Here is a 144,179-nt window from a genome sequence, read left to right on the forward strand (position 1 = left end):
CACGTGTGCTATGGTTTTTCTTAAAGAAATATTGTTCTGCACCTATTCACTGTCAAAAACAGAAACATAAAAGTAGGACCGAGGGAGTTGCTTGTTCCTAGAAAAATGGGAGTAAGCAAGCTCCTTGGTGAAGCTGATGAGCATCTTGTGTACAAAGTGTCCTTGTCTTGTACCCACTTGCCTTGTCTGTTGGCATATCGCCCTTCTTTACCTGCAGGATCTGAGCGAGCATCCTTCATCTACTTGGTGTGGGAACACACCTGTGCAACCAATGCCCGGTTGAAGAAGAAGAACGTGACCAGCATCCAGAAGCCAGCACTGTGCACGTTCAAGGGTTAACATCATAGACTAGTCTTACGTGTTTGAACTTTGTATAAGTGGAAGCATACAGTATTCATTCTTTTGCAAAAACGTTGTGTTTAGGAGGTTCATCCATATTGTAGTTTGTCCATTTTCATTTCTGTGTAGTATTCCCCTGTAGGAATATATGGTTGTCATCCATTTTACTCTGGATGAACATTTGGGATTTTGTTTCTAGTTTTGGCCTATTACAAACGATGACTTTAGGGACATTTTTATGTCTTTTGGTGATCACCTGGATACTTTCTATTAGCTGTACTTCTAGGAATGGAATAGAGAATGTTCTGCTTTAAAAGATTCTGCCAAATGGTTTTCCAAAGTGCTTAAGTCTGTTAAAGTTTTTTTTTTTCCTTTTTTTTTTTTTCTGCACTGCATGGCTTGTGGGATCTTAGTTTCCTAACCGCAGATTGAACCTGGGCCCTCGGTGGTAAGAGCATGGAGTCCTAACCACTGGACCACCAGGGAATTCCCTGTTTGAAGTGTTTTAACATTGGATATTAATTTAGTTCTGAGTATTTTTAGTGTCCCTTTTTCACAGATAAGAAAACTGAGGCTCAGAGAGGTGAGTTAATTAATCTTAGGTCACACAGCTGGTCAAGGCTGGAGCTGGCTCCAGAGACCTCACTCTTCAACACCACACTGTATTGTTTCTCATGGAGTTCCAACTTGATTCTTATACAATGTAGTGTCTGGGACATAGTAGGAGCTTAGTAAGTATTTGTTGAATAAATGGGCCAATGAAAGAACAAATCCCTCAAAGAAAGGGCTGAGGGGTCCTATCAGTCTACTCTCTGGACCAGTGGTTGATTTTTAGGGAACATGACAGTTTAGATTTAGAGACCCAGAAGCGCTGCCATTGCTTCTGCTTCAACCTTTTGAAGAACTTTTGTCTCTTAAATTACATAAATAATAAATCATCACTACTGAAAAATTAGAAAAATTGATAGGTAAAAAAGATAAAAGTCGGGCTTCCCTGGTGGCGCACTGGTTGAGAGTCCGCCTGCCGATGCAGGTGACACGGGTTCGTGCCCCGGTCTGGGAAGATCCCACATGCCGCGGAGCGGCTGCGCCCGTGAGCCATGGCCTCTGAGCCTGCGCGTCCGGAGCCTGTGCTCCGCAATGGGAATGGCCACAGCAGTGAGAGGCCCACGTACCGCAAAAAAAAAAAAAAAAAAAGATAAAAGTCACTCCAAGTCCCCCCACCCAGAGATAGCTACTGTGAACACATGACCAGTTACTTGCATGTAAATAAATGCTATTATGCCATTGAAGTCATCAATCTTCTCTTTCGTGATTTCTGTATTTTTAAGCATAGTGGAAATTTCTTTTTCTTTTCCAAAGTTATAAGAAAATTCTTCCATATCTTCTTCTGGTGGTTTTAAAATTTTTGTTATAAAAATTTTTGTTTGTATAAATTTGCTCCATTGGAGCTTACCCTGGTGTACAGCATTCAATATAGGCTCAATTTTATTTTTTTTCACTTAGCTACCCAAATGATCCCAGATCATTTGTTTAAAAGCACATATTTACCTTATTTTAATTATGAAGGTTTTGAAATATGTTTTAATACCTGGCCTGGCCAGTTTCCTCCTATCTTCTTTTTCAGAATTCCCTGGAAATTTTTGCTTCTTTATTTTCCACTTGAGATTCCATATTAGCTTTTATAAATTTCAGGGGGAAAAGTATATCAGTCTTTTTGTTGGAATTTTATTAAGTTTAAAAATTATACCAGAGGAAATTGGCAACTTTATGATATTGAGTCTTCCTATACAAGAACATATTATATAGTCTTCTTTTGTGTTCTTTAGTAATATTTTGGAGTTCTTATTGTAGATTTTTTTTCACACATTTCTTATTAAGTTTACCTCTTGGTTGTCTTTTTCTTGTTGCTGTTATAGAGACTATTTTTCTATTGTATGTTCTAACTAGTTGGGGTTTTTTTTTTCATATGTAAGTGCTACTAATTTCTGTATATCATTCTGTACTCTGCTACCTTACCATTATTGTTGGTTGTCATTTTCCTGTTGATTCTCTTGGATTTTCTAGATATACATTTATGTCATCTTCAAAGTAATAAATTTATTTCTCCTTCATTCCAATTTTCATGTCTCTAATTTAAAAATTCTTCCAAAATTGCGCGGGCTAATCCTTTGAATGCAAAATTAAGTAGAGGTGCAATAATGGGCATTCTTATCATGTTCCTAATTTCCTAGATGTGGGAATACTTCTAATATTTCTCCCCACTTAGAAAAATCTTTTTAAAGAAGTATTCACTGATTTCTCTTTTATTAAATCTTTTTATGAAAAATGGATGTTAGGGGCTTCCCTGGTGGCGCAGTGGTTGAGCGTCCGCCTGCCGATGCAGGGGACACGGGTTTGTGCCCTGGTGCGGGAAGATCCCACATGCCACGGGGCGGCTGGGCCCGTGAGCCATGGCTGCTGAGCCTGCGCATCCGGAGCCTATGCTCCGCAACGGGAGAGGCCACAACAGTGAGAGGCCCGCGTATCGCAAAAAAAAAAAAAAAGAAAGAAAAATGGATGTTAGGTTCTATTAATGCCTCTTCAATAATTTTCTTTTGAGATCTTTCATATGTAAATTCTGTTAATAAATTTCCTAATATCAAAACCCCTTGTATTCCTGAAATAAATCCTTCTTGGTCATGATGAATAGTTATTTTAATATGCTCTTGGATTCTATCTGCTAATAATTTGTTTGGAATTTTTGAAAAAATATTTACAAATAAGCTATATCTGTAGTTTTCTTTTTGTGCAGTGTGTCAGGTTTTGTTAGAAATGTTATTCTTGCTTCAAAAAATAATTTAGAATGTTAGTGAAGATGTGGAGTAAATGGAACCCTCATGCATTGTTGATGAGAGAGCAAAATGGTAAAACCACGTTGGAAAAAGATTAGTCAGTTTCTTATGAAAACCAAACATAATACCTGCTTCATGATCCAGCAATTCCATTCCTAGGTATTTATCTAAGATATATAAAAATATGTGTCTAAAAAAATGACTGTGACAAGAAAGTTCACGGCAACTTTATTCATAATAGTAAAAAACTGGAAACAGCTGAGGAGTCCTTAAATAGAAGAAAGGATAAACAAACTTACATATTCAAATGATGGAATACTACTTAGCAAGGGAAAGGAATAACCTAATGATACACAGAACAACAGGAATCAATCTTCAAAATATTACCGTGAGTGAAAGAAAGCTTACACAAAAGAACACATATTTTATGCTTCCATATATATGAAGTTCTGGAATAGGCAAAACTAATTCATGGTGGAAAAAAAATCAGAACCTCTGGGTAGGGTGGGAGAAAGGATTGATTTGGAAGGAACATGAGAAAACTTTCTGGAGTGATAAGCCAAGCATAATAAAATATTAATTGTAGAATCAATGTAGTGAGAATACAGATGTTAATGGTAAAATTCCTTCAATTTTTCTGTCTGCTTGAAATTTTTTATGGAAAATACCTGATTAGAAAAAACAGTTTAGGATTTCTGCTTCCAACCATAACAGAATAACTGGTAATAGAATTACCTTCCCATGGAAAACAAGTCTAGGCAACCCAGGTCTAGGCAGCCACTAATCTACTTTCTGTTTCTATGGATTTGCCTGTTCTGGGCATTTCATAGAAATGGAATTATACAACCTGTGATCTTTTTGATTGGTTTCTTTCATTTAACCTAATGTTTTCAAGGTTCATCCACATTGTAGCATGTAGCAACACTGGATTCCTTTTTATAGCTGAATAATATTCCATTGTACAGATACACATTTTTTGAAATTAAAAAAATTAATTTTTGGCTGCGTTTGGTCTTCGTTGCTGCATGTGGGCTTTCTGTAGCTGTGGCGAGTGGGGGCTACTCTTCATTGCAGTGCGTAAGCTTCTCATTGTGGTGGCTTCTCTTGTTGTAGAGCACAGGCTCTAGGTGCATGGGCTTCAGTAGTTGTGGCACTTGGGCTCAGTAGTTGTGGCACTCGGGCTCAGTAGTTGTGGCACTCGGGCTCAGTAGTTGTGGCTCATGGGCTCTAGAATGCAGGCTCAATAGTTGTGGCATATGAGCTTAGTTGCTCTGCTGCATATGGGATCTTCCCGGACCAGGGCTCGAACTCATGTCCCCTGCATTGGCAGGCAGATTCTTAACCACTGCACCACCAGGGAAGTCCCTATCTGTCTTTTTTATTATAGTCATCCTCTTGGGTGTGAAGTGGTATCTCATTGTAGCTTTGATTTCAATTTCCCTAATGTCTAATAATGTTGAGGATTTAACATACACTTATTGACCATTGATATATCTTGTTTGTATCTATTCAGGTCATTTGCTCATTCTTCTTTTTTTGGCCATACTGTGCGGCTTGCGGGATCTTAGTTCCCTGACCATGGATTGAACCTGGGCCCTGACAGTGAAAGCGCCAAGTCCTAACCATTGGGCAACCAGGGAATTCCCAGCCCATTCTTAAATTTGGTTATTTATATTTTATTATTCAGTTATGAGTTCTCTATATATTCTGGATATAAGCCACTTATCAGATATATGACTTGCAAATATTTTCTCCCATTTTGTAGGTTTTCTTTTAACTTTCTTGATGGTGTCCTTTAAAGCACAAAAATTTAATTTTGATGGAATCTAATACAGCCATCTTTTCTTTTGTGCTTTTGATGTTGTGCGTAAGAAAGCTTTGCCTAATCCAAGGTCATGAGGATTTATTCCTGTTTTCTTCTTAGAGATTTACAGTTTCAGCTCTTACATTTAGGTCCATGATCCATTTGGAGTTACTCTTTGTGTATAAGGTAAGGAAAGGATATACATTCATTCTTTTGCATGTGGAGATACAGTTGTTCTGCTACCACTTCTGGGACAATTATTATTCTTTCCCCACTGAATTACCTTGACATTCTTGTCAAAAATGAATTGACCATAAATGCGACAGTTTGGTTCTGGACTCTCAATTCTATTCCATTGATCCATGCACCTATCCTTATTACGTCAGTATCCCAGAGTCCTGATTGTATTGCTTTGTAGTAAGTTTTGAAATAGGGAGTTGTGAGCTCTTTTTTCCAACTGTGTTCTTTTTCTCAAGATTGTTTTTGGTATTCTGGATCCTTTATGTTTCTGTATGAATTTTAGGATCAGCTTGTCAATTGCTGTAAAAAAAAAAAAGCTGGGATTTTAATAGGGATTGCACTGAATCTGCAGATCAATTTGACAAGTTTTGTCATCTTAACAACTTTGTTTTCCTCGCCATAAACAGGGGATGTTGTTGTATTCACTTAGGTCTTCTTTAATCTCTATTTAAAATTTAATTTAATTTTATTTATTTTTGTCTGCATTGGGTCTTCGTTGCTGTGCCTGGGCTTTCTCTAGTTGTGGCGAGCAGGGGCTACTCTTCGTTGTGGTGTGCAGGCTTCTCATTGCAGTGGCTTCTCTTGTTGTGGAGCATGGGCTCTAGGCACGCGGGCTCCAGTAGTTGTGGCACACAGGCTCAGTAGTTGTGGCTCATGGGCTATAGAGCGCAGGCTCAGTAGTTGTGGTGCACAGGCTTAGTTGCTCCGCGGCATGTGGGATCTTCCCAGACCAGGGCTCGAACCCATGTCCCCTGCATTGGCAGGCAGATTCTTAACCACTGCACCACCACGGAAGTCCCTTTAATTTCTTTCAACAGTGTTTTGAAGTTTTCAGACTACATGTTTTGCAACCTTTTGTCAAATTTATTTCTATGTATTTTATTCTTTTTGATGCTATTGTAAATGGAATTATTTTCTTAATTTTGTTTTCAGATTGTTCACTGTTAGAGTATAGAGATACAATTTATTTTTGTATATTGGTCTTGTACCCTGACACCTTGTTGAATTCATTTATTAGTGCTAATAGTCTTTTTAGTGGATCCTTTAGGAATTTTTTTCATTGAATTATAATTGATTTACAGTGTTGTGTTAGTTTCAAGTATACAGCAAAGTGATTCAGCTATACATACATATATGTCTTTTTTCAGATTCTTTTCCCTTATAGGTTATTACAAAATATTGAGTATAGTTCCCTGTGTTATACAGTAGGTCCTGGTAGGTTATCTATTTTATATATAGTCGTGTTGCAGGAAAGAGAGTGGGGCACGAGAGGATGGTCATATCCCAGGTCTCAGGCGAGTCCCAGGGATGGCTGCCAAGTGTGGGTTCTTGGGTTTGTGTAGGAAAGAATTCAAGAGTGAGCCATAGTAAAGAGAAAGAAGGTTTATTCAGGGAGATACACACTCTGAAGACAGAGTATGGGCCATCTCAGAAGGCAAGAGAGGCACCAGGGTATGGGGTTGTCAGTTTCTATAGGAGTGGGTAATTTCATAGGCTAATGAGTGGGAGAAGTATTCCAGTTATTTTGGGGAAGGGGTGGGGATTTCCAGGAATTAGGCCACTGCCCACTTTCTGACCATTATGGTCAGCCTTGGAACTGTCATGGTACCTGTGGGTGTGTCATTTAGCATGCTGCTGTGTTACAGTGAGAATACGGTGAGGCTCAGGGTCAAGTGGAACCGTCTTGGACCTAGTTTGTTCTAATCAGTTTATGTTGTGTCCTCAGGCTATGTCATTCTTTTAAACACTGTGCCCTGCTCCCTTCCTGTCTCAGTAGTGTGTATATGTTAATCCCAAACTCCTAATTTATGCCTTTCCCCAGGAAATATACAAGATATTCAAGACATAATACATAAGATAATGTCATCTGCAAATAGAAATAGTTCTGCTTCTTCCTTTTCAATCAGGATGCCATTTATATCTATTTATTATCATCTACCTATGTATACCTATCTGCCTACTTATCTAATTCCCTGTTTGTTTGTTTGTTTTTGCCTAATTGCCCTGGCTAGAACCTCCAGTAAAATATTGAATAGAAATGGTGAGAGTCGACATCCTCATCTTGTTCCTGGTCTTAAGGAGAAAGCATTCAGCCATTCACCACATGTAGGCAGAATAAAGCCCTCCGCCCATCAAAAGATGTCCATAGCCTAATCCTGGAAACTGAGAATTTAGTACTTTACATGGCAAAGGAGAATTAGGGTTGCAGGTTGCTAATCAGTTTAAAATAGGGAAATTATCCTAGATTATCTGGGTGGGCCCAGTGTAATCACAAGGACCCTTGCAAGTAGAAAAGGGAGGCAGAGGAGGCAGAACCAGAGACGTGGCAGCATGAGATGGACTCCATGTTTTTGGCTTTGAAGATGGAGGAAGAGGGCTGATGCTGAAAGTTCAGCTTCTCTGTGCGCTGGTGCCAAATAAAATCTCGGAGACAGAGTTTTGGGTGAAGTAGAAAAGGAGAGCTTTATTACTTTGCCAGGCAAAGGGGGACACAGCGGGCTCCTGCCTCAAAAAACTATGTGTCCCAACCCTGGAGGATTTGATAAGGAGTTTTATAATGACACTTCCCAAGGGTGGGGTTGCTGACAAGATTAGGGTGTGTGTAGGGGCTCAGGTGGTCGGGTCTCCTAATTTTTCTTTTTAAACTTTATTTATTTATTTTTAATTAATTAATTAATTAATTAATTTGGCTGTGCCGCCAGGTCTTACTTGCAGCACGAGGGATCTTTAGTTTCGGCATGCGGGCTCTTAGTTGCGGCATGCGGGATCTAGTTCCCTGACCAGGGATGAGCCCAGACCCCCTGCATTGGGAGGGCAGAGTCTTAGCCACTGGACCACCAGGGAAGTCCTGGTCTCTTAATCTTGATGAGCTTCTCTGGTCCCTTTAATCTCGCCTCAGGTGGTTTCTTGGCCTCTCCTCCCCTGATCAGCAACAGCTTGAATCTGCCCTTTGGAACTCAGGGAAGGTCATGGAGGCTGGAGTCTTGCCTGCAAGAAATGGGGGACAAAAAATAAGAGGGCTCAATGGCCAGGAGCCCCACAGGGCCCCACTTGCTTTCAGGGTTATGAGACAAGGAATGTGGTGGTCTCTAGAAGCAAGGAAACAGATTCTGCCCTAGAGCATCCAGAAAGAATGCAGCCTTGCTGACACCTTGATTTTAGCCCAATGAGATCCAGGGTGGACTTCTGACCTCTAGAACTGTGAGGTAATGAGTGTGTATTGGTTAAGCCACTAAGTTCATGATAATTTTTTTACAGCAGCAATGGAAACTGATATACACCATTAATTATGATGTTAGGTATGGCTTTTTCATAGATGCCCTTAGTCAGGAGGTTCCTTTTTGTCTTGAGTTTGTTGAGTGTTTTTATCACAAAAGGGTTTTGGATTTTGTTAAGTGCTTTTTCGGCATCTACTGAGATGATCCTGTGGTTTTTATCTTGTATTCTATTGATGTTAATCGAATTTCACATGTTAAAACCGCTTTGCATTACTGGAATAAATGCCACTTGGTAATTAATCCTTTTTCTAAGTTGCTGGATTCAGTTTTGTTGAGGATCTCTGCATGTATATTGGTCCATAGTTTTCTTTTCTTTTGATGTCTTTGTCTTTGATATCAGGATAAGACTGGAGTCACAGTGAAACCATGTGACTCAGAATGGGACTTGAACCCACGGTCTTTTAACTGAGATCACACACTTGCTCTCAGGACTTTATGAAGCTCAGGTTCTTGATGTCGCATTGCAGAAAGAATTCAGTGAGAGACAAAGTGATAGGTAAGAAGTGGATTTATTTAGAGAGAAACACACTCCACAAACAGATCGTGGGCAAGAGCAGCACCAGAGTATGGCGTTGTCAGTTTTTATAGGGGTGGGTAATTTCATAGGCTAATGAGTGGGAGGAGTATTCCAGTTATTTTGGGGAAGGGGTGGGGATTTCCAGGAATTGGGTTACTGCGCACTTTTTGACCTTTGTGGTCAGCCTTGAAACTGTCATGGCATCTGTGGGTGTGTCATTTAGCTTGCTGCTGTGTTACAAGGAGAATATACTGAGGCTCAGGGTCCAGTGGAGCCATCTTGGACCTAGTTTGGTCTAATCAGTTTATGTTGTGTCCTTGGGCTACGTCATTCTTTTAAAGGTTATGCCCTGCCCCCTTCCCTCCTGTTTCAATAGAACAAGCTGGGAAGTGTTCTCTCCTCTTCTAGTTTAAAGAAGATTTTGTGAAGAACTGGCATTAATTCTTCTTTAAGTGTTTGGCAGAATTTACCAGTGACACCATCTCTTTCTGTTGATCATACTTAGAGCTTCTTGGATGTGGATAATGTTTTTTATCAAATTTAGGAAGCTTTCAGCCATTATTTCCTTGAGTATCTTCCTGATGGTTTTTCTCTCTTTTCTCCTCTGGCATTTCCATTGCATGTACGGTAGTGTACCTAGTGATGGCCGACTTTTCTTGGAATTCTCTGTTCATTTTTCTTCCTTCATTTTCTCTCTGTTCTTCTGATTGCACCATCGCTATTAGTCTATGTAAGGCCAACTGGCCCGAGGCAGGGGAACGCAATCAGAATCACAAGTTGCATCAGACTGAAACTCTCCGGACCATCCAGTTCCAGAAACTGACTTGGAGACTTTCCGGACCACCCAGTTCCAGGAACTGACCTGGGGACCTTCCACCCAGCCCAGGCTTCCCGCCTTTCGAGGGGCGGGACTAGCGGTCCCAAGACTGATGTAACTGGCACCGGATACTGTCATGATACCCAAAGAGACCACCAAATAAAGAATACCCTGCGCCCTCCCAGATTCACCACATCCTTTCCCTTCTTCCCCTATAAAATCTTGCCCAACCCTCGCCCGGGTGCAACTTCTCGGGCCCCTTTCTCTCGGACCAGTGAACCTCGCCCGGGAGCGCCCCCTAATAAAGCTCACTTGAAGCTTTCCTCTGTTTCGCGGTGCCGTTTGTTAAGATCCGACCTTACAGTCTACCTTTCAGTTTGCTTATTATTTCTTCTGTCAGCTCACATCTACAGCTGAGCCCCTCTAGTGAATATTTCATTTCGGTTATTGTACTTTTCAATCCCATAATTTTAGTTCGGTCTTCTTTTTTAAAAAATAATTTTTATCTCTTTGTTGGTATTCTTTATATGAAATAAGGTCATCATATGCTCCTTTCTTTCTTTGAGCATGATTTTCTTTGGCTCTGAACATATTTATTATTGCTGCTTTGACGTGTTTGTTAAGCCTGACATCTGGGTGCTCTCAAAGGCCGTTTCTCTTGCCTTTTTTTTTTTTTTTTCTTCCTTATGGTCACACTCTTCTGTTTCTTTGCATGTCTCATAATTTTTTTTTGCTGTTGTTGAAAACTGGAGATTTAGATATTACATTGTAGCAATGCTGGATATTGATTCCTCCCCCACTCCTCCCTGGGCCTGTTGCTTATATTGTTTGCTTCTTTGTTTAGTGACTTGGATGGATATTCCAGTAAAGTCTGTTTCCCTTAGTGTGCAGCTCTGACTAAGGGGGTACAGCCTCGGGATGACTTTTTTTCTTTAGGGCCCTCTGACTTTCCCTGACCTCTCTGCTAAGCTATCCGCCCCTGTTGGTGCTACACCCAACTGTTAGCCTAATTGCAAGGTAGGCTCTTTTGTTTGCAGCAATGTCCTGGGGCATGAACTGCTCCACCAGCCCCTCTAGGCGCAGCTCCTGAAGTGTGCATGGCTTCCCCAGACCTCGGGTCCTGCAGCATGTGTGCTTTTACCAGCTCCAGCTCCTGCTGATTGGATGGCATCTCTTATAGTAGCTTTCCCTTCCAGGTCCCTTGGGTAGTTTCCCTGCAGAATGCCTCCAGCCAGATACTTTCCTATGAATGAAGGGCTTTTAATAGCACCCAGGAGGGCAGATTTCCAGCAAATATTTTTGGGTGAGGGTTGGGGTAGATGCCATCAAGTCCCGCTGGTACAGCAGCAGAGCAACGATTAACCAATTCAGTGAGGCCCTCTCCAACAGGCTCTGGACCTCAAGCCAATGGGGTGAGAGGTGGGGTTTTTCCTTTGGGTGTGCTATCTCAGCCCTAGGGGTAATAGCTGTTCCATATATCTGCAGTTATTTTGAGTTTTCTTTACTTCTTGCTTCTTCTCTTGTGACTCCCTGTTATGGTTAATAATTCCTTGTGCTGCACTTTTCCTCACACAGTGCAGAAGCTGGGTGCTGGCAAAGCCACGTGGTCTGCAGGATCCTGCCGTGTGAGTACCTGGAACCTGGAAGCAGAGCCCTTCTTTCCTGAGATGTCTTTACAGTACTCTTTCTTTTTTTTTTTTTTTTTCGGTATGCGGGCCTCTCACTGTTGTGGCCTCTCCCGTTGCGGAGCACAGGCTCCGGACGCGCAGGCTCAGCGGCCATGGCTCACGGGTGCAGCCGCTCCGTGGCATGCGGGATCCTCCCAGACCGGGGCACGAACCCGTGTCCCCTGCATCGGCAGGCAGACTCTCAACCACTGCGCCACCAGGGAGGCCCTTGTTTCATTTTTTGACCTCTTCCCAGGGTGTGTAGGACCTTAGTTCCCTGACTAGGGATTGAACTGCACCCCCTGAGTTGGAAGCGTGGAGTCTTAACCACTGGACCGTCAGGGAAGTCCCTAGATTTTATTTTAAAGGGCAAACTCTGCTAGAATATTTTGTGAAAGAGTTTCAATATCCATCTAAAGTTCTGGATCTCAGGCATTCCTAAACTAGTGATGGTCCCCTTTATACTACTGCTAATACATTCTTATAAATAATATCAAAATATTATATTATATTTATAATACTTATATATACACATTATAACATTTATGCAAATAACATATTTACAATATAGAAATATAATATTTATATATATAATATATTTATAATATTTATATATAAATAATATGTATTTATAATAATATATAATAATCAATCTTCCTTATTTGCCTCTGTCCTAAATTACCAGCTCTGGCAAATGTGGACTCACTGTGGGAAAAAAACAAACCAAACCAAACCAAATCTAACTTCCTGGCTATATCTAGTGACCTTTCAGAATGTTGTGCTAAGAGATGTTTATCACCACATTGCATCCTTCAAAATCCCTGAAACATTTGCTCTTCTAGATGCTGGAAATGGATTCCTCAGATGTGGGCTAAGTGGTGGGGAAAGTAGGTCATCTCCACCGCGTTGGTCATCTTGCTCCTACCTCAGGCCGGGAAATAGGGGTTTTGTTGGGAGTTCCCTTTTAAGAAGCCTAAGCCTTGGCCATGGGGCAGTGGGGACGGGGGTGGGGTTGTCTCCATGGAGCGAATGCACTGGGTCATTCCATAAACCTGGGGCAGGACCCAGTATGAGCTCACACTTGCCAGGACCCACCAGTGACACACTCCATAGGGATGGTTGCATCTAATTCCCAAGCTTCATCCTCAGGGACTGTAGACTCCATTGTTCTATTTTATAAAATGAGGAAAACTGAAGCTCAGAGAAGGTAATGCTCAAGATCTTTCAATGAGTCAGTGGTAGTAGAGCTAAGTCTTGAATCCAAATCTGCTGGACTTGAGAACCCAAGCTCTTTCTAGTTTAGTGGTTGAGAACATAAGTTCTACTTCTTACTTGTTGACAGGCAAGGCACATGACCTTGGCATGCCTCACTTTTCCCATCTGTGAAATGGAGCTGATAATTGTGCTTGACTTAGGAGGGTCGCTGAGTAGTTTAAGCCAGTTAATAATCCAAATCACTTGGACCAGTATTGGCATGTTGTAGGAGACTAATAAGTGTCAGCTGTTCTTACTATGTTCACAATTATCCCTTGCTGTTTTCTTTATGACAAAGACACATATTCCATGCGAGGTCCACGGAAGAGATGATCCATTATGGTTGAAATGCATTTAGTACATGAGATATGATACCATGTAACTATACTTCAAGAAATATTCAGATATTTTGCTTGTTTATAACTAGAGTGACTATTGTAAGGCCAACTGGCCCGAGGCAGGGGAACGCAATCAGATTCACAGGTTGCATCAGACCGAAACTCTCCGGACCACCCAGTTCCAGAAACTGACCTGGAGACATTCCGGACCACCCAGTTCTAGGAACTGACCTGGGGGCTTTCCACCCGGCCCAGCCTTCCCGCCTTTCGAGGGGCGGGACTAGCGGTCCCAAGACTGATGTAACCGGCACCAGATATTGCCACGATACCCGAAGAGACCACCAAATAAGGAATACCCTGCGCCCTCCCAGATTCACCACACCCCTTTCCCTTCTTCCCCTATAAAATCCCGCCCAACCCTCGCCCGGGTGCGACTTCTCTGGCCCCTTTCTCTCGGACCAGTGAACCTCGCCCGGGAGTGCCCCCTAATAAAGCTCACTTGAAGCTTTCCTCTGTTTCGCGGTGCCGTTTGTTAAGATCCGACCTTACAACCATATTAGTTTAGAAACAATGGATTTCTTTTTCACATTTGGCAAATATAGAGCCTTTGTGCCATTGCTTCTTCCTCCTGAGCCCATGGCAGACATCCTCAATTGATCCCATTACTCTTTCCTGTTGAACACAAGTGAGACTTAAGGGTCTGTCATAACCCAGAGAGGCAATGATGGTGCTGACCCAGGTGATGGACCGTCTTTGCCGTCTTAGGCTGGGAGCCAAAGAGAGCGAGGTTGCCAGCTAGCTGCCTTGGACATTGGCTTTGATCAGTTCAATGCCCAACCACTCAGCCCAAACGTGGGCTAGCTCTTTGGCAAATTCATACCACTATTCAACCAAGAGCTTTTGGGAGGAGATTCTGAAAGCCCAAACGCTTTATCTGGACACATCCTAGAGCCCGATGAGCCCTAGATGCATGCCTTTGAGGCAGATGAGAAACTGCAAAAACATCCCAGCAGTTACAAGGGGCAGGAGTCATCCACCATCCAGGTAGATCCTAACCTCTCCTAATATCTCCCGCTCTTTCTCTTACCTCTAACAGGGGAATATACTTGAGAAATTGGGGATTTGCTCCATGCCCAGATTTATTCAGTTTTTGCACAACAGCGTGAGAATCAAGAAGGACCCTGGGCTCGTGGTAACCAACCTGCGTTTTGGAACCGTACCCGTGAGGCTGTTCCAGCCCAAGGAGGCCTCCCCCAGCCCCCGGCGAGGCATCATCTTCTTCCACGGAGGGGTTGCCGTATTAGGGAGCCTGGGTAAGATGGTCCCCGGCGGCTTCGTGAAGGAAGAGCCTCATCTTCATGCAAAGCGCTGCCCACCCCTCCCATGGGAACCTTGTTGGATTCCCTCCAAGGAATCAGCAGCTGGAGGTTTTTATAGGGAGCCCTGACTAAGGGCTTTGGGCTCAAGTCAGCAGATGGTGTGAAAACGTTCTTTTTTATACTATGATAGTCTTGGTCAAGGAGAGGGTGGTGAAGTGGCCAGGGCTGGAGTGGGGTGGCGTTTGGTGTTTATGGCCCTGCAGTGTTGACTCTTCTCCGCTTCCTCACCACTCACAGCCATTGACCAGTCCTGTCTGTTCTCACCCCACAGTATTTCTCAAACCCATGCGTTTCTCTCCGGCTCTGCAAGACCCCTGTGATCCGAAGCCACCTTGTCTTGCCCGCATCCCTTTATCCCTACATCCCAGTAACCGCTCTCCCATGTCACCCCTCACCCCTCACAGTCTAATCCTCACCCAGCAGCCAGAAAGAACCCTTAAAAATACAAGTCGGAACTTGTCAGTCTTGCAGTGAACACTTCCTGTGGCTTTACGGGGTCTTCAGGTGAAATCCCAACTCCTCCCCACAGCTGGTGCTGGCCCCGCAGACCTCTCCGACCTGGTCACCCGGGTCTCCCACCTCCCACAGCGATTCACTCTGCTGCAGCCATGCTGCCTGTTCCTCTGGGCTTTGGACACACCAGGCTCCTTCTCACCCTGCATCTCCTGCACTTGCTGTTCCCGAGTCCTCCAAAGTTACGTCTCCCCCCCACCACTGCTTTGCAGGACGGGTGACCCTTTCTTCATTCTTCCAGTCTGATCTCAAATGTCCCTCCGCAGAGTGGGCTCCGTGGACATCTTATCTAAAGAACTCTCCTTGCCCACTCTAGTGCCCTACCCTATGCCCGCCCCCACCTCCATCCCTGACATCATCCTTTAAAGTTTTCTTCATGGCACTTGTCGCAATCTGAACTTATCTCATTCCTCCGGGTGTTTCCTTAGTTACCGTCTGCCTTCCCCAACTAAAAGTGGAAATTCCAAGAGTGCGAGAAAGTCTTCTATTTTGCTTGCTGCAGGATCCCCAGGACCAGGCCTGTGGTTTTATTTTTTGAATGGATGTATGAGTGCATGAATATATAGATGGATGGATGGGCAAATAACTGGGTGAAAGGATATGTTCATGAACCAACAAACAAATGGATGGATGGAGGGATGGCCGCACAGGAGAAAAAATGTTTAAAATTAATTTTTATTGGAGTATAGTTGATTCACAATGTTGTGATAGTTTCTTGCTGTACAGCAAAGTGAATCAGTCATACGTATACATATATCCACTCTTTTTTATTTTTTATTTTTGCGGTACGCGGACCTTTCACTGTTGTGGCCTCTCCCGTTGCGGAGCACAGGCTCCGCACGCGCAGGCTCAGCGGCCATGGCTCACAGGCCCAGCCGCTCTGCGGCATGTGGGATCTTCCCGGACCGGGGCACGAACCCGTGTCCCCTGCATCGGCAGGCGGACTCTCAACCACTGCGCCACCAGGGAAGCCCTATCCACTCTTTTAGATTTCCTTCCCATTTAGGTCACCACAGAGCATTGAGTAGAGTTCCCTGTGCTATACAGTAGGTTCTCATTAGTTATCTATTTTATACATAGTAATGTAATATGTCAATCCCAGTCTCCCAATTTGTTCCACCCTCCCCTTCCCCCCTTGGTAACTATAAGTTTGTTCTCTACGTCTGTGTCTCTATTTCCGCACTGGAGAAAAGTTGCCCATGTGAAGAGGTGGGCTGTTCGCATTACATGTTCCCTGAGATTAGGGTGTACTGCCACCTGGTGGTGAAAACACAATAGCTGAATTTGCTGCCCTGAAGCTCTCCCCTTTTATGAATAATCTCCCATCTACTGGCCTCACCCTTGCCCAAGATCACTCTTCCCTTTCAGAGGCCCCGGGGAGCACCCCCATTCATTGGCTGGGTCTGTTCCCCTCCCTCTGTGGAGGGATGACGTTATTTCCAAAAGTAAAACCGGGGCTCACTCAGCAAATGTTTACTGAGCACCTACTTTGTGTCAGACCCTCTTTGAGGCACGGGGGTCACTGTGGAGAACAAGAAAGGTCCTCATTGGAGCCCACTCAAATGAGGGGGCCAGACAGTGAAACAAATGAGTAGGGTAATTTCACATCGTGGCAGCACAGGGCGATGGAGTAGAGAATGACTCAGGGAGCAGATTTAGTTTTTCCTGTCAGAGGAAGCCTCTCCAAGAAGGCAAAGTTTGAGCCCAGGATCAACTGATGAGAAGGAGCCGGCCCTACAGGGGCCGGGAAAGAGAGCTCCAAGCCTTACGGGAATGGGGTGAGGCAGGTGAGGCACCCTCCTTGGGCTCCGTATTTAAAGGGGCACCCCAAACCACAGTGATCCAGATAAATATATTTTTATGCAATATTAAAAATATCAGTATTAATGCAGAAAACTAAGATAAACAACATACCAACGTTTATATAAAAGCAGGATCCAAGAGAGCTGGGTAAGTCGTGCAAAAGCAAAGGAGGATTCTATCTAACATTTCGATATGTTGTTCATCACAGACGTTTCTGGCATTCATTTTGATTCCTTAAAATATTGCACCAAAGTATTATTTATCTTGGATACTGAGTGTTTTGATACTCCCTTAATTTTGCACCCAAGGAGAGTGCCTTGCTTGCCTCACCCTAGTCCCAGACCTATTAAGGGAGAGCAAGTGCAAAACCTTGGGTGCTCAAGAGAAAGAAGAATGTCGGGACCACAGAGCAGGGGGCTGGAGTGGGGAAGGTCGGCAGGACCAGGTCGTGCCTAGCAGTCGTCTCCACTCTGGTTGCCTGCACTTTAGAACCCCCTGGGAGCTTGAGAGTCATACTCACACCCAGCTCCTACCCCAGGCCGACTGTCAGTCTCTGGGGATGGGATCCAGCATCAGTATTTTAAAAAAGCTCCCAGATGACTTAAGCCAGGTCCGAGACCGACCCAGGAGCTGCCCACTCTGACTCGTTTTGACCCTTCTTTTGTCACCTACCCAAACCGTGTTAATAAAGCAAGTACCCGCCCCATTGTTGCTTCTCTCTGCCAGATGTTCCATCACCACCTCCTCTGACACTGGAATTGCCTGGTGGGATTTGAGAAATCCTGTTGCCTGTGCTCCCACCCTAGAGATTCTGATTTGGTTGGTCTGGGACTCAGCCTGGGCATCAGGGTGTGTAACCCCCACCCCTCCCCCCGTACTTCTATAAACAGCCAGGGTTGAGAACGGCTGAGTTAGATGTGGTTTATTTGGTCCAGATTCTGTGTCTGGCACTGTGCCCGTGTGGTCAATGTATTAATGATCAGGGGCCTGCTTTCTGAGAGCCTCCAACATACTGCTCGACTCATAGAAATGGCCCATGCGACCACTGCTTACTTCTTAATAACATCTATACATATATATAATTATTATTCATATTTCAGGGCAGACACGCCCACCTTCCCTCATCTTGGCTTTGTTGGTTTCAAATCACCAAGCCTTCTAGGTCCACAGTTTCCCCTACTGTAAAAGAAAACGTTGCAGCTGGGGAGCCCCAAGGCACATCTGAGCCCTGATATTCAGGAGATTGTTGTCGACTCAGGCGTCTGACTTGGCTGTTTGTGTTGTCCCGGCAGAGGTGGCCAGAGTCACTGCACAGGAGCCAAGAATAGGAAGAAAGGGAAGATGTCCCACCCAGTGCCAGCGCTGTTGGTAGCTCTTCTTGGGGGCTGGGGAGCAGTGCTGGTCCCCGTGGGGCAACGACCTCCCTACAGGTGGCTGCTGATGTGTCGGTTTTGTCTTGCAGACATGTACCGCGCCCTGTGTGGTTTTCTATCCCAGGAGACCGACTCTGTGCTGCTGTCGGTTGGGTGAATTGTTGGAGAAAGTCGGTGGGTGTGACCTGGGTGACAGAAGGGGGGGGTGAGGCCTTGGATGATTTGCAGAACAGAGGGAGAGGAGGTCCTGGGCCCCGAGAGACACTCTTGCACATGCATCCACGGAGACAGGCGCAGCGTCGTTCAAAACAGCCCAGACCCGAAACAACCCAAATGCCCCTCGACGCGGAGTGCATGAATCAACTGTGGCATAGTCAATGTTATATTGCACAGCTATTAAGGCGTTATGGGATATGACATAGCTGTTCAAGTAAGTGAACCGGAAGGCACACCATACTGTGGATGAATACCGGCAGTATAAAATTCAGTGAAAAAATTTTCGAAAAATTACATAAAGCCAGATACTTTGTCTACAAAATTAAAAACAATTAAACTCATAATAATACTTCTAAGGAATATACACAGATACAATGGAACTATGTAAAAAGGAAAGAAAAGTAGTGATGGATACGGGATTCAAGGTAACCGTTCTCTCATACTGGGAAGGCGGCGAGGTGGGATGGTGATGGGGGTGTTAAGGGCTTGGCTGAAGGTTCTGGTCAAGGTCCTGGCTGTGGTTTGGGGTGATGATGCTGCAGATGCTTTTTGCATTGTTGAAATGAATACCTTCAAGTCCCAATCAGGGATTAGGCTGGGTTCGAGTCCCGGCACGTGGGTTCAAGTCCCAATCTGAGGTGCACGGTTTCAATTAGGACTGGGACAAACTTTTTTGTTTTTCTTTTTTTTTTTTTTTTTTTTTTTTTTTGCGGTATGCGGGCCTCTCACTGTGTGGCCTCTCCCGTTGCGGAGCACAGGCTCCGGACACGCAGGCTCAGCGGCCATGGCTCACGGGCCCAGCCGCTCCGTGGCACGTGGGATCTTCCCGGACCGGGGCACAAACCCGCGTCCCCTGCATTGGCAGGCGGACTCTCAATCACTGCGCCACCAGGGAAGCCCCAAACAGGGACATATTTTAGAGAAGTTGGGAATTTGCTCCATGCCCAGATTTGTCCATTTTGTACATGACAGCGTGAGAATAAAGAAGGACCCTGAACTACACCCATGAGGCTGTTGTCACCCAAGGTCATGTCCCCCAGTCCCAGCGAGGCAACCTTTTCTACTCTGGACTGGGTGGGGTTTTCCAGAGGTGCTTCCCTTACTCAGCTTCGTATAGGAAGAGCCTCATTTGCTGGCACATAGTAGGTACTCAATAAGTATTTGTCCAATGGATGAATAAGAGAATGAATGAACAACATCTTCTCCCAGCTTATCCCCTTTACTGTCCATTGATTCAATTCCAGTGATGCCTTAATGGAATTAGGCCATCTAGAATTATATATTTATCAACAGGTCCAAAATTCCTTAACTGCAGCTCCAATATCCAGGCTGCTGGGAAAGCTGAGAATTTTTTCACAACTGGTTTGGCAGTCATATTTGACCTGAGCTCATTTGTTCACATATTCAGATTTAAATTGGGATGAGGATACTTATTGCCCATATTTATTCACTTATGTGATGTTCATAGGTTTGCTGCAGAAATATTAATGTGTGTAATAGTGGAATTATTTTCCCATGTCCTGCTGGTGTGATATGTACTGTACAGTTCATGCACCTCTTAAGTTATTTTGTTATAGCTATTAAATGATCAGAAACACATAGGAAATCACAATGAGATATCACTATACTTCCATCAGGTTGGTTAAAATAAAAAATAGTGATAAAATCAAATGTTGGCAAGGATGCAAAGAAGCTGGATCACCCATCCATTGCTGGTGGAATTGTAAAATGGTGCAGCCACTCTGGAATATCTAACAATAGAGGTCTTCAGAAACATATAGCTTTAAACTTTCAGCTATAAAAACCTGGACTTGCTGAACAGAGCCAGCATTTGATGATCTCGGCTTTTGGATCTTTCTTTCCTCTGTCCCTACCAGCAATTAGCATAGCTTCTTTGAAATTCTCATCAGCTTTTTAACCTTTATTTTAACAACCAAGCTCCAAGCAACTCCAGCAAAGGGCTGCATCTTACGAGTAGTACCTTTTCCCTTTACCAGGCGCTGGTTCCCCATCAATCCGTATTATAACCATCGTAGGTCTGACATTAATTCTACACTCTCATTAATGAATGCAGTGGAGTCTACTGAAGTTGTAAAATGTCCTCTGTAAGAGAAAGCCTAGACCAGGTTCTGCTCAGATGCTTATGCAGAAAGCTCAAAGGTAGACAATAAATATAAGCTTTGACATGAGAATGATACCATTGATTTTTGCCCTCTTTTCAACCATACAAATATTTATGGAGTGTCTGTGGCATGTCAGATACTGTCCTGGCTCTGGGATATAGGACTGAGTAAAACCAGACTGAGTCTATTGATTATCCTTTGTTTTCCAGAGTTTACATGAGCTATGTGGTTACTAAGGAGCGTGACTCTCTATTTCTGTCGATTGGGTAAGAGAAAGAGTGCCGTGGGTGAGGTGCTGATGGGCAAGGAATGCGTGGCAGCGAGGAGGGGGCTCAGATCTTCTTGTCTGGGTTTCATGCTGAGTTGAACTGCCCTCCATACCCTGGAGTCAACTGCAGCAGACCAAATCATCAAGAAAAGGAGGAAATTAGGAAGGACTAGTTAGGTCAATTCAGAAAGAAAAGAGTAAAGAGGAGGGATTATTTCCTACCTGGTAGTAACAACATACTACAATGCAAAGACATAGTCATACAAGCAGCATGATGCCAACACAGGAACTGACAGTCGGCCCACAAGGCAGAATAAAGGGCTCAGAAACAGGCTTCTTAGGTGATTGGTGATACCCCAAATCAGTGAGGAAAAGATGGATTGTTTAGGAGATGGTGTAGAGACATCTCATTCAAGACAAGGGGAGAAATAAAGGTTGGCTAGCACCTTACACTACAGACACTTTGTATACAGGTGGAATCCAGATGGCCTCAGAACCAAAGCAGGAGAGGTAAAACTATAAATCTACTAGAAGAAAATGTAGAAAGATATTTCTATGGCATAGAATTGGCAAGCAACTTGAATAACATACAAAAAGCATAAACCACGGGGTGAAAAATGGTATGGATTGGATACACAAAACTTAAGAATTTCTGCTCAAAAGAGACACCATAGAAAAGTCATCAGAAAGATGATAGTCTCAGAGAAAAATCATATGATGTCTGAAAGTAACAAGAGATGTCCAGAAAGCACAAGGGATTCCTGAAACGCAGCAGAAAAGACAGAACACACCTGCTTAAAAATGGGTAAAGGATGTCAAAAGGCAACTCAAAGAATGGGAAATATAACTGCTATGTGGATATGAAAAAGTGTTCCAATCCACTATAAATAAGAAACGTAAATTAAAACAACAGTCAGATATGCCTTTGTAATCTATCAGATGGGCAAGAATGAGAAAGAGGGCAATTGCTGCTGAGGATGTGGGGAAATGGAATCTTTGCTTGTTGCTGCCTAGGGAGCTGCAGGTATCTGGGAGAGTCTGGCAGTATTTTTTTTTAAATTTATTTATTTTTGGCTGCGTTGGATGTTCTTTGCTGCGCGTGGGCTTTCTCTAGTTGCGGCGAGCGGGGACTGCTCTTCGTTGTGGTGTGCGGGCTTCTCACTGCGGTGGCTTCTCTTGCTGAGGAGCACGGGCCCTAGGCGCGTGGGCTCAGTAGTTGTGGCTCGCAGGCTCAGTAGTTGTGGTGCACGGGCCTATTTGCTCCACGACATGTGGGATATTCCTGGACCAGGGCTCAAACCCGTGTCCCCTGTGTTGGCAGGCGGATTCCTAATCACTGCGCCACCAGGGAAGGGAAGCATTTGGCAGTATTTAGTCAGTTAAGCATGTGTCTACCCGAAGGCCCAACCACCCCTCTGCGTGGGTATTCCCGATAAACTGTCACCCAGTGCTGTGACATACATGGCATACATCAGAGCGCATACAGAGGCAACTTGTTTCCATCACTAGGAAAACAATGAGTAAAACGGCTTGCACTGATATTGTGGAATACTGTTTAGTAACTACAAAGAACACACAAGATGTAGACACAGCAATGTAGACCTTAAAACTCAGTGAGAATTAAAAAAATATAACAGACAGAATGAAAGCAACAGCATAAAATTTATGTTAATTAGAAAACACACAAACAATACAATGTGTTTTATAAGACATGTATATTCACAGACATGTATCAAACATACTTGGGTGGGTGCCTATGGGAGAGGAAATAGAAATAAAAGGAAGTAAATAAGTAAAGCAGGAGTGGGACCACATAAGGACTGATAATGGTTTGCTGTGAGCATGAGCTCCAATTAAAAACATTCGCTAGGGCCTCCCTGGTGGCGCAGTGGTTGAGAGTCCGCCTGCCGATGCAGGGGATACGGGTTCGTGCCCCGGTCTGGGAGGATCCCATATGCCGCGGAGCGGCTGGGCCCGTGAGCCATGGCCGCTGAGCCTGCGCATCCGGAGCCTGTGCTCCGCAACGGGAGAGGCCACAACAGTGAGAGGCCCGCGTACGGGAAAAAAAAAAAAAAAAAACACATTCGCTAGATGGAGCAAGCAGGAAGCTGAGCTCGATCAGGGGCACCGTGCTTTGAGCAGGATGGCCAGCCGTGGGTGGGAACCTGGGATTCCCAGGTGAATGGGATTGCATCAGATATGGGATTAATCCGGGGTTCTCAGAAACTGCTTGGTCCCTTATTTTCCAGGAAGGCGTCTGTGATCTGGCGAGTTATGGGTCCTCAGAGCCATGAGTGGCAAAGGTAGGACCAGAAGCCACAGTGTCCGCTGCCCCCTCAGCGCAGGGATTTTCCTTCTGCACTTCATCTCTTCGGCCACGGGGAGGCGCCTTCACAAGGGCGGAGGCAGCAGGGTGCCCGGAGGCAACTCTCTGTGTCCAGATTTTTAAGGAGGGTGGATAGATTAGCCACATAGATAAAACCTTACCTGCTGCTCCGCCCCTCCCCGCAGGCGGCGCAGCTTCCCCTGCAGCACTTCCGCTCTCGGGGAGGGAGCCGGAGGGGGCTCCGGAGGCCGCGCGCAGACCTGCTCCGGCTGCGCGCGGCGCCGCCCTCCTAGGAGAGTGGCAGCAGTAGCCGCGGCGGCCCCAGGGGCTCACGGCTCCCGCAGCTCCTCGGGGGAGCCGAGCGCGCCTCTCCTGCGAGCCCAGCACCCCCAACCTGCTCCCCGCGCGCAGCTGAACCGCCGCGCGGGACTCGCCGCCCAACACTGATTTCCTCCTGGCGCTGGTGCTCGGGTCCTCGCTCTACCTGCGGGTGGCCGCGGAGTTCGACGGGGTGTGGCCCAGGCAAATAGTGTCGTCCATTGGCCTGTGTCGTTATGGTGGGAGGATTGACTGCTACTGGGGCTGGGCCCGCCGGTCCTGGGGACAGGGTCAGCTGGCTTCCAGGAATGAATGCAGTAAAATAGGAAAATAGTATTAACAAAGGCTAGAGGAAGAAAAAAGGATAGAATAAGAGCCCGTGTAAGTTAACGATCAGTCAGCAGTTGATAGAGTTGGTACCCGGAAGCAGTGGGAATGGAATACAGATAGGTGTCTCCACCAGTATCCAGTATTAGGATCCGGTATTAGGAGGCTCTGCAAAGAAATCAGTGTGAGATTTTTTTTGTATCAAATTTGTATGTTATTATTTTTGTATTCATTGAATATCAGTATAAAAAGTCATTACCAAAACCCCCCACAAAAAACCCCGTATCTGCTCAAAAAAACCGGCAATGGTGAGACGGGCTAATAATCCTCCAAGGAATAGAAGCAAAGCAATCAGTGGTATCCATTGAAGTAATAGGCATGCAGAGGTAGAACATCTTTGCTGACTAATCCTTACTGAGACGTGGCACAGTGGAAAACAGCCTGGCTGCACTATCCATGCAGAGCAGGGTTCAAGTCCTGGTTCTACCGTAGAACGCAGGTGGCTCTGGGCAATGATCCACTTGCTTCAATAATGTTTACTGAATACCTGTCACCCTCCAGATACTGTCCTGTCATGTGGAATATACCTGTGAATGAAGCAGACAAAACCTCCTTCTTGCTTCTGAGACGGTTCCTATCCTAGTAGGTCCCTGCACAGTTGGTACACGTGCAGCCACCCCAAGTCTGGGATGGCTTCTCAAGCTTTGGGCGCGGACACTGAGTGCCTGGAGGTGTCTCCTCCACCAGACTCTTATGTGATATGGGATACATGGCAATGGTCCTGATGTGCAGTCAGTGGCTGCAAATGACCCTAACCACAAATTCTTTACAAATGTGGTCCCAGGAGTTGACTTTTCTTTTTTTTTTTTTGACCATATGTGAAGATTGTGGGATTTTAGTTACCTGACCAGGGATCGAACCCAGGTCCCCTACAGTGGAAGTTCTGGGTCCTAACCACTGGACCGCCAGGGAATTCCCAGGAGTTGAGTTTTCTTTTCTTACTTGACAACACCTAGTTTCATGAAGACGTTTGCTTCCCCAAACCTACGACTTCATTAACTTGGACACGCTTGTTTCCTCCTAGGTTTTGGCCAGCTTGCCTGGGGCTCATCCAGCCCTTTGGGGTACATTTTGCAGCCATCCCCAGTCCTCTGACTTGGGGCCAGTCAGTCCTCTTCTTTTGTTCCAGTCAAACAGTTCTTCTTCTGACGTTTCTCCTTGCCTGTTTCCTTTGAAGAAAGACACCTCTGTTAAGTCATTATTTGAGCCAGAAACATGCAATTTGTTGGCCCTGATCACTAGACTTCCACCATGGGAGGTAGATGGTTGGTTCTGGGAGTCTAGTTTAGGATGAAAAAGCAATGCCTAACATTGTACATGTTCAGTGAAGTGTCAGAGTCATCAACTGACATCGTCGTTAAACTTGGACTTGCCCTTGAAGTCATTAGGATCTTTATTGTGTTTATATTAGCAAAACCAGACAAGTTCCAGGGAGTTTTAGATGTTCCAGGGTCTCTCTCTCTCTGTTTATTCAGATAGAAGAGTGCAGGACCTTCTATGGTCCTGGTCCTTACTCTTAGTCCCTCCTTCTAGTACTTTTCTGTTGTTGTTAGGGGTCTTCCATGTCCTCTCCTTCCTTTCCAGCCTCCAAAGTCTTGTCCTTCCCCCCTCCCTGTCCAGCAGACCACCCTCCATAGAGTTGGGTCAACAGGGATAAGCTAGTATTTATAATTTTAATAATTATAATAATAATTCAAGTATGGAAAGACAACTTCTGAGAGGGATTTGAAACATAGTAACAGTTCCTTTTAAAATTATAGCATCTTTTAAATAAATGAAAATGTATAGGGCACCCTGATGTATAAAACAGAGAAAAGCAGAGTTGTCGGGTTGAAGTAGAGAGAGGAGGTCTATCCACTTAGCCTCTCCCTTGAACTCATGGTCTATAGTCACCAAAAACATCTATCACCAGGACAAGCGGAAGCTAGTGGCACTCAGTTCCATTTCTACGTATGGAAGAGCAAAATTCTTTTCTGTTTAAGTCTTAGGTCCTTGTTTTTGGGTTTTCACTGCAACTGCTTTCTCTACAACCACCTAATCACGTACTGGCCAAGAGTCCCTCTGCTCTACGCTTAGATCCCGGGTCATCTCCCTCTTCACTCCTTCATGGATGGTAAGAATAGACATAGCCACACTTGAGGCCTGACTGCCACTTGGTGGCAGCGTACTCAAAACAATAGGTTTAAATTTCTAAGAAGCACACGTTTTGAAGGTTAACTCTTCAACCTCAAACTAGTGGTAATGGCGGCAAGATGATAGATGAAATGAGACACAAAGCCGACAAGTTTTGGCAAATGAGACAGTGTATAGAGGAAAGAAAGTTTCATCACCTGAGGAAGGAGCCAATTTTGATGGAGGGAATCCAGGTGACTATGGGGCAGCATACAAGCATAACAAAGAAGGCAGAAGGTCATAGATAAGTTTCTGATTCACAATTTTGTTCAAGATCAGCCATGTGTGCTGTGGGTTATTACACTGATGCAATAGTAGCCCCAGATACTACCAGGCAAGGTATTCTGAAGGTCACTGAACAGAAAGGCTCACAGACCAAATTAAGAAGGTCTAATCACAAGGCTTAAGTCCATTTAAAAAACAGCAAGAAGCAAGGGGAAAAGTGATGAGTAAATTAGCCCATGTAAAGTAAGGTGCCAGGGGGTGGAAGGTTCATACCTGCTCCATATAGGATTAGACAATATTGACATGTCCTCTCTCCTCTGTTGCATGCACCTTCCCCTCTGTTGCTGTGTTTAAGAGGACTAGAGGGGTTCCAACAGATGGAGCATGTCTGGAACCAACACACATGCTTACTTCATCAGAGAGACACTGGAGCAGGTACACCTGGCCACAGCAGCAGTTCACCTATTAGCCTGCTGGGTATCTGTGAATTTTATCTGCATTCTTTGGGAGACGATGCCTAGGGCCAGAATGGGGCCATACTGGGTGTTACCAATGGTTGGCCAATTTAGGATGATGTGGCTATCAATGCACATATGACACACTCAAGACTTCTGACTTAATCTTTCCATTACTTTCTTTCTATAAGTGGTACTCTTGTTTGTTTCACCAAATATTGTTTCATAAATACTCTATTTTTAATATGGTGTGCTGTTACTATCTTACTGTATATCTTAATGCATGATATAATTTCTTTCTTTTATTTTAGCATCTTTATTGGAGTATAATTGCTTTACAATGGTGTGTTAGTTTCTGCTTTATAACAAAGTGAATCAGCTATACATACACATATATCCCCATATCTCCTCCCTCTTGTGTCTCCCTCCCACCCTCCCTATCCCACCCCTCTAGGTGGTCACAAAGCACCCAGCTGATCTTCCTGTGCTATGTGGCTGCTTCCCACCAGCTATCTATTTTACATTTGGTAGTATATATAAGTCCATGCCACTCTCTCACTTCGTCCCAGCTTACCCTTCCCCCTCCCCGTGTCCTCAAGTCCATTCTCTACGTCTGTGTCTTTATTCCTGTCCTGCCCCTAGGTTCTTCAGAACCATTTTTTTTTTTTTTTAGATTCCATATATATCTGTTAGCACACGGTATTTGTTTTTCCCTTTCTGACTTACTTCACTCTGTATGACAGACTCTAGGTCCATCCACCTCACTACAAATAACTCAATTTCGTTTCCTTTTATGGCTGAGTAATATTCCATTGTATATATGTGCCACATCTTCTTTATCCATTCATCTGTCGATGGACACTTAGGTTGCTTCCATGTCCTGGCTATTGTAAATAGAGCCGCAGTGAACATTGTGGTACACGACTCTTTTTGAATTATGGTTTTCTCAGGGTATATGCCCAGTAGTGGGATTGCTGGTTCATATGGTACTTCTATTTTTAGTTTTTAAAGGAACCTCCACACTGTTCTCCATAGTGGCTGTATCAATTTACATTCCCACCTACAGTGCAAGAGGGTTCCCTTTTCTCCACACCCTCTCCAGCATTTATTGTTTGTAGATTTTTTGATGATGGCCATTCTGACTGATGTGAGGTGATCCCTCACTGTAGTTTTGATTTGCATTTATCTAATGATTAATGATGTTGAGCATTCTTTCATGTGTTTGTTGACAATCTGTATATCTTCTTTGGAAAAATGTCTTTTTAGGTCTCTTGCCCATTTTTGGATTGGGTTGTTTGTTTTTTTGATATTGAGCTGGATGAGCTGCTTGGATATTTTGGAGATTAATCCTTTGTCTGTTGCTTCATTTGCAAATATTTTTTCCCATTCTGAGGGTTGTCTTTTTGTCTTGTTTATGGTTTCCTTTGCTGTGCAAAAGATTTTAAGTTTCATTAGGTCCCATTTGTTTATTTTTGTTTTTATTTCCATTATTCTAGGAGGTGGGTCAAAAAGGATCTTGCTGTGATTTATGTCATAGAGTGTTCTGCCTATGTTTTCCTCTAAGAGTTTTATAGTGTCTGGCCTGCAATTTAGGTCTTTAATCCATTTTGAGTTTATTTTTGTGTACGGTGTTAGGGAGTGTTCTATTTTCAGTCTTTTACATGTAGCTGTCCAGTTTTCCCAGCACCACTTATTGAAGAGGCTGTCTTTTCTCTATTGTATATTCTTGCCTCCTTTATCAAAAATAAGGTGACCATATGTGCGTGGGTTTATCTCTGGATTTTCTATCCTGTTCCATTGATCTATATTTCTGTTTTTGTGCCAGTACCATACTGTCTGGATTACTATAATTTCTTTCTGTGTCTCCAAACTCCCTGTTTATTCATGATCTGTATTTGACACTTCCTATGTGTTTTGTCTATGTCTTGAGCTACCAGCTTACTTTACTTCTATGCTTAACGCTTATTATGAGTGTCATTCATCCTGTTTTTCTTTCTTTCTTTTTAGGATTAGAATTGAATATTCTTAAGTAATAAAGCAAGCACCCATGACCTCAGGCTTCTGCTTTCCGATCTTTACAATGAGTAAGAATTTTTGCCCCATCTGTCTCTCAGGAATGCAGCTTCAGGTATTTTCAAGAACCAGATGATTGGAAATCATTAAAGTGTGAGTGGGTCGAGAGACGCAAAGGGAGAGATACTCGGGGATTGCTATAAGCGTTTTGATTTGTGGACTGTGGTGGTTTATTGACAAGGGATGAACTTGGCCTTGGAGTCAGATTTGAATAGACTTGGATTTAAACAAAACTGGATTTGAGTTGAATTGAATTAGAATCCCAGCTCTGTCTGCCACTGAATGTGGGCAAATTGCTTAATTAAATGCAGCTTCTGTTTTTTCATCCATAAAATAGAATTAATCGTGTTTCTGTTTCTGGAACTCTCCCTACCCAGCAGTCAAGCGCTCTTTGGGACCTGGGATAACATAGTGGAGACAGAGGCTGTAGAATCTGAAGAGATTGGAGTCCAAGATGGTTTCAAAGAAATAAACTTCACACAGATTTCATGTGTGTTTTCTCCAGACTTTTTGCAATTCCATCCCCTCTCATTTCCACCAGCATCGGTAACCAACAATACATACAACCAAAGCAGCAAGAGAACGAGTTGTCTATATTACCCTTGTGAAAAAAATGAATACACAGAAACCTCAATTAAACAGAGTCAGGAGACCAGAGTGGGAAGCTCTCACACCCTGTGATGATAGTAGAGCCCAATAATAAGAAGAAGGAGTGCTTTTCTTTCCTGGCAACAAGCCATAGACTCTTTGTTTACTATAGCCCTCCCAACTACCTTTTCTCTGCTGTAGAATTTTGAGTTCTCTTTCCCTTGTTGCATGGAGTTTTGCTCATGGCTCACTGTGGTTATAGACCCTGAGTTGCAATTCTTTGCTGATCCTGAATAAACCCGCTTTTGCTGGGGAAATAACTGGCAGTCTATTTATTTTGGTCAACGGTTTGGTGGCCAGTATGGGGATCCAGAGAATACCCCTGATGATTCCAGGGCTGGTGGGTAAACTGGTGCAGTACCCACACTGAGCCCATTGTTGCTCTCTGCTTTTGTCACCAACCCTGGAGTTGGAATGCTACTCTTTCTCCTGAATCTGAGCTTCTGCCCTCTTTGTGTTTGGAAGCTCTCCAGGTTTAATTCGAGATCTATTTTAAGATTATGTGTTTTCTGGTTAAGGTCTTGTTCTGTATGCAAGTACTTGTTTGGCACTTTGGTCTGATTTTGAAATCAGACTGTTTCATTGGAACTGGCTAGCCTTTGACCCATTCCTTCACGAACAGGGGCTGTTTCATTGGAACTGTGCTGGTTCAGCCTTGGGCCCATTCATTTGGAATAGGAGCTGGTCTATGGGAACTGGGCTTAGAAACCTTCAGCCTGGCTCCTCAAGGACCATGTTTTCCCTTAGAACTGGCTGGTATTAAGCCTACAGTTTGTTTGAGGTATTTGAGCTGCTGGAGTTGCACACTATTTCTCTTATTTGAGTTGGTTAAACTGTTTTGAGATGTAAGCTATTTATGCTGTTTGAAAATTATTCTCTTTCTCTAGAGAAAGTCTTCTGAGAAATGGGATCCCAGTTATCTACATATTTTGAGGGTACCCTCCCTACAGGTACTCTAGCTTATTATATATTTAATAACCACGATCCTTCCTCATTCACATTTCTAACGAAATGGACTGACCTAGCCAAAGGCAATTTAGACTATCAATGGCTATTACGGGGAAGTTGTGAAAACCTCAAAATTACTTTTCTTAAACAGAATTGGGGACTTCCCTGGTGGCCCAATGGTTAAGACTTTGCCTTCCAATGCAGGGCATGTGGGTTCAATCCCTGGTCGGGGAGCTAAGATCCCACATGCCTCACAGCCAAAAAACCAAAACGTAAAACAGAAGCAATATTGTAACACGTTCAATAAAGACCTTAAAAATGGTCCACATCAAAAAAAAATCTTAAAAATAAAAACTGAATTGGACTACCATAGCTCTAAAATTTCCCAAACTGAATGGAATGCCTATTTCAGTTGGTATTTTGAGAATTCCATATGTTATCAAAACCCAAAATTGCCTCTCTGCAAAATAAGATTTTAAGATTAACTGAGGCAAACGAACAATTAAAGAAAGATAAATGGCTTCTAAAGTCTCAGGCTCCATTTCATTGGCTTTTAAATCTCAGGCCACACCTCCAGCGCCATCCTCCTCCTTCCCTTCTATGCTGCCTACATCTCCTCTATACCCTTAGCTCCCATTACTAATTCTCTCAGCCAGCCCTTCGTTTTCTCTGAAACTCTTCCCATTCCATTTTCCTGTGAATTTATCAGAGCCTGTCCTTTTTTAAAAAATATTTTTATTTTTTAAATTGAAATGTTAATTTACAATGTTGTGTTAGTAAGGTAATATTTTTATTAATTAACTGCCAAACATACATCTTTGATACTTTTTTCTTCTAAGTTTCTTGACTGCATACTCTTTTTTTTTTTTTTTTGCGGTACACGGGCCTCTCACTGTTGTGGCCTTTCCCATTGCGGAGCACAGGCTCCGGACGCACAAGCTCAGCGGCCATGGCTCACGGGCCCAGATCCCCGGCATGTGGGATCTTCCCGGACCAGGGCATGAACTCGTGTCCCCTGCTTCAGCAGACAGACTCTCAACCACTGCACCACCAGGGAAGCCCCGTTTTTTTTTTTTTTTTTAAATTAATTTTTATTGGAGTATAACTGCTTTATAATGTTGTGTTAGTTTCTGCTGTGCAGCAAACTGTATCAGTTATACATACACATATATCCAGTCTTTTTTAGATTTCCTTCCCAGTTAGGTCACCATACAGCATTGAGTAGAGTTTCCTGTGCTATACAGTAGGTTCTCATTAGTTATCTATTTTATACATAGTAGTGTATATATGTCAATCCCAATCTCCCAATTCATCCCACCCTCCTTACCCCTTTGGTAACCATAAGTTTGTTCTCTACATCTGTGACTGTTTCTGCTTTGCAAATAAGTTCACCTGTACCATTTTTCTAGATTCCACATATAAGCGATATTATACAATATTTGTTTTTCTTTCTGACTTACTTCACTCTGTATAACAATATATAGGTCCAACCACGTTAGAGCCTGTCCTTTAAAATGAAGCCTTCCAAGGATACAGAGGCTAACCCCTTAATTTCTTATACTCCCACGACTAAAGCTGAACTCCAATCATAGTCAAAGGTTTTCCCAAAGTAACCAAAGATCCTCACAGGTTTGCTGAGGAATTTAATATAGTTATTCAAACTTATCATTCTGGTTTCTCTGACTTATATCAGCTAGTTCATATGCTTGTTGGTGAAGGCCAGGCCAAGCATTGGATGAAAACCACTAATGGAGAATATCCTGAAAGGTCTGTAAGTACAACCAAAAGACCAGCCCACTAACTTATATGATCAGGCTCAGGGAATTACTAAGCAACTTCACTGGGCAATTCCTGGGGATTTTCCAAAGCCTGTGGATTGAAACCAGATTTAGACTTCCTCACAAAAATCTGATGAACCCGTTCATGACCATTACAATGGATGTCAGGTTATTTTAAAAGAAAAGTCTGGTCTTCCTTCAGATATTGATTCCACCTGGATAGCTTTTAACCCTGTGTTTATTGATGTGCTGAACTGGGACCTTTTCCTTCTAGTAAAAAGGATCAGGATGGAATGGAAACTATGTCCATACCAAGTTTAGTTAAGTTGTCAAACCAGCTCTCTCTCATCCTAGATGAACCACCTCAAAGGAAGACTACCAAAATTCTTAATCTTCAACACCAGCAAATGAAGGCACCACCCTCCCACCCCAAACCCAAAAGCTTCTAGTTTCTGCTATTATTGCAAAGAGCCAGGGCATTGGAAAAGAGATTGTTATAAATTTAAGTGCTTCAGGCACCTTCAGTCTTCTAACCAGACTTTCTAGTGTCCTCCCAGTTCTCACTAATGGGGCTCTGAGGAACTACAGGGGCTCTTTCCAGTCCTTCATCTTAATCAGCCTGGGGAACATTTCTCCAAGTTGAAGGTGAATCTCTTCCAGTCCTAACTAACAGCGAAGCCACACTCTCAGTGCTCAACCCCACTACTATAAAGCTCCCTGCCATGGAGTCCAAAAAGAGTTCCAATAGTGGAGATCTCTAATAAATCTGAAGAGGTTCCTGTCTCTGAACCTATTCCCTTTGGTTTAGCCCTTTGAGAGATGCACACCCTTTTCTCCTTAGGTCTTCTACCACTTTCCATTTATAAGGTCAAGACTTCTTAGATAAGTACCATGCCAACATTTCTTTCTCTCCAAAGGGGGAAATAATTCTAGAAATTGACAGTAGTCATAAAAGCATCCAACCAGGTAAATTAAATGACCCTTTGATATCTTTTACTTGCTGTCTCTGACAGTACTAGAGCTGATTCTGGAAACACTGCTCATTTGTCCCTAGTGCATCAGCTACCAAGGCAAAATCTTCAACTGATTTTGACACTATGCACAGCACATCTCCCATAAAAATTCAAAAAGGTCTCTTCAAACCTCTTTCCAGAATTAATCAATACCCAATAAATAAGGAGCACTTCAAATCCTAACATCCATAATTTATTACAACTCTCAAGGCCTCATTATCTTGCACTATTCCCTGTAATATTGTTATTTTACTGGTGAGAAACTTAAGGACCAAAGATGGAGGTTTTTCAGGGACCTCCACTCAATAAACACCATTGTTATCACTTGAAACCCTGTCATTCCTACCTCCCCGACACTACTGACATCTATTACTACTGGAAGCAAATTCTTTACTATAATTGATTTATGCAGTACATTCTTTCCTATTCCAGTTGATAGGGTTAGCCAATACCTTTTTGCCTTCACCTGGCATGGACAACAATGCACCTGGACAGTAACGCCTCAGGGTTTTACTGAGAGTCCTTATTTCTCACAAATCCTGAAGGCTGACCTATGATATAAACCTCCCTAGGAGTTCTGTGGTATTGCAATATGTGGATGGTTTCTTTCTTTTTTTCTTCTTCTCAAGCTTCCTCACGGGAAGACAGCATCTGCTTGCTAAAGCTTTTAGCCATAAAGAGATATAAGGTTGCCAAAGGAAAATTGCAGCTTGACCAAACCCAGGTTCAACATGTAAGGTGTATGATATCAGAACAAGGGATACACCTAGATCCAGACAGACTTCATGGTGTTTTAATTTCCCCCAAATCCAAAACTAAGCACCAATCGTGAGATTTTCTTGGGCTGGTTGGTTATTGCTGAAATTGAATCCCAAATTTCTCTCATGGTAAAAACTTTGTATGCTTTACTAAATAATAACAACCCCAACTTATTTTTTAATGGGAAAACCAGACAACATAGCTTTCAAGGTCTTAAAGGAAAGTTTGATGAACGCACCTGCCCTTTGGCATCCCAATTATCAGATTCCCTTTTCCTGTTTGTATATAAAAAGGAAGGGAGGACTTCCCTGGTGACACAGAGGTTAAGAATCTGCCTGACAATGCAAGGGACACAAGTTCATTCCCTGGTCTGGGAAGATCCCACATGCTGCAGAGCAACTAAGCCTGTGCGCCACAACTACTGAGCCTGCGTGCCACAACTACTGAAACCCACACTCCATAAAGCCCGTGCTCCAAAACAAGAGAAGCCACCGCAATGAGAAGCCCACACACCACAACGAAGAGTAGCCCCTGCTCACCACAGCTAGAGAAAGCCCGCACACAGCAACGAAAACCCAATGCAGCCATAAATAAATAAACAAATAAATAAATTTATAAAATAAATAAACAAATAAAGGTCTGAGCCTTTAGAATGGGCTATCCTGTTTATTAAAAAAAAAAAAAGGAAGGGAATGCCCTTGGGGTACTCACCCCAAAACATGGAGACCATCACAGACCCATATGGTATCATAGCTAGCAACTGGACCTCGGGGCACTGGGATACCCCTTGCCTTGGAGCTATTATAGCCACTGTGCTTTTGGTTAAGACCATGGAGAAAATTGTTGTGGGATTCCCTTTAACCATTTTTGTACCTCATGCATTCGAAGCTCTCCAGAATTGCCACCACACTCAACATTTCTCTTTCAGCCTCCTCACCTCCTATGAAGTCCTTTTGTTAAGTGTCCCTCACATAACTCTTTTGCATTGTAATAACCTTAACCCTGCTACCCTTCTCCCCTCTGTCACTGAGGAAGTCCCTCACAACTGCCTGCTGCTAACGGATCACATGCTGACTCCTTGTGGTGATCTACCAGAAGCTCCTGTGGATAACACTGAGTTCTCATGGTTCACTGATGGTTCTTAGTTAAAGGTGACGGTATTGTGCTGGGGATGCTATTACAGCTCCTTTTGATGTTGTTGAGGCAGCATCTTTACCTATGGCTGCTTAAGCCCACCAAGCTGAATTACACACAGTTACACAGGCTTGTACCTTAGCCAAGGACAAAACTGCCAATATTTATACTGAGAGTAGTTATGATTTTGGAGTAGCTCATGATTTTGGAATGTTGTGGAAACAACATGGTTTCCTTACTTCCAGCAGTAATAAAATTAAAAATGACTTCTTTGTTCAGGAATTATTAGATGCAATATTTTTCTGACTGCATTAGCCTTTATCAAGATTCTGGGGAGTTTTAAACTTGACTCTCCGGAAGCTAAGGGAAACAACTTGCTGGTATTTCCACAAGGAATGCTGTCCTTAAAGGGAGCAACAGCAGGCAAACCTCTGTCATGGTACAAAGGGATATCTCCCCAAATGATAACTTAGAAAAACTGGCTAGAGAAGCCCAACAATTGGCCTGAGAAAGGGAAAAACAAGATTGGAAATTCAGTTGTTGGTTTGATAAAAAGAGAAAACTCAGATTTGGACCAAATAACCCAGTCCTAACTGGAGACTCTAAAATTCCCACTCCTCACCACTGTACCTGCATTAAACAATTGGTCTACTGACAAAATGATAGCATTCACGAGTCAATATTGCTGAGGGAATATTAAAAAGGCTGCAAAATTGCCTACCTCACTTGTCCCACTTGTCCAACAATACAGCCTGGGGAAGCCTGTTCCTACTGCTCCTGGACATTTAAAACTGCTTAATGAACCATTCACAGTCTGGCAAAGGGATTTCATACAACTTCCTCCATCTCATGGATATAAATATGTTTTAGTCATCATCTGTACGTTTTCACACTGGACTGAGAAGCCTTCCCTCACAGAATGGCTACTGCCTCTTCTGTTGCTAAAGTCCGTTTGGAAAAGATTATCCTTACATGGGAGGTCCTCTCAAACTTCAGAGTAACTGAGGAAACCATTTTACTAGTCAGGTACATCAATAAGTTTGCATTGTTTGGCTGGTTATAAACATTTTCACTGTGCTTACCACCCTCAATCCTCTGGTTTAGTTTTATGCATTAATGGTGTTGTTAAGACACAATTGGCATTTCCTTTAAGATCAGGAGCAAAACAAGGATGTCCACTCTCTCTACTTTTATTCAACATAGTTTTGGAAGTCCTAGCCATGGCAATCAGAGAAGAAAAAGAAATAAAAGGAATTCAAATTGGAAAAGAAGTAAAACTGTCACTGTTTGCATATGACATGATACTATACATAGATAATCCTAAAGATGCTACCAGAAAGATACTAGAGCTCATCAATGAATTTTGTAAAGTTACAGGATACAAAATTAATACACAGAAATCTCTTGCATTCCTATACACTAACAACAAAAGATCAGAAAGATAAATTAAGGAAACAATTCCATTTATCATTACATCAAAAAGAATAAAATACCTAGTAATAAACCTACATAAGGAGGCTAAAGATCTGTACTTAGAAAACTATAAGATACTGATGAAAGAAATCAAAGATGACACAAACAGATGGGAGAGATATACCATGTTCTCGGATTGGAAGAAACAATATTGTGAAAATGACTATACTACCCAAAGAAATCTACAAATTAAGTGCACTCTCTATCAAATTACCAATAGCATTTTTCACAGGACTAGAACCAAGAAATCTTAAAATCTGTATGGAGACACAAAAGACCCTGAAGAGCCAAAGCAATCTTGAGAAAGAAAAATAGAGCTGGAGGAATCAAGCTCCCTGACTTCAGACTATACTACAAAGCTACAGTCATCAAAACAGTATGGTACTGGCACAAAAACAGAAATATAAATCAATGGAACAGGATAGAAAATCCAGAGATAAACCCACATATTTACGGTCACCTGATCTATGACAAAGGAGGCAACAATATACAATGGAGAAAAGACAGTCTCTTCAATAAGTGGTGCTGGGAAAACTGGACAGCTACATGTAAAAGAATGAAATCAGAACATTCTCTAACACCATACACAAGAATAAAATCAAAATGGATTAAAGACCTAAATGTAAGACTGGATACTATAAAACCCTTAGAGGAAAACATAAGCAGAACACTCTCTGACATAAATCGCAACAAGATCTTTTTTGATCCACCTCCAAGTGTAATGAAAATAAAAACAAAAATAAACAAATGAGACCTAATTAAACTTAAAAGCTTTTTTACAGCAAAGGAAACCATAAACAAAATGAAAAGACAACTTACAGAATAGGAGAAAATATTTGTGAACAAAACGACTGATAAGGGATTAATCTCCAAAATATACAAACAGCTCATGCAGCTCAATATAAAAAAACACAATCAACCCAATTAAAAAATGGGCAGAAGATCTAAATAGACATTTCTCCAAAGAAGACATACAGATAGCTAAGAGGCACATGAAAAGATGCTCAACAGAACTAATTATTAGAGAAATGCAAACCAAAACTACAATGAGGTATCACCTCACACCAGTTAGAATGGCCATCATCAAAAAATTTACAAACAATAAATGCTGGAGAGTGTGGAGAAAAGGGAACCCTCCTACACTGTTGGTGGGAATGTAAACTGGCACAGCCACTGTAGAGAACAGTATGGAGGTTCCTTAAAAACTAAAAATAGAGCTACCATATGATCCAGCAATCTCATTCTTGGGCATATATCCAGAGGAAATGATAATTCGAAAGGATACTTGTACCCCAGTGTTCACTGCAGCACTGTTTACAATAGCCAGGACATGGAAGCAACCTAAATGTCCACCAATGGAGGAATAGATAAAGAAGATGTGGTACATATGTGCAATGGAATATTAATCAGCCATAAAAAAAGAATGAAATAATGCCATTTGCAGCAACGTGGATGGACCTAGAGGTTGTCATACTAAGTGAAATAAGTCAGACAGAGAAAGACAAATATCATATGATACCACTTATATGTGGAATCTAAGAAAAATGGTACAAATGAACCTATTTACAAAACAGAAATAGAGTCACAGATGTAGAAAAGAAACTTATGGTTACCAAGGGGGAAAAGGTGTGGGGATAAATTGGGAGATTGGGATTGACATATACACACTACTCTATATAAAATAGATAACTAATAAGAACCTACTGTATAATACAGGGAACTCTACCTATATGGGAATAGAATCTAAAAAAAGTGTATGTATGTATATGTATGATTCACTTTGCTGTACAACAGAAAATAACACAACATTGTAAATCAACTATACTCCAATAAAAATTAATTAAAAAAAGACACAATTAGCAAAACTTGTAGAGGCCTTCCAAATACCTCGGCCAAAATACTGTTGGTCTTCCTAAATCTTAGATCTAACCCTTTTGGAACTCATAAACTCTCACCCTTTAAGATAGTCACAGGATGGCCAATGCATTTAGTTCTTGCCTCTTTGGACCCTAAACTAATAAAAGGAGAGATACTCTAATATTGTAAAGGCCTGACTGTTTCTATTAAAAATAACCATATTTTGGTGGAGTGATCTATTCACAGTGTGCTCTTGGGAGACTAAGGCCTTTAGCATCACATCCTGAAACCTGTAGATTTTGTCTATTAGGAAAGACACCCCCAGAAATACTCTCTTCCATCTCACTGGAAATGCTCCTATCAGGTACTGCTAACTGATCCTTGTGCTCCCAAAATATAGGGAATAGACTCCTGGATTCATGTGACCCACTTAAAGAAAGTGCCGAACACTGGACCTGCACATCATCTTGTGACTTGAAAGTAGAGATTTCCCAGGATTAACCAGCTAACATCTGATAAGAGAGATTTCCCAAGATATTCAAACAGGCTTGTTGAAATTTTGTTGCCAAATCTTTAATGATGACATAACACTTCAGATGATCTCCAATGTCTATGATCTTGGTAACATATGGACTGTAGATAAAGTGTCCAAGAGTCTCCCTCCTACTTCTCCTATTACTCAAATATGACCTCAATAGATTTTTCTGTCTGTGCAGTTTCCCTTCTATGTGAGATGTTACATCCAGGAATGGTCCTTCCTGGCATTCAGGGACAAAAATTTACTGAAACCATAAAACCTGACTCTTGACCAGTGATGCTTTCAGAGGAGGATCTTGATCAACAGGGGGAAATGTAAAAAAATGAATAAACAGAAACCTCGATTAATTAGAGTCAGGAGAGCAGAGGGGGAGATGTCATGCCCTGCGAGGATAGAAGAACCCAACAGGAAGTAAGAAGACTTCTTTCCTGACAACAACTCAGCCATTGAAAAGCCATGGACTCTTTGTTTACTATAGCCCTTCCAACTTTCCTTTCCCCTTTATAAAAGAGTTCTTCCCTTGTTATGTGGAGACTTGAATGTGGCTCACCATGGTTGCAGACCCCAAGGTGCAATTCATTGCTGATCCTGAAAAAGACCATTTTTGCTGGAAAAATAAGTGGCAGTGTATTTATTTTAGGTCATCACCTTTGTCCATGGCCATAATTTATTCACCTATCAATGATTATTTATTGAGCACCTACAGTAGGTGCTAGACACTATGGATGCCAAAGTGAGTAAAATAGACATAGGTTCTTGTTGGAATTGTAATTTCCTTGGGGAGACAGAAAGTAAGCAGAAAAGCAATTAAATATAATTCAAAATTCTAAAGTGATTGGAAGGGAAGGAGTAGGAAGCCATGACTGAGAATAATAAAAAGGGATTGATATAGATGTCTTTGGGATCTAGAATCTAATGGCCCAGTAATGGCTTGGGTATGAGGACTTCAGGAACAGGAAGAGTCATAGAGAACTCTAGGGATTCTGAATGAAGCTACGGCAATGTAATTTCCTAAGATAGGAAAGAAATGGGACAGAAAAGGACATGTCAATAGGGAAGTTGGATATTTGAGTCCGAAGCTCTGGAGAGAGTTCAGAGCTGATGATATAAATGTCTGTGGGTGGTACTTACAGCCAAAGGGGTGGAGAGTGTTGAGGAAGAGAAGGAAGGGAGATCTAAGACTGACCCCAAAGCCCAATGTTTGAAAGGATGATTGAGGAGGAAGAAGAGGAGGAGGAAGAGGAAGGAAGGGAGGAGCCTATTTTTTGACACTCCATGGTTTACAAGACCAGCAAATAGGTCTTGGCTATAATCCTCTGACTCAGGCCAGAGATAAATGTCAGTGCTGTGTAGGTTATATTCATCATATGAAAATAACATGAGTTCCTCTCAGGAAAGTCATAAAGTGCAAAATGTGGACAAAAATAATTGAAAACAAATGGTTTAGGACAAATAGAAAATTCAGACTCCTTTACCTTTGGCTGAAGAAATGTACCTGCATAGGTGAGGGAAGGAGGAAATGGATTATTTCCTCCCTTCAATTATTCCATCTTAAAGCTGGGTGATGAGCACAAGGCATTCCAATTCTAGCTCACTGATGAGTCCTCCTCATGTTTCTCAAGAAGTTATGCTCATGATATATGATGCTGTGAGGATAGGGTAAATCACGAAAGTGCCTGGTACAGTGACTGGTTCATTGATGGTCAGTGGGGGTTTGAGTTTTCCCTCTTGCAGTGCAGAATAAAAATTGTTTTGGTGGTTGAGAGTATTAGGAGATTATTATGTTGATCATTGGTTTTTGATTCCTCCCCAGATACTGGAAAGTCCCTGAACACACGTTCCCAGCCATGTTTAATGATTGTCTGAATGTTTCCATCACCTTCCTGAAGACTCTGAAGTCCTATAGGGTGGATCCAACCCAGGTGGTCATTGGTGGAAACAGCATTGGAGGAGGCCTGGGGGCCACGGCTACAAGCCCATCTAGAAAGCAGAGAGATCCTCAACTTAGAACATTTGCCTCTTGTTGGTGATGATGACATCATCCATCAGCTGCCTGAGACCTGTCTTGTAAGCTGTGAGCATGATGTCCTTTGAGATGATGTCTTGCTTTATAAAAAGAGACTGGAGGAGCAAGGGGTACCAGTGGCCTGGCACCATACTGAAGTAGGCTTTCACAGAGCCATCAGCATTAAGTGGGTTTCCTTCCCTTGTGCTGAGAATATTATGAATATTGCTACCAGTTTCATAAAGAATCTATGAATGTTTCTGCCCTTCTCCAAAGCCAAGAATAGCAGCTCTCCATCTATGATGGCAGGTACTTTTCACCTGCTCTGGTTGGAAGATGGACAGACAGTTGCTGGTGGTGCATGATGAAGCCAGTGGGTCCCACCTCCTCTAAGCCTCTGGTTGACAATCTTAAAGGTAAAGGAGAGATTGTCACCATCACCTTGAGTTATGTCACCGCTTCTCAAATGGTGGTCCCTTGACCAGTGACACCAGCATTTCCTGTGAGCTTGTAAGAAATGCAAAATCTCAGCCCCCTGGCAGACGTACTGAATCAGAATCTGTAAGAATCTGTGTTTAAAACAGATCCCCAGGTTATTCAAGTGCTCATGAAGTTAGAGCAGCCTTACCCTAGGAGAAAGCAAATGGCTACATCCCTAGCAGTAGAATAGCTGAATCAGAGAGTATGAATGTATTCAGATCACTAGCAGATACTTCCAAAAAGTTTTCTAAAGTAGTTGTGCCAATTTACCAGCAGTGTATGAAAGTTTGGGATGCTCAACATTGTTCCCAAGACTTGGTTTTGTACATTTTTTTCCTTCTGATAGGTGTGTAAGCAGCATCACATTGTGTTTTAACTTTGCATTCCGTGATGGCTAGTGAAATAGCACCTAGCCATATGTTTATTGGCTATTTGGATATTCTCTTTTGTGAGGGGCTTATCATATGTTTTGCTCATTTTTTTCTGTTAGATTTTTCATCTTTTGTCTTCATTGGTTCTCTTTACAGGCATACCTTGTTTTATCGTGCTTCAGTTTACTGCACTTTGCAGACATTGCATTTTTTACAGACTGAAGGTTTGTGGCAACTCTGCATCAAGCAATTCTATTAGTGCCATTTTTTTCCAACACTACTTGCTCACTTTGTGTCTCTGTGTCACATTTTGGTAATTCTCACGATATTTTAAACCATCCACCAGAAAAAAAGATTATGACTTGCAGTAGGCTCAGATGATGGTTAGTGGTTTTTTTTTTAAGCAATAAAGTATTTTTAAAATTAAGGTATGTACTTTTTTTTAGACATAATGCTATTGTACACTTAATAGACTACAGTATAGTGTGAACATAACTTTTTTTTTAACATAACTTTTATATTCACCGGGAGACTAAAAATTTGTGACTCGCTTTATTGCAAAATTCACTTTATTGCAGTCGTCTGGAACCGAACCCAAAATATCTCCAAGGTATGCCTGTAAAGAGTCCCAATAATGCAAAAAAAACTTGTGAAAATTAATAAAGGGAACCTCGTTTAAATGGAGGCAGGATGCCCCAAAGGGGGAGCTCTCATGTATGTATCACTCATTGCAGCTTCAGACTCCAGCAGGAAGAAAAGATTTCCTTCCGATCCATCAACAACTATCTGCACATTTCATGTAGCCAATGAAGAACCACCACAACCCTCCCCAATTTCCTCCTTTCCTCTTTAAAAGTTAAGCCCCTTTCCGCTGTTCTTTGACTTGCCTATAGTTTGCCACAGTTTGCGTCTTCCAAGTTGCAATTCTCTCCTATTCCTGAATAAACTCATTTTGCTGGTAAAATAACTGGCTCTTTTGTTTTTTTAGAGGTTAACATTCTGAATGTGATTCAGTTGTTGAAAATATGTGTTGCAATTATATCTTCCACTCTATGGGTTGCTATTTTCCTCTCTTAAGGGTGTCTTTTGATGAACAGAAGTCCTCAATCTTAATATAGTTCGATTTATCATTTCTCCCTCATTTTTCATTAGAGCTTTCAGTGTCCTCTAGGAAATCTTTGCCTACTCCAAGGTGATCAAGATGCTCTCCACATTTTCACCTAAAAGTATCACTGTTTTGTCTGTTACATTTTTGATCTGCAATCCATCTGAAATTTATTTTTTGTGTATAGTATATTATTAAGAAGCTCATGCTTTATTTACAGCACTATAGTACCAACTTTGTTATAAACCAGGTGGCCATCTGTATATGGATAAATTTCTGGACTCCCTATTCTGTTACACTGGTCTATCCTCGTGCCTATCCACATGTGTGTCTATCCATGTCCTTTTAATTACAGTAGCTTTCTAATAATCTTGATATCTCAAAGTGTAAGTCTTCTGCTTTGCATTTCCATGTACATTTTAAAACCAACTTGTCAATTTCTGCAAAAAAAATACAGCTGGGACTTTGATTGGGAATGAATAGAATCAAAAGATCAATTTGGAGAAAACTGACATTTTTCAGGATTGAATCTTCTAATCCATGAAAATGGTATCCTCCACATAGTTTAGTGTTTTTATTTTTATTTATTTATTATTTTTAAAATTTATACAGCAGGTTCTTATTAGTTATCAATTTTATACATATTAGTGTATATATGTCAATCCCAATCCCCCAGTTCATCCCACCACCACCACCCCTCCCCCGCTCCTGCTTCCGCCCTTGGTGTCCATATGCTTGTTCTCTACATCTGTGTCTCTATTTCTGCCTTGCAAGCTGGTTCATCTGTACCATTTTTCTAGATTCCACATATATACGTTAATATACAATATTTGTTTTTCTCGTTCTGAGTTACTTCACTCTGCATGGCAGTCTCTAGGTCCATCCACGTCTCTACAAATGACTCAGTTTAGTTCTTTTTTATGGCTGAGTAATATTCCATTGTATGTATGTACCACATCTTCTTTATCCATTCATCTGTTGATGGGCATTTAGGTTGCCTCCATGGCCTGGCTATTGTAAATAGTGCTGCAATGAATATTGGGGTACCTCTGTCTTTTTGAATTATGGTTTTCTCTGGGTATATGCCCAGTAGTGGGATTGCAGAGTCATATGGTAATTCTGTTTTTAGTTTTTTAAGGAACCTCCATACTGTTCTCTATAGTGGTTGTATCAATTTACATTCCCACCAACAGTGCAAGAGGGTTCCCTTTTCTCCACACTCTATCCAGCATTTGTTGTTTGTAGATTTTTTGATGATGGCCATTCTGACTGTTGTGAGGTGATCCCTCATTGTAGTTTTGATTTGCATTTCTCTAATGATTAGTGATACGGAGCATTCTTTCATGTGTTTGTTGTCAATCTGTATATCTTCTTTGGAGAAATATCTTTTTAGGGCTTTTGCCCATTTTTGGATTGGGTTGTTTGTTTTTCTGATATTGAGCTGGATGAGCTGCTTGGATATTTTGGAGATTAATCCTTTGTCTGTTGCTTCATTTGAAAATATTTTCTCCCATTCTGAGGGTTGTCTTTTCATCTTGTTTATAGTTTCCTTTGTTGTGCAAAAGGTTTAAGTTTCATTAGGTCCCATTTGTTTATTTTTGTTTTTATTTCCATTATTCTAGGAGGTGGGTCAAATAGATCTTGCTGTGATTTATGTCAAAGAGTGTTCTTCCTATGTTTTCCTCTAAGAGTTTTATAGTGTTAGGTCTTACATTTAGGTCTTTAATCCATTTTGAGTTTATTTTTGTGTATGGTGTTAGGGAGTGTTCTAATTTCATTCTTTTACATGTAGCTGTCGAGTTTTCACAGCACCACTTATTGAAGAGGCTGTCTTTTCCCAATTGTATATTCTTGCCTCCTTTGTCATAGATGAGGTGACCATAAATATGTGGGTTTATCTCTGGATTTCAATCCTGTTCCATTGATCTATATTTCTGATTTTGTGTCAGTATCATACTGTTTTGATGATTGTAGCTTTGTAGTATAGTCTCAAGTCAGGGAGCCTGATTCCTCCAACTCCATTTTTTCCCCTCAAGATTATTTTGGCTATTCGAGTCTTTTGTGCTTCCATACAGATTTTAAGATTTTTTTGTTCTAGTTCTGTAAAAAATGTCATTGGTAAGTTGATAGGGATTGCATTGAATTTGTAGATTTCTTTGGGTAGTATAGTCATTTTCATAATATTGGTTCTTCAACATGGTATTTCTCTCCCACCTGTTTGTGTCATCTTTGATTTCTTTCATCCGTGTCTGATAGTTTTCTGGGTACGAGTTTTTACCTCCTTAGTTATGTTTATTCCTAGGTATTGTATTCTTTTTGTTTCAGTGGTGAATGGGATTGTTTCCTTAATTTCTCCTTCTGGTCTTTTGTTTTTTAGTGTATAGGAATGCCAGAGATTCTGTGCATTAATTTTATATCCTACAAGTTTACCAAATTCATTGATTAACTCCAGTAGTTTTCTGGTGGCATGTTTAGGATTATCTATGTATAGTGTCATGTCATCTGCAAACAGTGATAGTTTTACTTCTTCTTTTCCAGTTTTTTTTCCTTTTATTTCTTTTACTTCTCTGATGGCCATGGCTAGGACTTCCAAAACTATGTTGAATAAGAGTGGCAAGAGTATACATCCTTGTCTTGTTCCTGATCTTAGAGGAAATGTTTTCAATTTTTCACCATTGAGAATGATGTTTGCTGTGGGTTTGTCATATATGGCCTTTATTATGTTGAGGTAGGTTTCCTCTGTGCCCACATTCTGGAAAGTTTTTATCATAAATGAGTGTTGAATTTTGTCACAAGCTTTTTCTGCATCTATTGAGATGATCATATGGTTTTTATTCTTCAGTTTGTTAATATGGTGTATCATATTGATTGATTGGCGTATATTGAAGAATCCTTGCATCCCTGGGATAAATCCCACTTGGTCATAGTGTATGATCCTTTTAATGTGTTGTTGGATTCTGTTTGCTAGTGTTTCATTGAGGATTTTTGCATCTCTATTCATCAGTGATATTGGTCTGTAATTTTCTTTTTTTGTAGTATCTCTGTCTGGTTTGGTATCAGGGTGATGGTGGCCTCATAGAAGGAGTTTGGGAGTGTTCCTTCTTCTGCAATATTTTGGAAGACTTTGAGAAGGATGGGTGTTAGCTCTACTCTAAATGTTTGATAGAATTCACCTGTGAAGCCATCTGGTCCTGGACTTCTGTTTGTTGGAAGATTTTAAATCACAGTTTCAATTTCATTACTTGTGATTTGTCTGTTCATATTTTCTATTTCTTCCTGGTTCAGTCTTGGAACATTATACGTTTCTAAGAATGTGTCCATTCCTTCCAGGTTGTCCATTTTATTGGCATAGAGTTGCTTGTAGTAGTCTCTTATGATGCTTTGTATTTCTGCAGAGTCCGTTGTAACTTCATCATTTTTAATTTTATTGATTTGAGTCCTCTCCCTCTTTTTCTTGTTGAGTCTGGCTAATGGTGTATCAATTTTGTTTATCCTCTCAAAGAACCAGCTTTTAGTTTTATTGATCTTTGTTATTGTTTTCTTTGTTTCTATTTCATTTACTTCTGTTCTGATCTTTATGATTTCTTTCCTTCTACTAACTTTGGGTTTTGTTTGTTCTTCTTTCTCTAGTTCCTTTAGGTGTAAGATTAGATTTTTATTTGAGACTTTTCTTGTTTTTGAGGTAAGATTGTATTGCTATAAACTTCCCTCTTAGAACTGACTTTGCTGCATCCCATAGGTTTTGGATTGCCGTGTTTTCGTTGTCATTTGTCTCTAGGTATTTTTTGATTTCCTATTTGATTTCTTCAGTGATCTCTTGGTTATTTAGTAACGTGTTGTTTAGCCTCCATGTGTTTGTGTTTTTTTTTTTTTTTACTTTTTTTCCCTGTAATTGATTTCTAATCTCATAGCATTGTGGTTGGAAAAGATGCTTGATATGATTTCAATTTCATTAAATGTACCGAAGCTTGATTTGTGACCTAAGATGTGATCTATCCTGGAGAATGTTACATCTGCACTTGAGAAGAAAGTGTAATCTAGTGTTTCTGAATGGAATGGCCTATAAACATCAATTAAATCTATCTCGTGTATTGTGTCATTTAAAGCTTTTGTTTCCTTATTAATTTTCTGTCTGTATGATCTGTCCATTGGTGTAAGTGAGGCGTTAAATTCCCCCACTATTATTGTGTTACTGTCAATTTCCTCTTTTGTAGCTGTTAGCATTTGCATTATATGTTGAGGTGCTCCTGTGTTGGGTGCATATATATTTATAATTGTTATATCTTCTTCTTGGATTGATCCCTTGATCATTATGCAGTGTCCTTCCTTGTGTCTTGTAACGTTCTTTATTTTAAAGTCTATTTTATCTCATATGAGTATTGCTACCCCTGCTTTTTTTTTTTTTGCAGTATGTGGGCCTCTCATTTTTGTGGCCTTTCCCGTTGCGGAGCACAGGCACTGGGCGCGCAGGCTCAGCAGCCATGGCTCACGGGCCCAGCTGCTCCACGGCATGTGGGATCTTCCCAGACCGGGGCACGAACCCGTGTCCCCTGCATCGGCAGGTGGAATCTCAACCACTGCGCCACCAGGGAAGCCCCCCCTGCTTTCTTTTGATTACCATTTGCATAGAATATCTTTTTCCATCCCCTCACTTTCAGTCTGTATGTGTCCCTAGGTCTGAAGTGGGTCTCTTGTAGACAGCATATATATGGGTCTTGTTTTTGTATCCATTCAGCGAGCCTGTGTCTTTTGGTTGAAGCATTTAATCCATCTACATTTAAGGTAATTATCTCTATGTATGTTCCTATTACCATTTTCTTAATTGTTTTGGGTTTGTTTTTGTAGGTCCTTTTCTTCTCTTGTGTTTCCCACTTAGAGAAGTTCCTTTAGCATTTGTTGTAAAGCTGGTTTGGTGGTGCTGAATTCTTTTAGCTTTTTCTTGTCTGTACAGCTTTTGATTTCTCCATTGAATCTGAATGAGATCCTTGCTGGGTAGAATAATCTGGGTTGTAAGTTCTTCCCTTTCAGCACTTTAAGTATATCATGCCACTCCCTTCTGGATTGTAGAGTTTCTGTTGAGAAATCAGCTGTTAACCTTATGGGAGTTCCTTTGTATATTATTTGTCATTTTTCCTTTGTTGCTTTTAATAATTTTTCTTTGTCTTTAATTTTTGTCAGTTTGATTACTATGTGTCTCAGCATGTTTCTCCTTGGGTTTATCCTACCTGGGACTCTCTGTGCTTCCTGGACTTGGGTGGCTATTTCCTTTCCCATGTTAGGGAAGTGTTGGACTATAATCTCTTGAAATATTTTCTCGGGTCCTTTCTCTCTCTCTTCTCCTTCTGGACCCCTATAGTGTGAATGTTGGTGTATTTTATGTTGTCCCAGAGGCCTCTTAGACTGTCTTCATTTCTTTTCAGTCTTTTTTCTTTATTCTATTCCAGGGCAGTGAATTCTAACATTCTGTCTTCCAGGTCACTTATCCGTTCTTCTGCCTCAGTTATTCTGCTATTGATTCCTTCTAGTGTATTTTTTTACTTCAGTTATTGTATTGTTCATCTCTGTTTGTTCTTTAATTCTTCTAAGTGTTGGTTCTTTAATTCTTCTAGGTCTTTGTTAAACATTTCTTGTGTCTTCTTTTTTTTTTTTTTTGCTTTTTTTAAAATTTTTTTTTATTTTTTTTTATTTTTTGCCTTATAACAAATTTAATCTTGTGTCTTCTTGATCTTTGCCTCCATTCTTTTTCCGAGGTCCTGGGTCATCTTCACTATCATTATTCTTAATTCTTTTCTAAAGTGTTGCCTATCTCCACTTCATTTAGTTGTTTTTCTGGGGTTTTATCTTGTTTCTTCATCTGGTACATAGTCCTCTGCCTTTTCATTTTGTCTATCTTTCTAAGAATGTGGTTTTCTTTCCACAGGCTGCAGGATTGTAGTTCTTCTTGCTTCTGCTGTCTGCTCTCTGGTGGATGAGGTTATCTAAGAGGCTTGTGCAAGTTTCCTGATGGGAGGGACTGGTGGTGGGTAGAGCTGGGTGATGCGCTGGTGGGTAGAGCTCAGTAAAACTTTAATCAGCTTGTCTGCTGATGGGTGGGCTGAGTTCCCTCCCTGTTGGTTGTTTGGCCTGAGGCGACCCAGCACTAGAAGCTACTTCTCTTTGGTGGGGTTAATGGCAGACTCCTGGAGGGCTCATGCCAAGGTATACTTCCCAAAACTTTTGCTGCCAGTGCCCTTGTCCTCATGGTGAATGACAGCCACCACCTGCCTCTGTAGGAGACCCTCCAACAGTAGCAGAGAGGTCTGGTTCAATCTTCTCTGGGGTCACTGCCCCTTCCCCCTGGGTCCTGATGAACACACTACTTTGTGTGTGCCCTTCAAGAATCGAGTCTCTCTTTCCCCCAGTCCTGTCAAAGTCCTGCAATCAAATCCCACTAGCCTTCAAAGTCTGATTCTGGGAATTTCTCCTCTCATTGCTGGACCCCCAGGTTGGGAAGCCTGACATGGGGTTCAGAACTTTCACTCCAATGGGTGGACTTCTGTTTTATAATTGTTCTCCAGTTTGTGAGTCACCCACCCAGTGGTTATGGGATTTGATTTTATTGTGACTGCACCCCTCCTACCATCTCATTGTAGGTTCTCCTTTGTCTTTGGATGTGGGGTATCTTTTTTGGTGAATTCCAGTGTGTTCCTGTCAATGATTGTTCAACAGTTAGTTGTGATTCTGATGTTCTTTCAAGAGGGAGTGAGTGAATGTCCTACTCTGCCATCTTGAACCAATCTCCTCTTTTATTTTATTTTATTTTTTTACTTAAAATTTTTTATTTTTATTTAAAATTTTTATTTTATATTGGGGTGTAATTGATTAACAGTGTTGTGTTAGTTACAGGTGTACAGCAAAGTGATTAATTATGCATATATATGTATCTATTCTTTTTCAAATTCTTTTCCCGTTTAGGTTATTACAGAATATTGAGCAGAGTTCCCTGTGCTATACAGTAGGTCCTTGTTGGTTATCTGTCTATATATAAACAAGACTGTTTTAAGTTGTTGGTCCATTAATTTCAAATGTATTTCCAATATCCTACGTTTGTACTCTCCTCTTCTCACAATTGCTTGCTTTGATATCATATTTGTGTGTGGATGATTTACTACCCTTACTGTATGTTTGCCTTTACTGGTGAGCTTTTCCATTAGTAGTTTTCTTTTCTTTCTTTGTTTCTTTTTTTTTTTCTTGGCCTCATTTGGTCTTTGTTGCTGGGTGCAGGCTCTTTTCTCTAGTTGTGCTGAGAGGGGGCTACTCTTCGTTGTGCTGCATGAGCTTTTCATTTCGGTGGCTTCTCTAGTTGTGGAGCATGGGCTCCAGGCCTGTGGGCTTCAGTAGTTGCAGCACACAGGCTCAGTAGTTGTGGTGCATGGGCTTAGTTGCTCCAAAGCTTGTGGGATCTTCCCAGATCAGGGATCAAACCCATGTCCCCTGAATTGGCAGGCAGATTCTTAACCACTGTGCCACCAGGGAAGTCCCATAATTTTCTTGTTTCTAGTCATGGCCTTTTCTCTTTTTTTGCCTGGAGAAGTTCCTTTAGTATTTGTTGCAAAGCTGGTCTGGTGGTGCTGAATTCTCTTACCTGTTTCTTCTCTGTAAAACTTTTGATTTACAAGAGAGCCTTGCTGGGTAGGGTATTCTTGGTTGTAGGTTCTTCCCTTTCATCACTTTAAATATATCTTGCCACTCCCTTCTGACCTGCAGAGTTTCTGCTGAGAAATCTGCTGATAACTTTATGGGAGTTCCTTTGTTTGTTATTTGTTGCTTTTCTCTTGTTGCTTTTAATAATTTTTCTTTGTCTTTATTTTTTGTCAGTTTGATTGCTATGTATCTCAGCATGTTTCTCCTTGGGTTTATCCTGCCTGGGGCTCTCTGTGCTTCCTGGACTTGGTGACTGTTTCATTTCCCATGTTTTCAGTAAGAAAGGGCAGTTTGGATACAGCCGTGTGTAGAGGGAAGACCACGTGCAGAGACATAGGGTGAAGATGGCCATTTACAAACCAAGGAGAGAGGCCTGGGACACATCCTTCCCTCACAGCCCTCAGAGGGAACCAACCCTGCCAACACCTTGATGTTGGACTTCCTGCCTCCAGACTGTGAGAGGATGAATTGTTGATTAAGCCCCCCAGTCCATGGTACTTTGCTATGGCAGGCCCAGCAAACCGATACAGGCAACTTTCACCATAAATGTGTAATTCTGTGCCAAATAACACTGCAACAAGATACATAAAGGAAAATACTGCTAGAAGTTACTTAATGAATGCACAGAAGTACTGAGTAACACTGCAAGGATACATACCAGGGATACTTGACCTAGGGCCACGGACTTCTAGGCAGTTCATGGTTGGGCTTCAAGGAGTCTGAATGTCATGATCAATCTAGCATTTACTTCTTGTGTCAGATGCTGGCACCCAGCACCCTCCCTACCCTTCTAAGCTCTTTCTTCTGTCCAGGGGCTAGATGCAGGGGAATGGCATTTCCCAGACTCTCCAGCCAGCAGTGCTCCAGTTTGCCCAAGAGAAACCTTCCTGTAAGATTTGGAAGGCAGCTAGAAGCCGAAGTCATTTTTCTCAACAGAAGCTGAGTGCAGGCACGTGAGCATCAGCAGGTAGAAGACTTGAAGTTTTGCGTGTGGCTCCAGGTGCCCTCCAGAGGGTCACCCACTTCTGCATTGCAGAAATCAGCAGCAGTGGTTTCCTATGACACCTGCACTTCCTGTTTACAGAAAGCCTGCCCCTCCCTCTGACCTTTGCTCTTTTCACGCACCCAAAAGTTTCCCAAATTTCCAATTCCCTATATTAAATCTCTTCCTGCTTGGGGGAAGAAAGGCCGTGGCCGAAAAATCCTGTGAATTCACCAAACTCCATTATATATTCATCTTAGATACGTGGAAGATTTGCATTTCCTAGGGTCACATGCATTTAGGTGAAGCCATGTGAATGTGTTCTGGCCATTGGAATGTATTTCCAGGCCTGACCCTTAAATTCTCCTACATGAGCATTCTCTTCCCTCAGCCTCCTGGTGAGGTACAGAGCAGGCAGTGGAGGGTAGAGCAGGGTGAGGGCCTAGGGGATGACAGACAAATAGATGGAAGGAATGTGGATCCTACAATCACCACGTGGTATGGTTGTTCACGAGGCACCCAAGTGTCTAGGCTGTGAGAAGGAAATAAGTCTTTATTCTATCAAGATCTGAGATATGAGGATCATTTGTTAGAGTAGCTAGTATTACCTACCCTAATTAATATATCTAGGACATACAAAATGGTTCTGTATTGATTCTTATCTATCCCCTCATTCTCTTTGTACTTTTGTATGATTTCCAGGCAAATAGAGGAGAAAATACTGAAACTACACTGCCATGTTCATGCCATAAGTTCTGTGTCTGTATTATTTTTTTGTCATACAAATGTTTTAATGTTTATAAACCTCAATGATGACAGACTTTCCAATCCCTCTCATAAGAATCAATGTATTTGTATTTTGCATTTCTTGCGTGAAATTCTGGTACTTACGTTTTGACAGGGAAGTTCTCCATTTTCAAAATCATTGCCACACAGTTTCATGTACTGTAAGAGAATTTTTCTAAGAATTGTAAGAGAATAGATGACAAATTTCACTGAATAAAAATTATGAACATCAGTGCAGAAAAATAACATAAAGTTAAAAGGCAAACAACCAGAAAAAAATGTTTGCAAGCACAAAACAAACATTTTACTATATAAAGAGCATGTATAAGTCAATGCAAAAAGACAAACATATATCAACAGGAAAATAGATAAAGGGTATGAACACACAAAATTGATTCATATGAATCCACAAGAGAAGAAAGTCAACCAATAAAATATGAAACAATGGTCTACTTCATTAGATTCAAAGAAATGCAAACTAAAACAACACTGAGAGATAATTTTAAAAAGACATCAAAGCTGGCCAAATTCAAACACAATGGTAATATCCAGTGTTGGTGAGAGAACTGGAAAAAAAATCATTCTGGGATCTAGTTTGGGTAGGAGTGTAAATTGATACAACTTCTCTGAAGGGTAACATGTTCATATGCATCAAAAGCCTGAAAATATTTTTATGTTTGACCCATCAGTTCCACATTTAGAGAGTTATCCCAGAGAAATAATTGAGAGTTATGAAAAGATTTAGGAAAAAACAGAAAATGTAGATGTCTAACAATAGGGGATTGGTGAACTAAATTACAGCACAAGAAATGGTGGAATAATGAAATATTCTATAATCACTGAAAATTATGTTATATAATTACTTTTATTGGCATGGAAAATTATTGAGTGAAAAGAACATTTTCCAGGCAGAAATAGAGACACAGATGTAGAGAACAAACGTATGGACACCAAGGGGGGAAAGTGGCCGGCGGGGTGGTGGTGGTGTGATGAATTGGGTGACTGGGATTGATGTATACACTGATGTGTATAAAATTGATGACTAATAAGAACCTGCTGTTCTAAAAAAATAAATAAAATAAAATTCAAAAAAAAAAAAAAGAACAGGTTCCAAAGAACATATCCCATCTGCTCCCATTTAAACACACACACACACACACACACACACACACAGCCTGGGGATCCAGGTTTTGTGGGGTTTATACAATTTTGAGAGTTTTCTTCAAGAAAAGGAATGCAAAATTATGAATACAATTCAGGTTTAAAAGTGAGTACATATTTAGAATAAGAAAAGAAAGCACAGAAAACTACAAATTAAAAAAATTTTTTATTTTATTTTATTTTTTTTACTGAGCTCATTAGTTTAATGTGAACAAGACAGAATATTTAGCTTGCAGAAAAAATTTCAAATGCAAAAAGTTAATGTATTCCAAACCCAAAGAATCTTAAACTCCTGTTTTGATCAGGAGGTCAGTTTCTCTGAATGTGGTTCTTCAGACAGAATAAAGATGATACTACTTAATATTCATGTAACAGTAAACACTCTTTTAACTAATTATGTATCCAATACCTCAGAGAAAAGATAATACAAGAAAATCAGCTGAAGTACAGGAAGGTTTTTTTTTTGTTTGTTTTTAACATCTTTATTGGAGTATAATTACATTACAATGGTTTGTTAGTTTCTGCTGTATAACAAAGTGAATCATCTGTACATATACATATATCCCCATATCCCCTCCCTCTTGCGTCTCCCTCCCACCCTCCCTACCCTACCCCTCTAGGTGGTCACAAAGCACAGAGCTGATCTCCCCGTGCTGTGTGGCTGCTTCCCACTAGCTATCTATTTCACACTTTGTAGTGTATATATGTCCATGCCATTCTCTCACTTCATCCCAGCTTACCCTTCCCTCTCCCGTGTCCTCAAGTCCATTCTCTATGTCTGCGTCTTTATTCTGTCCTGCCCCTAGGTTCTTCAGAAACTTTTTTTTTTTTTTTAGATTCCATATATATGTGTTAGCATACGGTATCTGTTTTTCTCTTTCTGACTTACTTCACTCTGTATGACAGACTCTATGTCCATCCACCTCACTACAAATAACTCAGTTTTCTTTCTTTTTATGGCTGAGTAATATTTCCTTGTATATATGTGCCACACCTTCTTTATCCATTCATCTGTCGATGGACACTTAGGTTGCTTCCATGTCCTGGCGATTGAAAATAGTGCTGCAACGAACATTGTGGTACATGTCTCTTTTTGAATTATGGGAAAACTACACATTTTTAAAAGCTGAAAATACCACCAACATCACAAAAATCCAGAAAGTATTATTTAAATGCCTGACACAGCTCTATCCTACAGGCAAGGGACTCCGTTGCTAGTGTGGAAAAAAGTCAGTATGGTGATACACCAAAATGAATGCGTATTACTTGCAGACTTAAAAAAAAAAGGATGTTTTAAAAAAATCAGTAAGTCTGAATAGCTGATAGACTCTTCTTTACCTTTGTCATAAAATAATAAATCTTAGGCCTGACACAGATTTTTAACCTGGCTGCCGGTTATGCAGTGAGCTGGGAGTTCCTGCTGAGTCTGTTCCTGTTCAGCCAAGTTTCCGCAGGGGCTGGATGGGAGACTGGTTGAGGTGTAGGTAAGATCTGCTGAGTGTTTTCTTTATTCATTGAAATTTTGGCAGTGCTCAAAATAAGGGCCTGAGAAGAGTCTTGCTTGGTTATGAGGCTCCCCTACAACTTAGGTTTATGAGTATCGTGACCTTGGGGAAGCTACTTCGCCTCACAGAGGCTGAGTTTCCTTATCCATAAAATGGGGACAAGAAGAGAGTCTACCTAAATAAAGGGTTGATGGGAGAGCTAAATGTATTAACACATGCAGAGGGTTTGGCTCAGCACCGGACACAGAGTTGGAACCCCAGCTTTGTTTTATAAGTGAAGAAGCTGCCAGCAGAGAGAGGGTGAGTAAATTGCCCAGTCTTATCGTGCTAGGTCAGAAGCAGAGGTGGAAGAGTGCCTGGGTGTCTGCCAGTCTGGGTTCCTTCACTGCTCACCTCAGATGGCGGTGGATGCAGGGTTCAGGTGTCAGGATCAGTGGCTTTCCTGGGAGTGAGTTCAGTGTCTTGCAGTGAAAGGATAAAAGCGCAAGGAAATAAACAAGAGTTACGCAGAATGAAAGTAAATTTAGACTTTGACGTTGCAGAAGTCCTTCCCAGCTTTCATACTGCCACTGCATCAATACGAGCCAGGAGAGGCTAGTAGCCATGACCAATAATCCTGTATCTCAGTTGTTTAACACCACCAACCTGCATACCCCATCAGGCAACACCTGACAGGTGGTCCTGCTGGGTCCCCTTTCTGGCATCTCACCTCCAGGACTGACACAGAGATCCAGGCTCTGCCACTGTGAAGCTTAGCCATCAGGAGTCCCTCCTTTCTGGAGAGAGCGAGCATGAGGGATCACATGAACCTTCTAATACCAGGCTTGGAAGTGGCGGCAGCATGGTGACTCACAGTCCCTGGCCAGAACACATCACGTGGTCACTCCAGAAGCAGCAGGGGCTAGATTAAGTGTTAGCACCTGTGTGCTTTTCCCTCCACAAGGGGAGTGAAGGGGTTTGGAGAACACATAGAAACGTCTTGGCCTTGCTCCCTGACACCTGTTAAGTGTTCCCACACCCAGACTCAGGCTAGATGCTTACAGACACGGTGCCTTTGATGCAGCCAACAACCCCATGGGGATAATATTATTATCCACCCCATTTTACAGATTTGGAACTGGGGGATTAGAGACTATAACTTGCTCATGATCAGAATGCTGGCATTCGGCAGGGTTCAAATCCAAGTCTTACTAACTCAGGGTTTTTCATCCTTGTCACTATTGATACATTGGACCAGATAATTCCTTGTTCTGGGGACCATCCTGTGCACTGTACGATGCTTCCCAAAATCTCTGGCATCGACCGGCGAGATGCCAGTGTCAGTCCCTGCCCCCACGGAGTTGTGACAACCAAAAATGTCTCCAGATGTGTCCTGGGGGGGGTAAAATCCCCCTGTGTAAAAACCGCTGCCCTGACACCACGGTGGGGAGGTGAGAAAGATAGTAGACATCATCATTGTTACAGACGATGAGGGACTTTGTTGTTAGGGAAGACTTTGAACGCTGATATCAACCTCTGACTCAACCTGGAAAGACAGGTGAGCTCAGCTTTTTTTTTTTTTCTGCTTTATGATGAAAAGGACAAAGCCTGTTTATTCATTCCTTCATTCAACAGACATTGCTGAGCACCTACCATGTACCAAACCGTGATCTAGCCTTTGAGGACAAAGCAAGTAAGAAAACAAAAATTCCTGTCCTCACAGAGGTTACGTTCAAGGCAGTAAGTGAACAAGTGAAGCACGTGGTATCTCAGGCAATGATAAAGGCCATAGAGACAGAGTATGCAGGTAGGACCAGGGTGGGTATAGGAAGGCTTGTGGGTACTTACAGTGTTAAATAAGGTGGCCAGGGACGGCCTCACTCAGAAGGTGACATTTGAGCAGAGTCGCAGTCACAGCAGAGGAGGGTTGAAGTGAGCTGAAGTCTCAGGGAAGAATTGTGTAGGTAACTGTAAGTGCCTAGGCCCTGGGGCCTCCTTGGCAGGCTGAGGATCAGTAAGTGCAACCAGAGCAGAATTAGGAGGTGGTGATGAGGTCCCAGGGCTGGTGGAGGGAATAGTGTTTGTGATGTCCACGGTGACTTATCCAAGGCCATTTCTAGTAGCAATTCCGGGATGCAAGCTCCGACTTCGGAGCTCTCCTTTCCAGCTGCATCAGGTTGCATGAGCCACTTTCTCCTCCGCATGGGCCCTGTCCTAGAACCAGGCCCTCACCTGAGTCTGTGACTCACCTGGCTGGACCAATGCTTGCAGGACATGGGGAGGCGGTGAGGGCAGGTTGTGATGTATAAGTGGAGGAGGTCTGCTGACTCCCATCCGAGTCCTAAATAGCCTGTCCTGAGCACAGCCTCCTGAGCACAGGCCTCTCCCATGGTGGAATCAGCAAGATGTTCTTGCTCCTGCTTCTGGTCCTTGCTACAGCCTGCGTGTTCTCCATGGGGGTGGGGCTGTGGGTTGTCGGCAACCACTTCCTCACTGCAGACATCCCTGCAGCCGTTGGCCACCCCGTGAAACTTCAGGTCCTCCATTGCTTCTTCCAGCTGTCGGTGACATGGGTGAGTTTTGTGTTTTACTTGTCTGCTCTTTCTGAGGATTAAGGAGGGAGTTGGGGAAACACGTGCCAGAATCTTCTAGTTGAATTAATAGTGGTATTATGGCGGTGGAGGCTGACAGCATATTTCAGACCTGAGTAATTTCTATTGGATAACATGGCCCTTAACCTCTTCCTGGTGTTTCTCAAGCTGGACTGGGCTAAGAGCCACAACATTCAAAAAATGATTCACTTTCTCAGCTAACAGAGAAATTCCACCCTGCCTCCTGTGCCACCCACCACTCTGTGAAGCTGTGACGATAGGAATAATCTTCACAGGGCTCTTGTTACTACCTACCTGCTACCTAGAAGCAGCCAACAACACGATAAAGAAATGTAGCAGATGGGTAAATTAGGACGGATGAGCAAAACTACAGAATGTGACTTTTTAGAAAAATATTTTGTTGCTTTTGAGAGATGGAAAACTGTTCCTGTCCTATAGTCAGACCCTGCTCATTGTTGCTGGTGTGTGTAATTTAATCAGATCCTTGGAAGTAGATCATGGTGAGGATCGAGTAAATGGTGCCAATAAGGATTCGCTGTACTTTTCCAGAAGGGCTGACAGAGACTGAATATAGGAAATATGTTTCTTAAGTCTCTTACTACATGAAAAGGGATTGCAAGCACCTGTTCTCCCTGCAGGCCTTGAGGGAGGAGAACCCAGGAGCCAGTTTTCTTACCTGCAGGCTCAGCTTTTACAAGATGGGATGGTTCAGTCCTGTGGTTTTTCTGGCCTTGAGTCTCATAGTCTACACTCCAGGTTTCCAAATATAGTGACTCAGTTTCCTCATCTGCAAAATCAGGGAAAGTAAGAGACCCCACTTCAGAGCATTTGGTGGGGATGCAATGAGTTAATCTATCCAGAGTGGGCTTTACATGCCTAGCACAGAGTAAGCCGTTCATAAATAGTAGCCTTATTGCTATTTTTTGGATTTGTTTTTTTCTACAAAGTTGTGTTGTGTAACTGCTGTGTGTCATTCTCCCTTTCCAGCTTGGAGGATCAGTGATGGGCAAGAGAAATAAAATCCCAGACAGAGTCGGCCTGCAGGGAGTTTGGACACTCATGGCAGGGAGGGGTGAGGAGGCAGCAATAAATAAGCAAACTCACTACAAATAAACAAAGTGACAGAGTGGCAGGTGCTGTGAGGAGAGTAAAACAGGGCAGTAGAGTGCAGTAGGGCTTCTTAACCTGGGGTTCCTAGAACCCCCCAAGGGCAACAGAATGCAAAGAGCCCATGAATTTGGATGGGGTGGAAATTGCCCCATTTTCACTAACCTCTAATGCAAATGTAGTATTATTTCCTTTCATTATGCATGAAGGGGACAAACTACCGCTGGGACAGCAGAACCCTTGACTTTGTCACCAAGAGGAATCACGGATATTTTCAGAGCCTATTATAGCTACTGCAGAGATTGCAAAAAATCGCATATGTGCCTCGTTCCTTTGAAATTATAATAGTATTAGACCAGCCACTAGATCTCCTATTTAGTGTGCTAATAAGGAAGCATATTAGGTATATTATTACAGCATACATTTACTCTAGTATTTTGATAACCATATTTCAGTAAAATGTAATAATCCCATGTATTTTAGTTGATGTATTCAAAGGTGTTCTGTGAAAACGTCCACGAGCTTCACTAAAAGCTACAGTGGCCTTGGTACAGGAAGAGTGAGGAACCACTGGAAAGAGAATGCCTGGGGGAGAGTCCACGTTCCTTGTTTTTACTGATTGATTGATTGATTGCGGTACGCGGGCCTCTCACTGCTGTGGCCTCTCCCGTTGCGGAGCACAGGCTCCGGACGCACAGGCTCAGCGGCCACGGCTCACGGGCCCAGCCGTTCCGCGGCATGTGGGATCTTCCTGGACCGGGGCATGAACCCATGTCCCCTGCATCGGCAGGCGGACTCTCAACCACTGCGCCACCAGGGAAGCCCTATATTTATTTTTTATCCTGCAAACTTACAGACATGACTCAAAGGAGACAGAAGAATATAAAGAAGCCCCAGACACCCAACCCAGAGCATTCATGATTATCCCAGCCAATCTCATTTCATCTGTGCTCCCACATTTACCCTCATTCTCATTTTCTCACGAGTGGATCCTGGACGTGGTATTATTTTATCTAAAAATATTTCTGTAGGTATCTCTAAAAAATAAGAACTGTCTCCCCATCCCTTTTAAAAAACATAACCACAATGCAGTCATCACGTCTTAAAAATAGCAGCAAATGCTCAGGATGGCCATGATGACTAGGGTGGTCCAGAGGGTCTCCCTGGGAAGAGACGTCACATCCAGGCTGAGGTGGGGGGCGTTCCAGGTTAGAGGGACCCTCGAGGGGTGGCCAGAAACCTGGTTTGTGGGGCTGGGTGCCTGGGGAGAGAGGAGGGAGAGGAGTTGGTGCTGGGGCAGCGTGGGCCTGGGGGTGGGTGGATTTTCTGCAGGTGTGATGCAAGCACAGCACGGGGACCTGCAGGGCTATGGTCCAGTCTGCCCTCCAGCCGCTCTGCGGAGGGGGCCGCGGTGGCAGGGCTCCGGCACGGCACACGCTGAAACCCTCCCCGCCCCATTTCCTCTTCTCTCACCAACAGGGGACGATTTTTGAGAAACTGAGAATCTGTTCTATGCCCCAATTTGTCCGTTTCATTCACGAGCTGGTGCCGCTAAAGAAGGATCCGGATAGGATAGTCAAGGACCTCTGGTACGGGAGGATCCCTGTGAAGCTGTACCAGCCCAAGGCGTCCTCAAGCACCCTCAGGTCTGGCATCGTGTTCTGCAAGGCGGGGCATCGTAGGGAGCTTGAGTAAGAGTCCTTCCCTCAGACCACCCCGCCCGGAGTGTGATCTTCTCAGAGCAGAGCTGGGTGGACACCCATCTTCCAGCGGGCGGTGGCGCTCCCGTCATCTCCCCAAGGTCTCAAAGCTGCTATTATGACCAGGGAACGCCAGGACAGTTAGCGGGGCCCAGATCATTCAGGCTAAGATATGGAATGTATTGACCACTTCCTGGAAGTAAGGATATATATATATATAGTACCTATGTATATCTATATATAGTTATATATTTATATATATATATTGTACCTATGTATATATATATATTTATATATTTATATATATATAGTACCTATGTATATATATGCCTGTGTATGTGTATCTGTGTATGTGTCTGTGTGTATATATATGTGTGTGTGTATATATGTATATAAATATATACAATTCACGTAACATAAAATTAACCATTTTAAAGTGTACAGTTCAGTGGCATTCAGTACATTGAAATGTTGCGTGACCACTGCCTCTATTTAGCTGGAAATAAGGATTAAAAAAAATGAAAATAATTAAACACACAATTGTTTCATGATAGCTATTGATTAAGGCAAATTCTGGTACAGGCAGACAGTTTTTCTCAACTCTTTTTTTTCTCAACAAAGAGTTGATAAAAATTAATGAGGGAAAAAATGCAAAATTGAGACGATGTTATTGTTTTAATTTTTTCCATCATGAATTAAGGAGAAAAACCACCATTATATAGTGCTTTCTAACCTGTGGAATGCCAGGGTCGTGTAGTCTTTGAGAATAAGGGATTTAATGTGACCATGGTTTTGATTTGGTCTGTGTTATCAATGGTAGTAATAGCCAATATTTATTGGTTGATATTTATTAATATTAATATTTCCATGGCAGATCCTGTGGAAGCCGTGTATATGTATGATCTCATCTAAGCCTCCAACAGCCCTATCACTGTCATTATCCCCATTTTACAGAAGGGGAAATTGAACCTCAGGGAGGTGAAGGGACTTGCCCCCTACCACTTCAGGTCAAGCTAAAAGGAGGCAAATTTGGGATTTGAACTTGGGTCTGAATCCAGAGCTCACCCCCTGAACCACTGTGCTCCATGGCCAGACAGCTTCTCAGATGCTGTGAATGAATTGGAGAATTTGACGGGGTTGGTGGGGGGTGAGTCTTAGAGAAAGTTGTTGAGACAGTGCCACAGAGGAGAGGTAGTGAGAAGGTTGAGAGAGGGAGGCTGCTGAGACCTAGAGGAGAGTCTGCAAAATCTTGTTAGAATCAACCTAGGCACTCCGTCTGTCATGGCTGTTAGTGAGAAGGGCCAGTTGAGGATGGCTGGCAAAGGAAACCCACTAGCTTCCTAGCTTGAATGTTTCAAACCTTTCATTTTCTAGAAACTCACCGTGGCTTATGCTGTCATTTGTGCGAGGAGATCACTCTCAGTGGTTCTAGCAGTTGGGTGAGTAAGGGGAAGATGGGGAGGTGCTGGGATTCCAGGAGTGCCAGGGCAATGATGGGGAGGGAGGCTGGGGCTGGGGGGACAGCAGGGGCAGGGCACAGGCTGTGAGAAGCCAGTGAGCAGGAGGGCAAGGAAAAGGGAGGGGAAGGGAGAGACAGGGAGAGGCAGAGATGGGGCACTCCTTCCTGCGGGTGACCCTTAGGTATGTTTAAACGATGCCTTTTGAGCACTGCATCATCTGGAAACTGGACCGGGTCGGGGGGTGGTCTTCGTGAAGCAAATACAGTGCAGAGCTCCACCACCAGTGCACATCTGGGTGGAACACTCTTCATTGAGCAGAATAGCCCTGCACATTCCGAACTCTTAGCACCTCCCTCCACTAAATGCCCACAGTGCCCTGTGCTGTAAGCCCGGCAACTTCAAACACTGCTACATCATTTCCAAGTGCTTCCAAGAGGGAGGTCCACCCTGGTGAGAGCCACAGAAGGAAGCAGGAAAAATTTAAAAGCCACTCTCTCTCTTAACCAATCTGGGAGTGTCACCCTACAATCTGGAACCTCGAAGGGGCAGGAGAGACCTGGGACGGGCCCTCCCTGGGTCTCCACATCAGGCAAACTGGACACATATGAGGAGCATACTGAACACTATAGTGGTGTGGGCTCGCCCTCCTGCCCTGCTGCCTGACACATCGTCACCAGCGCCACGGTGGTTCCTCCTGATCAAGCACTTCCTGAAGTTTCATTTAAATGCAACATGCCATAAAGAAATACCCACTGCCCACGTCTTCGTGGGAATACAGCCAGTGGAGTAAGTAAAAATTACAGAAGTCAGTCCTGGATGAGAGAGAGAGACCTGGAGAAACTCCTCACTTTACAATTCTTGGCTCCAAAACTATTTCTGCAATGGGATGGAAATCTTGACCCAGTTGTTGGCCACTATATGTCTTACCATTCTGGTTGTGCTGAAACAAGAGGTCATCAGTAGAATATACTAGCAAATCCCTGCAAGAAAGTTATTTTATGACTCCAAGGGAGAATGGCGTTTTGGAGTTGAAAGCATTGTTGTCCCAGCCTGAACCTAGGGTAGCTTAGAACAGGGAGCATCAGAATAGAAATGACTGACAGAAGATTTGTTGAGTCCATAAAGTATTTCCTTTTTTTTTTTTTAAATTAAATTTAAAAAAATGAGGTCAGCATTTAAAATGGTGAAATTCCTTGCCAACCCCAGATTTCTGGAATCTCTTGAAAGATGAGGCGGTCTAGCACTGCCAAGCTGGCATAACTGCATGAACATGGAGCCATGGTCTGGAGTGGGCATGGCTGATCTGGAGGGACCGTATGTTAGCTGCTAGCCCCTTCTGGTATTTAAGTCTTCAAGATCCTCCCACAAAACTTGTGAACATGGCAGGATTACTTAGAATCTACACCCAAGCAAGTCTTATAAAAGAATAAAAACAGGCGTGAGTCAGGGAAGAAGCATCAGGTATGTTCAGAAAGCTGGGGATCATGTTGATGCTAGCTAAGCTGTTGACCATTAGGTGGATGACAGGGCTCTTGTGGTCACAGACTGTCCCCCCAGTAGGCATCGAGACAGTGGGAATAGCATACCACTTTCTGAGCCTACATGCCCGGCACTGAAGGCTTTATGTTTGTCACCTAGTTTAAGCTTTCTACTTTAACGTCACCTGCCCAGGCTTCAGAAAAAGGTTAATGGAAGAAATCTGGGCTGAAGGATGTTAGACACAGGTGTCTTGGGCTCTGTGGTGAGTGGAAACTGTGCTCCTTATTTCCTTTTCCAATACCACAGGATGCTCAAGCATAGGTTTCCGGTGACAGTAAGAGACTCCATGGTGGCTACCATCCACTTCTTGAAGTCCTTGAATACATATGGGGCAGATCCAGCCTGGGTCGTGGTCTGTGGTGACAGTGTGGGTGGGGGCCTGGCAGCAATACTTTGTCAAAACCTTGTGGACAGTTCTGATCTCCCCAAGATCTGTGCTCAGATCCTGATCTAAGCCGCTCTCCAAGCCCTGGATTTCCAGCCTCCTTCTTATCAGCGGAACAAGGACATTCCACTGCTCAGGCAGAATTTGGCCTTGTACCGTTGGTGTGGTTACCTGGACGTCAGCCCCTCCTGGGGCTGTCATCCCTGCGGTGGAAGGTGGGGTCAACTCCACCTGGTGCTTGGATGGGCATGGAGGATGGAGTGAGTGCTCCCTCACACTAACACTTACTCCAATATACAAGCTAAACTGAAGCCTGAGTCAAGGTCCTTGGAAGTGGCAAGAGATGTCAAGGACCACTGGGCAAGTTGACCACCTGCCACTTAGGAATAAAAATTCCTTTGAAAGGGATGGCCCAGGCTCTCATGCTGGCCCCATCTGGCCTTCAGGAGGCTCTGCTCCTGGTTGGCCAGTGGTTTTTATAGGCCAATATTCAAGTCTACTGCCCAAAGGACCCCATGTTTGCCCTTACCTTGCTTTCAGTTGAAAGTTCATGCTGAAACATGGGACAGAGAGGAATCCCATTGGATGGCTTCTTGGTCCATTCACAGCAGGAAGACCAGCTTTGTTGGAGAAATAGGACCCACTTACTGAAAGCACATATTTTGGTGGCCACTCAGCTGTTGGGGAGCACTGTCCCTTCTGAGACAGGCCTCTGAGTTGAGTCTGGGTAGGTTCCCCTCCTGGATTGTTGTCTTGATTCACCCCTGCCTCTGGAGATAGGTAGAGGGACATGAGCTGGCCTTCTGGAAATTTGGGTGGTCGGCTCTTCTACAGTGGGCTGGTGAGGAGTGGGTGAGCCACAGGAAGATGGTGCCCAGTGGAGATGAGTGGGTTACACTTTCGTGTCTGGAAGAACTGTTGGGTGGGCTCATTTCTGAAGCTGCTTCCTTCTGCAGATCATGGGAGAAATAAAGCACTTTCACCCCCAATGGCTGGTTTGATCTGGAGACCCAATGCTCATCTCTTCTCCTTTACCGATGCATTGCTATCCTTCCTGAAGCCCGTCATGAGGCTCAGGGAATGGAAAAGGGATAGGAATAAATGTTTCCTGAGAGCCAGCTGCATGCCAGGCTCCGTACTGGGCTGTTTAAATCTACCACCTCACTGTGATGAGAAACACATGTGCTGGCTTGCTGCCTAAGCATTTTATAGTATGACAGCCCTGCTCACATCCAGAGTCTGGACATTTTGATAAAGACCCGAGCTTAGGATTCCTACCACAAGTTCCTGCTTTGCTTTGCCCTGGTCACCTTTTAAAATAACCACTTAGAGTTGAGCCTGTGAAAAGTTAGTGACCTCCACCCCAGTCACCTTAGAAGGAACAGGTGCTTGCTTGCTGCCCTGCTGGCCATATCCTGATCACTCATGACCTGGAACAGAGGACTGCTCTCCCCACTGCTCACGAAAAATAATAAATCTTGTTACTTTACCTCCTTTGTGTGAGTGTATTGAAACTGCACCTTCAGTTGAAATGACCCCTGGGTTTTTGCTTCCCCAGAGCAGGAGTTCAGATGCAGGGTGGGGGAGCTCCCTGCTGACCCCGTGTGGGTGGGTTGTGCCCCCTCATTCATCAGGTAATCATCTGCATAGTCTTAATTTAATATACCAGCTACACCGCTCCCCCCGCCGCCATATGTGCCTCACATGAATTCTACAAAGTGGGTATTCTTTTTAAAATAATTTATCTATTTTATACATATTAGTGTATATATGTCAATCCCAATCTCCCACTTCATCCCACCCTCCCCCAAAGTGGGTATTCTTAAGCCCACTTTACAGATGAGAAAACTGAGGCCCAGAGACATTAATAACAATACTTATTTCCTGACCTTTTCCAGTCAGGCTCAAGGCCAGCTGATTCAGTAGTTTACCCAAGGCTGTGTAGTTGGCCGGGCACTGAGCATTGCAGCCCTGGTCTGTCTGACAACAAACCTTTTCTGCTGAGCTCTATGGTCCATTAGCTCTTTTCTTTCCTATCATTCAGAATTAAAATGAGAGACACGACTGAGCCACATGACCTTATGTGAGTCATTTCCCATCCAGCTGGGTGTCAGCCTCCCTCTGATCTGAATTAGACTGATAACGCCAAGTCTTTTTGCCATCATTTTTTGTTTGTTTTGCTTCCTTGACTGTAACTTTCTCTAAGTCTGAATGGCTTTGGAATTGGTAACTATAGCCCACTCCAGGAATGCACAGCTGATGTGCCCCACTAATACGGCTCAGGAGAGATGGACACCTCCATACCGGAGCCCAGGTGCTCCGGGAGTGTTTTTTTTTTTTTTTTTTTTTTTGCGGTACGCGGGCCTCTCACTGTTGTGGCCTCTCCTGTTGCGGAGCACAGGCTCCAGACGCGCAGGCTCAGCGGCCATGGCTCACGGGCCCAGCTGCTCCGCGGCATGTGGGATCTTCCCGGACTGGGGCACGAACCCGTGTCCCCTGCATCGGCAGGAGGACTCTCAACCACTGCGCCACCAGGGAAGCCCTCCGGGAGTGTTTTCTCAGTAAGTTCCCAGGACTTTCGCTGGAAAGATCCGCCAGTTAGCCCGGGGCAAGTGCCATCAGATAGAAAATAACGTGTTGCATCCCAGATCGCTTTCTTTTGTCAGAAGGCAACTGAGGACAAGATCTTAGGGCAAAGTAGAAAAAAACTGTGTCCTCCTCAGGGTACTCCTCACCCCCACCCAGGAACTCCTTGACTGTCTGACCCCAGACCTTGTCTCCCTTTACCCCTGCAACCTCTGCTCCAGAGTGCCTGCCTGCTCTCTCCTCCTGTCCTAGTACAGGTTAGGCTCCACTGCAGTGACAAGTGGCCCCACAGTCTCAGTGGCTTATGACAGTAAAGGTCTATTTCCTGCTCAGTTACCTATTACATGACCCTCAAAGGTCAGCGACAGCTCTGATCCACATTTGTCTACTCCTGGATACAGGCTCTATTTGAAATATCTCCAGTCTCATGGCAGAGGGAAAAAGAACCTGGCAAATCACACACTGGCTCCCCAAGCTTCTGCTCAGAAGTGATGCTCACCTTTTCTGCTCACCTTTCGTTGGCCAGAGCAAGTCCTATGACCAAGCTTGATGTTGACAGAACAGGGAAGCATAATCCTCCCCAGAGAGGGGCGAGAGTTACTTTTGGACAACATTACAGCTTTCCACACTCTCATTCATAATATTTTCATTTCCATTCTACCTTAAAAATTCATTTTAAATTATGTAAGTGATACACAAATATATTCTCCTTTTATTTATTTATTCATTTTGGCCGTGCCACATGGCTTGCGGGATCTTACTTCCCAGACCAAGGAGAGAACATGCGTCCTCAGCAGTGAAAGCACAGAGTCCCAAACACTGGACCACCAGGGAATTCCCTTTTTTAAAAAAATTCTCCGTTTAGAGATAAGGCTAAAGTCCCTTTTGACCACCCTCCCTCTACTCTATTCCTTTTTATCTGGATTCATCCACTGTTACCTTTTTTAGGGGGTGGAGGGTAGGTTTTCCAACCCTTCAAAACCTGTTTCTATGCTTTCACATATGCAGATATGTACCCACAGAAAATATAGAGTATTATTTTGTGGGATGACTTTGACATATATTGTATATAACAGACACTATTCTGTACATGTTGTTCCACTTGAGATTTTTTTCACTCAACAACGTATCTTAGAAATCTAGCCTAGTAAACAACATAGATATATCTTGCTCTTTTTAGCTACTGCATGGTATTCCATGGTATGGCATATTACAATTCTTAGCCATTCCCTAGTGGTGGACACATTTAGTCTCTTTCCAGTTTTTCACAAACAATTCTGTAGTGAACATTTCTGCACATGCCCCCTTCTGCACTTGTGATTCTCTGTGATAGATTCAAGAAGGACTTTTGACCCTGAACAATTTTACACGTTGATAGATGCTACCAAGAAGCCTGTCCCATTCCTTTTTTTCCCTAGCAGGTCTCAGCTTTGGAGGAAGTAGTTGGATCGTAACCACCAATGCCAAAAGCAAAAAGAAAATTGATTTGCTTGACAACTGGTCGAGTGGGATGGAGTTGGCTGGCATGTCTGTATTTGAAAGGGAAAATTTCTTAACTCAATGAACCTTTCCAAGAATCAGTTGAGGAGTTTGGGCAGGCTGCAATATTGCTGGTGTGTTGTCTCTAACATCTTTTTCTCCATCTAACAAAGCAAAGGATGCCAGAGTCAGCAGATTGGCTCCTTGTTCCCAGGTTGTCAAGGCTTGCTCTTGGCTAGAACACCCCAGCTCCAACATTGCAGCTGGTTTCTTGCAAATTGCTGTGCAAGGTTGAATCAATTAAGGCAGTGCCTGGGGCTCAGTTTTCAAAGCACTTATCATCGTAGGAAAACCCCCACAAGAGTCTGATCTCCTTACAGTGAAGCAACTATGTCATCACCAAAGGATAGAACAGTTTTAATTTTAAGTCGAAGAGACACATTCTGGGTTTGTTATTGCTGCTTGGGCAAAGCCTCTTCTGCAAAGCCGCTTCCGGGAGGTGGAGTGATGGAGGACACACGGTCTGGAATCAATTAGAGGCCCAATATTGACTTAACCTTCTAGTCCCTCGGTTTTCTTGCCTTGAAATGGGGATAATCATATTGAATGCATAGAGGTGTTTGTAAAGCAGGCTGAATTGATGTTAGTTGTGATTAGCCATCTGCTGTTCAACAGATACAGTTACAGAGGTGCTGGTTATCAGACTCACAGCATATCCTCTGATGGGGATAACAAGCTGCTTTTGTGTTCAGGAATCCCCTCTTCAAAGAGAATCTAGAATTGTTCCCTTTGGGATATTTCTGCCCCAATTCCCCAAATTTACTCCTCTAATATAGGGAAAGGAATGGATTTTGTTATTAAAATAAACTTGGTTTAGGCACAAAGGGAGGAGAGGGTTGAACATTTATTGATCCCTTATATGTGATAGGCATTTTATGAAGTGCTTTGTAGGTGACATTTCACTGAATTCTCATAATCTTCTCTTATGAAATAAATGATATTTACTCCCAATTTACAGATTAGGAAACCAAGGCTGGCTGAACCAGGGAACTTGGCCAAAGTGAAACAGCTGGTAAGAGGTGAGACTGGAAGTGGAAACCAAGTTTGTCTGAGTACCCAGCAACCCCCCACTCCATTCCATTCCTTGTGCAATAACCCAAAGCTGATTGCCCACTTTTAAGAAGTATTTCTAGGATGCACTAGACCAGGAGAAGAGAAGTCAATTCATTATCCATCTTTGAGGTCTCACCATAGAAGGGTGCCACCTTCTGTAGAACTAGACCCTCGTCCTATGGGCACAGTGTCTGCTGTAGCTCCTCCAGTGTGGTGCTGAGCACACTGTGATTATTGTGATTATTCAATGACCGAAAGTGTCTGCTCCTAAACTAGATTAAAGTGATCCCCAGTTTCTAATATGCACAGGTGATTGGAAAAGCAAGTGACAATCATCTCTGGTGGAAGATAAATTCATCCTAGACCTTACCATTTAGTTTTTCAGATACCAGGCATACAAGAAGAGAAGCGATAGCAGCAGAAACCCACAGAAACAACAGTTAAAAAAAAAGGGGGGGCTTCCCTGATGGCGCAGTGGTTGAGAGTCCGCCTGCCGATGCAGGGGACACGGGTTCGTGCCCCGGTCCAGATCCCACATGCCGCAGAGTGGCTGGGCCCGTGAGCCATGGCTGCTGAGCCTGCATGTCCGGAGCCTGTGCTCCGCAACGGGAGAGGCCACAACAGTGAGAGGCCCGCGTACCACAAAAAACAAACAAAAACAACAACAACAAAAAAAAAGGAAGCCACTGTAAAATAACTCTGTTTATTATGTAGATAAAATAGCTGTGCTGAGAATTTCCTAAGATGATTGAATGATTCAGTATTAAAAAGTATTTTATACTTTTCAACATACTTATCTTTATATACTTTTTAAATATCTTTTGGGCAAAATCCTTAAACCATAAAATATTGACACAATAGAGGTGATCAACAATGCCACATTTTGGTTCTCTAAAAAGACTGATAAAATTGGTCAATATCTGATGAGATCAATAAAGAAGAAAAGGAAGAAGCACAAAGAGTAAATACTAGGAATAAAAAGGGACTTCAGCACAGATCCTAGAAATATTAAAAAGATGATAAGAGGACATTATGAACAACGTATGACCCCAAATTTGAAATTGAGATGCAATGTGTAAATTCCTAGAAAAATACAACTCACCAAACTGACAAAAAAGGAAAGAGAAAAATCTGATTAGTTTTGTAACTAATAAAAGATATTAAGTCTACAATGAAAAGCCTTCAAACAAAGAAAAACAAAAGAGAAATCTCCTGACCCTGATGCCTTGACTTATTTAATATTCAGGGATGAAATACATTAATCTTATGTAAACTTTCCTAGAGAATATAAAAAGTAGGCATATTCCTTTATGAGGTTAACTTAATATTTAAAAATTATTTATTTGTTTATTTTCTTATTAGTCATCCATTTTATACACATCAGTGTATACATGTAAATCCCAATCGCCCAATTCATCACACCACAACTCCCACCCCTTGCCACTTTCTCCCCTTGGTGTCCATATGGTTTTTCTCTACTTCTGTGTCTCAATTTCCGCTCTGCGAACAGGTTCATCTGTACCATTTTCTAGGTTCTACACATATGCGTTAATATACGATATTTGTTTTTCTCTTTCTGACTTAACTTCACTCAGTATCACAGTCTCTAGATGCATACACGTCTCTACAAATGACCCAATTTCATTCCTTTTTATGGCTGAGTAATATTCCATTGTATATATGTACCACATCTTCTTTATCCATTCGTCTGTCGATGGGCACTTAGGTTGCTTCCATGTCTTGGCTATTGTAAATAGTGCTGCAATGAACATTGGGGTGCATGTGTCTTTTTGAATTATGGTTTTCTCTGGGTATATGCCCAGTAGTGGGATTGCTGGGTCATATGGTAATTCTATTTTTAACTCTTTAAGGAACCTCCACACTGTTCTCCATAGTGGCTGTATCCATTTACATTCCCACAAACAGTGCAAGAGTGTTCCCTTTTCTCCACACCCTCTCCAGCATTTGTTGTTTGTAGATTTTCTGATGATGCCCATTCTAACTGGTGTGAGGTGATAACTCATTGTAGTTTTGATTTGCATTTCTCTAATAATTAGTGATGTTGAGCAGCTTTTCATGTGCCTCTTGGCCAACTTTATGTTTTCTTTAGAGAAACGTCTATTTAGGTCTTCTGCCCATTTTCGGATTGGGTTGTTTGTTTTTTTAATATTGAGCTGCATGAGCTATTTATATATTTTGGAGATTAATCCTTTGTCTGATGATTCATTTGTAAATATTTTCTCCCATTCTGATGGTTGTCTTTTTGTCTTGTTTATGGTTTCTTTGGCTGTGCAAAAGCTTTGAAGTTTCATTAGGTCCCATTTGTTTATTTTTGTTTTTATTTCCATTACTCTAAGAGGTGGATCAAAAATTATCTTGCTGCGATTTATGTCAGAGAGTGTTCTTCCTATGTTTTCCTCTAAGAGTTTTATAGTGTCTAGTCTTACATTTAGGTCTCGAATCCATTTTGAGTTTATTTTTGTGTATAGTGTTAGAGAGTGTTCAAATTTCATTCTTTTACATGTAGCTGTCCAGTTTTCCCAGCACCACTTATTGAAGAGGCTGTCTTTTCTCCATTGTATATCCTTGCCTCCTTTGTCATAGATTAGTTGAACACAGGTGTGTGGGTTTATGTCTGGGATTTCTATCCTGTTCCATTGATCTATATTTCTGTTTTTGTGCCAGTACCATGTTGTCTTGATTACTGTAGCTTTGTAGTATAGTATGAAGTCAGGGAGTCTGATTCCTCCAGCTCCGTTTTTTTGCCTCAAGACTGCTTTAGCTATTCGGGGTCTTTTGTGTCTCCATATAAATTTTAAGCTTTTTTGTTCTAGTTCTGTAAAAAATGCTATTGGTAAATTGATAAGGATTGCATTTAATCTGTAGATTGCTTTGGGTAGTATAGTCATTTTCACAATATTGATTCTTCCAATCCAAGAACATGGTATATCTCTCCATCTGTTGGTATCGTCTTTAATTTCTTTCATCAGTGTCTTATAGTTTTCTGCATATAGATCTTTTGTCTCCCTAGGGAGATTTATTCCTAGGTATTTTATTCTTTTTGTTGCAGTGGTAAATTGGAGTGTTTCCTTAATTTCTCTTTCAGATTTTTCATCATTAGTGTATAGGAATGCAAGAGGTTTCTGTGCATTAATTTTGTATCCTGCAACTTTACCAAATTCATTGATTAGCTCTAGTAGTTTTCTGGTGACATCTTTAGGATTCTCTATGTATAGTATCATGTCATCTGCAAACAGTGACAGTTTTACTTCTTTTCCAATTTCTATACATTTTATTTCTTTTTCTTCTCTGATTGCTGTGGCTAGGACTTCCAAAACTATGTTGAATAATAATGGTGAGAGTGGACATCCTTGTCTGGTTTCTGATCTTAGAGGAAATGCTTTCAGTTTTTCACCATTGAGAATGATGTTTGCTGTGGGTTTGTCATATATGACCTTTATTAAGTTGAGGTAGGTACCCTCTATGCCCACTTTCTGGAGATATTTTTTTTTTATCATAAATGGGTGCTAAATTTCTGAAGCTTTTTCTGCATCTATTGAGATGATCATATGGTTTTTAAGCTTCACCTTGTTAATATGGTGTATCACATTGATTGATTTGCATATATTGAAGAATTCTTGCATCCCTGGGATAAATCCCCCTTGATCATGGTGTATGGTCCTTTTAATGTGTTGTTGGATATGTTTGCTAGTATTTTGTTGAGGATTTTTGCATCTATATTCATCAGTGATATTGGTCTGTAATTTTCTTTTTTTGTAGTATCTTTGTCTGGTTTTGGTATCAAGCTGATGGTGGCCTCATAGAATGAGTTTGGGAGTGTTCCTTTCTCTGTAATTTTTTGGAGAAGGATGGGTGTTAGCTCTTCTCTAAATGTTTGATAGAATTCACCTGTGAAGCCATCTGGTCCTGGACTTCTGTTTGTTGGAAGATTTAAAATCACAGTTTCAATTTCATTACTTGTGATTGGTCTGTTCATATTTTCTATTTCTTCCTGGTTCAGTCTTGGAACATTATACGTTTCTAAGAATGTGTCCATTCCTTCCAGGTTGTCCATTTTATTGGCATAGAGTTGCTTGTAGTAGTCTCTTAAGATGTTTTGTATTTCTGTGGTATCTGTTGTAACTTCTCCTTTTTCATTTCTAATTTTATTGATTTGAGTCCTCTCCCTCTTTTTCTTGATGAGTCTGGCTAATGGTTTATCAATTTTGTTGATCTTCTCAAAGAACCAGCTTTTAGTTTTATTGATCTTTGTTATTGTTTTCTTTGTTTCTATTTCATTTATTTCTGCTCTGATTTTTATGATTTCTTTCCTTCTGCTAAGTTTGGGTTTTGTTTGTTCTTCTTTCTCTAGTTGCTTTAGGTGTAACATTAGATTGTTTATTTGAGATTTTTCTTGTTTCTTGAGGTAGGCTTGTATTGCTATAAACTTCCCTCTTAGAGCTGATTTTGCTGCATCCCATAGGTTTTGGATTGTTGTGTTTTCATTGTCATTTGTCTCTAGGTATTTTTTGGTTGCCTATTTGATTTCTTCAGTGGTCTCTTGGTTATTTAGTAATGTATTGTTTAGCCTCCATGTATTTGTGTTTTTTACTTTTTTTCCCTGTAATTGATTTCTAATCTCATAGCATTGTGGTCAGAGAAGATGCTTGGTACCATTTCAATTTTTTAAAATTTACTGAGGCTTGATTTGTGACCCAAGATGTGATCTATCCTGGAGAATGTTCCATGTGCACTTGAGAAGAAAGTGTAATCTGCTGTTTTTTGATGGAATGTCCTATAAATATCAATTAAATCTATCTGGTCTATTTTGTCATTTAAAGCTTGTGTTCCCTTATTAATTTTCTGTTTGGATGATCTGTCCATTGGTGTAAGTGAGGTGTTAAATTCCCCCACTATTATTGTGTTACTGTCAATTTCCTCTTTTAGAGATGTTAGCAGTTGCCTTATGCATTGAGGTGCTCCTATGTTGGGTGCATATATATTTATAATTGTTATATATTCTTCTTGGATTGATCCCTTGATCATTATGTAGTGTCCTTCTTTGTTTCTTGTAACATTCTTTATTTTAAAGTCTATTTTATCTGATATGAGTATTGCTACTCCAGCTTTCTTTTGATTTCCGTTTGAATGGGATATCATTTTCCATCTCCTCACTTTCAGTCTGTATGTGTCCCTAGGTCTGAAGTGGGTCTTGTAGACAGCATATATTTTATTTTATTTATTTTGCTGTATGCAGGCCTCTCACTGTTGTGGCCTCTCCCATTGCGGAGCCCAGGCTCTGGATGCACAGGCTCAGCGGCCATGGCTCATGTGCCTAGCTACTCCACGGCATGTGGGATCTTCCCGGACCAGGGCACGAACCCGTGTCCCCTGCATCGGCAGGTGGAATCTCAACCACTGCACCACCAGGGAAGCCCAACAGCATATATATGGGTCTTGTTTTTGTATCCATTCAGCGAGCCTGTGTCTTTTGGTTGGAGCAGTTAATCCATTCACATTTAAGGTAATTATCACTATGTATGTTCCTATTACCATTTTCTTAATTCTTTTGGGTTTGTTTTTGTAGGTCATTTTCTTCTCTTGTGTTTTCCACTTAGAGAAGTTCCTTTAGCATTTGTTGTAGAGCTGGTTTGGTGGTCCTGAATTCTCTTAGTTTTTGCTTGTCTGTACAGCTTTTGATTTCTCCATATAATCTGAATGAGATCCTTGCTTGATAGAGTAATCTTGGTTGTAGGTTCTTCCCTTTCAGCACTTTAAGTATATCATGTCACTTCCTTCTGGCTTGTAGAGTTTCTGATGATGAATCAGCTGTTAACCTTATGGGAGTTCCCTTGTATGTTATTTGTCGTTTTTCCCTTGCTGCTTTCAATAATTTTTCTTTGTCTTTAATTTTTGCCAATTTGATTACTATGTGCCTCAGCATGTTTTTCCTTGGGTTTACCCTGTATAGGACTCTCTGTGCTTCCTGGACTGGGGTGGCTATTTCCTTTCCCATGTTAGGGAAGTTTTAGACTATAATCTCTTGAAATACTGTCTCGGGTCCTTTCTCTCTCTCTTCTCTTTCTGGGACCCCTATAATGCAACTGTTGTTGTCTTTAATGTTGTCCCAGAGGTCTCTTAGGCTGCCTTCATTTCTTTTCATTCTTTGTTCTTTATTCTGGTCCGCAGCAGTGAATCCCACCATTCTGTCTTCCAGGTCACTTATCCGTTCTTCTGCCTCAGTTATTCTGCTATTGTTTCCTTCTAGTGTAGTTTTCATTTCAGTTAATGTATTGTTCATCTCTGTTTGTTTGTTCTTTACTTCTTCTAGATCTTTGTTAAACAATTCTTGCATCATCTCGATCTTTGCCTCCACTCTTTTTCTGAAGTCCTGGATCATCTTCACTATCATTATTCTGAATTCTTTTTCTGGAAAATTGCCTATCTCTGCTTCATTTAGTTGTTTTTCTGGGGTTTTATCTTGTTCCTTCATCTGGTACATAGCTCTCTGCATTTTCATCTTGTCTATCTTTCTGTGAATGTGGTTTTTGTTCCATAGGCTGCAGGATTGTAGTTCTTCTTGCTTCTGCTGTCTGCCCTCTGGTGGATGAGGCTATCTAAGAGGCTTGTGGAAGTTTCCTGATGGGAGGCATTGGTGGATGGTAGAGCTGGCTGTTGCTCTGGTGGGCAGAGCTCAGTAAAACTTTCAGGTTAACTTAATCTTAATAATAAAATCCCACAAAAACTGAGGAAATGAAAACTGCAGGCTATGAAAATCTTACTCATGTATACAGAGGCAAAAAAATTTTCTAAAACATATTTGGCAAGCAGATTCCAGAAATATTAGAAAAAGGATACTGTATCATGATCATATATACTAGAGTTTATGCTAGAAATGTAAGATCAGTTTAACATTGCAAAATTAATCAATACAATTTATCACATTAATGGATTCAATGAGAGAAAGTGTGTGATTATCTTAATAGATGCAAAAATTAAACATTTATTTATGGAAACTGTCTAAGCAAATTTAGAGTAGAAGGAAACTTCTTGAACTCAATAAACAGCATTTACAAAAACATCATACTTAATGGTAAACATTAAACATTTTTCCTTTGGTATTAGGAACAGGACAAGAGTTGCTCACTACCATTTTTAATCAACATTGTTCTGGTGGTTTTAGCCAATGCAAAAGACAAGTATAAAACCAGTTAGGATTGGAAAAGAGGAAATAAAATAGGTATTATTTGCAGATGCTATACTCCTGCATTCAGACTCTCAAAGAATCTACAGGGAAATTATTAGAATTAATAAGATAATTAACAAGGTTGATGGACATAAGGTTATTGTTTTAAAAAATTAATCGCATTTTAATATATAGGCAAGAATCAGAAAATGAAATAAAAATAATTTATTTAAGTAGCATAAAATACAAACTACATAGGAATAGATGATATCAAGAGAGTGAAAAGACAACTCACAGAATGAGAGAAAATATTTGCAAATCTTATATCTGATAAGAGATTAATATCCAGAATATAAATAACTCCTACAACTCAAACACACACACACATACACACACACAATTAAAAAATGAGCAAAGGACTTGAATAGGCATTTCTCCAAAGAAGATATGCAAATGGCCAATAAGCACAGGAAAAATGCTCAATATCGTTAGCCATTGGGAAAATATAAATTGAAACTACAATGAGATATCATCTCACACCCATTAGGATAGGCTATTACAAAAAGAAAATAAGAAAGGAAGAAAAAAAAGGAAAAATAACGTGTTGGCAAAAAATGGAGAAACAGGAACCCTGTGCATTGCTGGTGAGAATGTAAAATGGTGTGGTTGCTGTGCAAAATAGCTTTGTGGTGCTGATTCCACTCTTAGGTGAATACTCAAAAGAGTGTAGCTGAAACAGCTATCTGTAAACCAATGTTCACAGCAGCATTATTCACATAACCAAAAGGTAGAGACAATCCAATTGTCCATCAACAGATAAAGTGTGGTATACATATACACATAGTAGAATATTATTCAGCCATAAAAAGGAATGAAATTCTGACATATGCTACAACATGGATGAACCTTGAAAACATTTGATTAAGTGAAATAAGCTATAAGGTATCTAGAGTAGGCAAATTCATAGAGACAAGAAAGTAGAATAAAGGTTACCAGGGCTTGAGGGAAGAAGGAATGAGGAGTTATTGTTAATGGGTACATAATTTTTGTTTTGGATGATGAAAAAGTCCTAGAAGGTGTGGAGTAATGTAAACAAACACTCACACACTCTTGGGGGAGGATGTAAATTGATATAACTCTTTGGAAAATAGTTTGGCATTATCTAGCAAAGGTAAGACACACATACCCTATGACCCAGAAACCGCACTCCTAGGTATATATCTAACAGCAGAGGTTTTCAAAGCATAGTCCACAGACCCCCAGAGATCCCCAAGCTCCTTTTAGGGGATCTTCAAGGTCAACACTATTTTCTTTTTTTTTTTTTTTTTGGTGTGTATGACTGTTTTTTTTATTGGGGTATAGTTGTTTTACAACGTTGTGTTTGCTTCTATTGTACAGCAAAGTGAAGTAGAGTTCCCTGTGCTATACAGCAGGTTCTCATTAGTTATCTATTTTCTACATATTAGTTAGTGTAGATATGTCAATCCCAATCTCCTAGTTCATACCATCCCCCAACCCTTTGCCCCCTTGGTGTCCATATGTTTGTTCTCTATGTCTGTCTCTATTTCTGCCTTGCAAACAGTTTCATCTGTACCATTTTTCTAGATTCCACATATATGCATTAATGTATGATACTTGTTTTTCTTTTTCTGACTTACTTCACTCTGTATGACAGTCTCTAGGTCCATCCACATCTCTACAAATGACCTTATTTCATTCATTTTTATGGCTGAGTAATATTCCGCTGTGTATATGTACCATATCTTCTTTATCCATTCATCTGTTGATGGAGATTTAGGTTGTTTCCTTGTCCTGGCTATTGTAAACAGTGCTGCAATGAACACTGGGGTACATGTGTCTTTTTGAGTTATGGTTTTCTCAGGGTATATGCCCGGGAGTGGGATTGCTGGGTCGTATGGTACTTCTACTTTTAGTTTTTACGGAACCTCCATACTGTTCTCCATAGTGGCTGTATCAATTTACACTCCCACCAACAGTGTAATATTAAGATGTTATTTGCCTTTTTCCACGTTGTTGACATTTGCACCGATGGTGCAGAAACGATGGGGGTAAAACTGCCAGAGCCTGTGCATAAATCAAGGCGGTGCCGTTAACATTTGTATTCTCCACCACCACACACTCGCAGTTTTTAAAAAAAATTGCTAGTTTCACTTCGTCCCAGCTTACCCTTCACCCCCCGCCCCACGCCGTGTCCTCAAGTCCATTCTCTACATCTGCATCTTTATTCCTGTCCTGCCCTTAGGTTCATCAGAGCCATTTTTTTCTTTTTTTTAGATTCCATATATATGTGTTAGTGAAGTGAGACAGTAGCATGGACATATATACACTACCAGATGTAAAATAGATAGTGGGAAGCAGCTGCATAGCAAGGGAGATCAGCCCAGTGCTTTGTGACCACCTAGAGGGGTGGGATAGGGAGGGTGGGAGGGAGACACAAGAGGGAGGAGATATGGGGATATATGTATATGTATAGCTGATTCACTTTGTTATACAGCAGAAACTAACACAACATTGTAAAGCAATTATACTCCAATAAAGATGTTAAAAAAAACTGCTAGTTTCACATAGAGTGTCCTTGATGAAGAAGTAAAAATTATTAATTTTATTAAATCTTGACCCTTGAACAGATGTCTTTTTCACATGCTATGTGATGAAATGGGAAGGACGCATGAGAAAGCTCTGCTGTTGCGTGCCCAAGTTCAATGGTTCTCTTGAGAAAGAACACTCTGTGTGTGACTGAGTTATGAGTGAAATTAGTTTTTTTTTTTTTTTTTTTTTTTGCAACTTGTGGGATCTTAGTTCCCCGACCAGGAATCAACCTGGGCCCCTTGCTGTGGAAGCTCGGAGTCCTAACCACTGAACCTCCAGAGAATTCCCAGGTTTTTTTTTTTTTTTTTTTTTTTTTTAATGAAACACAGTTTTTACCTGAAAGAACGACTGGCAGACGAATCATGGTTATTCGAATTGGAACATTTGGCAGATGATTTCTCAAAAATGAATGACGGAAGGCTGTCACTTCAAGGAAAACAATGGTCAGTAGTTGTTGCCAATAACAAAAATTTTGAGCTTTCAAGCTAAAACTAGAATTTTGGAAAACCTGTATCTACCACTGTGAGCTTGTCAACTTCCTAATAGGTGCTTTTCTGATTATATCAGTAGGGATATTAGCAAATGTGATTATTTTGGGATATAGTATAATGAAACATGTCAACATTTGGAAGATCTGCTCAGTAAAATTATCTTTTCCAAATGACCACCATGATGTTACAAAATTACAAATGGGTTAAAGATCTATCCAAAGCACAAGATCAATCAGTGGATTTTAACGTAATAGAGCTCAAAGAGTTCATTGAATAGTTTCAGATTCCACACTGCAACTAAACTTTAAAAACTGCCACTTGTTGAGTTTTGTTGTAGTAGCAAAGAATATCCATGATTAACTGCAAGGGCTAGTAAAATATTTCTCTTTCTTCTAACTAAATATCTATGTGAGACTGATTTTCTCCTTTAAACAAAACAACATATTACAACAGATTGAAAGTTTGTTGTTACTTATAAATTAATAAACACTAATTAATATATAATATAATTCATTGGGTTGGGCAATTCTGTAGTGTAATATTCCTGCCATGACTGATTTCAAGCTACCAACATGACTACAGAATGTAGTGTTGGCTCTCACGAACTGGTACAATCTGGCTCCAGACCACTAATATAATCCACATTTTAAAAAGTCCTTTGGGTTCTCAATAGTTTTTAAGGGACTAGAAATTTTGAGAACCACTGCCCTAGAGAAATGGCTATATCTGGCTACTACGAGACATGTTCTGTGTCCAAAAACATTTAGGAACCACAGCTACATGCAACATGGATGATTCTTAAAAACATTAACCATATTGAGGAAAAAAATTCAGACTCAAATGAATACATGCTAGAGGATTCCATTTAAAGTCCACAATCAGGCAATACTAAGCTTTAGTGTTTAGGAATGCATCTTTTGGTGCTAAGCATATACAGAAAATCAAGGAAGAGATTGCCACAGAAGTCAGGTTGGAGTGGAAGAAGGCATATGGGAACACTTCTGAGGTGCTGGGAATGTTTTATTTCTTGACCGACATGCTGGTGGCGTTTTGTTTACTAGAATTCATTTTTTTCTGTACATTTATTTTTAATATAACTTTTCATGTTTGTGTTACATTTTACAATAAAAAGTTTTAAAAAATGGACTTATACAGAACACGTAGCTCTCTTGGGCTATTTATTTATTTACTTTTTTTTAAAGAAGATGTTGGGGGTAGGAGTTTATTAATTAATTAATTAATTTTTGCTGTGTTGGGTCTTCGTTTCTGTGCGAGGGCTATCTCTAGTTGCGGCAAGCGGGGGCCACTCTTCATCGCGGTACGCTGGCCTCTCACTGTCGCGGCCTCTCCTGCCGCGGAGCACAAGCTCCAGACGCGCAGGCTCAGTAGTTGTGGCTCACGGACCCAGCCGCTCCGCGGCATGTGGGATCCTCCCAGACCAGGGCTCGAACCCGTGTCCCCTGCATTAGCAGGCAGACTCCCAACCACTGCGCCACCAGGGAAGCCCTCTCTTGGGTTTTGATGGAAAGGATAGCCCGTCTTCGTGGCTCAAGACTTGCCCAAACTACGGTACCTGCCAAATAGAAGTTTGCCCTGCTCTATCTTCCATGCCCTTTCCCTGCCACATAGTTAGTTTCAATATGGAACAAATAATTTCCTGGAGTTCCTCTATTTTTGTTTAAAAGCCATTGGAAAACACTTTCTCTGAATTGCCTGCTTGAAATGGAATGTCTTCATTTGTGGCAAGCAAGACTACAGTGTACTGCTTCTTTAACTTAACCATACATTGCAGGCATCTTCCTATGTCAGCATTTTTTAACAGCTACAGGGTATTTTTTTATATGATGTGTCACAATCAGGTCTCTGCTGATAAATATCTAGGTGGTTCCTGATTTTTTGGCTTAATGAATAAGCAAGATCATGGTCTTTATCCCATTAGACTGAGCTCTATAGGGATGGGGCCCTGGTCTACCCACTGATGCATTGTAGCCCCAGTTCAGTGCCAAGGATGTGGCATATGCTTGTTAGAATGACTCTGGAATGAATGAAGGGAGATGATCTGAATGAACAATATTTATTAGTTTGACCACAGAGATAGGATTCCTCCTCAAGCCCCTTAGGCAAAGGGGCAGATGGGCAGTGAGTAGAGCCCAGTGGTTTAGACCTGAATCAGAGTGGGTTTAAATCCCAGCTCTCCACGTGTGTGACTTGAGGCAGCTACTTAATCCCTCCTTGCTTCAGTGTCCTCATCCATAAAATGGGTACAATCATTGGCACCTGCTTCATAGGGCTGCTCTGAGGATTAAACAAGTGAGTACATGTAAAAGTCTCTGTATGGGCCTAGCACAACTGCACACATTAAGTAGTAGAATGTGATCATCTCAACTCGTTCTAGTTGAAAAAATGCAGCAAAGATGATGCCTTTTATTAGGTGGTGACATAGAAACCAGGTCCTTCTGCCTCCTGCTTTTGTGGCGATTGTTGTGGTTTGATTTGTTTTTGTGGTGTCAATCTTGCTCCTGAAGAATCAGCTGTCCCCTTAAGGAGAGTATTTATACTCAGAGTCTATCACCATGGAGACAGTCAACAGTAGGGAATCCAAGATCACATCACCTCTTCCTGGAGGCTGAAAGTGGACCCTCAGGGCCCTTTTATTCTGTGAAGCTAGTAGAGTTTCATCTACTACCACTCCTTTTGACTGCTGAAAAGAAAAAAAAGGCATCCCAAACTCAGCAGCTTCATGACATCTCCCACTCCCGAAACCTTAAACTGTGTTAAGTCAAAGAAGCTTGGGGCAAATCCTTACCATGCAATTTCTTCCTGCAGTAAGTCCACAGTCGTTCTCCACTCCGAGCTGGAATATTGAGGCCAAGTATTCAACCAGAGTGCTCACTGGAAACTGGCTGGAGGAGAGGAGGAAGGTAAGAAAAGAGAAGGTGGACAAAGGGCTCAGAGGGAGACCTGGCAGGGAGAGGGAGGAGTTGGGGCATTATTATTTTCAAAGGGGCCATAGGTGACTGCATCTTAAGAAGGTGGCACTGTGTTATACATAGAGGAGTTATGTTCAAGCAATCATTGAGGTCCCTGTTGCATCTTGAAAACATCATAGCACAGGTGTCAATACGGTTGTGCCTTGCAGTTCTATATTCAGTGGAGTGTTTCTAGGCATCCAATGTTTCCTGTCCCTAATTCCACTGCACCTTGATTTGAAGAATGTCTGCTCTCCCTGGGCTGGCCCTTCCCAGAATGTGTTACCTGCCAAGGCAGGCTTGACACTCTTTGTGTTGATGTCCAGGGATGAACTAAGTTCTCTGGCACCTGTTATGCAACCTTGCCCTGCCTGTGCATTTCAGCTTTCACTTTCAAAACAGAACAAATGGGCTTTTGATGTTCCCATGTACCTTAAAGGTCATCACAAAATACTTTGCCTGAACTGGCCTACTTAAAATAGGATATCTCTATTCGTGGCAACCAAGACTGACCCACTTAAATTTCTGCAGAGACGTCTAGACATCCTCACGTCTTCTTGGAAAATAGCCAAGGGAAAGAGGGTGAGATAGAATTGGCAGCTTTGATGCAAGTGCGGGGAGGGTTGATGGTGATTTCTGAGAACTGGAAAAGGCTGTTTTCATGGGGGAACATGAACATTTACCACCCCTCTGGCCAGATGTGGCTTTTGGCCATTTTTAGCTCTGACTGCACTTGGCTTTGTTTGGGGAGTAGGGGTGTGTATTCCAAGGGCAAGAAGGACTGGGTGAGCAATCCCTTCAGGCTCGTGTGGGCAAGGCAGTACCCAGGGATGTTATGGACTGGTCCAACACCTAGAGGAGATTGCATAAAGAGAGCAGAGTTGGAGTGATGCTAGAAAGATGGCAGACTAAGAAGCTCCAGGTTCCTTGTTCTCCCATGGAAACACTTAAAAAGCAACTATAGCCTAACTGAAATAACTATATGGGAGCTCTGCAAAACAAAGGTCTATAGCAAAAAATCAAATGCCCAGTAGAAAAAGCCACATTCAAAATAGTAGGAGATTCCATGGAATTTTTACTTGCCCTTTCTGCATTCGCTCCCCAGCACAGTGTGGTGCAGTGTGGGGGAAGCAGTGGCTCAGCTCCCAGTTCCCTCCCTGGAACCCAGAGGGAGTGGAGCAACGTTGTAACCTGTCTGGAAGCTGCCTGAGGGATTGGTCTCTGTTCTGCCTAACTCAAGAGACAGACAGGGAAAAATGTGTAGTTCATATTTTAGGTTAGGAAGAGCTTGAAAAGCAGCAGTGGTCACCGTTAATGAAAGCTGCCAGGGGACTACAAACTTGCACATGTCTGGGGGCAGGAAATTATAGGTAGAAGAATGCAACAGAACATCTAAGGCTCTGAGAAGAAGCCAGGGAGAGACTCCTCAGATAATTAAGGCATTTTAAAGCAGCCATGTACACAGGGGAAATAAAAGGCATGCACATGCATGCATGCACACACACACACACACACGCACACGCACAGAGGCCTAAGGAGGATTCATGCTCATGTTCAGAAAAGTCCTGAGAAGAACTTAAACCTTCATACCTGGCTGATTCCAAGGCTCAGAACATGCCCTGCTACTTAGCGGAGAACCTTCCTTGAGTGGAGTCAGTCTGCAAAGACTAGGAGAGATGGCTGTTTTTTTCAAGTGCTCAGTGTTCAACAAAAAAATCATAAGGCATACAAAAAAACAGGAAAAGATGGCTCACTAAAAGGAAGAAAATAAAGTGGCAGAAATGGTCCCGGAAGAAGCACAGGCAATGGAAATACCAGAGAAAAACTTTAAAAAACCTGTCTTAGGGGCTTTCCTGGTGGTGCAGTGGTTAAGAATCCACCTGCCAATGCAGGGGACATGGGTTTGATCCCTGGTTCGGGAAGATCCCACATGCTGTGGAGCAACTAAGCCCGTGTGTCACAACTACTGAGCCTGTGTGCCACAACTACTGAAGCCCGCATGCCTAGAGCCTGTGCTCCTCAACAAGAGAAACCACCACAATGAGAAGCCTGTGCACCTCAACAAAGAGTAGCTCCTGCTGGACGCAACTAGAGAAAGCCCACGCACAGCAACTGAGACCCAACACAACCAAAAATAAATAAACAAAGTAAATAAATTTAAAATAATTATAAAAAAACCCCACCTGTCTTAAATATGCTTAAAGATCTAAAAGAAAATATGGACAAAGAATTAAAGGAAATCGGGAAAATAATATACAAGCAAAATGAGAATATTAATGAAAGATAGAAATTATAAAAAGGAACTAAACAAAAATAATGGAATTGGAAAACACAGTAGCTAAATTGAAAAAAAATTCACTAGAGACATTCAACAGTGGATTTGAACAAGCAGAAGAAAGAATCAGAGAACTTGAAGACAGATCATTTGAAATAACTGAGTCTAGGGAGCAAAAAGAAAAATGAATAAGAAAAGTGAACAGATCCCAAGGACTTATGGGACATCATCAAGCTGACCAGTATACAGATTATGGGATAAAAGAGAGAAAGAAAGGGGCAGAGAGATTATTTGAAGAAATAATGGTTGAAAACTTCCCAAACTGGAAGAAAAGATATGGATCTACAAATCCAAGAAGCTCAATGAAGATCAAATAAAATAAATCCCCAAAGAGACCCACACAGAGACAATTATAATCAAACTGTTGAAAGTCAAAGAAAAAGAGATCATCTTTAAAGAAGCAAGAGAAAAATGAATCATCACATACAAGGGAGCCCTAATAAGATTATCATTAGATTTCTTAAAAGAAATCTTGCAGGTCAGAAGCCAGTGGAGTGATATATTTAAAGGGCTCAAAAACAGTAACAACAAGAAACCCCCACCCCACTATCAACTGAGAATACTGTTTTAGCCAGCAAAACTCTACTTCAAAAATGGAGAAATTAAAACATTCCCAGATAAACAAAAGCTGAGGGAGTTCATTACCACGAGGGCTGCCCTACAAGAAATGCTAATGGGAGTCCTTGAAGTTGAAATGGAGAAATGCTAGACAGTAACTTGAAGCCATATGAAAATATAAAGACCTCTGGTAAAGATAAATACACAGACAAATATCAAAACCATTATTATTATAATTTTGGTTTGTAATTCCACTATTTTCTACATGATTAAAAAACCCAAGTGTATAAAAATAATTATAAATCCATGTTAATGCGTACACGGTAGATCAAGATGTAATTTGTGACATCAATAACATAAAATGGGAGAGAGCAGAGCTCTAAAGGAGTGGAGTTTTTATTAACGAGTTAAGGCAAGTTAGTATCAATTTAAAATAGATTGTTACAAAGCACAGCTAACATCATACTCACGCAAAAGAATGAAGTTGGACCCTTACCTCACACCATATTAAAAAATTAATTCAAAATGGATCAAAGACCTAGATACAAGACCTAAAACTATAAAACTCTTAGAAGAAAACATAGAAGAAAAGCTGCATGACCTTGAATTTAGCAGTGATTTCTTGGATATGACACCCAAAACATAGGCAACAAGAGAAAAAAATAGATTGGACTTCATCAAAATTAAAAACTTTATGCATCAAAGAACTCTATCAACACTATCAACAGAGTGAAGGCAGGATCTTGAAGAGAGATATTTGCACATTCATGGTCTCAGCAGCATTATTCACAGGAACTGAAAGGTAGATGTAATCCAATGACGAATGAATGGATAAACAAAATGGAGCATGTACATACAATGGAATATTACTCAGTCTTTAAAAGAAAATTATGACACATGCTACTGTGTAGATAAAACTTGAAGACACTATGTTAAGTGAAATAAGTCAGTCACCAAAAGACAAATACTGTATACTTCCACTTATCTGAGGTACATGGAGTAGTCAAATTCACAGAGACAGAAAGTGGAATGATGGTTGCCAGGGGCTGAGGGAGGGGAGATTGGGGAGTTGTTGCTTAATGGGGACAGAGTTTCAGTTTGAGAGGATGAAAAAGTCCTGGAAATGGAGGGTGGTAGTGGTTGCACAACAGTGTTAACCTACTTAATGCTACTGAACCACACCCTTAAAAATAGTTCAAATGGAGGCTTCCCTGGCGGCTCAGTGGTTGAGAGTCCGCCTGCCGATGCAGGGGACGCGGGTTCATGCCCCGGTCCGGGAAGAGCCCACAGGCTGCGGAGTGGCTGGGCCCGTGAGCCATGGCCGTTGAGCCTGCGCGTCCAGAGCCTGTGCTCCACAACGGAAGAGGCCACAACAGTGAGAGGCCCGCTTACCGCGAAAAAAAAAAAAAAAAGTTAAAATGGTACATTTTATTATGCATATTTTACCACAATGAATTTCAAAAAAAAATCAACCACAAAAATGTAATAAAATGGGGGAAAGAAAGAGTAGAGTTGGGAAGAGTGAGCAACAAAGGAGAAAAAGAAAGGGAGGAGTCAAGCAGGAGGGAGGAGTCAAGCAGGAGGGAGAGAGAGGAGAGAACAGAAACAGGAGCGACCATGAGGTATGGTCAGGTGACACCAAAACAGCTTTCCCAAGGGCTCTTGGGGGGTTTGCCAAGTCCCTGAGCACACTCCTTTTCAAGTACTGGAAGGGAGGGGGGCACAATTAAGCCTGTGCTGTGCCAGATGCCCGGGGTCCATATTTACCCTTTTTCTGCCCAGCTTCCAATGGTTGGGAGCTGAGGGGATGCAGCAGAAGTTTGAGAAAGGGCATCACAGAAACTGTCCTGAATATTTGGTCTTTTTCAGTTCACCAAGGCCACTGAGAAAACACCCCAGACCATTTATAGAAAAGAGTATATCCCCTTCCCAGACCACAGACCGGACCAGATCTCCAGGTGGTACAGCAAGAGGAGAGTTGAGGTAAGAGGGCTCGGGACCCCCCACTCAGGCCTGACTCCCTCCCAATGCTCAGGAGACACTAACAGCCAGACTCTTTCTAGACCCATTTCCCTCTTAGAAACTCAAGGGTAACCTCATTAAATACCCTCCCCAGCCCGGGGGCTGCCAATGTCATTTACCCTTATTTACTGGGTGGACAGATGTCAGTCTAATCTCAAGCTGGTAGCATTCCCCTTGGCTGGTATCCCAGCACTTTCCTGGGCCATTTTCCCCATTCCTTCACACTTTTCCAACAGGGTGCAGGCAAAGAATATGGGAAACAAACAAAGGTAAGTGTTCAATTAAGGTGAATGTAGTCAGGAATCACACAAAGTACTCCAAAAGTTAAGTGGTGGTGATGTTTGAACAGACAGTGTTTGTAGCAGCTATGCCCAGGCGTCCTGTTCTTTTGTATGAAAAGTCAAGGACCGTTCAGTGCACTCTCACTTGTTGGGTGCCTGTTCGTGAGTGTGGCTGTGTTCCAGGCTTTCAGAACAGGGAGCAGGACACTGCAACCTCAGAACATGCCTTCCTCGCCCAAGACCAGGCATTTGAGACATTTATCAAATCAGGTGAGAGTGTGCCAGAGGCTCAGAGATCCTGGCCCTTCCAGGAACAGGAGAGAAAGCCTCTTCCTATATCAACCCTCATGGGTACTTCCCACCAGGCTCAGCCTGGAGAGAATAAGCTTGTAGGTGCTCACCCACTGGGTGCACAACTATGCCCTGTCCCCACCATGATCTGGGTGTTCCCCCAAGTTATTTCTTCTGCCAGCGTGCTGCTCATAGAGGTGATTTCTGTCCCCCCACTCCCACCCCACATAACCCTACCTTTGCCTAAATTCAGGGTGGGGGGCAGGGAGGCACAGAATGAGGGATGGACATCCTTCAGGATGGAGCATTTTAGAGCTGGAAGGGACCCAAGGGACTGTCCAGCTCAGCACCCTCACTTTCAGATAAAATGTGCCCAAGGGTGGTGAGTGTCTTGTCTGAAGCTGTGTAGCCTGTCGGTAAGGGACTGAACAGGGAGCTGCTCAGCAAATCAAGAAACTAAGCAAAGAGTCTCCTCAGATCCCTTTTTACCACCTGCCAGAGTGGACTCTTCAACTTCTGCATTTGGGGATTCATGTCAGTATAAACAGTGCCAGATTTTCAGTTCTGTGCTAGCATCCCTGGACCATGATGGCATCTCTGGTTTGTGCTGTCATATCTGGGTCACACTGCATGGTCCTCGGACCATGCTGATGCTTTGGTGCTGCCAGCCATTAGCATTAGTGTGCACTGAAGACACAAACATTTTTTTTTTTTTCTTTGGTACGTGGGCCTCTCACTGTTGTGGCCTCTTCCGTTGCGGAGCACAGGCTCCGGACGCGCAGGCTCAGCGGCCATGGCTCACGCGCCCAGCCACTCCGCGGCATGCGGGATCTTCCTGGACCGGGACACGAACCCGTGTGCCCTGCGTCGGCAGGCGGACTCTCAACCACTGCGCCACCAGGGAAGCCCAGACACAAACATATTTTAATACAAGGAGGTCAAAATTAGAACCCACAATCCTAACCATCCCCTAACCATGAATGTACATGAGGCATTTAGCCTAGCTCTCAATACACCTTTGGTGCCCTTTCTTAAAGACATTTGTTGTCCCATCACAAACCCTGATGAATGGATAACCACACATACATAGAGTCTGGATAAAATTAAGATACCTCCTCCAACACATACACAAAAGAGAACCCAGCAATTGGATATTCGTTCCTAGGGATTCTGTTCAAATAGCCTGTTTGTGTGCTGAGGACACTGGACGCAGCATCACTTCCACATCGCTGCTTCAGTTCTGTTAGCTCCTCTGTGGGCTCCATCCTGTGCTCCCCTACTGGCACAGCCTCCATTTCCATTTCCCTCCCCACTTTACTCTTCTCCCTTTGGCAAATGCTGCAACTGCTCTTCAAATTGATCATGGATCAATGGAGTTTGTATCCCCTAGGCAGGTGTTTTAATCATGTTTTTTATTTTCTGTATTTTACTTTGATATTTTAGGGGCCTTGCTAGTCCTGGAGAGGCTGCCCCTCCCAGGGCTAGCTAATTCCTAGGGGCAGTAAACAACTGCCATCATGCCTTTCAGATGCAAACCCACCAATCCAGAGACCATCCCTCCAATCACCTCCTTTATCTAATGCTCACATGCGAGGCCAATATTCCCCACTCCAGGGCCAGGCAGTGACAACCAGAGACACCCTGAATTTATTCAAACTGTGCAATGCTACACTTGTCACACATGCCTGCCCTGCTTTGCCCATTCCTTTGTGGGAAAGCAAAACGAAGGCTCTGGGCCATGTTCTGTCTTCAGTCCTTCTGCCTCCTGACTGACCCTTGTGCTGCCCATGTGGTCCTGTGCGATGGGACATGCCCCCTCCTCTTGGGAATTGTAAGTGATAAACTCTTCTTTCAAAGGCAGTTGTCTCTATGTCTGTCAGCGTACCGTACCGGATCAAAACAAAAATCCTGTGTACATGGTCAAGATAGCTGAGAACCCCTCCAACTTGCTTTCCCTGACCTTGGAAATATACCCAGACACCTGGTGATGTGGACCTTGGGAGCCCCTGCTTAATGTCTGTGCCCATCCCCCTTTGTCTCCTTCTGGCATTGTGATCTGACGGATTTATGGAACCACCACTTGAAATATTTGGTGCAGCCGGTGTTTTTAGGCCATAGTAGGTACAGACCTCCCCACTACTCCAGACAAGAGGATGAGCATGGAAATCCACATTATCTTCCCTGTAAATCAACCCAGTCCTCTAGGATTCACTTTTAGGGCCAAGAGGATTTTCTTAGGAAAAGCACTGATTCAGGCAAACGTCCCAGAGTCGGGAGAACACGGCTTTCTTCTCCCTGTAAATAACTCCCCACCAAAGAAATCACTCCCTGAGTTGCCAGCTGAGGGAGACATAAATCCTTTGCAGGAGAAGGCAATTTATGGAGCTTTCTCTGACTCTTCCCAGAGTAACTGATTGAAATAGAAGGTGCAGACATCAGACTCGGCATTTAACCTCTTTCACTTGCCATGGAAATCGGCACTTGGAAGGATGAGACTTGAGACAAATCAAAGGGGGTAATTTCAGATCACAAGGGCAATGAGATGGCTCGGAGTCTCCCTATTCAGCTGGGTATCCTGACTTTCATTTTACTGCATCCCCCTAGCTCCTTCTCGGGATGAGTTGTCTTGGCACAGGCTGGGAGCTCCTCACACAGAGAACTGACTGAAGCTGAGGTGGGATGTGTGTTTGAAGGTGAACTGCGTCATGGTGGGCAGACAAGTGTGTTTCCTGTTGGCGGCTCCCAGGGCTCAGGCAGCCACACTCCCATGAGGGCCCCCTCTCCATCAGCACCACAGATCTCCATGGCAGGCAGATTCCGTCTCCAGCCACAGCCAGGTGGATGCCTTCCTCTGATTGGTAACATGTGTCTGTCCTTCCAGGGGCTCCCGTACAAACACCTGATCACCCACCACCAGGAGCCCTCGCACCGCCATCTGATCAGCACGTACGACGAGCATTACAACCGGCATAACTATAACCCAGGCTTGCCCCCGCTCCGCACGTGGAGCAGACATAAGTTGCTGTGGCTCCCAGAGAAAGCTGACTTCCCGCTTCTCGGTATTTTTATAATTCGGGATCACCCCCTTTATTGGGCTCTAAAGGGTTCATAACTGCATAGGGCTGAGGTGTGCCCACCTGGTGCGGAAGAACCTCACAGGTGACCCGGACTCCAGAAGAACATTAGAATGAGAAGATGGGGAAAGAGTCCTATTTACCCTCCAGGCCACCTGCCCTCTCCCTGTGTTGCTGGATGATGTTGCTGTGTGATGAAACTGTCACCTGCAGCACCATGTTTACCTGGAGCACAGGTGGTGGGGGGCAGTGTCACTGCACACTCAGATCCATCATCCATTTCATAAATACTAACTGAGTAATCCCCAGGTGCCATGCCCTATTGTAGCACCTGGGGACACAGCAGTGACAGGGAGGAATTCCTGCCCTCAGGGAATTGACACCCTCAGGAAGAGACACAGAAGACATCATTAATGAATAAGATAACCTAAGATCCAGTGCACTGTACCGGGATATGTGGTATGAAGAAAAGAAAACGGGTAGTGGAGAGACAGTGAGGCAGGTATATTGATTCTCATTTGGATGGGATGACAAAAGATGGTCTTTCTGGAGGAAATAACTGAGTTGAGAAGGAGGGAGCCATGCAGGAATTGGAGGGAAGAACATCCCAGGGGAAGCAATAGCGAGTGACAAAGCTGCAAAGCAGGGGTAAAGGAGGTCCAGGTAGGGGCTCATAGGCCACAATAAGGAGTGTGGATTTTGTCCTTCCCTCAGTAACAAGACTTTGCACAGATTTACCAGGAGAGTGCCTTGATTTTGATTTACATTTCAAGCTTCCCCTATCCTTTGCACTTATCTTTTTATGGAGAGTGAGCGGCTTGTCACAACGCATTACTTTGCAAGGGTTTCTCTCAAGGTCACTCTGCAGCTCACGCTGCTCCCTTCCCTACTGGGGTGGGGCAGTTATTATCCAGGAACTGATGGGACCACCTTCAATCAGGTCATGGGGCTGAATTTTCCAAGGCTTCTCACAGTGCCTGGTCCCTCCTAGGTACACAGGGAGCAGGCCACACCCTGAGGCTCTCGGGGGTTGGCAGGACCACCACCCTCCTGCAAGCCTCCTTCTCTCCTCTGGTGCACAGCCAGCCTAGGTCCCTGGTACGGCAGCCTGGGAGAACCTGCAGGGTCCAACCAACCATTCTCCTGTCCCATCAACACTGGCCTCCTCCTCTAAGCCCTTTTCACCCAGACTCTGGTTTGCCTTGCAGCCCCCCCTACAAACTACGGACTTTATGAGCAGTTGAAGCAGAGATGGCACCCATCACCCGAGGCCACCTGGAGGGAGAGCATTTACACTTCTTCCTGCCCCAAACCACCTTCTGGTGCTACGTCTCAGCGGAAGCATGCGATTCCAGTGCCTCCCCCTCGCCTGCAGCCTGTCCAACACTCTTGAGAACTGCCACCCCATCACAGCACAGGTGGAATCACATGGAGACCCACCACACCATCGGACCTGCAGACAGCAGGGGGCTGCAGATACTTCCAGAGTTTTATTTATTTTTTTTATTTTTAATTAATTAATTATTTATTTATAGCTGTGTTGGGTCTTCGTTTCTGTGTGAGGGCTTTCTCTAGTTGTGGCAAGCGGGGGCCATTCTTCATTGCGGCGCGTGGGCCTCTCACTATCGCGGCCTCTCTTGTTGTGGAGCGCAGGCTCAGTAGTTGTGCCTCACAGGCCCAGTTGCTCCGCAGCATGTGGGATCTTCCCAGACCAGGGCTCAAACCTGTGTCCCCTGCATTGGCAGGCAGATTCTCAACCACTGCACCACCAGGGAAGCCCACTTCCAGAGTTTTAAATCAGGTCCATCTGTGTGGCCCTTGGAATCATGGTCTGTGTTTTATACGTTCCACCTCTTCTCCAAACCCACAGGTTCCTTTCTTTTCCAGCCCACAAATAAAGCCCTTTGACACAAGGAGTGTCATGTATGTGCAGAAGACAGACTTGAATGTCAAGAGTAACTGGAAGAACCCATAAGTTCCCATATTTCACACAAGGGGAAACTGAGGCCCAGAGAGGTAACATGACTCCAAGTTCTCACAACTCGGTACATATCCTCCAGGAATGTTTCCTGAATGAATGAGTGACATGAGGGATGGGGAGTAGAGGAAGGGTGGGTAGGAGACATACGAGACAGCGGACATGGAGCCAGCGGGCCTCCTCACGCCTCCTGCACCATCCATTCATCCCACAAACATCCACTGGGCCGTGGTCAAGGCAGCCTCTGGCCTCACAGCCTTCTGTCCAGCAGGAAAGGGATGTTGAATGCCTCCCTTTCCTGTGTTCAAGAGAGGGTGATGTTGGGGGACAGGCTTACAGAAGTGAGGACCTTGGGGGCCAGTAGGTCATAAGGGAGATCACTGGGGTTGTGCTGAGCTAAAGGGGTGCATGAGAGTAGTAATGGGGGCATGGAGACATGACCCAGTGAGCGAGGGCTTCCCTGAGGAGGGGACGTTTAGGCTGAGACTAGAATGCTGAGAGGGATGAACCAGGTGCAGGGACAGGTGGAGAGGGAGGACAGGGTGGCTCAGGCTGCAGCAATGACATATGTGAGGCTTCGAGTTGGGAAGGAGCTTGGCAAGTTTGTTAAAGGTCCAGAAAGGTGGTGTACTAGTTCTTATTGCTGCTGTAACAAATGCCACAGACTTACTGTCCTAAAGTAACACAAGTTTATTCCCTTACAGCTTTAGAGGTGAGAAATTCACAGCAGATTCTCGGGACTGTGTTCCCTCTGGAAGCTGTAGGGGTCAATTCTTCCCTTGCCTTTTCCTGCTACCAGGGGACACCTACATTCCTTGGCTCATGTTCTCTTCCTCCATTTCCAGACCCAGTAGTGTAGCATCTTCTTTCCTCTCTGTCTCCCTCTCTAAGGATCCTTCTGATTATGTGAGGCTCACTGGATAACCCAGCATCATCCCCCATCTCAAACTCCTTCATCACAACTGCAAAGTCCCTTTTGAATATAAATGATCATATTCACCTGTTCCAGGGATGAGGATGTGGACACTTTGGGGGAGCATGACTCATCTGCAGCCTGGATGCCAGGCAGGAGTTCTCTGGGCTCAGTACATGTTCCATCACTTATCCCTCGATCCATCTAATCCTTTCCAGGCAGTTGAGATGGTGGAGGGACAATGGTTAGGGGTGGAGGTGGGACTGAGTGGATCCCAGAGCCCATGGATGCACATACGTGGTCAGCGTTCCATGAGCTTACACACACACACACACACACACAGTCTAAAAAGTGGCTGTTAACACTGTAGTGACTGGAAGTAGTTGAGCCGGATTACTAAGTGTTCAAAAGTCAGACGAAAACATTGCTACCAGATTAACAATTGGGCTGCACGACCAATAGCAAGTAGCCTGATTGGTGGGGGATTTCCCTACCTTCTGAAAATGAGTGGAAAGGAAGGAGGAATCCAGCCAGAGAGGATGTTTTTCCTACATCACTGCCTCATGTGGATGCTTAAAGTGAGGCGGCTCAGCATCCCTGGCAGATGTGGTGGGTGTTTGGGGATGTGCTTATTAAAACACCAGTGTTGGTCCCACCCTCTGAGTTTCTGGATCAGTCAGACTGGGGTGGGCCCAAGAAGTCACTTTTAGAACAAGTTCTCAGGGGATGCTGATGCTGCTAGTCTGGGGGCACACACTGGGAACCACTGTAGTAGATGGTGCTACTCCACTTTTATTTTATCTGTGCGGTTTTTGGAATAACATTCTGCAGAAAAAACAACATAGTAAACATCTGAACCTCATGTTTTTCATGCTTCCTCCTGTTAGAGAGGAGCCTAAGACTCTGGTATTTTATTACAGGGCTTAAAGTGGGCAGTGCAGTGTCGGGTGCTGGAACAGCATAGAGCAGTATTCAAGAGCACTGACAAACAGAGCTTCCAGTTCTACCACTTATAGGCTGTGTGCCTTGGAAGAAGTTACTGCTCCTCTCTGAATCTATCTGTCTCTCTATTGAATGGGTACCATATAATCTCTAACTCAGATAAAAACACTGAGTCCCAATATCAAAAAAACAACCCAATCCAAAAATGGGCAGAAGACCTAAATAGACATTTCTCCAAAGAAGATATACATATTGCCAACAAACACATGAAAGGATGCTCAACATCGCTAATCATTAGAGAAATGCAAATCAAACCTACAGTGAAGTATCACCTCACACCAGTCAGAATGGCCATCATCAAGAAATCTACAAACAATAAATGCTGGAGAGGGTGTGGAGAAAAGGGAACCCTCTTGCACTGTTGGTGGGAATGTAAATTGATACAACCACTATGGAGAACAGTATGGAGTTTCCTTAATAAACTAAAAATAGAACTACCATACGACCCAGCAATCCCACTACTGAGCATATACCCTGAGAAAACCATAATGCAAAAAGAGTCATGTACCAAAATGTTCATTGCAGCTCTATTTACAATAGCCAGGACATGGAAGCAACCTAAGTGTCCATCGACAGATGAATGGATAAAGCAGATGTGGCGTACATATACAATGGAATATTACTCAGCCATAAAAATAAACGAAACTGAGTTATTTGTAGTGAGGTGGATGGACCTAGAGTCTGTCATACAGAATGAAGGAAGTTAGAAAGAGAAAAACAATTACCGTATGCTAACACATATATATGGAATCTAAAAAAAAAAAATGTTCTGAAGAACCTAGGGTCAGGACAGAAATAAAGACACAGATGTAGAGAATGGACTTGAGGACATGGGGAGGGGGAAGTGTAAGCTGGGACGAAGTGAGAGAGTGGCATGGACATGTATACACTACCAAATGTAAAATAGATAGCTAGTGGGAAGCAGCCGCATAGCACAGGGAGATCAGCTCAGTGCTTTGTGACCGCCTAGAGGGGTGGGATAGGGAGGGTGGGAGGGAGATGCAAGAAGGAGGAGATATGGGTATGTATGTATATGTATAGTTGATTCACTTTGTTATAAAGCAGAAACTAACACACAATTTGAAGCAATTATACTCTAATAAAGATGTTAAAAAAATCATATTTCCCCATCCCGTGATTTTCTGTTTTTTCTTGGAAAACTTCTGGGGTCTGTTGGTGATCATAGGTGTATGGATACTCAGAGAATTCATGCCTCAGTTGGAAGGCTAAGCCCTGTTGACCTACCAACAGTTTGGGGCTCACCCTGAGGTCCCAGTTCTGGCCTTGCTGGCAGCTCACTTCGCGCCCTGGACCTCAGATTCTTTGTTCGAGAAAGAAATTGTTTCTGAGGTTCCCGTGACACTGTAGGCACCCCGGGTCACTCCTGAATCCGGCTTTCATGCTGGGTTTTGTTTTTCTTGGACTTGGACTCCCACAGCCACTGGAAAAGGAGAAGCTTGGCTGCATGTGGTTTCTGAAACCCAAGTCCCCAACTCCCATCTGGGGGTCTTCCCACCCATTGCCCACTGCAGTTTCGGGAGAACAGTTTTCTTCTCTTCCTGGTACAAATACCCAGCTTCAGGTAAAATTGCCTGGTATCTTCCTACATGAGATAGGAACCCCACATACCCCAGGGTCAGGTGGGGGGTGAGTGAAGGATTGCAGGAGGGGACCAGGGAGACCTGGAGGACAGGGGACCCCACATCAGGGAAGCTGATTCTGAGTTCATGCCGAGTGATGTCTTTTAGGAAGGTGAATTCAGTGATGCTACATTTTTCTTTTACTATTTTTTTCCCCCAAGGGACATTGGAGAGTAAATTGTGATATAAAAATTGATTTTTAACCTCTGGCCACAAATTTTATTTGTTAGAACTTTGTCCCAAAAGATGTGTGTGGGACATATTTGGCTTTTGGGGTGCCACCCGGTAGCCTCTGATATGGGAAAACTGTTGAGCATGGCACTCTGACCTGACCCGCTGTGACCCTGATGACATCAGAAGAGAAAGTGCCTTTGCACTTCTGGACCTGAGACCCACCTTGGTCAGTGGGCCTGGCTTTGAAATTGCTGGGGCTGGAGTCACCCTTACACCCCCGCAATCCTGCAACACCAGGTGTAAAATATATATTCCATGCGAGGCATTGTCCAATAGCTCTTAAATGAATATACATATGATTTTATATAAATAGAATTCTATTGCATGTGCTATTCTGTACTTGATATTTCTTTTCACTCAATGATGTAATCATCTCAAAACATACATGGCCTGGGCTTCCCTGGTGGCGCAGTGGTTGAGAGTCTGCCTGCCAATGCAGGGGACACGGGTTCATGCCCCGGTCTGGGAAGATCCCACATGGCACGGAGCGGCTAGGCCCGTGAGCCATGGCCACTGAGCCTGCGCATCCGGAGCCTGTGCTCCGCAACGGGAGAGGCCACAACAGTGAGAGGCCTGCGTCCTGCAAAAAAAAAACCCCAAAAAACATAAACATACATGGCCCACCAGGCTCCTTACTTTCTTTTTCCATACCTGCTCCTTTCCTGCTCCTCCCAATCTCAGGAAATCACAATCAAGCTCTAGGGGGTTCCTGGAAACCTGCCTTACCCTGTTACCTCACATTCACTTTAAGATCAAAATCTTGCTGATTCTGCCGCCAGGACATCCCCAAACCTGTCCCCTGGGCCACTCAAGTGCAAGCCAGGATCCCCTGCCAAGAGCAGCAAAAAGTGTCTTCTGCTGGTATCCTGTTTCCTAACCTCTGAACATTGTCCAACAGCAAACAGGGAGACTGGGAAATATGCATCAGGTCATGTCACAACCCTACTCACAAACTTTAGGTGGTCCCTTAGCAATCCCCTGCCTGGGTGGTCTCACTCCACCTCTCCAGCCTCCTCTCCCTGGCTTCCCCAAAGATCAAGGCAATGCAAGTTATCTCACCTTCCTCTAGGGATCCTGCACAGAAGCCGATTCTGGGCCCACAGTGCTCCCTGGTAGCTGGAGATGCAAGATCCTCTGGACACCTGGGCAAGGGGTGAGGCCTGGTGGAAGCACTGTGGAAGGACAGGACCCTGGATTTGAAAAAAGTCTTGGAAGAGGAAAAGCTTAGGAGAGGATCAAGAGTGTTAAACTTATAGAGGAAAGTCTAATTGAGTCCCCTCTGGGATGGCCCTGCTTCCTAGGTTATAGAAATGGAGTTGGGACAAGAATGCAGGTGACCTCAGGATGGGCCTAAAGCTGGACTCCAGAACCTCCCATCAGACCTTTGGCCACGTCTGTGCAGGAGGAGAAGCTAAGCAACCTGGGTCGTGGACCCTGAGTCTTCTCCTTCCTGCAGGTTCCTCTCTTCTGTGGGCAGAGGCCAGGTGTGAGGGGCTCCTGGAGAGAGAGGTGGCATCAGAGCTACACAGGGGGTCAGTGACAGTAACAGGAGTGGGAGATGGGAGTTTGAGGTGACTCAGCCCTGAGGACAATCTTGCAGTGTCCCAGCCCTCCCCAAGTTTCTACTTTTCCAAGATGAAGAGTTGTGTCCTGAGAACATGGGTGGGGAGAGTTTGGAGGTGGCCTCTGTGACTGTTCACAGTGAGAACCAGGGGTGCTGGGGAGGATATTCCAGTTATAGAGACAAGGGCTTGTGCTTCTATTCAAACATTCAGGGGACATCATTTACTTCCCAAGATCCCTGTGACTTTTGTTGACTTTTATTTTTATTTATTTATTTATTTATTTATTTAGTGGTGCTCTAGGTGACAGTGGGTTTTCCAAGAGTAAAGCACAGTAATGAAATGGCAGCACAGATGACCAGTTCAGCCACTGCTGGGCTGGGTGTGCAGCTCAACATCAGAGCCAGGGGATGGCACAAAATGTCTTGGGCCCCACCCTTCAGGAGAAGCTACTCTCCACCCCAGACCCCAAGTTCTCTGCCTGGTTTGCCTTATCCTACAGAAAACATACTTCAGGTTTACCTGCATACTGTATTTCTTTACACTCTGCCTATTTGCAGGGGACTGCATGTTTCTGACCTCACAATTCATACTAAATATCTTTCTGGCAAAACAGTCATGCAGATGGCCAACAGGTACTGAAAAGATCAGCATCGCTAATCAGAGAAATGCAAATAAAAAACACAAGGAGACATCACTTCACACCCTTTAGAATGGCTGTCATCAGAAGTACAAGAGATAACAAGTGTTGAGGAAGGTGTGGAGAAAAGGGAACCCTTGTGCACTGCTGTTGGGAATGTAAGCTGGTGCAGCCACTGTGGCAAACAGTATGGAGGTTCCTCAAGAAAGTAAAAATAGAACTACCGTAAGATCCAGCAATTCTAATTCTGGGTAAATGTTGAAGGAAATGAAATCATGTCCTCAAAAAGATATCTGCAGCCCAAAGTTCACTGCAGCATTATTTACAATAGGCAAGACATGGAAAAAACCTAAGTGTCCCTCAATGGATGATGGAGAAAATGTGATATATCTATACAGAAATATGTATATATGCATATATATGTATGTATGTATACATATATAAATATATATGTATATATATTATACCATAAAAAGAAGGAAATCCTACCATATTCCAGAAAAAGGATGGGCTTTGAGGGTATTATGATAAATGAAATATATCAGAGAAAGATAAATACTGTATGGGACTTCCCTGGTGGTGCAGCGGTAAATCCGCCTGCCAATGCAGGGGACATGGGTTCGAGCCCTGGTTGGGGAAGACCCACATGCTGCAGAGCAACTAAGCCTGTGCTCCAGAACTACTGAGCCTGCGCCTAGAACCCGTGCTCTGCAACAAGAGACGCCACTGCGATGAGAAGCCCGCACACCACAATGAAGAGTAGCCCCCGCTCGCCGCAACTAGAGAAAGCCCGTGCGCAGCAACGAAGACCCAACACAGCCAAAAATAAATAAATACATTTATTAAAAAAAAAGAGAGAAATACTGTATGTTCTCACTTATATATGGAATCTAAAAAAAGTCAACTCGTCTTTTTTCTTTCTTCAATGAAAGCTTCTTTAACTCTGTCTCTTTATTTCTCCAATTCACTGTATGATTGCTCTTGATTTTCTAAAATGATGATGCCTTTATTTTCATCACTGGTCATGGAAAAGAATCTGATAATAGAAAAAGCTCAATAAAATACGTAAAAGTTGAGTGGAAATATAAAGAGAATTCCTAGAACTTTATGATCACTGGTGCTTTCATCCTAATGATCACCTTCTGGACATCTCAGCCTGCTGATTGAAGATGATCACAAATACGAATTACATCATTCTGTTACTACCCAGTTTCATTTGCCCCATGGTCAGCAAGCCAAAGGCCAAGATTCTGAGGTTTGCAGTTGGGAGAGGCCTTATTTACAAGGGAGCCAAGAAAGGAGACAGGAGAACACGTCTGAGATTTTCCTCTTCAAAGGCAAAGAAGCAGGGATACTTATGGGTGAACAGTATAGGGAGGTAGAGGTGCAGGGAAAGTTGATTCAAGGCAGGAAAATGGTGAGGTAATAGATGCTCTGTGTACGCTTGTCTGAGTTACATGCTTTTTCATGGAATACATGTTCAGAAGATGGTGGCATTAGCATGATCTGAGGATGGCGTTTTTGGCCCTCTCATGTAAAAATGTCATACGCTGTACACTCATGCAGGTCCAGTTGAATGGTCGCTGGTCCTGACTGGTTTGAACTGGGCAAGACTAGATCCATGACCTGAAAAAAAAACTTAAAAATTATTAATATAGTGAACCATATGTCAGAGGTGTTATCTTTAGAGGGTGGTTAAAGAAATCTTGTAATATATTGTCTAAGGTAGGGGAAGCTTACAGGGTATGCAATTCACAGGAACAATGAAGGTGAGCTTGACAGGTGAAGACAGGTTACACGAGGAGGGTTTTAAACAAGCTGTTCCCTTCTCTGATGTTCTGTGAGACAAACTAAAGTTAACAGTTTCTGTTAACCCTATGAGTTGGGTTTCAATTCCACAAGGATGGAGCCCATGTAACCTTTACTTCCTAAACTCCATCTAGGCCTAGTGGAATCCCAGGAATATAATAATCATTTGTAAGACATGACCTGAAATAATGAATGAAAGGGTGCTTGCTATAATCATAGGAAATTTTATACAAGAACAGATTACATGATAAAGTCAATCATGTGACCTGTATGTATTTTACTTTAACCTACTATGTTCAGCACTGCTTTCTTTTTTTTTTTTTTATGGTCCTATGGGTTTTTTTTTTTACATGTTTATTGGAGTATAATTGCTTTATAATGGTGTGTTATTTTCTGCTTTATAACAAAGTGAATCAGTTATACATATACATATGTTCCCATATCTCTTCCCTCTTGCATCTCCCTCCCTCCCACCCTCCCTATCCCACCCCTCTAGGTGGTCACAAAGCACTGAGCTGATCTCCCTGTGTGATGTGGCTGCTTCCCACTAGCTATCTATTTTATGTTTGGTAGTGTATATATATCCATGCCACTCTCTCACTTTGTCACAGCTTACCCTTCCCCCTCCCCATATCCTCAAGTCCTTTCTCTAGTAGGTCTGTGTCTTTATTCCCGTCTTACCCCCAGGTTCTTCATGACATATTTTTTTCTCTTCGATTCCATATATATGTGTTAGCATACGGTATTTGTCTTTCTCTTTCTGACTTACTTCACTCTGTATGACAGACTCTAGGTCCATCCATCTCACTACAAATAACTCCATTTCCTTTCTTTTTATGGCTGAGTAATATTCCATTGTATATATGTGCCACATCTTCTTTATTCATTCATCTGTCAATGGACACTTAGGTTGCTTCCATGTCCTGGCTATTGTAAATAGAGCTGCAATGAACATTTTGGTACATGACTCTTTTTGAATTATGGTTTTCTCAGAGTATATGCCCAGTAGTGGGATTGCTGGGTTATATGGTAGTTCTATTTGTAGTTTTTTAAGGAACCTCCATACTGTTCTCCATAGTGGCTGTACCAATTCACATTCCCACCAGCAGTGCAAGAGTGTTCCCTTTTCTCCACACCCTCTCCAGCATTTATTGTTTGTAGATTTTTTGATGATGGCCAGTCTGACCGGTGTGAGATGATATCTCATTGTAGTTTTGATTTGCATTTCTCTAACGTTTAATGATGTTGAGCATTCTTTCAAGTGTTTGTTGGCAAACTGTATATCTTCTTTGGAGAAATGTCTGTTTAGGTCTTCTGCCCATTTTTGGATTGGGTTGTTTGTTTTTTTGTTATTGAGCTGCATGAGCTGCTTGTAAATTTTAGAGATTAATCCTTTGTCAATTTCCTCATTTGCAAATATTTTCTCCCATTCTGAGGGTTGTCTTTTGGTCTTGTTTATGGTTTCCTTTGCTGTGCAAAACTTTGAAGCTTCATTAGGTCCCATTTGTTTATTTTTGTTTTTATTTCCATTACTCTAGGAGGTGGGTCAAAAAGGATCTTGCTGTGATTTATGTCAAAGAGTGTTCTGCCTATGTTTTACTCTAAGAGTTTGATAATTTCTGGCCTTACGTTTAGGTCTTTAATCCGTTTTGAGCTTACTTTTGTGTATGGTGTTAGGGAGTGATCTAATCTCATACTTTTACATGTACCTGTCCAGTTTTCCCAGCACCACTTATTGAAGAGGCTGTCCTTTCTCCACTGTACATTCCTGCCTCCTTTATCAAAGATAAGGTGACAATATGTGCATGGGTTTATCTCTGGGTTTTCTATCCTGTTCCATTGATCTATATTTCTGTTTTTGTACCAGTACCATAATGTCTTGATTACTGTAGCTTTGTAGTATAATCTGAAGTCAGGGAGCCTGATTCCTCCAGCTCCGTTTCTCGTTCTCAAGATTGCTTTGGCTATTCAGGGTCTTTTGTGTTTCCATACAAATTGTGAAATTTTTTGTTCTAGTTTGGTGAAAAATGCCAGTGGTAGTTTGATAGGGATTGCATTGAATCTGTAGATTGCTTTGGGTAGTATAGTCATTTTCACAATGTTGATTCTTCCAATCCAAGAACATGGTATATCTCTCCATCTATTTGTATCATCTTTAATTTCTTTCATCAGTGTCTTATAATTTTCTGCATACAGGTCTTTTGTCTCCTTAGGTAGGTTTATTCCTAGATATTTTATTCTTTTTGTTGCAATGGTAAATGGGAGTGTTTTCTTAATTTCACTTTCAGATTTTTCATCATTAGTGTATAGGAATGCCAGAGATTTCTGTGCATTTATTTTGTGTTTTGCTACTTTACCAAATTCATTGATTAGCTCTAGTAGTTTTCTGGTAGCATCTTTAGGATTATCTATGTATAGTATCATGTCATCTGCAAACAGTGACAGCTTTACTTCTTCTTTTCCGATTTGGATTCCTTTTATTTCCTTTTCTTCTCTTATTGCTGTGGCTAAAACCTCCAAAACTATGTAGAATAAGAGTGGTGAGAGTGGGCAACCTAGTCTTGTTCCTGATCTTAGTGGAATTGGATTCAGTTTTTTACCATTGAGGATGATGTTGGCTGTGGGTTTTTCATATATGGCCTTTATTATGTTGAGGAAAGTTCCCTCTATGCCTACTTTCTGCAGGGTTTTTGTCATAAATGGGTGTTGAATTTTGTCGAAAGCACTGCTTTCTTATTGTGTTTTGTGTGACTTGTTCAAAAAAAAATCATAAGCCTACAAAGACATTAGCCTCCTGTACACTGTTTCTATCCCATGCACCTGTGTTTTAGTTGATTCAGGCTATTATAACAGAATATCATAGACCGGGTGGCATAAACAAAGAAAATTTATTTCTTACAATTCTGGAGCCTGGAAACCTTAGATTATGGAGGCAGCATGGTCGGGTTGTGGAGGGAGCTAGCTTCCTAGTTTCCTCACATGGTGGGGTGTGGGGGAGCTCAGGTCTCTTCATTCCTTTCTAAGGGCACTAAACCTATCATGGGGCTCCATCTCCATGACGTCCTCCAAACCTAGTTATCTTCTAAGGGACCACCTCCAAATGCCATCACACTGGGGATTAAAGCTTCAAGATATGAGTCTGTGTGGTGTGTGTGTGTGGGGTGTGGCCGGTGGAGTAGGGGATGGGGAACAAACATTCATTTCATAGCAACCCATCACCGTAAAGAGAACAAGACCCCAGTGGACCAATCAGCATTCCAGCGGCCATCCTCCTCTGGAGGCCATCCTCAAGCCTCCTGTAAACTGCCCAGGCTATGGGGACTCCTGTGTCTCTCCAGCTCTGTGGGTCTCCAACACGACTGCTCTGTCCAGGCCAAGATGCAGGTTGTGCTCTCTCCCTTCTTGCTCCCTTGTCCACTGACAACATTATCTCCAGACACCCATGACAGTGGGTGTGAGACTGTTAATCAGATCATGGAAATCTTTCAAAGGATCCCCTCTTCATTCCAACTCCCACATGACCTGCCTGTGCTCTCCCTGTCCAGCATCAGTGACTTTCACCTGTTCTCAAGTTGGCCACACATTTCACTAAATCAGCATTTGCACAGTCCACCCAGTGCCCCAACACAGTCCCCTCAAATGAAAAAGTTCTTTGTTTGACCAAAATTTATTCAGGCTCCTGAATCCTCTCCTGGGATTGTCTGTGTACTTCCTTGTAAAATCTAGTTTCAATAAGAAGCATAAGTCAGTTCAGCAAGAATCCCCATTCTTGATACCTGATGACCCCAAAAATCTGATCAAATTTCCTCACTGCCCACTATTGGTATCAGATCATGCTGGGCTGCCTTTAGCAAGAAATCTGTTACATTGGTTCAGCCAGAATCCCTCCCAGACTTTATTAATTTACCAGCCGGTAACCCCCTTGCTTTTTGGCTGTGAATCCCTATTCCTATCTGTTGAAGTTTGAATGAAGCCAAGTCACATGCTGGGGTATCTTTTCCTCTATTGTCATAGTCTTGAATAAAATTTGCCTTCACCATGTAAACTTGTGTCTGTCTCTGATTTCCTTCTGACACGTCTCCCTCAACAGATTACTGCTCGGGCAGGAAACCTCCTTCTGATTATCCCACAAATGCCCACAAATCCGACAATGACCCACTTGGAGTCTAGCCACTTTTGTTATTTTCCATATCAACCCTCGAGCTTTTTTCAGAGAATTAGTTTCAACTTCTCACTTTAAAACAATGGTCTTTTTGGACCTCATAGAAACTGCCACCCTGTAGAAACATCCCCAGCTTAAACTCTGCAATTTCTGCATTTCCACTAACATCATGTGAAGGCTCTCTGTCAGTCCTTTGCAACATTTAGGTTGTCTGACAATTTGAGGGGTCCTTCTGATCCTGTCACCTAATTATTCACTGCACAGAAATGGGAAGATACTTCTACCTGGAAGAAACCTTGATTCACCAGCCTAAAAATGCGGAAAATAACAGCAATGTTTAGATTCTCTGTGAAGGTGATCTGAGGTAGTGAATAAAAAGTGTCCGCCCCATTCTTACCCAGTTTTTGTTCAATAAACAGAGATGTTTATGATTATCATTGGTACTAATCTCACTCTACCGCAGGTCTTTAATAAAAGGGATGGTTGGCCTGGAAGTTAAAATGCCTATTGAGTAGAATCCAATTTAACCCTATTTTATGCAAAGGCCATTTATACCCATGGCAGAAATGTGGTGAAAGGAATCTTCCGGAACATGACCCAGAGGGAAAACACCCTTAAAGAGTTCTTGACTTGGTGGCCAGTGCTATATAAGAATTGTTTGGGCATCAAATAAGTGGGGTGGGAGAGAGGCATGGAAAATTCTTAGAGATGGAGAAAGGGTCTCCCTTTATTTGTGAACTTAAACTTCAAAAGAATCTCTGTGTGATGCAGCCCAGGTGGGAGTCATCCCTGAATGTGGTAGAACCTTAAACACCAAATAGAAGAGCAAAAAATTTCTCTATGAAGAGAAAAGAATTTTATTTCTGTGCCTAATGGTGTCTCCTTGTTCAGAATCTGTCTTGAACTTAGCTAAGTTTGAGAAAACAGTAATTATCTAAATACATTTGCAAAGTGGCCAATGGGATTATGGTTCGGCTTCCAATACCCAGGAAAATGTCTGGGGCTATTTGCCATCTGGAAAGTGCCCTCAGTGAGAAAAAAACTTAAAGAAAACCGCTCCTGGTAGCACCTGCCCCTGGATGACCGTGTTATTTGCTACTGAGCCACGTTTATTTCTTCCCTGGCTCCAAGTTCCCAAAGAGCCCACAGTGCCCACCCTCAGGGACTCTCAGTCCTGGAAATGTCTGATCCCAGGACTTGCATCTCTTCCTCTTCTCACATTCTTAGATTTAGTCTTTTCATGGTGTTTGCTGTGCTGATCCCAACTTTCTAGGAGGAAACACCCTCAAAGGTAACACTGTTTCCTCTGAGCTACTCTCTTTTACTTTCCAAATATCACCCAGATAAATGTCTTCAAATCTCCATCCTCCTTAGGAGAATAAGAACTCTTTATTTTCAATTGTTGCAGTCATTCAGTGGTCCCTTCAGGAATGCTCAGCTCCAAGAGGTGAAGCCCCCACCCTTACTCCTCACTGTGATCTTGATATGCCCACCTTCACAGAAGGCTTTGCTTAAGGCTGGAAAACCAGCCGCATCCACAAAAGCTCTTCCCTTGCTCCCTGAATAGGCTCATCATCTCGTATCTTTGCTACATAACATCCAAGTGACAAGTTGATACAGAAACGCGTTTATTTTGTTTACTTTGGGAACAATACCACTGTCTTAATGAAGCTGTTTTAATTCAGGGACATTTCGATAACTTTGATATGGCCAAAGATCTCCCAATAATGATGGTTTCAAGTTATGTTTTTTTCTTGTCCGATGTCAGGAAGCAATAATCCCTTTCCTATTTGACCCCCAGGAATATAACTGGCTGTATTGGTAGAATTCAGTCAATGTTTGTGGAGTGAATCCATGAATGGGTCCTTGATTCCCCCTCCATCTTTCTTTCTGTTTCCTGAATTGTTATCTGATTCAATCAAGTAATCTGGAGAAGAATGAAGATCTAACCAGGATCAATCCAATGGGCAGTATGGAATATAATCAAGGATCCTTTTCTGATTGAGTTAGTAGTTGGCCAGAGGGATGATGGGATTAGAAAGGTGTATAAAAGCCTCAGCCTCTGAAGAAGGAATTCAGAATCTTCTGGCTCCAGAGTCACTGGCTGGGGTCTCCACATGGTCTGAGGTCTGAGCAGCCCACCAACCCCATCATAACAGTAAGTTACCAACCTCAGCTAAGGACACCCTCTTCTTACCCATTGTTAGCTGATCTTGAAGGGTAGCATGGATCTCTGGATGGCACAGAGAGTTTTTGAAAAATCATTTTTTTCAGATGAACACATTTCAGGTTTTGGTTTTGCCTCTCAGCGTAGTTTTGTCTAAATCTCAAATATTCTGATTTGTTCTTTGGCTTATCTCATTTTTAAATGTCCCCACCAACCAGATATTATTTTTAAAAATATTTATTTATTTATTTATTTGGCTGAGCCAGGTCTTAGTTGCAGCACGTGGAAGCTTCGTTGCGGTATGCGGGATCTTTAGTTGCAGCATGTGGGATCTAGTTTCCTGATCAGGGATTGAACCCTGGCCCCCTGCATTGGGAGCGCAGTCTTAACCACTGGACCACCAGGGAAGTCCCTCAAGCAGATATTCTTAATAAAAAACATCTGTTTGGAATGTTATTTCTTGAAATTTAAATTTAAAAAATATATTTTGTGGACAAATAGCATTCATTGTAGGAGTATCTCCTTAATCTTTACCAGCCAAGTTAACTGAGGTAACTGAGGATGTAGGCTGTGTTGGTCCACCTGACACTCCTCTTCCCATAGGTTTAGGGCTCTAAGTCATGGTCTGAAAGTCTTTCCCAAATACAGATTGGAGTCAGCTTTCAGGCTCCTTGGTACCCACTTCCCAGTAGGACAGGAATTAAGCAAAGCAGTGGATGGAACTGAATGAGCTAGTGGTTGCCTTTCCTCCTCATTGGTACTTGTGAGATGTTTGTTCTGGATCCAGTAGGGAACATGTTATAGTTTTCTGCCCCCTGAGTCCACAGTGTAATATGGGCTAATTGAGGCACTTCCGCCTCTGCCAGAGCAGTGACCTTGGCCTGAGTAGGTACTTCTGAAGGTTTGGAAGACAGTCTGAGGTGTGCTCCTGCTTGGCCTGAAATCGATGCTTTGTTCCCTGGCAGTTTCCACAGGATTCCTTTTGCAGCAGAGTCAGGATGAGTGTCCAGACCCCACCCAGACTCCTGGACCTGGCGGGAACAAGCCTGCTGAGGGATGAGGCCTCAGCCATTTCTGCTGTGGAAGATCTGCCCACTGAGCTCTTCCCACCACTGTTCATGGAGGCCTTCCATGGGAGACACATCGAGACCCTGAAGGCCATGGTGCAAGCCTGGCCCTTTGTCCACCTGCCTCTGGGGGACCTGATAGACATGCCTCATGTGGGGCCCTTACAAGCAGTGCTGGAAGCACTTGATGTCCTACTTGCCCAGAAGGTTCGCCCTAGGTGAGTCTGATTTGCATAGCCTGGTAGAATCCTGGGCCTCCTGGAAGAGACAGGTGGGATGAGGGAAAGTAGATGGACAAGGGATGGACAAGAGGGTTCTGATGATGACAGTGAGGGAGTTCAGAGACCTTGGCTCACTATGGGAAATGCCTTCCTGATATGTAAGGGTACCTAAGATGCAAGGGGGGTTGAAAGAACATGCCCCATCTCCTTCCTGCGACGCTTAACAGTACTAGAAGTGAAGAACTAGAAAGGGGGGGAAGGGAAAGGGAGACGGAGGAAAGTGAGGCAGAGAGGGAAGAGTGGAGTCAGCAGGTGATGACAGGAATGTGAAATAAAAACACAGGTGGACAGTCTGTTGTCAATTCTGAGACAGTGGTTTTATTCTGTGTGGATTTTAATGCACCCCCACTAATCTGTTCCTCACAGGAGGTGCAAACTGCTGGTGCTGGATTTACGGGACACTGGCCAGATCTTCTGGAGCATGTGGTCTGGAGCCAGCACTCACGGGTGCTCAAGCTCAAGAATGGTACCAGTGGCTGAGCACAGGTCAATGACACAGCAGCCCTTGGCTCCCTTGGAGGTGTTCATAGAACTTTGTCTGAAGAAAAAGACCCTGGATAATTTCCTCACCTACCTCATCAGGTGGGTGGAGCAGAGAAAAGCTTCCATACACCTGTGCTGTAAGAAGCTGAAGATTGTTTCAATGCCCATGGAAAATATCATGAAGGTCCTGAGTATGGTGCAACTGGACTGTATCCAGGAGGTGCAAGTGAATTGCACCTGGCATCTGTCCACACTGGCCATGTTTGCTCCTCTCCTGGGCCAGATGGGTAATGTGCAGAGACTCCTTCTCTCCCCCATTCTTGTGTCTGCCTTTGAGGAGCAGGAACAGCAGCACATTGTCCAAATTACCTCTCAGTTCCTCAGGCTGCACCACCTCCGGGATCTCTATATGGAATCTCCCTCTTTCCTTGAAGGCTGCCTGGACCAGATGCTTAGGTGAGAGTGGGCCACTGACCAGGTAACAGTGAACACAACACTAGAATGTCACGTGAACTGTGTCATTTGCTGCTCTATCCTGAAGTGTGGTATCCCATAACCACACAAATCAAGGTAGAGGAAAAAACTGCTGTAGAGGTTCTGTAATGGGACACCATAGTAGAAAGCTATAGATCATAGGGTTAGGATCCAGTGAGGGTGGATATAGGTTCTTCCTTAGAAAGAGTTATCTATGTCAGATGGCTTAGGAAATTAGGTAAGTGAAGAGGGCATTAAATAAGGGAAACTACCTCAGACCCGAGCAATTCTAAAGAGAAGCTCTGGGGAATTCCCTGGAGGTCCAGTGGTTAGAACTCTGCACTTTCATGGCTGGGGGCTTGGGAAACTACCATCCCACAAGCTGCGTGGCAGAAAGAGAGAGAGAATCTCTGTGTTTACCAGGTTTGTGAACACAGTGAGCTTGTCTTAAATTCCCAGTCTCTAAAAGGCTGTCTTCTGCTTCAGAAAATTAATATTTAAGAAATGCATGACTGAGAGGATGGCAGTGGAGCAGCAGTCACAGATAATAGAAAGTGGAAGGTGGTTTGCAGATGATGCAGGGGTGTAAGTGAGCCCCTGCAGACTGGCAACCCCTGTTGATGATGTGGGATCTTGTTCAGTTTGATTCTCTATACGTCTCCCACCAGCCTCAACTGGCCCAGAGATACAGGTGCCTAGGACTTAAGCATGGTCTGAAAGAAGCCTGAGTTGAAAGCATTTTATATTTTCTCTCCCGATATTCAAATTCAGTGATGCCCACACTTGATTGAGACTCAGTGTTAGGCTCTCTGCTGAGTAGGTTCTAGTGCATTTCATTATCTTCATTCATCATTTAAAATAGGCGAAGTAAGTTTCACCCGGCTTGACCCATGATGAAAGAGAGCTTTCAAGATACTGTAAAGTTGACCCACTCACACAAAGAAGATGACAGGAGTCAGTCTAAAATGAGACTGGTCATTCTAGGTATTGACCTTCTTAAGGCAGTTAGTAGGACCTTGGCTTTGGGCAAATCAACTATCTGCCAACTTTAGCTCATGCCACCCTGGTTTGTCAGACCTAATTGTTTGTTTTCCCCCCAGATGCCTGAAGACCCCCTTGGACAACCTCTCAATAACTAATTGCCGGCTTACAGATTCAGACTTGATCCATCTGTCCCAATGCCCAAACATCCGTCAGCTAAAAGGCCTGGATCTGAGTGGTGTCACGCTGACCGACTTTAGTCCTGAGCTCCTCAAAGTTCTCCTGGAGCAAGTTGCAGCCTCCCTCCAGGAACTGAACTTAGAGCAGTGTGGGCTCAGTGACTTTCAACTTGAGTCCATCCTGCCTGTCCTGAGCCACTGTTCCCAGCTCAGGACCTTAAGCCTGTGTGGGAACCTCCTCTCTATGACCATCATGGAGAAGCTGCTGTGTCACACCACTGGTATGCCCCATTTAAGAGATGAGTTTTATCCTGCCCCTCAGGAAAGTTACAGCCCTCATGGAGCTCTCCACCTGGGCAGACTTGCCCAGCTTCGGGATGAGCTAATTGAGATTATGAAGAATTTAGGATGTCCCAGGGCCATCTGGCTTAGCTCCAGCCCATGTCCTCGCTGGGGCAATAAGACATTCTATCAAGAGGAGCCCTTTCTATACCACTGCTATATCTCTGCCTAGTTGGGTGCATCTGTCAAAAGCTTTCTTCTGGGCATTTGGAAATAGAAATCTACACAATAGATGCATCATGAAAGGAAAACAGACCTGTGATTTCAGATATCAGCTCAATGTGAATGGGAAAAGGAAAGCTGATCCAGCACAGGTGTAGGATTGCACTGTAAATGTAGAAGCTGGGAGGTGAGGGGACTTTCAGGGCCATGTGCTTATAGCATCAGAAATATGAATCTAAATTTCTGGATGGAAATTTGGGCTGGAGACACACATGTTGGCATTATCCCTGGGGGGGTGATTATAAAGAAATGGTCAGAAATAAAGAGACCTTCAATGTAAATGGACTAATGTCCTCCATGGTATATTATCCTGTTTTCACCTCAGTAATCTCCAGTTACTGATAAAAGAAAATGCACCAAATGTTCTATGATTGGGAACCCTACTATTCCCATCAGTTCTCTCTTCTGTCTTGGACATCTTTGACCTCCTTACATAATTCTGTGGCTGTTCAGTTGGTTAATACACACAACAAGGGAAAAATACTCAGTGGTCAATGATGAGCTCTTGACAGGGCCCTCACTGCTGACTCAGGCCATGACCCTGGACATGAGCAGTCCTCATAGTTCTTTAAGTGGGTCCATTAGTCCCAGTTCCTGGCCTTCGTGTGTGCTGGGACAGGGCTTCACTACACAAGTTAAGACCTCCAGTTCTGGAAGGGGTCGTCCACACTGCAGATGGCCCAAAGTCTCTTGTCCTTGTCAACCCATGCTTGTCATGAGGAGGTAGTGGTCCTCCTTGAATTAAACTAGTTGTGACCAGTAAAGACATACAATTTCTTTTTAGCATAATACTAAAATCATATGGGCATATAACAGGGTTTTAGTATTTCCAAACCACATTAAGAAATTATATCCTTTTGTAGGGTTACGTCATGTCATTGAAAGACTGACATTAATCCTATAACACCTACTATCTCTCCCTACCAGGGAAGACTAGTATAGCATGCTTTATTATCAACATATCAGCATGTATAAAAAAACACATTCTGTATACATCTTATAACTCATAGTCAACCTTCCCTACCCTCAGTTCCACATCCTCAGATTCAACCAACTGCAGATGGTGTAGGGCTACATTTATTATAGAAAAATATCCGCGGGTAAGTGGATCTGAGCAGTTCAAAGATATGTTGTTCAAGAGTCATCTGTATATACAGATATATATTAAGAGGGATTTATTATGGGGATGGATTTACATGGTTACAGAGATGGAGGTCTCACAGTCTGAAAGTTAGAGTACGAGCAAAGACAGTTTTATAACTCAGGCCAAAGCTTAGGGCTGAAAACTGGGGGAGCTGATGATGTAACTCCAAGTGTGAGGCTAAAGGCTTGAGAACCAGGGGGCCACTCATGTAAGTCATGGAGTCTCAAGTCTCAAGAGCCAAAAGCTGTTATGTTCATGGTCAAGAAGAGAAAGAGGGAGAGAAGAGTGTCTTGTTCACTCAGGCCCCCAAGATATTGGCTGATGCCCACCCACATTGGTGAGGACAGATCTCTTTACTCAGTTGATGGATTCAAATGCTAATCTCTTCCAGAAACACCATCTCAGAAATACCCAGAATCAATGTTACATAAAATTAACCATCACAGAGACCATAAACAAAAGGCACCCAAATGAAGGTTCCTTGCTGAGGATTCAGGGGTTGGTATTGTTGGCTCAGGGGACGGAGTGGATATTGGGCTAGGGGGATCTTAGGCAAGAGGCACAGCTTCTCCATAAAATGGAGGTAATCATGCACAAACAGCATATGGGGTTTCTGTAGAATGAATGAGATGATGCATGTTGAGGTCTTAGCGCTGGACCTGGCATACAGTAGGAGCTCAATAAATGACTTGTGTCCTTCTTTTCTCCTGCTAGCAGACACACCCAGGATGCTTCATTCCTCAAGCTTACCCTCTATTCTTACAACAGGAAGGAAAGAGGAAAGGACTCATCATTTACATGAGGCCAGCAATGAATCACCATTCACCCAAGCTGCTTTGGCAGCCAGCACTGGGAGGGGCAGGGGGATGTCATAGGAGAGATTCCATTCTTCTCTGGCGATAGACATTCTGAGCCTCAGGACTCCTAGGTCGCCTGCTGGTAGATCAGACCAAATGACAAACCAGTGTTGCAAGCAGTTCTGTAGTGTTCAGCATTCTAAGAACATCTGCTGTAACGTAAATGCTCATTTAGTCTAAATATTTGTGCTGTAATTTATATAGATATAGAAGATATAAATTGTCTTTTAAAATTATAAAGACAATTCAGTACTTTAAAAAATGCATGTGTAAATGTACATCTCCACCAACAGTGTAAGAGGGTTCCCTTTTCTCCACACCCTCTCCAGCATTTATCGTATGTAGATTTTTTGATGATGGCCATTCTGACGGGTGTGAGGTGATCCCTCATTGTGGTTCTGATTTGCATTTCTCTAATAATTAGTGATGTTGAGCAGCTTTTCATGTGTCTCTTGGCCATCTGTATGTCTTCTTTGGAGAAATGTCTGTTTAGGTCTTCTGCCCATTTTTGGATTAGGTTGTTTGTTTTTTTAATATGGAGCTGCATGAGCTGCTTGTATATTTTGGAGATTAATCCCTTGCCAGGAAGTTCCTTAAAAAACTAAAAATAGAACTACCATATGACTCAGCAATCTCACTCCCGGGCATATACCCAGAGAAAACCATAATTCCAAAAGATACATGCACCCCAATGTTCATTGCAGCACTATTTACAATAGCCAGGACATGGAAGCAACCTAAATGCCCATCAACTGAGGAGTCGATAAAGAAGATGTGGTACATATACACAATGGAATATTACTCAGCCATAAGAAGGAATGAAATTGTGCCATTTACAGAGACATGGATGGACTTAGAGACTGTCATACAAAGTGAAGTAAGTCAGAAAGAGAAAAACAAATATCGTATATTAACACATATATGTGGGATCTAGAAATATGGTATAGATGAGCCTATTTGCAAAGCAGAAATGGAGACACAGACATAGAGAACAAACGTATGGACACCAAGGGGGGAAAGAGGGGGTGGGATGAATTGAGAGATTGGGATTGACATATATACACTACTACGTATAAAATAGATAACTAATGAGAACCCACTGTATAGCACAAGGAACTCTAATCAGTGCTCTGTAATGACCTATGTGGGAAGGAAATCCCAAAAGGAGGGGATATACGTATACGTATAGCTGATTCACTTTGCTGTACAGCAGAAACTAACACAACGTTGTAAAGCACTATACTCCAATTAAAAAAAAATGCATGTGGATATTTTAAAAAATGTTAAATTGATTTGGATCCTCAAAAGAAAAATGTCTTTAAAACTGATTTTAAAGACCATTCAAAAAGAACTGTTTCTTCTTTAAAAAATATTTAGAAAAATAAAATTTCAGAGCTGGAAGGATTACAACTACACTTTTAAAAGTAGACTTTATATTTTAGAGCAGTTTTGTGTTCTAAGTAAAATTGAGCACAAGGTAAGAGAGTTTCCATTTAAATCCTTCCCCCACCATGTGCATAGCCTCCCCAGCTATCGACGTTCCCCACTGGATTGGTACATTTGTTATAATAAATGAACCTACATTGACACATCATCATCACCCAAAGTATATAGATTATATTGAGGTTCCCTCTTGGTGTTGTGCATTCTATGAGCTTTGACAAATATATAATGACACGTATCCACCACTGTCGTATTATACAGAGTATTTTCACTGCCCTAACAATCCTCTTTGCTCTGCCTAATTATCCCTCATCCACCTCAACCCCACCTCCTCACCTCAACTGATTTTTTTCACTGTTCTCAGAGTTTGCCTTTTCCAAAATATCATATAGTTGGACTTATACAGTATGTAGCCTTTTTCAGATTGATTCTTTCACTTGGTAATAGACACTGAGGGTTCTTTCATGCATTTTCATGGTTTGATAACATTCCATTTTCTGTATATATCACAGTTTATTGATTCTTTCATGTACTGAAGGACAACTTGGTTGCTTCCAAGTGTTGACAATTATGAAACAGCTGGTATAAACTCCCATGTGCATGTTTTTGTGTGGATATAAGGTTTCAAGTCATTTGGACGGATACCAAGGAGCGAGATTTCTGGATCATAGGATAACGATACTTATTAAAATTATTTTTTCTTGACGATCTCCCCTCTTAGACAGATATTGCCCCATAAAGGGCACGAACGGTGTCTCAATCACTGCCCATAACTACCCACAGAGGCTTGCATGGCAGTAAAAGATTATAACTGCATGGTCCATAGAAAACTTTATCATCAGTTTATCGTCAAATATTATTTTTAACTAAAGTGCCAATTTGGAGAAAAGTTAGCTGGCTGACAATAATATAAACATGTAGGATATAGAAGAAATAGCGCTTGCAGTCAATACATATGTCCATGTAAATTACCTACAAAAGAAAACTCCATTTGTTTTCATTCTTTTGTTGGATTTGCCCAAGTAATAAACAACAACATTCTCAGTGTAAAATATTCTAATAATACAGATAGAGGAAGCATCTCCCCTGAACTTCCTCCTCATATGTGTGTGTATATATACATATATATAGTATATATAATATATATACTATATATATATTATTAAGCCATGAAAATATGTCATATTCCACAAAAAGGATGGACTATGAGGGCATTATTCTAAGTGAAATATGTCAGAGAAAGATAAACATAGTATGTTCTCACTTATATGTGGAATCTAAAAAACTGAACTCCTCTTTTTCTTTCCTCATGGAAGCTTTTTTTTTTTTTTTTTTTTTGCGGTACGCGGGCCTCTCACTGTTGTGGCCTCTCCCGTTGCGGAGCACAGGATCCGGACGCGCAGGCTCAGAGGCCATGGCTCACGGGCCCAGCCGCTCCACGGCATGTGGGATCCTCCCGGACAGGGGCACGAACCCATGTCCCCTGCATCGGCAGGCAGACTCTCAACAACTATGCCACCAGGGAAGCCCATGGAAGCTTCTTAAACTCTGTCTCTTTAATTCTCCAATTCACTGTAGGTTGGGTCTTGATTTTCCAAAATGATAATGTCCCTATTTTCATCACTGGTCATGGCAAAGAATCTGACAATAGAAAATGTTCAATAAAATACAGAAACTTGAGTGGAAATATAATGAAAATTTCCAGAACTTTGAAATCTCTGGTGCTTTCATCATAATGATCACCCTTTGGACATCTCAGGAAGCTGATCTAAGATGCCTACAAGTATGAACTGCAATATTCTGTTACTGAACCAGGTTCATTTGCCCGACAGTCAGCAAGCCAAACAACAAGATTCCAAGGTTTGCAACAGAGAAAGGGTTAATTTACATGGCAGCTAAGGGAGGAGACCAGAGAACAAGTCTGAGATCTACCACTTCAAAGGCAAGGGAGCAGGGATATTTATGGGTGAAGGGTATAGTAAGGTCAGAGGTGCAGGGAAAGGCGACTGAAGACAGGAAAAAGGTGAGGTAACCACTGCTCTGTGCAGGCATATCTCTGTTACATGCTACTACATAGGATGCATGTTCAGAAGATGGTGGCATTAGCATGATCTGAGGATGCAGTTTTAAGCCATCCACTGTGCACTGCCGCAGGCCCAATTGAATGGTCGCTGGTCTTGACTGGTTTGACCTGGGCAAGACTAGATCCATGACCTGAAAAAAACAACTTAAAGAACCATTACTATAGTGACTTATATGTCAGAGGTGTTATCTATAGGTCACAGTTAAAGGAGTGTTGTAATGTATTGTCTAAGGTATGGGAAGATTTCAGGGTATGAAATTTGCAGGAACAATGAAGACGAGCTTGACAGGTGACCTCAGGTTACAAGAGGAGTGTTTTAAATAAGCTGTTCCTTTCTCTGCTGTTCTGTGAGACAAACCCAAGAATTTCTATTAGTTTCCAGTTTCTGCGAATCCTATGAGATGGGTTTCAATTCCACAAGGATTGGATCCATGTAACTTTCACTTCCTAAACTTCATCTACACCTAGTGGAACCCCAGGATTATAGTAAATATTAATAAGATATGACCTGAAATAATGAATGAAAGACTGATTGCTATATTCATAGGGAACTTTATATAAGAATGGATTACAGTATAAAGTCAATCATGTGACCTGTATTTTATTTTAACCTACTATGGACAGCATCACTTTCTTATTGTGTTTTGTGTGATTTGTCCAAAGAAAATATTCATGGGACCACAAAGGCTTACGCTTTCCCATACACTCTTGCTACCCCATTCATATGTGTTTTACTTGATTAAGGCGACTATAGCAAAATACCATGGACTGAGTGGCTTAAACAAAGAAAATTTATATCTTATGATTCTGGAGCCTGGAAGGCTGAGATCAGGGAGGCAACATGGTCGGGTTGTGGAGGGAGCTAGCTTCCTAGTTTCCTCACACGGTAGGGTGTTGGGGAGCTCATGTCTCTTCATTCCTTTCTAAGGGCACTAAACCTATCATGGGGCTCCATCTCCATGACGTCCTCCAAACCTAGTTACCTTCTAAGGGACCACCTCCAAATGCCATCACACCGGGGATTAAAGCTTCAAGATATGAATTTGTGGGGGTGTGTGTGGGGGGTGTGTGGCAGGAGGAGTAGGGGACTGGGAACAAACATTCATTTCATAGCAACCCATCACCGTAAAGAGAACAAGACCCCAGTGGACCAATCAGCATTCCAGCGGCCATCCTCCTCTGGAGGCCATCCTCAAGCCTCCTGTAAACTGCCCAGGCTATGGGGACTCCTGTGTCTCTCCAGCTCTGTGGGTCTCCAACATGACTGCTCTGTCCAGACCAGGATGCAGGTTGTGCTCTCTCCCTTCTTGCTCCTTTGTCCACTGACAACATTATCTCCAGGCACCCATGACAGTGGGTGTGAGACTGTTAATCAGATCATGGAAATCTTTCAAAGGATCCCCTCTTCATTCCAACTCCCACGTGACCTGCCTGTGCTCTCCCTGTCCAGCATCAGTGACTTTCACGTGTTCCCAAGTTGGCCACACATTTCACTAAATCAGCGTTTGCACAGTCCACCCAGTGCCCCAACACAATCCCCTCAACGGAAAACGTTCTTTGTTTGACCAAAGTTTATTCAGGCTCCTGAATCCTCTCCTGGGATTGTCTGTGTACTTCCTTGTAAAATCCAGTTTGAACAAGAATTCTAAACCGGTTCAACAAGAATCCCTACCATTTATATCTGATGACCCCAAAAATCTGATCCAAATTCTTCACTGCCCACTATTGGTAAAGGACCATGCTGGGCTGCCTTCAAGAAATCTATTACATTGGTTCAGCCAGAATCTCTCCCAGACCTGATGTCTCCTCTCAGTAATTTACCAGCAACAAAACCCCTGCTACTTGGCTGTGAATCCCTAGTTGCATTTGTTGAATTGTGAATGAAGCCAAGTTACATGCTGGGTTATCTATTATCATAGTCCTGAATAAAATTTGCCTTCACCACATAAACGTGTGTCTGTCTCATTTTCTCTGATACAACTTCCACAGCTGATTACTGCTCAGGCAGGAAAGTCCTTCTGAATATCCCCCAAATTCCCACATATATGAGAATGACCAACTTGGAGTCTGGCTACTTTTGTAGCTTTCCATACCAGCCCTCGAGTTTTCTTCAGAGAATTGGTTTCAACTTGTCACTTTAAACAATGCTCTTTTTGGATTTCATAGAAGATGTGATCCCATGGGAACAACCCCTGCTTAGACTCCGATTTCTGCATCACATCACATGAAGTTTCTCAGTCAGTTCTTTCCAAGATTTAGGTTGTCTGACAATTCAAGGGGTCCTTCTGATCCTATCACCTAATTATTCACTGCACAGAAATGGGAAGATTTTTCTACCTGGCAGAGACCGTGGTTCACCAGCCCAAGATAGGGGAAAATAGCAGTGATGTTTAGATCTTCTCTGAAGGTTATCTGAAGTAGTGAATAAAAAGTGCCCACACCATTGCTCACCCAGTTTATGTTCAGTAAACAGAAAGGTTTATGATAATCATTGTTACTAATCTCACTCTATTGCAGGCCATTAATAAAAGGGATTGGTGACATAGGAGTTAAAATGTCTATTGAGTAGAATCCAATTTAACCCTATTTTCTGCAAAGGCCACTTATAACCATGGTAGAAATGTGGTGAAAGGAATCTTCTGGAAAGTGACCAAGAGGGAGAAGACCCTTCAAAGAGCCCTCACCTTGGTGGCAAATGTATATAAGTACCGTTTGGTCATCAAATAAATGGTGGGGGGAGAGAGACAAGGAAAATTCTTGAAGATGGAGAAAGGGTCTCCCTTTATTTGCGACCTTAAACTTCAAAAAAAATCTCTGTGTGATGCAGCTCAGGTGGGAGTCATCCCTGTAAGTGACAGAACCTGAAACACCACACGGAGCTTCTGAATTTAGTGCAGGAAAGGTGTTGCTATTTATGAAGAGAAAAACAGAATTTTATTTCTGTGCCTAATGGTATCTCCTTGATCAGAATCTGTGTTGAACTTTGCTAAGTTTTAGGAAAGAGTAATTATGTAAATACACTCGGAAAGGTTACCCACGGGATGATGGTTTGGCTTCCAAGACTGCTGGAAAGTGGCTGGGGCTATTTGCCATCTGGAAAGTGTCCTCAGTAAGAAAAAAACTTAGAGAAAACAGCTCCTGGTAGCAGCTGCCATGATGAGGACAGGGTTATTTGCAACTGACCCATGTTTATTTCTTCCCTGGCTCCAAGTCCCCAAAGAGCCCACAGTGCCCACCCTCAGTGGCTCTCAGTCCTGGAAATGTCTGATCCCAGGTCTCACGTCTCTTCCTCTTCTCACATACTTAGATGGATTTAGTCTTTTCATGGTGTTTGCTGTGCTGATCCCAACTTTCTAGGAAGAAACACCCTCAAAGATGACACAGTTTCCTTTGAGCCACTCTTTTTTACTTTCTAAATATCACCCAGAAAAAGGTCTTTAAAGCTCCCTCCTTCCCAAGAGGGAAAAAACTGCTTTTTTTTTACATTGTTGCAGTCATTCATGTCGACCATTGAGGAATGTCCAGCTCCAAACTCTCCAGCCCTACTCTTTTCACTGAGATTTTGACCTGTCAGCCTTCAGAGGAGGCTTTGCTTAAGGCTGGAAAACCAACCACATCCACAAAAGCTCTTCCCTTCCTGCCTGAATAGGCTCACGGTCTCCTATGTTTTCTACATAACACCTAGGTGACAAGTTGATACAGGGATGGGTTTATTTTGTCTCCTTTGGGAACAATACCACGTTTTTCATGAAGCTGTTTTCATTCAGGGACATTTTGGTAATTTTGATATGGCCAAAGTTCCCCCAACAATGATGATTTCAAGTTTTGTTCTTTGTTGTCCAATGTCAAGTACCAACAATTCCTTCCCTGATCAAACCCAGGAATATAACTGTCCATATTGGTAAATATCAATCAATATTTGTTAAGTGAATCAATGAATGAGTCCTTAATTACCCCCTCCATTATTCCTTCTGTTTCCTGAATTGTTATCTGATCAATCAATTAATCTGGAGAAATATGAAGATCCAATCAGGATGAATGGGCAGTCTGGCATCTAATCAAGTATACCATACTGATTGAGTTAGTAGTTGGACAGAGAGATGATGGGATTAGAAAAGTTTATAAAAGTCTCAAGCCCGAAGAAGAGATGCAGAATCTTCTGACTCTGGCCAGCTGTGTTCTCCACAGGGTCTGAGGTCTGAGCACCCTGCCAACCCCATCATAGAACTAAGTTACCAACCTCAGCTAAGGACACCCTCTTTTTACCCATGGTTAGCTAATCTTGAACGGTAGCATGGAACTCTGGATGTCACGAAGAGTTTTTGAAAAATCATTTCTTTCAGATGAACACATTTCAGGTTTTGGTTTTGCCTCTCAGTGTAGTTTTGCCTGAATCCCAAACATTTTGATTTGCACTTTAGCTGATATCATTTGTAAATGTCTTTACCATGGAGATATTTTTAATAAAAAAATCTGTTTGGAATTTTATTTCTTGAAATTTAAAACACTACTTTTGTGTACAAATGGCATTCATGTTAGGGGTATTTCTTTCATGTTTACTAGCCAGGTTAACGGGGGTAACTGAAGATGTAGGCTGTGTTGGTCCACATGACACTCCTTTTCCCATAGATTTAGGGCTCTAAGTCATGGTCTGAAAGTCTTCCCCAAATAAAGTTTGGAGTCAGTTTTCAGGATCCTTGGTACCCACTTCCCAGTGGGACATGACTTAAGCAAAGCAGTGGATGGAACTGAATGGGCTAGTGGATGCCTTTTTTCCTCATCGGTACTTGTTAGATGATTGTTCTGAATCCCTCAAAGGCAAAGAGTTAAAGCTTTGTGCCCACTGAGCTCAGAGTGTAATATAAGCTAAGTGAGGCACTTCCACCGCTTCCAGATTAGGCACCTTGGCCCTGAGTAGGTTCCTCTGAAGGGTAGGGAGATAGTCTTAGGTATACTTATGCTTGCCCTGAAATGGATGCCTTGTTCCCTCGAATGTTCTAGAAGATTCCTTTTGGAGCAGAGTTAGGATGAGTTTCTGGACTCCACCCAGACTCCTGAACATTGCAGGAATGAACCTGCTGAGGGAAGATGCCTTGGTCTTTTCTGCTCTGGAGGATCTACCCACAGAACTCTTCCCACCACTGTTGATGGAGGCTTTCCATGAGAGATGCATTGAGAACCTGAAGGCCATGGTGCAAGCCTGGCCCTTTGTCCACCTGCCTCTGGGGGGCCTGATAGACATGCCTTATGTGGGGCCCTTACAAGCAGTGCCAGAGCCCTTGATGCCCTGCTTGCCCAGAAGGTTCGATCCAGGTGAGTCTGATTCTGGTAGCCTGGTAAAATCTGAATCATCCTAGAGGAGGCAGCTGGGGTGAGGCTAAGTAGATGGAAAAAGAATGGAACATAGAGTTCTGAAGATGGCAATGAAGAAGTTTAGAGGCTTTGGCTCACTGTGGGAAATGCTTCCCGGAAGCATAGGAGTGGCTATGATGCAGGGAAGCCTGAAAGAACATGCCTCACCTGCTCCCAGTGCAGCTTAATGTTTCTAGAAGTGGAGAACCAGAAAGTAGGGGAAGGGAAAAATAGATGGAAGAAAGTGAGACAGGGAGAGAAGAAGGCAAGGCAGCAGGTGCTATCAGGAATCTAACGTTACAGCACAGGTGGGCAGCCTGTTATCAAATATTGAGGCTGTTTCTTCAATCTGTGTGGATTTTAATGCATCCCCACCAATCTCCTTTTTCCCCATAGGAGGTGCAAACTTCAGGTGCTAGATCTACATGGTACTGGCCAGAACTTCTGGAGCATGTGGTCTGGAGCCAGCACTCACGGGTGCTCAAGCTCACGAATAGCACAAGTGGGTGAACACAGGTCAATGACAAAGCAGCACTTGGCCCCATTTAAAGTTTTCATAGACCTTTGTCTGAAGAAAAGTACCCTGGATAACTTCCTCACCTACCTCCTCAGGTGGGTGGAGCAGAGAGAAGTTTTTATACACCTGTGCTGTAAGAAGCTGAAGATCTTTTCAACGCCCATGGAAAATATTATGAAGGTCCTGAGTATAGTGAGTCTGGACTGTATCCAGGAAGTGGAAGTGAATTGTGTTTGGCATCTGTCCACTCTGGCTAGGTTTGCTTCTTTCTTCAGTGAGATGAGTAATGTGTAGAGAATCTTTCTCTCCCACATCCACCTGTCTGCCTTCGAGAAGCAGGAGCAGCATCATGTCCAAATTACCTCTCAGTTCCTCAGGCTGCTTCACCCCTGGGATCTCCATCTGGAATCTCTCTCCTTCCTTGAAGGCTGCCTGGACCAGATGCTCAGGTGAGTTGGACCACTGGCTGGGTAACACTGAACACACTAAACATTGAAAACACTAAAATGTCAAACGCACTGTCTCCTTTGCTGCTCTGTCCTGAAGTGTGGTATCCCATATCCACACAAATCAAGGTAGGAGCCTAAACTGGTATAGTGGCTCTGGAAAGGGACACACTGCTAGGGAGGTACAGATTATAGACTGAGATGTTTTGATCTAGCAGTGAGGAGTTTGTGATTTCTTCCTCAGGAAGAGAGTCTATGTTCAAATGACTTAGAAAAATAGTTAAGTAAAGAGGACATTGAAGGGGGGAAACCACATCAGACCAGAGCATTTCTGAAGAAAAGCTCAATGCTCACAAGGTTTGTGACTGCAATGAGCCTGTCTTAAATTCCTTGCCTGTAAAATGTTGTCTTATGCTCCAGATAATTAATATGTATTAATCACATTAATTAATATATGGGAAAACTATGATTCTGGAAATGATGGTAGTGGATCAGAACCAAAAGGATAATAAAAAGTGATATAAGGTTTGTAGATGATGCAGGGATATAGGTGATCTCATACAGACAGGCAACCCCAGTTGATGCTGTTCAACGTTGTGAAGGTTTATGTATGTCTCTGTACAGCCTCACCTGGCCAGAGATATAGGCATCTGGAGCTCAAGCAGAGACTGAAGGAATCTGAGTTGAAATAATTTTATAATCTCATCTACCAGTACTAAAATTCAGTGATGTCCACACTTGATTGAAACTCCCTCTGGCTCTTGTTTTAGCATGTTCTAGAGTACTCCATTATTTTCATTCATTCTCATAAGGAAGTGGAGTATGTTGTACTCTGCTTTATAGATGAAGAAAGAGAGTTTTCAAGATCCTGTGAAGTGACTCAGTCACACAATGGTGACAGGACTGAGCCTTGAGTGAGACTGGGCAATCAGTGTATTGACTGTCATCAGATGGTCAGACTAACCTTGGCCCTGGAGAAATCACTTGACTCTTACCTGGAGCTCACCTGGCACCTCAGTTTCCAACAACTAATTGCTTGGTTTCTCCCCAGGTTCCTAATGACCACTTTGGACAACCTCTCAATAACTAATTGCCAGCTTGCAAAATCAGACTTGATCCATCTGTCCCAGTGCCCGAACATCAGTCAGCTAAGAGACCTGGATCTGAGTGGCGTCAGGCTGACCTACTTTAGTCCTGAGCTCCTCCACGTTCTGCTGGAGAAAGGTGCAGCCACTCTTCAGGAACTGGACTTAAACCTGTGTGGGATCATGGACTCCCAACTCGAGACCATCCTCCCTGCCCTGAGCCACTGTTCCCATCTCAGGGTATTCAGCATGTGTGGGAACCTCCTCTCCATGGCTGTCATGGAGAGGCTCCTGCGTCATACTGATGGGCTGCCTGGTTTAAATCTAGAGTTTTATCCTGCCCCTCAGGAGAGTTACAGCTCTCAGGGTGTTCTCCACCAGGAGAGACTTGCCCTTCTACAAGCTGAGCTTTTGGGGATTCTTAGAGACTTAGGACATCCCAGGACCATTTGGATTAGCCCCAGCCCCTGTCCTCACTGTGGCGTTGACATATGTGATCACATAAGTCCCAGTATATAATGCTGTATTACCCTGCTAGTTGGTTGCTTCTATCAAAACTTTCTTCTGGACCCTTGGAAACTGAAATCTAGGACATAGGTACATTATGAAGGGAAAACACACTCATGGTTTCTGTTATCTGCTCAGTGTGACTGGGAAAAGGAAAGGTGATCCAGCAGGGGTGCAGGATTCCAGAAGGATATGTTGATTTGGGGAGCTGATGGGACTTTTAGACATGTATTTATAGAGTCAAATATGAACCTAAATTTCTGGAGGAGGATTCAGTTTGAGACACACATGTTTGAGTTATCCTTGGATGGACAGTTGTAGAAATGTTCAGAAATAAAGAGAACTTCAGTGTAAATGGGTAGATGCCCTCCATGATATATTATCCTGTTTTCTGTGTTTACATCTCAGGAATCTCCAGTTATTGATGGGGAAAAAAAAAGTCACTCAGTTGTCTATGATCTGAAATTCTATCATTCCCCAGTTCTTTTGTTCTTCTTGGTTATATCTTACCTCCTTACTTATTTCTGTGGCTGTTCAGTGGGTTAACACAGACAACAATGGGAACATACTCAGTGGCCAATGAGCCTTTGCAGTGAGAGATTAGCCAGACTCTCAGGTCCACAACAACCCATGCCTGTCATGGGTGGGAACTGTTCCTTCTTGAATTTATCTAGTTGTGTCTGGAAAAGACATGCAAATTCCTACCAAAAAATACTAAAATCAGACAGGCATGGAACATGGTTTTATTATGTTTATACCACCTTTAAAAATTATATCTTTTGGAGGCTAGGTCATGTCAATAAGACATTTACTTCATTCCCCTAACACCTCCTGGTCCTTCCTATTGAGGAAGACTAGTATAGCATGTTTTGACATCAGCATATCCGGATGTATAATAAAATAGCTGTAATATACAGCATATAACTTATAGTCAGCATCTGCATCCTCAGCCCTGCACCCTCTGATTCAACCAGCTGCAGATCTGGTAGTAGCATATTTATTAAAATTCCCTGGATCTCCTGTCTTAGCAGTCTATTATGATGCAGGAAATATTTCTCTTGTTCGTTCTTCTCTTATCTAGAGTTGCACTATTACAAATATTCTCTGTAGAGTTATGTAAATGATTGATGGCCTCAAGATGTTTAGCTATGTCAGATGCCTGGTTTCACATTGGGTAGTGCAGGAGACAATAATTTTATAAAGTAGATGGGATATAAGTTATACAGCTAGTTACATTTATAAATTTATAGTACAGTGGAGAGAGGCACAAGACAAAAATAATTTGAAAACAATTAAGAAAAAATTAAACAATGATTACTATAATGGATTTTAATCTGGTTACAATAAATCATCAAGTCCACAGGGGAGCCATCTGGAGAAGCCAAATTCTGGAGGAATCATGTAGAGAGAAAAAGATTAAATGCCTCATCTTTGTTTACAAAGGTATACTTTATAAACTTGTTGCAGGACTTAGAGAAAGAGGAAAGGTTTTGTGGAAAACGAAGATTAATATTAGCATCTGTAAGAACCATTAGGTGAAGTTGAGACCATAAATAAATCTTTCCAAACCGATTTTTGTTTGTTTCATTTGTTTTAAACTAAGGGACATCTTAGGTTAGTCATTACATATATATATATTTTTAAATAGATATCAATAAATTAGCTCTTTACAAAAGTTCTCCAAATTTTTCCAATTTAGAAGTTTCTCCAATTTAAGGATTTATTGATGAGTAGTACAGATTTTTTTTTTCAGACAAAAAGTTTTTCATTTTATTTTATTTTGTAAATGTCTATATAGCACTATCTACAGGCAATACTGTAAGTAATTTACAAATATCAACCCATCAACTTTCATAACACAACCCTGTGAGATAGGGACTATTACTAGCACTATTTTTATTTAAAATTTTTTTCAATTATTTTATTTTGGTGGGGGGATGCTGGGCAGGGAAAGTGAAATGGACCCCACTTTATATGGACGGGGGGAGCTTTGTGGAGGCTGAGGGGAGACTGTGGCTACACAGGCGTGCACATGTCCAGTAGTGACCCAACCTGCTGAACCCTAGCCTTATATTTTATATTTTTTCTTTATTTTTTTTTAATTGAAGTATAATTGACTGACATTATTATATTAGTTTCAGGTGTACAACACAGTGATTCGATATTTTTGTACATTGCAAAGTGATCGCCCCAATCAGTCCAGTTATCATCTGTCACCATACAAAGTTATTACAATATTATTGACTATATTCCCTATTTATTTTTAATTAATTAATTAATTAATTAATTAATTTTAACATCTTTATTGGAGTATAATTGCTTAACAATGGTGTGTTAGTTTCTGCTTTATAACAAAGTGAATCAGTTATACATATACATATGTTACCATATATCTTTCCTCTTGCTTCTCCCTCCCTCCCACCCTCCCTATCCCACCCCTCTAGGGGGTCACAAAGTACCGAGCTGATCTCCTTGTGCTATGCGGCTGCCTCCCACTAGCTATGTATCTTACGTTTGGTAGTGTATATATGTCCATGCCACTCTCTCACTTTGTCCCAGCTTACCCTTCCCCCTCCCCATATCCTCAAGTCCATTCTCTAGTAGGTCTGTGTCTTTATTCCCGCCTTGTCCCTAGGTTCTTCATGACCTTTTTTTCCCCTTAGGTTCCAAATATATGTGTTAGCATATGGTATTTGTTTTTCTCTTTCTGACTTACTTCACTCTGAATGACAGACTGTAGGTCAATCCACCTCACTACAAATAACTCCATTTCCTTTCTTTTTATGGCTGAGTAATATTCCATTGAATATATGTGCCACATCTTCTTTATCCATTAATCTGTTGATGGACACTTAGGTTGCTTCCATGTCTTGGTTATTGTAAATAGAGCTGCAATGAACATTTTGGTACATGACTCTTTTTGAATTATGGTTTTCTCAGGGTATATGCCTAGTAGTGGGATTGCTGGATCATATGGTGGTTCTATTTTTAGTTTTTTAAGGAACCTCCATACTGTTCTCCATAGTGGCTGCATCAGTTTACATTTCCACCAACAGTGCAAGAGGGTCCCCTTTTCTCCACACCCTCTCCAGCATTGACTGTTTTTAGATTTTTTGATGATGGCCATTCTGACTGGTGTGAGATGACATCTCATTGTACTTTGGATTTGCATTTCTCTAATGATTAATGATGTTGAGCATCCTTTCATGTGTTTGTTGGCAGTCTGTATATCTTCTTTGGAGAAATGTCTGTTTAGGCCTTCTGCCCATTTTTGGATTGGGTTGTTTGTTTTTTTGATATTGAGCTGCATGAGCTGCTTGTAAATTTTGGAGATTAATCCTTTGTCAGTTACTTCATTGGAAAATATTTTCTCCCATTCTGAGGGTTGTCTTTTCATCTTGTTTCATTAGGTCCCATTTGTTTATTTTTGTTTTTATTTCCATTTCTCTAGGACGTGGGTCAAAAAGGATCTTGCTGTGATTTTGTCATAGAGTGTTCTGTCTACATTTTCCTATAAGAGTTTGATAATGTCTGGCGTTACATTTAGGTCTTTAATCCATTTTGAGTTTATTTTTGTGTATGGTGTTAGGGAGTGTTCTAATTTCATACTTTCACATGTACCTGTCCAGTTTTCCCAGCACCACTTATTGAAGAGGCTGTCTTTCTCCACTGTATATTCTTGCCTCTTCTATCAAAGATAAGGTGACCATATGTATGTGGGTTTATCTCTGGGCTTTCTATCGTGTTCCATTGATCTATATTTCTGTTTCTGAGCCAGTTCCATACTGTCTTGATTACTGTAGCTTTGTAGTAAAGTCCGAAGTCAGGGAGTCTGATTCCTCCAGCTCCATTTTTCTTTCTCAAGATTGCTTTGGCTATTCGGTCTCTTTTGTGTTTCCATACAAATTGTGAAATTTTTTTGTTCTAATTCTGTGAAAAATGCCAGTGGTAGTTTGACAGGGATTGCACTGAATCTGTAGATTGCTTTGGGTAGTAGAGTCATTTTCACAATGTTGATTCTTCCAATCCAAGAAAATGGTATATCTCTCCATCTGTTGGTATCATCTTTAATTTCTTTCATCAATATCTTATAGTTTTCTGCATACAGGTCTTTTTTCTCCTTAGGTGGGTTTATTCCTAGGTATTTTATTCTTTATGTTGCAATGGTAAATGGGAGTGTTTCCTTAATTTCTCTCTCAGATTTTTCACCATTAGTGTATAGGAATGCAAGAGATTTCTGTACATTAATTTTGTATCCTGCTACTTTACCAAATTCATTGATTAGCTCTAACAGTTGTCTGGTAGCATCTTTAGGATTCTCTATGTCTAGTATCATGTCACCTGCAAACAGTGACAGCTTTATTTCTTCTTTTCTGATTTAGAATCCTTTTATTTCTTTTTCTTCTCTGATTGCTGTGGTTAAAACTTCCAAAACTATGTTGAATAATAGTGGTGAGAGTGGGCAACCTTGTCTTGTTCCTGATCTTAGTGGAAATGGTTTCAGTTTTTCACCATTGAGGACGATGTTGGCTGTGGGTTTGTCATATATGGCCTTTTTTATGTTGAGGAAAGTTCCCTCTATGCCTACTTTCTGCAGGGTTTCTATCATAGATGGGTGTTGAATTTTGTCAAAAGCCTTTTCTGCATCGATTGAGATGATCATATGGTTTTTCTCCTTCAATTTGTTAATATGGTGTATCACATTGATTGATTTGCGTATATTGAAGCATCCTTGCCTTCCTGGGATATACCCCACTTGATCATGGTTTATGATCCTTTTAATGTGTTGTTGGATTCTGTTTGCTAGTATTTTGTTGAGGATTTTTGCATCTATGTTCATCAGTGATATTGGCCTGTAGTTTTCTTTTTTTGTGACATCTTTGTCTGGTTTTGGTATAAGGGTGATGGTGGCCTCGTAGAATGAGTTTGGGAGTGTTCCTCCCTTTGCTATATTTTGGAAGAGTTTGAGAAGGATAGGTGTTAGCCCTTCTCTAAATGTTTGATAGAATTCACCTATGAACTCATCTGGTCCTGGGTTTTTGTTTGTTGGAAGATTTTTAATCACAGTTTCAATTTCAGTGTTTGTGATTGGTCTGTTCATATTTTCTACTTCTTCCTGGTTCAGCCTCGGAGGGTTGTGCATTTCTAAGAATTTGTCCATTTCTTCCAGGGTGTCCATTTTATTGGCATAGAGCTGCTTATAGTAATGTCTCATGATCCCTTGTATTTCTGCAGTGTCAGTTGTTACTTCTCCATTTTCATTTCTAATTCTATTGATTGGGTCTTCTCCCTTTTTTCTTGATGGGTCTGGCTAATGGCTTATCAATTTTACCTTCTCAAAGTACCAGCTTTTAGTTTTATTGATCTTTGCTATCATTTCCTTCATTTCTTTTTCATTTATTTCTGATTTGATCTTTATGATATCTTCTTCTTGGATTGATCCCTTGATCATTATGTAGTGTCCTTCTTTGACTTTTGTAATAGTCTTTATTTTAAAGTCTGTTTTGTCTGATATGAGAATTGCCACTCCAGATTTCTTTTGAAATATGGGGATTCCCTTGTGTGTTATTTGTTGTTTTCCCCTTGCTGCTTTTAATATTTTTTCTTTGTATTTAATTTTTGATAGTTTGATTAATATGTGTCCTGGCGTGTTTCTCTTTGGATTTATCTTGTATGGGACTCTCTGTGCTTCCTGGACTTGATTAACTATTTCCTTTCCCATATTAGGGAAGTTTTCCACTATAATCTCTTCAAATATTTTCTCAGTCCATTTCTTTTTCTCTTCTTCTTCTGGCACCCTTATAATTCAAATGTTGCTGCGTTTAATGTTGTCCCAGAGGTCTCTGCAGCTGTCCTCAGTTCTTTTCATTCTTTTTCCTTTCTTCTGCTCTGCAGTAGTTATTTCCACTATTTTATCTTCCAGGTCACTTATCCTTTCTTCTGTCTCAGTTATTTTGCTATTGATCCCTTCTAGAGAACTTTTAATTTCATTTATTGTGTTGTTCATCATTGTTTGTTTGCTCTTTAGTTCTTCTAGGTCCTTGTTAAACATTTCTTGTATTTTCCCCATTCTATTTCCAAGATTTTGGATCATCTTTACTATCATTATTCTGAATTCTTTTTCAGGTAGTCTGCCTATTTCTTCTTCATTTGTTAGGTCTGGTGGGTTTTTGCCTTGCTTCTTCATCTGCTGTGTGTTTTTCTGTTTTCTCATTTTGCTTAACTTACTGTGTTTGGGGTCTTCTTTTCACAGGCTGCTGGTTTTTGTTTCCCGTTGTTTTTGGTGTCTGTCCCCAGTGGTTAAGGTTGGTTCAGTGGGTTGTGTAGGCTTCCTGGTGGAGGGGACTAGTGCCTGTGTTCTGGTGGATGAGGCTGGATCTTGTCTTTCTGGTGGGCAGGTCCATGTCTGGTGTTGTGTTTTGGGGTGTCTGTGGCCTTATTATGATTTTAGGACGCCTCTGTGCTAATGGATGGGGTTGTGTTCCTGTCTTGCTAATTGTTTGGCATAGGGTGTCCAGCACTGTAGCTTGCTGGTCGTTGAGTGAAGGTAGGTCTTGGAGTTGAGGTGGAGATCTCTGGGAGATTTTTGTGGTTTGATATTACATGGACCTGGGAGGTCTCTTGTGGACCAGTGTCCTGAACTTGGCTCTCCCACCTCAGAGGCACAGCACTGACGCCTGGCTGGAGCAACAAAAGCCTTTCATCCACACAGCTCAGAATAAAAGGGAGAAAAAATAGAAAGAAAGAGGAAAGAAGATAAAATAAAATAAAATAAAATATAACAAATATTAAGAAGTAAATTTTAAAAAGTAAAAAAAGAAAAGAAAAACGGACAGACAGAACCCTAGGGCAAATGGTAATAGCAAAGCTATACAGACAAAATCACACACAGAAGCATACACATAATACACACTCACAAAAAGAGAAAAAGGGGAAAAAATAATATATCTTGCTCTCAAAGTCCACCTCCTCAATTTGGGATGATTCCCTGTCTAATCAGGTATTCCACAGATGCAGGGTACATCAAGTTGATTGTGGAGCTTTAATCTGCTGCTCCTGAGCCTGCTGGGAGAGATTTCCCTTTCTCTTCTTTGTTCGCACAGCTCCCGGGGTCAGTTTTGGATTTGGCCCCGCCTCTGAGTGTAGGTCGCCGGAGGGCGTCTGTTCTTCGCTCAGACAGGACGGGGTTAAAGGAGCCGCTGATTCACTGAGGCCGGGGGGAGGGAGGGGTGCGGATGTGGGGCGAGCCTGCGGCGGCAGAGGCCAGCGGGACGTTGCACCAGCCTGAGGCGCCGTGCGTTCTCCCGGGGAAGTTGTCCCTGGATCACGGGACCCTGGCAGTGACGGGCTGCACAGGCTCCCAGGAGGGGAGGTGTGGATAGTGACCTGCGCTCGCACACAGGCCTCTTGTCGGCGGCCGCAGCAGCCCCAGCGTCCCACGCCCGTCTCTGGGTTCCGTGCTTTCAGCCGCGGCTCGCGCCCGTCTCTGGAGCTCCTTTAGCAGCGCTCTTAATCCCCTCTCCTCGCGCACCAGGAAGCAAAGAGGGAAGAAAAGGTCTCTTGCCTCTTCGGCAGCTCCAGACTTTCCCGGACTCCCTCCCACCCAGCCGTGGTGCACTAACCCCTTCAGGCTGTGTTCACGCCGCCAGCCCCAGTCCTCTCCCTGCGCTCCAACCGAAGCCCGAGCCTCAGCTCCCAGCCCCGCCCGCCCCGGCGGGCGAGCAGACAAGCCTCTCGGGCTGGTGAGTGCCGGTCGGCACCGATCCTCTGTGCAGGAATCTCTCTGCCTCGCCCTCCGCAACCCTGTGGCTGTGCTCTCCTCTGCGGCTCCGAAGCTTCCGCCACCCTCAGTCTCCACCCGCGAAGGGGCTTCTAGTGTGTGGAAACCTTTCCTCCTTCACAGCTCCGTCCCACTGATGCAGGTCCCGTCCCTATCCTTTTGTCTCTGTTTATTCTTTTTTCTTTTGCCCTATCCAGGTACGTGGGGGAGTTTCTTGCCTTTTGGGAGGTCTGAGGTCTTCTGCCGGCGTTCAGTAGGTGTTCTGTAGGAGTTGTTCCACATATAGATGTATTTCTGGTGTATCTGTGGGGAGGAAGGTCATCTCCGCGTCTTACTCCTCCGCCATCTTGAAGCTCCCTCCAGTGGTATTAATATTTTAATAGCAATTTAAAGAAATAAGATGCAAGAGTAGTCCCCACAAGACAATGCAAAGGATGTAGCCTTCACAAGGTCTAGGACGTTCACTCCTAAAAATAGTCTAAGAAAGTAAAAAGTCTTTGTTGTATAGGTGGAGGCAACAAAGGTTAAGATGACAAAGGCCTCTGAAAGTTGGCACAGCCAAAAATGCTGCTCAGAATCCCACTCTATTTGACTGGTTGTCATATGGACACAATATGTGTACCTTTTGGATGGCAGAGACCAAGCTCTCAAAACCCAAGGGGAAAAAAAACACCTAAGCAGACCAGATAGAACATTTACCTCTCAAAGAAATGGGGAGATAAATGCAACTTACGCCTAGAAGGGCTTTTGTTTCTGTAAGTTTAGGATTTTGAAAAGATATTTTATCAAGCTGGCTTTTCCTGACTGTGTGTGCAAAACTATCAAATCTGGAATGTCAAAAGAACCCCATTTGGTCATTTAAAATTGAGATCTCCCTTAATATAATTTCCCCAAGTACGTAGTTTGTTGCAAGTGTAGGCTCCATGCATATTGTAAGTGAATCAGGCTCGGGTGTTAGTCGGAAGCTGGCTTTCTAACAGCCCTCATTTCTCTATTTGAGAGACTTTGTTTCCCATTTTAAAGTTGAATTTGTTGGGAATAAAATTTACTAAAGAAATTGTGTGGTGAGCCAATGTGCCGCCTGTGAACTTACCTCCTGTAGGTGTCACTGTATAGTGATTTCAACTGTCTTATGCGTCTTTGTTTCTCCCTCTGGCCATCTAAAACCACTGTGGGAGCCCAGATCACTGAATGGTCATATACATGATCTGAGGATGAGCAAGTCTTTTAATTAATGAATGGTTTTCCCTATGGGACCACTGCACAGTATGAGGACTCTGCCTCCACCACTCCCTCAAATTTTTCAGTTTCCAGAGAAAGCTGTGACTGAGTGGGAGCAATCTAGTCCCTCTTCTTCAGAGCAAGTCTCTCATGTCATATTTTCACTTTTATCCCTACAAATTCTGTTAACACCAGGGAAATATGGAAATTAAATCATTATCTCCCAAAGATTTCTGGAACCTCATATTCAATGCTGCATTATTTACAATAACCTAGATATGAAAACAACCTAAGTGCCCCTCAATGGATGATGGAGAAAATGTGATATATTAATATAGAGGAATATTACTCAGCTATAAAAAAGTAAGAAATCCTGCCATTTGCCTCAACATGGATGGACCTTGAGGGCGTTATGCTAAGGGAAATAAGTCAGAGAAAGACAAAAACTGTAAGATCTCACTTACATGTAAAATCTAAGAAAAATAAAATCATAGATACAGAGAACAGATTGGTGGTTGCCAGAGGCAGGATGGGAGGATGTAGGAAATAAATGAAGGTGGTCAAAAGATACCAAATTCCAGTTATTAAAAAAATAAGTCGTGGGGATGTAATGTATATAGTACTCTATAGTGTGTTTGACTGTTGCTAAGAGAGTAGATCTTAAAAGTTCTCATCAGGAGAAAGAAAAGTTTTTGTAACTGTATGAGGTTATGATGTTAAGCAAATTAATGGTGGTAATCATTTTGCAATATATACATATATCAAATCATTATGTTGTAACCTGAAGAAGAAAAAATCATGTTTTTTTCTACTCTACCTTTGAGAACAATGGTTCCTTTCTTCAGATGCCAGCATTTCAATTTTAAGATTAATTTTTTTCACTCATAAAGTGGGTCACATTGATCAAAGACTTTCTCTGTACATGCATGACTGACCAAAAAAAAATCTCTGAAGAACATTATGTACAATAGTAACATGTCAATATGATACACAAATTCTTTGTCACAAAAATGTATAAAATTGCATCTTACCTCCTGAGCAATGGAAGAGTTCTCAGAGCTTCTGAGAATCTGTTTCCTGTTTATAATCCTCAGTTTGGCTGAAATAAAAATCTCTTTTCTTTCTTCTTAGTTTGTTTGTTATTTGACTTATTGTCAACATCTTCTTAGCATAGTTGGCAGGATATCAGAGACACCCACCAGAGGATACCTGGAGTCTACCCCAAATCGGCACTTGGTGTCAGCATGGGACCTTTGGGCTCCAGTGGCTTCTTCATACTCCTCAGGTGCTTTGGTGAGTTCTCCTGATACCTGTTTTAAATGACATCCTGAATTTCATTTGAAAAGTTTTTGCTTTAACTTGGAATCTTAAGGGGCACCAATGAATTTCCCAAAATGGGGACCTAGGAGGATCTGGGCAGGAAGCCTGGAGAAACATAAAATCTTTGTTAATTTTGGTTTAAATTCAAAACAAATTATCATACGGTCAGAACAAACTATTTGCGATTGAAATAAGAGACTGTACCTGCTCAGCTCCAAAGAAAATGTGACATCTGCTTCTTCTGGCCACAAGGCATTCTCAGACAATTGAGAACCTAGCTCTGAAGTGTCTGAGGATCAATTCTCATGACATTTAACAGTCCCACAGAGGATCCCGCTACAATCATTAAGTAAATTCTGCTTGCCACGTGACATAAAAATGCTGATCACCTAGTGTCCCAGGCACCCATGGCAGTTTTAGATTGTCAGAGGGAGAAACGAAGACATTTAAGACAGTTGAACTGAACCCAAAAGTAACTCATTGTGAGCTAGATTCAGAAGCAGCACATATCCAATCCATCACATTGTCCTAGAAATTTGTTCAGATCCTATTTCATATCTGAATTAGACTACCAAATGAATAAAGGGAAACTGTGCCTTGAAAGCCAAACAGCTCCCAGAGGGATAGCCACCTATGGAAACACCAGGTAATTTTAGATATAATACTTATGGAACAGACACTTGCAAGTATTTAACTAAATGGGAAAATCTGACCAAAGATAACTTCCCTGAGATGGCCAAAATTGGACATTTCTTATTTATCTGAATTGATTTATTTGCATGATCAATGAAAAAAGGCCAGCTATAAAATCAAACAACCATAACGGGAGGTATATTTTAATTGTTACCTGGAAGCCTCAATGAGGAAATAGTAAAATGGCTTCATTGCAAGAAACAAACTGAAAATTTTTAGAAATGGTGGCTAAATTAGAAAAAGCCTCAGAACCAATGTTTCTTTTCTACAACTTTATCCTCAACCTCCTTCTCAGGCTTCTTTATATCCTCTCCTCTATGAGTTCCCCAGCCCTGACCTTCCTGCCCTCCCTCCCACCAAGAGAAAAAAAAATTATTGAGTCCACAGTAGAAAATGAAAGGAATACCAAGGTAATAGCAGCTCCCTTAAAGGGCACAAGCAGAGGGGAGAACTGCCATTACTTATACCTTTTGGACAAGGACAGGACTTAGGGATTTAACTAAGGATTTTCCAAATCCTTTACATGATCCTTTAGATTTTGCTAAGGAATTTGGTCTTACATTAAGAACTCAGGAGCCTGGATATTTAGACTTGTACCAGCTCATTGAGCAAAAGAATGGCTCCAAGACATAAACTGAAAGACACCTCTGAAGGATTTTTATAAACATGAGGCTACAGATCACCAGAAATTTAAATAAAGCCCAAAACTTATATCAGGCTATCCCCAAAATTTTCCCTCAGAAAATAGATTGGGCCAAGGTCCATCAACACAATCAGAGGCCAGGAGAAACTATTTTTGATTATTTTAAAAGGTTTGAAAATACATACAAACAGCACTCTGGCATTGATCCAGAGAATTCCTTGAACCATCAGAATGATCCAATATTACATTCCATTGTTCTAGAAGGATTAGATGAAGAATTGTCCAGACTAGTTAAAAGACATGAACTTTATGGGACTTCCCTGGTGGTCCAGTGGTAAAGAATCCACCTTCCAATGCAGGGGACGTGGGTTCGATCCCTGGTTGGGGAACTAAGATCCCACATGCTGCAGGGCAACTAAGCCCACGTGCCACAACTATTCAGCCTATGTGCTACAACTAGAGAGAGAAAACCTCACGCCATGACTAGAGAGAAAGCTGAGCACCCCAACGAAGAGACCACGCACCGTAAGGAAAGATCCCACACGCCTCAACAAATATCCTGTGTGCCACAACTATGACCTGATGCAGCCAAAAAAAAAAAGAAAAGAAACAAAATAATAAAAAATAAAAGACATGAACTTTGTTGTACTACCATGCATACTAACGCCCTTAACACAATTACTGGCAAATTTCTAAAACCTTACAGAAATGAGAAAATGAAAGAACTGCCAAAATTATGAATGTACAGATACAGCAGCTTGGGGGCCTTCCAAAACTAACCTGCCCAAGTTCCAGCCAGGCTTGAGATGAGTGCACCTGTTTTATTGCAAGAGACCTGGACATTTAAAAAGAGTTTGCCACAAATTCAAGCGAGACTTTAAACAGGCAAAATTAAAAAGGAATCAGAACCCTCTGAGGATTGTGAGAGGGCATTCCCCTGTTCTTCATGAATACCTTAGGGGAAATTGAAATAACAATTAGAGGAGAAACTTTTAAAGCTCTTGTAGACAAGGAGGATACATTATCTGTTTTTAACCCTTCCCTTATTCATTGCCCTCTCCCTCAGAATAATCAATCTATTCAAATGATAGGGGTTTAAAATTTTTCTATACAAGTTTTAAAATCAGAGTTAATAACCTTTCAGCTAGGAACTATCACAGAAAGACACGTGTTCCTTTTGGTGAAATGTGTTCCAATTCATTTCTTAGGAAGAGATTGTTAGAGGCATATAATAAGGTGAAATGATTCTAGATTTAGAAGATGTAAGTGCAGATCAGAAGAGAATTACTGATAAATCGATGGTTATGAAAATGAAAATTCAGACAAATCAAGAGGAAGTTCATGATTTACTGTTACAAATGCCTGAGGAATTATGGTCACCTTCTTTCATAAGGTACTGGGAAAATTAAAATAGCTATTCTTATTAAAGTAACTATTGATAATTCCAAGCCTCTACCCAATATCTGACAATAGCCACTTAGACCAGAGGCATTAAGTGAAATAAGACCCATTATTCAGAAATTCCTTAAGAAAGACTTATAATTCGTTACACCAGTCCTTGCAATACTCCCATTTTACCAGTAAGACAGCCAAATGGAAAAAGCTGGAGATTGTTCAGAACCCTAGAGCTATAAATAACATTGTGATCCCTCACCAATCTGAGGTTCCTGATCCTCACTCTCTGCTCTCAGCCATTCCAGCAGACGCTTGTTATTTTTCAGTAACAGACCTATGTAGTGCATCCTTTAGTACTCCAGGAGAACAAGAAAACAATACATGCAAAGATTGTCAGTGTACCTGTACGGTTATGCCACAAGGCTATACTGAGAGCCCTATTTATTTTTCTCAAACACTTAAAGCGGATTTAGCTGATGTACACTTTCTTAATGTCTCTGCTTTAATTGAATAGGCAGGTGATTTGTTTTTGTGTTCTAGAACTGAACAGGACTCTCAAAGAGACACTATTCACCTATTTCAACAATTAGCTTCTATGCGGTATAAGGTGTCCAAAGACAAATTACATTTCTACTTATCAATTGTGAAATATTTAGGTCATTTAATATCTAAAGAAAGATTATTGATTCATTCTGAAAGAAGTAAGGGAATCCTAGCTTTCTCATTTCCTAAAACAAACAACAAAGAGGATTTCTAGGTCTAACCAAGTATTGACATAATTGGATACCAGTTTATTCCCTCATTGCCCAAACTCTATGCATTACTTAGGTCTGACAAACTAGACCCAATTGAAAGGACAATGGAAGAAGAAAGGTTATAAACGCTTTAAAATCTGCATTAGCCCAGGCTTCAGCATTAGGCCATCCTAATGATAAATTACCATTTTTCCTCTTTGTGCATGAAGATAGAGGAAATGCCCTGGGTGTATTAACTCAGTGGCATTGTGACAAGCTCCAACCCATAGGATGTTATAGTCCATATGTTTAATTGCTGTATGAGGGCTATATCAATGACATAGCTCTTATGCAAAGCTACTGCAGAACTCATAATGGAGTTTACTCTATGTTTCTCACTCAGTTGAATCTCTTTTCAATTCTCATCATACTCAAAAATATTCTGTGACTTGATTGGCCCCTTATGAAGTATTGTTACTCTCTTCACTCAATATTACTTTGGTTTGATTTCATAGACTTAACCCCAAAACTTTACTTCCCACAACTCAAGATGACAATAACCATGATTGCATTGTGCTGACTATCTTCTTACTCCTAGGACTGACTTTCAGGAAGTTCCATTGCTAATGCTGATTTAAGTTGGTTTACAGATGGATCCTATTTAAAGGATGAGCAGGGACATTATCAAGCTGGGTACGCAATAACTTCCATAGTAGAAATAATCAGAAGTTCTTATTTACTGGACACCAAATTGACCCAAAAAGCTTAATTGATTTCATTAATTAGGGTTTGTCAATTAGTCAAGGATCAACGAGCAGATATTTATACTGACAGCTGCTATGCCTTCGGAGTAGCTCAGAATTTTGGAATGCTATGGAAACAGAGAGGATTTCTCACCTTTTCTGGCCAGCCTATAAAGAATGGACAGCTAGTCTCAAAACTACTAAAGTTCATTCAATTGCCCAAACAGTTGGCCATCATTAAAATACCTGGACATTCCAAATAAAAATATGATTCAACAGAAGCCAAAGGAAATTGATTGGCTGATGCTGCAGCTAAACAAGCTGTCTTAAGCCTTACATCTGCCCAGTTTAGAAGATGTCCTCTGCTCAGACATAACTGTTATGAAACCGTTAGGAAATTTCCTTTACAGGCTCAAGGACTTGTTTCAGAAAATGAAAAGTAGACCTGGAAGAAAAAAGGGGGATTTGTCAATCCCATATCACAAATGAGGTTTGGACCAAATAAAAGGCCTATAATACCTGTAAGTACCCCAATACCCTTACTCCAGCATGTACATTCCTTGACCCATTGGGCACCTGAAAGCAATATATTTGAAGAACTTCTCTCACTATAGCCCATAAGTTTTATGAACAATGTTCTATTTGTCCTAAATGTAATCCTGGTAAACTCCTTCATGGTTCTCTCAAGGTCACTTTCCCCTCCCCAAGGGACCTTTTGAAGTTTTGCAACTGGACTTTATCTAGGTGCCTTCCTCTCAAAGCTACAAATACATCCTGGTAATGGTATACATGTTTTCACACTAGGTGGAGGCATTTCCTTGCAGATGAGCAATGGCCTTAACAGTAGGCAAATTACTATTGGAAAGAATATTTCCAGTTTGGGGAACTCTTTCGGAGTTGTGTAGTGACCAGGGAACCCATTTTACTGGACAGATTATTTCATACATTTGTAAGATTTGGCCGAAAATGTAACATTTTCACTGAGCCTATCACCCTCAAACCTAAGGCTTAGAAGAAAGGAACAGTAGCACAACTAAAATACAATTGGCTGAATTTTGAGAGGTATTTAATATTCCATGGCCCAAACCTCTTCCTTTGGTGCTCCTTAACCTGACATCTACCCCCCCCACACCTTTTTGTTTTTGGCGGTACGCGGGCCTCTCACCGCTGTGGTCTCTCCCATTGTGGAGCACAGGCTACGGACGCGCAGGCTCAGCGGCCATGGCTCACGGGCCCAGCCGCTCCGCGGCATGTGGGATCCTCCCGGACCGGGGCATGAACCCGTGTCCCCTGCATCGGCAGGTGGACTCTCAACCACTGTGCCACCAGGGAAGCCCTCTACCCCCTTTGATAAACATCAATTGTTTCCTTTTGAAATAATGACTGGGCAACCTATGCATCTGATGAACCAGCCCTTCTTGAATGTGATATTTCACATTATTGTCAGGGACTCATGAAAGCAATTAAAGAATATGAAAAATTAGTAAGCAGTTCCTTCCACAGTGAGCTCCTGGGAGACCAAGACCTTAAGGACCATGGGGTACAACCTGGAGATTTTGTCTATTGGAAAAATACACCAAATAAAGGACACTTTACAACCTCACTGGAAAGAATCATATCAGGTATTGTTAACAAAACCCTGTACTGAAAAAAGTCAGCACCTCTTTAAAGAAGTAACGTCTTGGATTCACATTTCTCACGTCAAAAAGCCTCCTGTCCTGAATGGGCTGCAACTCCTATTTCTGACACCTGGATTTGATTAACTAAGAAAAGCCCCACCATGCCAGGATGAGATTACAGCAATTGTAGACAGCTAACCCAAGAGTCTGGACCGGGCTTGTAAAATCGATCTTACTAGTTCAAAGTGTACTATTTATCAAATATCTGCTCTCTATCAAAATTGAAAGTTACTGTTTACTTACTAGCTATGTTTTATTTCCAATGTTTGGGATGGAAAGAAAACTCTAGTAAAACATCACAAAGGATAGCTACTAAGGACAGTTTAACTGATAGTTTGATATTTCATCCAATTCCTTGGTCAATACAAGGTCGATTTAAACACCTCATAATTCCTGTCACTGACTTTTCAAATGTTCCCAATGTTACCACTTATTTAGATCAACCTCTGTCTGGCTTAACCTTTCAGGTTCAAATTCTCCAACATATTAATATGTCCATCTCTTGTCTGACACTTGTTCTTAGAGACCAGTCACAATTTACCCTGGGACCTCACTCCATATCTGACTTCTTAAAGAGAAAAATACAAGTCACTCGTGTCAGCAACTGTCTCACATCAAATATCATACTGATAGCTCTTAGAAAGCCTGCAAGTGAGATGACCAATGGTCTCATACTGTCTTAACAAAATTTTCAATTAACAAAACTATCAATGAAAGCATTCAGGGAGGAATCAGTTGTGCTCCTCCAGACTTTGCCTTTATATGTGGTATGGGAACTGACCCAGCTTCCCAAGGGTGGACACATATGTGTCTTAATAGATGACAAGTAGAAGGTTTATGCTTATTGGGACATTATGTTACCTCATTGTCTAAATACAAAGAGACAGATGGACCTACTTTTTTTCCCCATTACAGAGTCAAGAGATCCATGCTAGCAGGATACTAAGATACCTGCTTGCAAAGTCTTTTGGTAATCTAGGTTCCAAATGCATGAGTATATGTAAACAGGGATACGCTTAGAAATCAATTAGTCACCATTGGTCAAATGGCATAAGAAACCACAAAAAGCATTCCAGGACAACTGAAATGTGTAAATTCCTTAGCCCAAGTAGTGTTAGATAATAGAATTGCCTTAGGCTTTCTACTGGCCGAACCAAAAGGCATTTGTGCTATTGCTCACGCTACTTGTTGCACCTTCATCAATACCTCTGAAGAAGTTGAGACATGCCTAGAAAAAAAATTTCCAAAAGGCAAAAAGGTTACAACATGTAAGAAAGCCTTACCCTTTGGATGACCTGTTCAGATGGTTCCCCTCCAATCCAGGCAACATTATCTGCTCTGCTTTACAGACAGTTGTTATTTTCATAATATGTATTATTACTCATTTCCTAACTATCAACTTACTCATGATATATACCACTGCTTGCTTTAAGCCTGCTGTCAAAAGCACACATACAATGATTGTACAGCAAACTGAGATGATTGAACTAGCGTATAACTATAAAACTTCTTTCTCTCTCCAATATACACACATATATACACATACATACATATATATACTTCTATGTTTGCTTACTGCATTTAGTTAATAGACTACTTCTAAAGTTCTGTGATGAGAAAAATAGTAATGTTTAAATGAATTGTAACTACTGATTGCATCTATAGTTCTACATAAGGTAATGGACATACAAAAAGTACATAAAAGTTAACATTAAAATAAGTTCTATTGGACATCATAGAATTGACTGTCAGTCCTTGACAAGTATCCTACTAACATAACCCCCTAAAAGGAAAGAAACAGCTAGGCTATCAAGATCAAGCATTGAGAGACATAATGGATCCAGAGCAGGTATGCAACCACCTTGCCATACTAAGGGTTGTCTTTTTGTTTTGTTTATGGTGTCCATTGCTGTGCAAAAGCTTTTACATTTAATTAGATCCCATTTGTTTAGTTTTGTTTTTATTTTCATTACTGTAGGAGGTGGATCTAAAAGATCTTGCTGCAATTTATGTCAAAGAGTGTTCTGCGTATATTTTCTTCTAAGAGTTTATGGTGTCCAGCCTTACATTTAGGTCTTTAATACATTTTGAGTTTATTTTTGTGTATGGTGTTAGAGAGTGTTCTAATTTCATTCATTTACATGTAGCTGTCCTGTTTTCCCAGCACCACTTATTGAAGACACTCTTTACTTTACCGTATATTTTTGCCTCCTTTGTTATAGATTAATTGACCATAGGTGTGTGGGTTTATCTCTGGGCTTTCTATTCTTTTCCATTCATCTGTTTTTCTGTTTTTGTGCCAGTACCACACTGTCTGATTACTGAGGGTTGGAGTATAGTCTGAGGTCAGGGAGCCTGATTCCTCCATCTCCATTTATATTTCTCAAGATTGCTTTGGCTATTTTGGGATCTTTTGTGTTTCCATATAAATTGTAAAAATTTTGTTCTAATTCTGTGAAAAATGCCCTTGATAATTTGATAAGGATTGCAGTGAATGTGTAGATTGCTTAGGGTAGTATAGTCATTTTCACAATGTTGGTTCTTCCAATCCAAGAACATGATATATCTCTCCATCTGTGTTGTCTTTATAATTAATAATAATTATAATTATTATAGTAAATTTAAAAATCTTATAATTTTCTGCATAAATGTCTTTTGTTTCCTTAGGTAGGTTTATTCCTAGGTTTTTTATTCTTTTTGATGAGATGGTAAATGAGATTGTTTCCTTAATCTCTTTTTCTGGTCTTTTATTGTTAGTTTATAGGAATGCAAGAAATTTCTGTGTATTAATTTTGTATCCCTCAACATTACCAAATTCATTGCTGATCTCTAATAGTTTTCTGGTAGCTTCTTTAGGATTTTCTATGTATAGTATCATGTCATCTGCAAACAGTGACAGTTTTACTTCCTCTTTTCCAATCTGGATTCCATTTATTACCTTTTCTTCTCTAATTGCCATGGCTAGGACTTCCAAAACTATGTTGAATAATAGTGGTGAGAGTGGACATCCTTGTTTCATTCCTGATCTTAGAGAAAATGCTTTCAGTTCTTCACTGTTGAAAATGATGTTTAGTGTCATATATGGCTTTTATTAAGTTAAGGTAGGTACCCTCTATGCCCACTTTCTGGAGATATTTTTTTTATCATAAATGGGTGTTAAATTTTGTCAAGCTTTTTCTGCATCTATTGAGATGATCATATGGTTTTTATTTTCAATTTGTTAATATGGTGCATCACATTGATTGATTTGCATATATTGAAGAATCCTTGCATCCCTGGGATAAATTCCACTTGATCATGGTGTATGATCTTTTGAATGTATTGTTGAATTCTGTTTGATACTATTTTGTTGAGGATTTTGTGTCTATGTTCATCAGTAATATTGGTCTGTAAATTTCTTTTTTTGTGATGTCTTTTTCTGGTTTTGGTATCAGGATAATTGTGGCCTTGTAGAATGATCTTGGGAGTGTTCCTTCTTCTGCAATTTTTGGGAAGAGTTTGAGAAGGATGGGTGTTAGCTCTTCTCTAAATGTTTGATAGAATTCACCTGTGAAGCCATCTGGTCCTGGACTTTTGTTTGTTGGAAGATTTTTAACTGCAGGTTCAATTTCTTTACTTGTGATTGGTCTGTTCATTTTTTCTATTTCTTCCTGGTTCAGTCTTGGGATGTTGTACCTAT

At 42.1% G+C, this 144,179-nt stretch overlaps 3 protein-coding genes and 1 pseudogene across 4 annotated transcripts; all 4 read left to right on the forward strand.

Annotated features, from left to right (window-relative positions):
* Nucleotides 1–14,217: 14,217 nt before the first annotated feature.
* LOC309800616 (arylacetamide deacetylase-like 4) lies at nt 14,218–55,694 on the forward strand (annotated as a pseudogene). The gene is made up of 5 exons: nt 14,218–14,401; nt 18,246–18,304; nt 22,906–23,066; nt 40,681–41,059; nt 55,661–55,694. The product of its transcript is annotated as an arylacetamide deacetylase-like 4 (transcript).
* Nucleotides 55,695–57,329: 1,635 nt separating this feature from the next.
* Nucleotides 57,330–63,796, forward strand: LOC309800617 (arylacetamide deacetylase-like 3; the record flags this gene model as incomplete). Its single annotated transcript, XM_082614782.1, has 3 exons — nt 57,330–57,497; nt 60,123–60,334; nt 63,589–63,796. The coding sequence occupies 3 exons, from the start codon at nt 57,330–57,332 to the stop codon at nt 63,794–63,796; spliced, it is 588 nt and encodes a 195-aa protein (XP_082470908.1).
* An 18,203-nt stretch (nt 63,797–81,999) lies between these two features.
* Nucleotides 82,000–92,389, forward strand: CFAP107 (cilia and flagella associated protein 107; the record flags this gene model as incomplete). Its single annotated transcript, XM_082615552.1, has 4 exons — nt 82,000–82,113; nt 86,924–87,037; nt 90,530–90,707; nt 91,931–92,389. The coding sequence occupies 4 exons, from the start codon at nt 82,000–82,002 to the stop codon at nt 92,113–92,115; spliced, it is 591 nt and encodes a 196-aa protein (XP_082471678.1). The 3' UTR covers nt 92,116–92,389.
* Nucleotides 92,390–106,767: 14,378 nt separating this feature from the next.
* On the forward strand, nt 106,768–124,304 carry LOC309800619 (PRAME family member 15-like; the record flags this gene model as incomplete). The annotated part of the gene is made up of 7 exons (XM_082614784.1): nt 106,768–106,820; nt 107,795–108,114; nt 108,544–109,116; nt 110,235–110,575; nt 121,453–121,698; nt 122,682–122,703; nt 123,752–124,304. Exons 2-7 carry the CDS (start codon nt 107,828–107,830, stop codon nt 124,302–124,304), a joined length of 2,022 nt encoding a protein of 673 aa, XP_082470910.1. The 5' UTR covers nt 106,768–106,820; nt 107,795–107,827.
* Between the last annotated feature and the right edge of the window lie 19,875 nt (nt 124,305–144,179).

The sequence above is a fragment of the Mesoplodon mirus genome (genome assembly GCF_964341445.2).
Source record: "Mesoplodon mirus genome assembly, chromosome: 3".
Taxonomy (NCBI): Eukaryota; Metazoa; Chordata; class Mammalia; order Artiodactyla; family Ziphiidae; genus Mesoplodon; species Mesoplodon mirus.